This window comes from Glandiceps talaboti, chromosome 9 (assembly GCF_964340395.1).
Source record: "Glandiceps talaboti chromosome 9, keGlaTala1.1, whole genome shotgun sequence".
Lineage (NCBI taxonomy): Eukaryota > Metazoa > Hemichordata > Enteropneusta > Spengelidae > Glandiceps > Glandiceps talaboti.
In genome coordinates, this window is record NC_135557.1 from 10,251,291 (window position 1) to 10,395,469 (window position 144,179).

The 144,179-nt window shown below is 35.7% G+C and overlaps 4 protein-coding genes and 1 long non-coding RNA gene across 7 annotated transcripts in view; 3 read left to right on the forward strand and 2 right to left on the reverse strand.

The window, feature by feature from the left end:
• Positions 1–4,461: 4,461 nt before the first annotated feature.
• Positions 4,462–5,469, reverse strand: LOC144439779 (E3 ubiquitin-protein ligase TRIM33-like). Its single transcript, XM_078129012.1, has one exon. The coding sequence runs from the start codon at positions 5,467–5,469 to the stop codon at positions 4,462–4,464; it is 1,008 nt and encodes a 335-aa protein (XP_077985138.1).
• A 3,381-nt stretch (positions 5,470–8,850) lies between these two features.
• Positions 8,851–10,276, forward strand: LOC144439780 (uncharacterized). The gene is made up of 2 exons (XR_013481148.1): positions 8,851–8,935; positions 10,100–10,276. It is a non-coding gene; the product is annotated as an uncharacterized LOC144439780 (long non-coding RNA).
• A 7,352-nt stretch (positions 10,277–17,628) lies between these two features.
• On the forward strand, positions 17,629–82,803 carry LOC144439781 (neural cell adhesion molecule 1-like). The gene is made up of 14 exons (XM_078129013.1): positions 17,629–17,754; positions 42,358–42,507; positions 47,799–47,939; positions 48,743–48,877; positions 54,750–54,887; positions 70,187–70,339; positions 70,709–70,971; positions 72,356–72,506; positions 73,948–74,135; positions 75,061–75,154; positions 76,607–76,780; positions 77,333–77,461; positions 78,034–78,161; positions 78,602–82,803. Exons 1-14 carry the CDS (start codon positions 17,691–17,693, stop codon positions 78,887–78,889), a joined length of 2,196 nt encoding a protein of 731 aa, XP_077985139.1. The 5' UTR covers positions 17,629–17,690; the 3' UTR covers positions 78,890–82,803.
• Positions 82,804–86,988: 4,185 nt separating this feature from the next.
• LOC144440350 (zinc finger protein 511-like) lies at positions 86,989–99,640 on the reverse strand. The gene is made up of 5 exons (XM_078129711.1): positions 99,270–99,640; positions 91,364–91,565; positions 90,712–90,839; positions 89,859–89,978; positions 86,989–88,561 (listed from the first exon to the last, which is right to left on the reverse strand). Exons 1-5 carry the CDS (start codon positions 99,458–99,460, stop codon positions 88,399–88,401), a joined length of 804 nt encoding a protein of 267 aa, XP_077985837.1. The 5' UTR covers positions 99,461–99,640; the 3' UTR covers positions 86,989–88,398.
• Positions 99,641–119,510: 19,870 nt separating this feature from the next.
• The window catches only part of LOC144439652 (uncharacterized), a 61,360-nt gene continuing 36,691 nt past the window's right edge, over positions 119,511–144,179 (forward strand). For all 3 annotated transcript variants that reach the window (XM_078128892.1, XM_078128893.1, XM_078128894.1), the window contains exons 1-3: positions 119,511–119,640; positions 128,001–128,163; positions 138,161–138,263. In XM_078128892.1, the coding sequence (XP_077985018.1) occupies positions 128,132–128,163; positions 138,161–138,263 (135 nt within the window). In that variant the 5' untranslated portion in view covers positions 119,511–119,640; positions 128,001–128,131. The remainder of the gene's footprint in view (positions 119,641–128,000; positions 128,164–138,160; positions 138,264–144,179) is intronic.

A 144,179-nucleotide genomic window follows, 5' to 3' on the forward strand; every position in this document is an offset into this window, starting at 1 on the left:
CAAAATGGCTAGACTAGATATACATAAACACTTGTAATGTCGCATGTTTCACATTCAATGACTTTTATTTATCTGATTTTTTATCATTTGCCAACAAGAAGCATTACAATTCCATCAACTCGCATGATGCGCCGACGGCACATTTTATGATGTTGCCTTTTGAACGGCGCATTTAGCAACAAAGTAAACATAATTATCTCGAATAAATATACTAGCTTTTAGAATACCCACATTATCAGCAATAAAATTGTAAAGAATTAACGAAATTTCGTGAGTTTCGTGTTGTCGTTTATATGACTTTAGCAAAGAAAACTTGCATGGTTTCCCTTGTTGCGATATCACTTAATACAACAAGCCTATTTAATATTCATTAGAAGAATTTTGTAATGAATCATGGTATTTGAAGTATACAGTTCAGGAAACCAACAAATCAAATATCGCGATGTGTTCGTGATATTATATATGATTGGACAATATTGACGTCGGCAATCAAGGTCGTGACCCCAGCACATGGTTATCAGAGAAAGCCTGCAACTAGATACTTAGCCACGTCCGGTCCAATTTAGAGTATCGCGCCCGAGACAGCCCTGGCCAAAAGTAATAGATGTAAACTTGCATTCACAAGCCAAACATGTGACAATACAAGACCACAACGAAAACTGTGAAACATTTACAGGTCACTCTCATTTTATATATGGACAACAAAATTAGGTCGGTCACAGATCCATTTACATGATGCAATGACTCGGAGCATGCTTCCATATGCTTGGAGCAAATCGAATCAATTAGTGTATTATGGGACCAACAAATATATTGTGCCACTGCATGTCCTGATACGCCTTCTTGAAGTTTCCCATTGGTATTCTAATAGCTAGTATATTTATTTGAGATGAAATATGTTTACTTTGTTGTTAAATGCGCCGTTCAAAAGGCAATGCAAGTACAAATGGGCTAAAATATGCCGCCCTTGGGATGCCGTCAATGCGTCATGACCGTATTGTAATGCTTCTTGTCGGCAAATAATTATAACTCAGATAAATAAAAGTCATTGAATGTGAAACACCCGACATTACAAGTGTTTATGCATATCTAGTCTAGCCGTTTTGATTTATTTTGCCATAATATGGGGAGATCATATTTTAGCATTTATACCCACAGACACTGACAATTAGTCAATTCTTACCTGAATATAACCATAAACGTCATAATCAACATTTCTTACCTGTTATAACCATAAACGTCGATGACATTTCATTGTATTTTATCATAATCAAATTCATATATTATTTAGGAGATCTTTATCGCTGACACTTTGTTTGCATTGCATACACTAACGACGAGTCGTCGATTGAGTAATCCAATTTAGCCTCGTGATACCATCAGTCTACATGATGCATATAATTACATCCGTCTATAACAAAATTTATCAATAATGTAACGGTTTTCTATGATGTCATACCTTGATAGTACTTCCTTAAATGCAGTCGAAGGTTTTAACCAATGCAACTCACTTTTGGGTTGGTTCTTTCGTTACACACTGCCTATCATGAATAGTTCTGACTTGTACTTCCACCTGTGCTTCCACCTGTGCCTTGCACGGCGTTGTTATCCACCCACCTGAAAACACGGACTGACTGAAGTTCTCAGCAACTATGACAACAGTTCAAACATATATGGCTTTGCTGACCTGCAGAAAACTATATGGCAGGCTGGGCGATTGGCAAGTGTTCTCTGCATTCGGCCTGCAATTGTGCAAACTCGGTCTCGTAAATTACAACACTATTTATGCACACTATCCGTCTGGACGTTAAGTTTCAATAAATCGTGTGGTGTCTGTGGTTATGTCACGTAATGCATATCGAACTGCTATAGTTTGGGTCAAATTATTCGGTGTAACCTAGTCTGTCGCATATGGAAAATGTAAGAAGACGTGTACAACTCTGAACGCCATCAACAGGTGATTTACAAATTGTTGGTGAATTGTCTTCTCCACTGTTTCAGATAACGTGGTGTGGCCAAGAATCTATTAAACATTGATAATACCTAATTTGCAAGATGAGTGAAGGGAACGTTTACATGGTCGACAATCCAATAACGTGACTATGACTCTACGCATATAGAGCACACATAATTACGCGCATCTAAACGTCTATTGCGCGGCTGTAGAACACCCAACACATATTCACACAAAAGACTCACTAATCAAATACATGGCTTTACGAAAAGGTAGAAAGATGTAGAAAACTCACTGTTCTTGCTCTAGACGTTTTATGCTATAAAGTACACACTGCTTTTACGCATGGAACTCATCCCTTGAAATGAGAAATACCATGTCCTATCAGTGCTCACCTTTGTGTTTCTTGTACACGTACACGTACATTTGTAAGTGTACAGGTGTACCGTGATGTTACCTTTCTCCTTTTCTTATCGTCTTATAAGGTAACATTTCTCGGCATAAATGAATCAGCCCTGGTCGTGAGGGTCAAAAGTAATTTATATCTACAGAGTGTAATTATCCTTAAGTAAATATATTACTAAATTTTGGTTTAGGTTTACAACCAACACATCGTGTTAGTGGTTTCAAGTGGTTACATAGTTTGGTAGCCATGCTTATGTTTAATGTTGTTTCAGAAGAATGTTCCTGAGGCCATATTAGTCTGTCTAAAAAAAAACTTCTGAAATATTGTTTTTATTTATTACCAATTGTGTGCGCATATCTAAGCGTCATTATGAGCGTCATCAAGATGACACAAAGGTCACTAAACTTTGAACTTGAATGACATCTCCAGACATACGATATTAGTGTCTTGACGCCCATGCTAGCTATTGCAATAAAAGATATTCATTTCTCTAACTGGGTGTTTGGCGACTTGTGTAAAAAGTGTTATGTCTGAGTCCAAGCACAGTAATTACAAATTCGTACAAAGCATATTAAATATATACCTGTCGAGTGCTACCTACTGGGTCGAACACAACAATACATAAAATCCGGGACTTATCGAAAATACGAAATGTTTTAATTATATTTAATCAACCACTATAGTATTACAAATATTAAATTTACGACGACTGTTGAGAGTTTAGGTCGATACATTTACATGTGGTGCAATGCGTCCTTGTGTGTGTAGTCTTGTAGATCTCACCAGCCGTGGCTCTTTGACATGATACATTCCTGTGGCTGATTTGCTGCCAATATAACTTTATCCTTATCATTATGTTTAAACAAATAAATGGTTTAGGAGAAGCTACTCCAGAAAATATGCAACTTAATTACTCGGTCATATCTAGTTTATTGGTTTATATTGTGGGGGTTTTTTGGTGTTGTTGTTTTTTTCAACCGTAAGCTTATAAAAGTTTGATACTTTGCCAATGTCCCAGCTTTATCACCACTAAAGATTGGGGGAGATAAAAACAGATAACCTTCTGCCAAATGTGAAATAGGACCTATCGTAAAGTGTATCAAGTAAAAGATTTAAGTTCCAGTCCTTGGTATAATACACTTGCCACTCGTCAGTCAATGTCTGCTTTTTTAATAGAAACATTAAAAGTTGTTGCAAACAAATCACCTCTCCTCCAATAAGAAAAAATATATAGTACACTTGAAATTGCCTAGGCCTACTTTAATTTCATCAATCATGATCATAAGTGTTTTGGCTTGATAGCTTATGTTGTAATTATTCAATGTTGATCCGCCGACCAGAAATATCACTTATTATTTAAAGTTCCCAAACAATATACTGAAATACAACTTTGACACATTATTTGAGAAAGAATGTACATGTGTTCCAAAGTGAACTCTAACATTGTGCAAATATGAAAACAAATCAACTTTGTGGGTTATGCGTGGGTAAAGAGCTTACAAATTGATTGTCACAGTGGCGTATTTATCAATAAACAGAGTGCACTTCATCTAACTTCATCTAAATCTGGACATTCAAATCAGATGACACTGAAGCTAAATGTGTCCGTTCAATTACACGTCCACACTTGCTTCGACACTAAACTATGAAGTATATACTACTATTTTGGTGCCATATGTCATACGTAAAAACGTACGATTATATAGTTTGACCACTAGGAGCGCTGATGTCTATTCCATATGCGTACGTATAACTCATTTATTGTATTATTTTTTTTAAAAGAAGAAAAAGGTTATCCGGTTTATTTCATTTGAAAAGGTTCCCTCATGGAAATTAACATATATGTATATGTATTAGATGAACAATACATACTCATGTCTGCTAACTCCTATAAGGCAATACAGAATCTCCGCTAAAAGAAAAAAATGTCTTCATCTCTGAGAGATTGATAATAACATCACTGTAAACATTGTGAATATGACAATACCCTCCATTACATGTAAGTACCAGTGTGGCGTACTCAGGGTCTAACAAGTTGACAGTGTAGCAGAAAACTTTGCAAGCATAGACTAATAAGTTACCAAGGTGTTATTTTACCATCCTAATCATAGGTAAGTTGATAGCAGCTTAAAAATGTAAGCTTAATTTGACGGTTCAAATCTTTAAATGCAGACATCACCTGTATCGGTGCTCCATGCATCATACAATTCTGGGTGTACTCTCTCACGGTTTTAATGTCATTCTCGGCTATATCCAATTCTTTGTACTGTGCATTAAGTTCAGTTTTGTGTTCATTGTAAATTTCCTTCATTTCTTTCAGAAGTTTATCCCCAGCCTGCTGTACTTGACAAACGACTTGATTTATATGTTCTCTAAGTTTTTGGCATTCGGCTTTATAGATTGTTTCTAGGGTCTGTAATGTCTCTATTATATTGGCCTGGCTGACTTTTACCTCGTTCTCGGAACCTTTGAAAAAAATTATATACAATTCCAGAGCATACTGGATTTCACTTGCAGCATTCTTGACATATTTGCATTTGTGTTCCGAATGACCAAACACAGCACATTCAGAGCAAACTGCTGACTCACAAGTTTCGCAATACAATTTAACCTTGATACCCGGATGAAGGCTGCAATAAACAGGAGCTTGTACTGACACTGGATCACTGACCTTTAACCTTTCGTAGTCTTCGGGTGATATAATACAATGAAATCGAGTCACCGGTATCTTTGCATGTGCACGTACACAGTTTTCGCAAAGAGCAAGATTGCAATCCGTACAGAACTTAACGACATTACCTGAATTGCAAGCGTCGCATTTCTGAGTTCCTTGTACAGTACTGTCTTTGACCTCCAGTAGACCTTCAAGAAAGGTGTCGTTCTTCATCAGCTCCGATGCATTGTCTCCAGAAATGTCTTGACAACGTCGACAAACAGGGCATTTTATGACCCTGTTGTTACTCTCACTTAGCTTCAACAAACACACTTTGCAAAAAGTATGTAAACACTGCAGAATTTGTGGTTTCTTGTACCGGTCTGTACATATGCCACAGAGCAGAAAACTGTCATGTACACCTACAGTTACTGCTTCTGGATAGTTAGACGCCATTTTATACCACGAGTAGTACTTCTCCTGAACCTTCACGTTAAAAGTTGACGCCAGTCTTCAAGTTCTTGATGTCATATGTTGAGGATAGTATACTTAGCTATAGGTGATAAATACTTTACGAAACTTGTATGTACAAACTCAGACAATATAAATCTTTCATTGGAATGTCTGCTGCGTCGTTCGTCCTGCCTAAGGGCTAAAACTTCGAGACGCATGAGATGTGACCAAATATGTGACACGACGTGAATATATTTTCGCTCCCATAAGATTATAATGTTAATGAACATGGGGTATGAGAACACCTGCGCATCGTAGCATAACTGACGTATCAGCTGCCAAGATAGGACTCGAAAGAATAAGTATTTTGCGTTGATAACAGCTCTATGCTTAACATCATTACATTGACATTTCATGTATTTCCATATCCGGGGATATAAGGCTAAGTAAAAAACAACTCTTTGTTTAAGATCTTTGTTTCTCTTCACTTCTATTAGCATATTGTAGTACATTCAAGTCTGAAAAAATATAATATTGAGGCAATCAATAGTGAAAAGACGTCTTGCTAAACTAGACAGCCTTTCAAAAACAAATTATGACCAGCTGTCATTTGATATGCACTTTGCTTACTGTATAATAGGAAAGATACCAGGTGGACAGAAGATTTACCTGCCACTGCAGTTCATGACCTCTCAATGTCTACACTCACAGCAACTTCAATCAAATGGCTAGTAGCTAATTGAATATTTTTCCATCAATACATACATGACATTTCAGGTTTTGCAATATTTGTTTTCTTTGGAGGGAGATAATTGCAGGGAAATAGATGATTTGGAATATTACTAGTACGACAGGAAGGAAACTACTTGCTGTGCAAGTGGAAGGAAAATATATTCACATAATTTACAGATTTTATGCAAGTGTTATAACCAATATTGTTCATTTTTAGCACCATGTAATTCATACAGTAGATCACAGATATCCCGTTTATTGTTATGCTAATGCATAAATATTAATTAGCTCATGAATATCAATATCGTCCAGTTACAGTTGGGAGGTCAATGGTTAATGACGTCAGAAAATAGGTCGACTTTTGAATTTTACAAATTACTTCGACCCTAAGATAAAATATTCGTCGGTCACATTACTTCCGTGAGAACTTGATGAGGTGTAAAAGAAGTAAATGAAGACAATTATAAGTTAAGTAGACGAACTTGTTATGTAGACTGTACTGTTATAGTCTAAAAGGACTTGGTTTTTCTCTGGAATACGATTTCTAAAAATAAGTGAGTACAGATAGATGAGGCAAATGTATGAAGGTGTACACGGAAATAGAAGGAAGTTATTATTTTACCTTTTTTCAGGCAAACAAATGTTAAGGGATGGAGGGGGGCTTAAACTAGGGTCGGTCAGGATATCGGAAACACAGTTTGTTTATTTGGCCTAATGAAATTAAAACTACCGGATAATATTTTTTTCGTACAGACATCCAACAATATATTCACTGAAAATTGCAGAAAATCCACGATCTAGACACTGTACATATTAATTATAGAACATTTTACTTACATAACAAATGCAGTAATAATTTGAAATCGTGAGTCATTGGGGGCGCTCATTTTGGGTGCGGACGCAAAAATATTTTGATTGGATTTATTGCGCCAGTCTATGTGTTCTGCTCTAAAACACAAATACTTTTACTACAGGTGATTTCACGGTGTACAATAATTTATATTAAGCATATCTAAAAAATGAAGTTTATGTTTTGGGCACATTGAATATTCATGAGTTACCTTGCGTTTTGTTCAATACAAATGAATATGCATTGTTCAACCATTCTATATTTTTGAGGTTAGCCCCCATAAAAAAAAAACATGCGACCGCTAATAAGGGCTGCTTACTTAACAATGGACGGCCAATAATTTTCACTTTCTTTTTCTAGGTAATCGCGCGTGATGTAAGTGATGTAAAATCATCAATCACATGGTTCTGCATGTGACAGACAGACAGGCAAGCAGGCAGGCAGGCAGTCAGTCAGTCAGTCAGTCAGTCAGTCAGTCAGTCAAAACGGTATGCCCGATATTGAAATGGTACATATTACAATTCAATGCAGAGATTAATGACATTCACCAAATACATATACCAGGCGATTTTAATTTCTCAAAGCGTTACATAATTAATGAATATGCCAACATATGGCTTGTTTGCATCACTGCTATTTGTAGAAACTCTCACAAATACAGCCGTGTACCGTCATTTACAACGGTTTTAGCTTTACATGTGAAAACCAAATTAAAAACATTAATTACATAATTTCACTGTGCTGATATTTAACCATTTTTTCAATGTAATTTACAATTTATCCGAAAATTGATGGTTTTGAAATTATATTCAGATCAAGACATGTTCACCTCTATTCTGGTAGTTCCAGTGTTTTCTACATGTGTGTATTTGTCTCTCTGTCTATCAGTTACAGTGACCTGTGTGTGTTGCATGGACAGTTTTATATATGCTGCTAATTTTAATTATACCGAAGAATCAAGCAGCAAATGTAGTAATAATCGAAACGGTAGAAAGTTTTAATGTCTTCGAAATTCGTGATAGGTACACAGACATACATACATACATACATACATACATACACATACATACATACATACATACATACATACATACATACATACATACATACATACATACAGAAAGACGGACGGACGGACGGACGGACGGACGGACGGACGGACGGACGGACAGACAGACAGACAGACAGACAGACAGACAGACAGACAGACAGACAGACAGACAGACAGACAGACAGACAGACAGACAGACAGACAGACAGACAGACAGACAGACAGACAGACAGACAGATATTATATAACCCAGAGGTTAATGACCTACTCAAAGTACCCGCGATTTTTATTTCTCGATTTTTCACATAATGGACGCGGTTTTTTGACACGGTTTCTTTCTACCACTACAATTCTAAATGGTCTTACAAATATAACATTAAGGCACGGTTTTACATTTGTATGTGAAAAAGAGTTTTTATAACATAATTTGCATATTTTCTTTTACGTCTCCTTGAAATTCCAACGTTTTAAATTAAATTTGCATAATTGCAAGAATGTTGATGATATCCAGCCGTTACACAAATAACCTTCAGTGAAATGATAAATTACCCTGTGCGCCAAACAAAAATATTATTAAAATTAATATTTTCATTAATATCACTGTACGGATTATAGTCGACATTTCTTGTCGTCGCCAGCAAATGTTACATTCTAATTCTAAAAGTATAAATTAAGCTTACTGTGCATCAAATCAACATATTTCTATTTTGACGTCTGTGGACGAGCATTCACTAGACAACCCGCAGACTACCTTACCCACCAGAATGAAGATCGCCGTTTTGATAGTTTTTGCCGTTATTGGCATAATCAGTGCTGCTGTGATAACACAAAAAGAGGTAAGTGCCAATATTTGTGTTATAGCTTACAAAAAGTGTGAGTGTGACGTTAAAAAACATCAAAAATCTGTAGCTACTCGGTTTTTTAAAGGTTATAATTAAAATAATGTAAAAGGCTGCTTGTACGAGAATATCGTGAAATAGTCGTGAATCCCGACACATCACATTTTAAAGTACACTTCTTTTGACCGTATATATTTTTATGTATAAGTTTTAACACCAGAGTAGATTTTACATATTCTTGCAATTAACAATCATATTCGTACATTCAACAAGCCTTTAAACCTGTACTAGCTGTAACTGGAATGTATTTTCATTTAAAAAAGTAACCAAAAATGTGTCCAATCACGAACAATTGGCCAATTAATTATCAAAAGACATTGCATATGTTAGTTAGTGGCCGGTGTCTGTAGATGTTGAAGTGACTATGAATTTAAATCTGGAGTGAAAGCTCGATTTTGAATCTGTCGCCATGTCAAACCTTCAATAGTAACTGTAAGTATCATTTGAAAATCAGACAACCTCAATCAAGTCACTAAAATTCGTTAAAAATACAAGTAGTGCATACTAATCACTACGTATCTTATAAATTCATCAGTAGTGCAGCAAGACGTTGAAATCGTGATTGCCGTTGAAAGCACTGAATTTTGGGTACGGACCCCAAAATAATGATTTGATTTATTGCACCATATCATGTATGCAGCTACAAAAAATACGTTCACCCACAGGTGATTCAATACTACATGTATTTAGAGTGTGAGATTATGCGAGTAAGTTGTTTTCTCTGACAAAACACAAAAATGTCCAAGTTGCTGCTCGTCTAACTTTTTAAAGTATATAACCATGCCATTCAGCTTATCTTGTGTCGAGAACGGGTGAACAGTATATAACATAAACAACTTTGGTATTGTGTCTATGATAGCATTCATTTCCTTTCCTATATTATTTCGTGCCGTAAACTTTCAATTTTTATTTTAGAGATCTTTACGATTGAAAAAAAGAAGAGGTCCCAAAATATCCTGGGAATTATATTGTCAAAAAGATATAGATGGATCACTGAATATTGCAATTTTGGTGGCATTGCGCACACACGTCAGGAAGGAGACTCTTTCTGACTATTACAAACAACAACGTATCAATAGCGTTTAATTTTTTCGTTTCTAGAAAAGAGGTGCTAGCTCTGACCTTTGTCAGCAACTATTTGGTGAGGAATATACGTACAAATGTGAAGGCGTATCGATGTGTTTGAAATGCCCAGATATGAATCTGGATGATCCCGCATGTGAAGTCTGTGACGGAACAGCCCAATGTTCTAATGGGGATGACGAAGTCGGATGTTAACGAAATGTCACTGTAAGTGAGATCGCTCCGTTATCGTTATTCCGAGTTTAAGTTAAGAGGAATAAGCCACACCCCCCCCCCCCACACATACACACACACAAATGTGCAAATCATTGGTGTAAATTTGACAGCGCCATACATACGTCAGTCACATTTCTGGACAAACACACGGCCTCTCCGCTATGCTACTTTAACAGCAAATCGTCACAATATAATAGCCATCATGTTATAGCTCAGTTTTAATTGAAGATTGCAATCACACACTTCATCTTCAAATTCATTCTTTAATGTTTTTCATTCTCAATTCTGATTTCTACACAGACAACAAATGACGTTATATGGATGATAAGAAATAGATGACGTCATAGGGACAATAAAAATACTAGTCCACGGTTATTTATAACTCACGTTATAGTAATGTGTGTCAGGTGGTGATTGTAGTGTATCAATAACATCTATTATTAGAATTAAAGGGAATTATGAGAACAATAACAGTTCAGATTGTTGGCTGTTCGTGGTACAGAGAGAGAGAGAGAGAGAGAGAGAGAGAGAGAGAGAGAGAGAGAGAGAGAGAGAGAGAGAGAGAGAGAGAGAGAGAGAGAGAGAGACAGCAGACAGACAGACAGACAGACAGACAGACAGACGGATAGCTATACTTTTGTATTCATGATACCAAAAACCTGCTGGCACATTATATAATTTAATACTTGATTTGGTCGTTATGGCTTCTATAACCCTTACCAGTGTATTCAAACCGTATTGTATCATTGTTGTTATACTGATAAGTCTATTCATCGGATGGATCAAGCTTTCGATGTCATAAGACTGAATATGCGTGTACTAGTAGAGACCGTGCAACTATCTTTCAACGGCAATGAGAAATGATAAAATACACAAACGTATAATACAGATCTAGCCGCTGATGAATCGAATCGGAATTAGGGTCAGTGTTTTTGAAAAGAAAAAGCCCGCAAATTCGAGTAAATCTACAACTCCAAGGACAACACCCTGATACCATAGACAAGTTTCAGTTTTTCTTTGTGCAATGACTGCAGCTCAGTAGGACCATCGTGTTCTGGTTTACTTTTATCCCAATCTGATGTGGTGAAAGCGGCTAAATGCTTTATTTACCGCTATTTCCATCGTTTTGTGTCGTTTGTTTTTGTTCCTTCCCGGCGGCGATCACTCGGAACAAACACACGCGACACAAAACGATGGAAATAGAGGTAAATAAAGCATTTAGCCGCTTTCACCACATCAGATTTTAATCAGATTGCTTTTATCCGTAATCATGTATACGTGTCTTTTTTCTGCTTTCTTCAGTCGTACTTTTCTTTTCTTTTCTTTTTTTTTTTACTTTCGTCCACCCTACTTTCCCTTTTTCTCCTCATAAATAAAACCACGTAGCAGAATGCCAAACTTGCCTCTTGTGTAGCGTCGCTACGGGACACTGGACTGTTGTCGGATTATGAACAGCGCCACCATGCTATATACACAGCGATGGCATATCGGTACCGTGAGACAATGTATGAGATGGTTCGGACGTTCACTGTAGATCTCCACAAACTCGTTAAAAGAAATTTTTAACTGGGGTTTGTATTTAATAAGAGACAAACCAAGTTGTGTAGATGTCGCGCAGTATTCATGCATGAATTCTTAATTTTGAATTCACCCGACATAATATTTGACTATAGATTTATATCACTTAGTATTTCATCTTCCATCTACGCTAAATCTCGTCGAAGCCTACTCAGCAACTGGACGAGGGCGCTACCGCCTAATACATCTACATTCTACGATCTATATAATAGTCAAGTAAAATGTGAGCAATTTATTTTGTTTCAATGGCATCCTTGAATTAATACTGTATTATTGGAAGTTCTATGACGTGATCAGCTTATCTCAGTCCTTTAATGGCCTTGGGAAAAAGCTAAATCGATACGAGTCACTGTTTGAACTTAGTCTTGTGCAACGTTGACAATGTTGGTTTCTAGGTTGTTTTTTTAATTTTTGGTTGAATGTACTTTATTTCCGTTGTCATCTGTGTAACTTTTAACTAAATTGTAACGTCCGATTTTTCGTATTCACGTATATCGCCACATTGCAATGCAAATTAAAATTAAAAGAATTCAAAACTTTCGAAGAGTATTAATAGGTGATATACGGTGATAGGCTTGTCGGCCTCGCCAGGAAAAAAGACCCGGATGTCATTATGAGTTTGAACTAAAAACACGACATTCTTACATTAATTAGTCTAGAGTAGTATTTACGAGATCAATCAAGGTTTTATTTAATTTAGAAAGAAGGAACTTAATGTTCTGATGGACGTTAGTCAGAGATAATTGATCAATAAATTAGGTGATTACGAGACATCATTTGTGACGTTTTACTGTCAATTTACTCTTACATGTTCTTCATTTGTCTCGTAAATACAGGTGTTACTTTAAACTGTAAACTGTACTGCACTAACAACTGGACAGTTTTGTATCAGATGTTTTGTTATTTACAATAACTCACTCGTAATAGTGTATACCGTCAGTATCGCATCACCTGTGTACAAGTATATTTTGTTGTTACTTTGTTCAAGGACCTCATCAAACCCTTTGTCTGTTCAAATCAAAGGAATAATGAAGGGTCACCGCGTACAGTGTATTTTAGACGAGGTCAAACAGTTATCAAAGTCTTACAAATATCTTGGTTTATTCCATGACACAATAAACTCTCATTAATAACACTTCGTACTACAGCTGTCCAAAGGAATAGGCCTTTCCAAAATTTGCCATGGTGGCGCTCTACTCACTTTCCAGTCTGTGTGTACGTAAACATGGTGTAGGTTACTCAGTAACTTACAGAGCACTGCTGCTTTACTCGATGTCTGAACAATACGAACAAAACATCCCTGATTTACACTTCTACAGAATACCAAGGGACAACAGTTACACGACAATGTTGTTTGAACGGTTAATTATGCAAATATTTTGTGCAAGTACCATCATATAGACAGTGATTCTCCACTGTCTGTGGGTACCATTCATGAATTGGCGACTAGCTTACAACTTGTGATCGTACTTGTAACATACCCATTTGTCACGGTAGCACAGCCTGGAGTACTGACTTTGATTATGGCTCAAGTTAGTCACGTGATCAACAGGTGGGTTGTGAGGCATAAAGCATATTTAACCTTGGTTGGAATAATTCCGAAATAATAGCGTACACATCACACTGAAATCGAGCTGTAAGATTTATCAATACATGCGCATTAGACCGAGATATGAATCTTTGGACGATTACTGGACAGTGTTTTGTTGGTACATGACCTTCACCTAAAACCATGGGAGTGTGACATGGCCACGTATTAGTGTTAGAGATGTTGTTGTCCTATGTTAAATATCATACGAATCCTGCTACTACAAATGCAGCAATTTACACGCTATGTTAGTGGTCTATTGTAGGGAAAACGGTAGTATATGTGGCCTGCAGATAAGGAAAACAATATAAGAAATACTACACGTCCCTATGGAAGTGTATATAACCTCCTTCCGTTCATAAACCAAACAAGGTAAGTATCTATTTCGTGCGGCGTTACTCAAAGTTAGCGGTAACTTTGAATAGTGTTCACATCAACCATGACCTGGCCCCAGCCGGTCAGACGAGGGAACTCGGTGACGTCAAGATCATATCCCCGCGAACTTGTTTTACAACCGACTTTTATGGCCTGCGTCCGACCCTAGTCCGACTGACTCATCACGTTTCCAGGAACAAACAAACAAGATACCTGTCGGTGTTTGTTTTAAATATCTAAACAGTTACCTGCCACTTCCCGAAGGAAGTATCCATGGCGAGGAAGGAGGTTGTTCTTTCAGTCAGAAAATTGTTAATTACGGATTAAAAGTCGATCATGTTTCCAAACTTCCGGTTATATATTACTTTCTATTCCAGTCACTCACTGAAACAATGTACGTGTTCGTTTATATTCAACTGACTTATCGCGCGCTGTATTTGACATAGAAGACACAGAAATGACAAATATTCCTTTGAAACCCACACTGTAAACATGCATGTGACATGGGAGGATGATGGGTCTCGTCATGGTTGGAGAAAAACTGACTTGAGCAAATATAAAGAACAAGACAAGTCTGAAATTTCAAAAATGCAATATATAGCGACTGTAATATCAAGTAGTATGTATGTATGTATGTATGTATGTATGTATGTATGTATGTCTCTGTCTGTATATATGTGTGTCTGTATGTCTGTCTGTCTGTCTGTCTGTCTGTCTGTCTGTCTGTCTGTCTGTATGTATGTATGTATGTATGTATGTATGTATGTATGTATGTATGCATGCATGCGTGCGTGCGTGTGTGTGTGCGTGCGTGCGTGTGTGTGTGTTGGTAGGTAGGCAGGTATATTGGTAGGTATGTAGGTAGGTGTGTGTAACATCACAGTTGTTGATGAAATAATAATATTCACAATAATAGGCTATGAAGTATGATTATTTTGTTGAAGTGTCATTAAGTTACTCTGTTCTTGAGTTTTCTGAATTTTCAGAATAACCTTGACCCTGGAATGTATGCCGATATATATGGTTATTGTAGTGACATTGGTATTTGTAGCAGCATCACAAACTGTGAGTACCCGTCATACTCTAATTATACTATGTGTTAGTGTAGAACTCATCATACCATGTTACTGTACAACTGTAAATAAACGTCATGTGATGTGATGTGAGAGTTACATATTCCGTTCTAACGCCATAGTCATTAGTGTCAAAATCACACTGAAATCATTAGAAAATTGATTATTGTGTTTTAACGTATGCATTAAACCGAAATCAAAATAACACAAAATAATCTCAGCAAAAAATATAACACACATATTCATTTGTACAAAATGCTGTCATAGCGACCTACTTTCCTAAAGCACGTAGAGTGCTATTTCTGTATTCTTTTTCAAATTTAATGCAATGTAACATTGTTGTCACCCCTTGGTTTACAGATGTTTTCCCTGGGGGAGGGGTGTACGTATACTGCCGCATATCCCCGTCTGACAATTCGGGAAGTACCCCATCCCCATTCACGGTTTTCATTTATACAACTGATTTGATTTAATTTACATGTAATACCTTTGAACTTGAATGATTGCTATTGTCAAAGATTTCATCAAAAGAATCATGGATGCCGTCTCGTCTTCAAGCCAGGGTCGTCTTCGGACACTACGGAAAACAGACATTTAAAAATGTCCTGCCGTGTCCACTAGGTTGACGGTAGTCTAGTTCCTATACGACGCAATACGGTTACTACGATCATCTCCACTCACTCTGGGACTGCCTGTCAATTTGTGATGATGGCTTACTACTAACAGGCGTCATTTACCCTTCGCTCAAGGGGGTGGTGTAGCACAGATTTCTGAGCTAGAATACCGACTTTCCCTATACGTGAGTGGATACAATCGTAGTATCGTAATGCGTCGTACATGAGCTCGGCTGGTTGACGGATAATTTATGTGATTATTTTCATTTGACAAGACGGTGTTCTTCTACGACCTACTTCTTTTTAATTGATCGGCAGGTGTCTAGTCGCCACGTACTCTATTCATTATTACTGAAAGCAACGTTTGGGAGATACGGGCACTTGAAACTCGAAGGCGATTTCAAAAACCCTCGAGATGCCAAACTATTTTATCACTGCATTCCTCACATCGCCAACGATTACAACAAAATACAGATGTATAAAATATATAGCTCATATAAAGTCTAGACTAAGACAGACTGATATGGTGTCTAACAAAATATTATACAAAGAGCGTGTCTGATTAAAAGAGATATTGATAGACTATAACCGTTGTGTTAACCCAGAAATAGCATGTACTTTCACCAACCCTTCCTAATTTCTGAACGAGCAAAGATCACAACAAAATAAACACCTTTATAAATGCGATTACAAAATCAATGTTGGCATGATCCCGGTTCATAGTCACCCACTGGGTGGATTATTACTACAACAACAAAAATACTCAATTTAGATGACTTGCAAAATATAATCTCTCTGATGTCCAAGGCAAATTTCTTCAGAATCCTTGAATACCATAATGTGTTGAAGAGTACGTCGTGCGTAAAATCATAATTATAGAACTTCCGCTGGGATGATCTCCATGAAGCTGGTAGCTGTTCGTTGTCAAGACCATCTCACCGAAGGTCCTAATCTCTGCTACAACAAATTGGCAAGAATAAAGCTTAGTACAACGCTATTACGGATGGTCCCACAAAAGCGAAGGGGTGTATTATAAAGCTAGCCAGGTATGCAAAGCCAAGCCAGGTGTAATCAAGTTGAACCACCGATGAAAAGGAAGTCCTAAATCTTTGCATCGATGCTTCCATTATAATACTAGCTTAGCTGCTACATTCGTTTACTCAATGTTAGCACCAACACAACAGACATACTTACATTTGTAAATATGATTAACAGTTTTTGCCTAAACCCAAGGTCAGTCAATTTTCAACACCTTTGTTTATTTGAAAATCATGACATTATTGATCATTCCACATTGGCGACGTTAATTTCCCAACATACAATTTTTATTTTGAATGCAAATTGAAATATTTCATATTATGAATAGTCCTGTTATTAAAAATAATATTTCATACCAAATATGTCCCAGTGGTAATAATAAATGAAAGTGGATATTTGTGTTTGACTGCCTCGATATTTTAAAAAACTCATAAAAAAGGGCGACTCGTTTGTCAACAACTTGTCACAGAGCTGTGCCGTGGGTTGATTTGTTTTAGTTTAATATTTCACGGAGTTTATTACCGAATTGTTAAAGTTCAACTAGGAAGACCCCCCATGTCAGTATAAACTTGAACGAACCGTTCGATCAGCACTCGGAGCTCGTTGTCGAGTATTTATAGCGAGCAGAAGTCGTTAATTAAATTTTGGACAACAAATACCTTATTAATTCTCGAAAACGTCACTAAGAACCTATCGTTTCAATTTTATAGGTTTGTGTTATTGTTCGATTAACGCACATTTTAGTTTGGTTTGCCACGGTTTTAAAAAAAATCAACACTGCTATCAGTAACGGCTTTTTTTCTTGACGTGGTTATCGAAGCCGAAAGCTCTGGTATGCATCGTCTGTATGCATTATAATAACATTTCTAGAACTTGACCGTTTATCGGATGTCTATTTTTAGTACATGATGGGCACACCTATGTATGTAGGTGTGTGGGATATTTGTATCTTTGGTGTGGAATGTCTCGGTTATTTGTTTTAAATGATTCTCAAATATGATTCATAAAGAGTACTCAATAAATACCAACCTAGGGGGCTTCGATCACTTAACGTTCTTTGGACCCACAAGCAGTATATGAAAACCGTTGCTCTCTGCTAGGACTTCAATATTCGGACCACCACAATAATGATGTATCTCAAAACGACATTTACCGCGGCACTTTTTCTGCTTACTGCGACCATTATTACAGGTAAGTGTTTCAGCATTTCTTAAGAGGCGATGGTAATATATGTCGAATTCCTAAAATGTGGATAGTCGGACTGAACTTACATGTAACATATAGCGGTCGCTGCATGGCTCTAAAATTGACACACACACGCCTCGCCGCTTATCTACCGATACTCGTCCAACAAACTTCATTCACAAACAGTTTAAGTACATATTTTTAGCGTGCCTCCCAACTCGTCAACTATATCACGGAGAATTTCCATTGAAACATACAAAAGAATTATATTTACATCAAAACTCAGTACCTTTGAATGAAACATGTGGCAGAGTTGAGTGTTCAAGTGTTTTAAAATATATATGTACATACACAGAGGTGGACTAAATTTAATTCGGTGATGACGTCATCCGAAGCATTATGAGTGAGATTGGAGTAATGATAAGAACGAGAAATGGACAAGTTGTCTACTTCTGGTTAAATACTGGTATATTTCATTATGAAGATTGATGTTAAGGCGAAAGCCGTCACGTCCTGTCTGTAGAAGTAAACTTGAGCAGTTGTCAGTTTGTTCCCGTTTGATTTATCGAGACTAAAGAGCGCGAAACTTACTCGCAGCACGCGAGGTAATGTAAAGTTTAACAGGTGCTGAACTGTGGGGTGTTTTTATCCTTGAGTAGCCTGATTTTACGACAATTTTACGTTGGTGCTAACGACCCAAACTTGTACAATGTATATAACGTGGCTTTTTACTTTGTAACAGTTTACATACTCTTGTTGAAAACACTAAAAAGTATGCAAGAAAAGTCGTAAACTTTACGACAGGGGGGTATCAAAGCCCTCGTTAATCGTTTCGACAAATATACCTTTGTTACCTGCTGGTCCGCTTAACAGATACCGTTGCGCCGCTGAGCCACGGAGAAGGGTATACGGTGTAATTTAAAACCGTCCGGGGGAGACTTGTCAGAATACCGGAAGAGACGTGGATTGCGACGAGTCAGTGGTTCGTAACGTCACCGTATAAATGTATAACAAGACAAGCCTTTCAATTTCATACGCAGACGGTCTAATCTTTCAAACTATGTCGATCAGGACAATGGCATTCCACGTCCATCACCACTAGTGATAAATATTAGCGTCAAATATGTGGCATATTTCCTTAAGAAGTTTGTTTTAGTTCTTGTAACGAATTTCATGTGTCTTTTGTTCGATAAACAGTGTATTCACATTTGTAAACATGGAGACTCAATAGCATTTTAATTTACAAATAAGAAATTTGATTTGTATACTTTGATACGTTTGAACTTTAGCATGCTTTAGTGACTCTCTCGGCAGAAATAAGACAGAAAGGAATTTAAAAATTGATCGAGTTTAAGATATGATGCTAAGTTGATCACGTGACAGCTCCTTCAGCTAAAGCGCAGATGTAATATAGCATTTCACTTAAAGTCTGGGTTTACACATAGACATGTTTGGGTGAAAATACACTACTAGTCAGTAAAATGTAAAAAAAATATATATCCTCTAAACTTTGGGACAAACTACCTACGCACACACACACACACACACGCGCGCGCGCGCGCACGTACGTACATGCAAATACATACATACATACACTCACATACATACATACATACATACATACATACATACATACACACACACACATACATACATACATACATACATACATACATACATACATAAATATACACATACACAGACAGACAGACAGACAGACTGATAGACATACATACATACATACATACATACATACATACATACATACATACATACATACATACATACATACATACATACATACATACAGACATGCATACATACATACACACACACACATACACACACACACATACATACATACATACATACATACATACATACATACATACATACATACATACATACATACATACATATGCTCCAAGTCATACTACTCATCACCAAAGCTACTTGACCTTATGTCAAATTTGGATTCCTACCACATGCTCCATGACAGACCACATGCTGCATGACAGACCACAGTCACTGTCTGGAGCCAATCTACAAAACTGAAAAGATGCAACCACTATAAAGTTTAAGTTGTGACTAAAAATCCAGATAAATAGTTGTTCGTTTGACCGAACAAGAACAACTATTTTTGTTAAAATTGAACAGTGACTTTTTGAACTGCTAACTTATGCGATTACATGATAACGAAGTCCATACTTTGAAACGACCCACTCCCTTATCAACATTTACAAGTACCGGTTTGCGTTTGGACGCACAGATTGCATTTTATTTACATATCAAGGTCCCCCCCCCCCCGACTTCCCCAGATACTACTAAAACCAGACAGATGATAAAAATAGAGTCACGACAGACTTAGCTGATATACAGCACATTGTATTGTTGGTTATATAGGCAGTTTTTTTACATGTATGTTTTGCTGTAGGCGTATAAAGCTTGTTTTAATGACATGTCGACGTATTGGTAGCTCAGCCACTTCAATCTGGCTTGAAATTGTCCTTCGCCAGATAATATACGTACTAGCCTAGCCTTAATCCTGGGTTAACACTAGCCAGTATGTCAAGCCATGTCACAGGGAGCACAAGAACTGTGTTACAAAAAAAATAAAAAAGTAAACAAATAAATAAAGTATCCATGAGTAGTTGAAATACACTAACACGTGGATAACTACCCAAACATACACATAATATATATATATATATATATATATATATATATATATATATATATATATATATATATGCATGCATACATACATACATACATACATACATACATACATACATACATACATACATACATACATACATACATACATAGTTATTCAATTAGTTATATTTTATCCACATGCATGCATATTTTGTTCGTTTGTTTGTGTTTTATTTATTTGTTTATTTGATCGTTTGATTGTAACACGGTTTCTTGACTCCCTGTGGTAAGATAGCCAAGTCTCGAGAAGGCCGTAAAATGGTGTGGTCTTGGGCTACTCGTAACTTTAGTAGCTACCACGTCGTAGTTACAAAGTAATGAATTATTCACCGTACGGACTTCCTACATTGGGAACAAATTGCTTGTCATTCTGATCAAATTGAAATAAGTCTATTTATTGCTGGACGTCCACGAATAAATGCTCATTACCAGTACGTATGGCAAAGGAAAAACACTAAGTGTAGATATGAATAATTCATCAGTAGTTTACAGGGCGATAATTTTTATGAAATTTTTTTTAGCTGACCGCAGATTTTGGAAAATTAGATATTTTGGTATTAGACATTTTCCATCAAAATCGTAGACGACAGTTTTACCACAAATTAGCAGACGATAGATACAATTTATTTATATATTTGGCAGATGAAAGACAGGCACGAAATCTGGTGATGATACACATTGAAACTATTTCAGATTTTCACACTAATATACACATATAGGGAATTTTAGCACTTTTTGACGTCATAATTTTCCACTCAGTGGAATGCTTCATCATAAGTTAATGAGAAATAAATTGGTCCTGCAATTTATGTTTACGGCAATCGTGTTTTTGTGTTTCTATTATAAACCAGTCGCAATCTCAGGTGTTTACTGTTTATGAGATACGTCATTAGACTCTGGCATATCGTCTCATTATTGTCATTTTGAGCTAATTTGGGACGTATTCAAGTTGCGAATTCTAGGTATTTACTTCAGTCGGCTATTCTTGGCAGTTCCTCTTACGTCATGGAAGGGTGTCGTCCAATGTTAATTAATTTGACGTCACAGGGTGTCGTTCCAAACTGTACTAAAAGTAATTAACACTGGAATTTGGCATAGAAGTGTCTTTTTTCCCTTTCTGTTGTAACATATAAACGGAACTAGGTTCCTAGGCGACACGGTTCAATGATTTTTATGGGTCTTTTCTCAATTAATATGCATTAATCAACGTAAACCATTATCTGGTCATATTTTATGACATAGCCAGTAGGCAACATGTCCTTATTTGGCTCACAAACATGGCCTAATCCGATAATATTGGTACTGCCTTGTATCACGTCACTTTTCATTGATCAATTAATTTTCAGCGACTACTGACTTCACGAAATCGTGTTTCATGTGTGTTTAGTTAGTATTGCTTCTTCATCCGGAACTACAGAGTACCGCAGTAATTAACTCCTGATGTTGCAGGATTTACGTTGTCGTCAATCTTTCGTCTGCTCTAAGTCTCCCGCCATTTTTTGTAGTCGTTCTATCGTCTGCCGCTGCCATTTTCAGGTACAAAAGTACAAGAGATACACATATTTCCAGTGACGCTTTCGCCCTGTTATTTTTAGATTATAGGTGACACGATTGTTAGTTTGGAATATCAGTTATTTCACGAGAATGACATAATCAAAAAACCCTCGCCACCCACACTATTTCCATGCCCTTTGACCTCGCCTAGCGGCCATGTTGGTAGACCACAATCAGATTAGGCCACAACTTTATTTACATTTCTCATGAGTCGTATTACTGTACTGTGCACGTGTTTGTTCCTGGATAGCAAAGCTCTTCGTCTCATACAAATCCGTGTGTATTCTACGAATTGTTAGCATTATTGTATACAATTGTAACTTCCTTAAAAGTATATATTTTTTGTTTTCACTGCTGGTTACAAATCAGAGGAGGGATTGTGTCTTTGTAAATGTAATGAGTTGTGTCAACATGGAAGTCAATGGCCCATCCAGTCGCAAAGTTGACAAATTAAATGATCGGAGTCCAGAATTAAGGTGTTATTGGATTCTTAGATATGTTTGGTGAATAACCAGTTCATTCTAGCCTAGCTATAGACTGTAGGCTTGGCTGATTTCGGCTGATACCTGTCTCAGATCATAGACGAATCAACTTGGCTAAAGTTGTACCCTGGGAGTTGAAACACTGTTCGATCCAGACTCTGGTAGAAATGCCATCATTCACTGTCAATAATGTTTTGTTGTAGGCTAATACCGATGTAGAACATTCTGGTACCAAACACGTGTACAACACTTAAATCGATCTGTATACATATTTTGTGATGGCTCATCTCTACTTTATTTGTCTATGGGGGGGGTGTAGGGTGTCATTTTCCGTGATTGATGAATCATCACCACTCATTTCCCCATGATCCCTCCACCCCCTTTGAAACAGCATTCCATTGGAATGTTTTATTTGTGAGACCTTTGTGATAAACAGCTACAAAATTTATAGTACAAATCGTAAAAATAAGGTATGCAATGGGTCACTGTACGTCATCATGTGCATATACCAGTATGTCTGGTTATATATTACCTGTGTATTGACATAGTCACGTGATTGATAACACTTCACCTTTTGTATTGACATAGCGACTAATAATAACGCTAGTACACACTTCGTACCTGATGTTGGAATGTCAATGTCCTGTTATAAAAATGTATCATAAGAGAACAATGCTAATGGCATTTTAATGTTACTAATAACACTATATCTTGAGGAAGACTTTGCTGTCGAACAGAACGCACTCAAAATCGACTTGAACCATCAGGCTTGGCTAAGCTTACCCTGCAGGGTTGAGTATGTCAATTCGCTACACTCGTAGTCTAGTTCCTATACTAGAGTATCCGATTTACACCTCCCCTCACAGTATAGTCAAACTGGTTACACTACTAGAACTCCTGAGATGCATCAGATGCAATTTAAAATTCATTCACAGCCACCCACACAGTCATTAACATCATGCCTTTGTTAACTAATTACAAAATTCTAACAGTCCCTTATGAAGTTAGTGTTTTGAGGACAGTTATGTAATGTCCAAATATGGTATATTTGTCAGCTCAGGCCTTACAAACTGTTACGTCACTATAACAGTTTGGAGTTCTATGATTGGATGAACAACTTTTTTGTGACGATTGAGGTGGCTTTGACCAGATGTGGTTTTCTTAGAAACAACGTTGAAATCCAGACTAGTCACTTCGCTACACCCGTGGAGACTTGATTGGCTATCCGGATTGACAATGCTTTTTTGATCAATATACGTAGTCGAACATGCTAGTTAGCCAAGTCACTGGAAATTGAATAGAGAACGAGTGTAGTGGAGTCACACATTCAGCCAGTCAATACAGGCGAGGTCGAGATCAATAGTCAATGCATGATGAAAAAAATAAATTCTTATAGTTTGGGTTGGGGGTCGGGATGGGGTTTGTACCATTTTAATTCACATCCGTTGCCTTACTACAAATATTTCTAAGAAATGTCGCCAAATGAAATGGAAGGATTTTCGCTATAATAGTAAATGCGTGATACTGAAGTATACAATACTACTACATACTGATTTCAAAAGTGATTGTGGTCTCTGAAACAATTATCAATTTTGGTCAATTAAGTTAGCGGGGGGGGGGGTGAAGATAACGTAGCGTAACATCGGAATACGGTCGTCAAGTACTAGAATAGGGGTGAGGGGTGGGGGTGAGGGGTGCGTTTCTGAATTTAATGGACTATAGATCTCACTCCTAAGCCTTTACATGGACACAACGCAATAAGTTGAAAACACGTCAATGTAGGTGTCGTAATAACACAAGTTTCTAGACATCAAAAAAACTCTCCATCGACATCGTCGCAAACCACGGCCTGTTTTACGTGCCGCCCCACTGTGGCGGAAGAAATAACAGCTCTGGTTTGCGAGAATGCTCCATTTATTATAGATCTAGGAATTTGTGTCGATGTTACTTAGCAAAGTTTGCACCTGGGTCCTGATTTTGATTGGTTGTCTTAGCAAAGTTTACACCTGGGTCCTGATTTTCATTGGTTGTCTTATAACAGAATGGTTTGCCATATCTCATCACCTCTTATAGAAATACTGTGTACTAGTATTTCTTTGCGTTTGTCTTTAGAATGTCGATGCGTTCTGTCATAAAAAAAATGTCATTTTAGAGTTGAACAATCTCCTTGGGATGTCATACCACAAACAATCGTGACTCGTCATGTGTTTCAGAATGCAGTAGATTATCATAATTCAATATTGACGTGTATAGCCAATGATATGTGAAAGTGATAGAATAATTTTTATAGGAACACGAAATGCTTGTCATATAGTAAACATTAGGAACAAATGGTAAATACTAGGAATGCGGCTTCAATGTTGTTGTTCCGAGAGTGTAGTAGGAAGAAAGTGATAAGCCTCAGAACAATAGAATCGAAAGCAAAAGCAAAAGACAATACACGTAGGAATAATAGAAGTAGGGGGTTGTATTCTCTACGTCAGATTTTCAATCAGATTGGAATAAACACCGACAAGTAACATCTGTGGAATGAATGACATTGACAATGCACGAGGCAAGTTGAACAAAAATATGCAATATATACTCTGGTCGCTCTACGTACGTCACGACTCGGAGTGACAAAAGGACCCTTGATCCTAGTATTGGCCTTGACAGAACGAAGAAAAATATTGGGGAATAACATAGTCACAACTGTATGTATGTATGTATGTATGTATGTATGTATGTATGTATGTATGTATACTATGTATGTATGTCACATATACAGATCATCCCATCGTAGTCTAGGAATCCGTGTCATACATTCACGACTGCAGACCAATTTTAGTCTAATTCCATCATCGTTCATATATCTTGGAAGATAATTGATGGAAATGGCATTCATTTTAACATGGCTTTGTTTAAGTAGCTCTGTATACCGTGACGATTCCACGATGTGACACGCTTTGATTCACGACTTATACACCGGGGACTCATACAACTTGTTACAAAAACTCAATATATATACCCCGTAATTTATTGTAAATCGCATGGCACGTTACTGAATGCAATCATTTCCAACATCGAAGTCGTTTTAGAGATGAATGTAGATGCGTAGTCACTTGGGGAGTGAAAAAACTCAAAGAATTTGCAATATATATCAAACATAAACTGAAAACGTTCAATCTTAATTATTTAGAAATAGGCTATATTATCAGTTTCCTGTAGAGGTATAATTTCATTATTTTATTACACCCCCCCCCCCACACACACACACACAACATACCTTGTGGTACTAAGTCGGTCAGTCACCTGAAGCTGCCAGTAGGCGAGGGGGGGGGGGGTCAAGGTTCACTATGATAAAGGTAGCAATTATAATTTTACGTCTGTCTCGACGTGGTGATTAGAGATTGTCGAGAAAGCTATATATGTACTTAAAACAAATCATTAAGAAACGAATATTCGATACCAAGATAGTCAAATTGAAAAAAAATGATCATCGAGGCTTGTGAATGCGTCATCCGTTTATAGTCGTGTGGGAGGCACTGATAAGTGGGGGGGGGGGGTATCACGAAGCAATAGTATAATATATATGGGGGCGTTTGACTGTTACATATATACGGGTCTTTGTTAGTCCCCGCGGACGAAGTCCGGAACGGGGACTTATAGATTGGGTTCCGTCTGTCCGTCCGTGCGTCCGTGTGTCCGTCCGTCCGTCCGTCCGCAGCTGTTTCTTGGAGATGCCTGGACCGATTTTTTTCAAACTTGGTACAGGGGCAACATACTATGGCATACATATGCACGTCAATTTGTTTTATGATACGATCCAATATGGCCGCCTAGCAACCATTTTGTTTGCGAATTTTCCCTGTCTAAAGCCATAACTCAGACATGCTTTAACAGATCGCATTCAAAGTTGGTATTGGGACAGTGTTCTACGACATACATGTGCAAATTCATTGTTGTCATGATACGATCCAATATGGCCGCCTAGCAGCCATTTTGTTTGTGAATTTTCATGTCCAAAGCCATAACTCAGACATGCTTGAACAGATCTCATTCAAAGTTGGTATTAGGACAGTGTTCTATGACATGCACGTGCATATCAATTTTCATTGTGATACGATCCAATATGGCTGCCTGGTAGCCATTTTGTTTGTGAATTTTCATGTCCAAAGCCATAACTCAGACATGCTTAAACAGATCTCATTCAAAGTTGGTATTAGGACAGTGTTCTATGACATACATGTGCATATCCATTTTCGTTGTGATACGATCCAATATGGCTGCCTGGCAGCCATTTTGTTTGCGAATTTTCATGTCCAAAGCCATAACTCGGACATGCTTGAACAGATCTCATTTAAAGTTGGTATTAGGACAGTGTTCTATGACATACATGTGCATATCCATTTTCGTCGTGATACGATCCAATGTTTTTGTTTGTGAATTTTCCATGTTCAAAGCCATAACTCAGACTCCATTTTCATCATGATATGATCCCCCATACCCAACCAATCCTTTATTGTTGGAGGCATATTCCATGTCCAACAAGCACACACAACATATCTAAGTCTGTTTGTTTTAGGTTCACAAATGTTGTTGCGTGATGATAATTCCTTAAAACCCAATTATAGCGGGGACTATGTCATTATCAATGACTTGTTTTATGGTGGACTGGGTGGACTATTGTATGCATATTAGTAGTATCTCCATCTTCGAATATAAACGTGTATCAGAAAAAAAATGCCAAATTTGCCTTCACACCGAGTGATCCAGATGCCAAAATCACAATCTAGAACAGTCCTGCTGTTTTTCTATTGATGACAACACTGTCATGTGACATGGGGGTAGACGAGTGTACTCCTACTCACACCCGGGTATTATACCAAACGTGATTCATAGTTCCTACGTGTTGTTTTGTTATCAAAGTTCTCTCTCGGGATTGTTTTCTGCAATCAGGACAATAGGATGATTTTCAAGGAAGGCTGCTCGCTAATTAATTAATTAATTTGATACAAACTGTACATCGCTTCTTTGAGCACATTGCAGGAAACTGTAGGTATAGAAAAAAAAAGCAATTATTGTTATTATTTATACAATATGTCATACTTTATGTTTTGATATATTAATTTAAAGTAGAGAAAATGGAATATTTTTTACTTGTGACATCATGGAATATATACTCGCCGGAGTTATCATGTAAACATCATTATGTCGTAAAAACCACAGGCCCCTTTACGGCAAGAGTAAAACGCGCGCCCGTAATGTAATACCATAGCTTGCGAGAATAGTACAGGTGAATGAAAGCGGTAGTAGATCTAAATTTAAACGTGACATATTACAAGAAAAGAAAACTGCGTGATTTTCGATACAGATATGGCAAAGCGTTTACTCAATATCGTCACTATCTGATCCAACAGGTCGCTGACCTAAATACAAAGTTGAACTGAGACGCCTACACCTGTACTTCTGGAAAGTGTTGAATTATGATTTTGATAAACGTCTGAAGGTGGTGTGATCTGTTTATTAAACTTTAATAGTCGTTACCATTTGCAAGCTTAAAGTGGTTAACTTTTCTCCGTGTAGTCTTGTGACCAAATTCTGTTGTAAACGTACAGTCGAAAGACCTTTGGTCCTAGACTACCTAGCCCAGAGACGTGGCTATCTGACACGAAATTGTTCACAAGAACACCATCGTCGTAAACTAAACCACATACCGCTTTACGGCACCATCCAAAACGTGGTCGACAGAGGTTCATATTTTGTTGCGTCAGCAAAAATACTAGTACATGTATGTGCTCTGGCTTGCAAGAATACAGAACACAGATAACGTTTCTCGCTACTTCAACAGCGATCCCGAAGGGAAAACGCACTAATGATTAAAACCTCCAATCGCTTAACCGTGTCTATCGCTCTCTAGTCTCGATGCCAACATGGATTCTAACTAAACCACTTTGTGAGTGGGTGTGTAAATGGTAACGATACTGTATAGGAACTAGACTATGTGAGTGGGGGTGTAAATGGTAACGATACTGTATAGGAACTAGACTATGTGAGTGGGGGTGTAAATGGTAACGATACTGTATAGGAACTAGACTATGTGAGTGGAGGTGTAAATGGTAACGATACTGTATAGGAACTAGACTATGTGAGTGGGGGTGTAAATGGTAACGATACTGTATAGGAACTAGACTATGTGAGTGGGGGTGTAAATGGTAACGATACTGTATAGGAACTAGACTATGTGAGTTGGGGTGTAAATGGTAACGATACTGTATAGGAACTAGACTATGTGAGTGGAGGTGTAAATGGTAACGATACTGTATAGGAACTAGACTATGTGAGTGGGGGTGTAAATGGTAACGATACTGTATAGGAACTATACTGTGAGTGGGGGTGTAAATGGTAACGATACTGTATAGGAACTAGACTATGTGAGTGGGGGTGTAAATGGTAACGATACTGTATAGGAACTAGACTATGTGAGTGGGGGTGTAAATGGTAACGATACTGTATAGGAACTAGACTATGTGAGTGGGGGTGTAAATGGTAACGATACTGTATAGGAACTAGACTATGTGAGTGGGGGTGTAAATGGTAACGATACTGTATAGGAACTAGAATATATGGCTCTCTCGCTCACAGTTGCAATTGCACACCATAACTTAAACATGCATTTAGTTACAACTAATTCCAAATGTATCAGTCACTTCCATCCACGGGTTAAACACATTGTTCTATACTAACATAAAAAAGAAAATATTTTGACCAAATACAGCACGTATAAGTCGTAATGATTCGAAACGATAAAACCTGCCAAGTTGTGTAAAAACGAGCATTTCTGTAATCAGTAGAGATACTTTAATTCACTGTAAAATGAGGTTTATTATGTCGTAGACACTGGTTTTTCTCGACTGTAATTGAAATAAAGAGCAATTATTTAAATGGTTATCGTGGCATCCTCACTATTCGTCTAGTCTTGGTGTGACATTTACTTCGTTATCAACGCACACACATACAAAAACAAAGTTGACGTCTTCAAGATTTGTATCAGACGATGCATGCGGGACATTACAAATGAACTGTCTTCAATAAAGGCAAGGCAAAATGGGAATGACCAATATGCACAGTAAGATATATAACCAGGAGACTCGGTTTGGTGTTACTGTAACAAAATGCTTCGTTAGTGTACATCAAGAACCACGAGATAGTAACACCATGACAAATCTCTTGGCTAAAAAATATACACATCTAAAGAAGCTATGAATACAACAATAGACAAACGAAAAAGTGTAAGTTGATTTCAGGTCGAAAGTAAGGTTATTGCGTTTTTTTCTCGTTCTGGGTACTGTATAAACTAATCTGGTATTAGTTCCTTTCTAAGAGACTGGTTATAAAAGACAAAATAACAAAACATGCAGTTCACCTTCAAGAACATTTTCTGCCCGCGATAACATTATCTGACATGTCTTCAAGTCTGTATAGCTAACGTATGATTTGAGTAACGAAATTTAGCTAATGCTATGTGATACCTGGCTATATGGATACTCAAGTTGTAAATATAATTCAGGGTTCTAGCTAAGACTTAAATGTTACACATGGAGATTCACACAGTAGGTAGATGAATAGTTCAGTTTATTCAACGAGATAAGGGCCACCGCCCATCATTCTACAAAGGAAAAATGAAGAAGATAATTGAAGAGCACGTGACATTGTAGAAATATTATGATATGAAATATCACGAGATATCCTGTATTATACACTTACTGTCTGGCTAGGAGGGCATTAGTGGATGTCTATTACCCAGAAGGCTGTTATGCATGATATGCAGTAACTATTTCCCTGAGAGCCGAGGGAAATAGTTGCTATATATGAATAACAAAACGCGGGGTAAATATGACGTCCACGAGTGCCAGAATAAAGCCAGGCCGTCAGTATTTCACAACACATCACATTCACAGAGCATATTCTTTCCACATCTAAAGCAAATCCCCGATAGGAGTCTCAGTTTCCATCAATAGTGCCCTAGGGTTATAGAATACTACTAGTGCACCGCTCTATGCAAATTTAGGTCACTGTGGGTCACTAATCCATACCACGGGACACAAGCTACGCCAATCATTGAAGGCTGTATGAAAACGATGTAATAAAACGAGATATCCTATAACATGTTATGACATGTTATATTCCATAATGCAGGGATTACGTAATTTCGAGTAATGTATCAGTTTTGTTCGATTGCATGTCAAATGAAGCTGTGAATATGTCACTTCTGCTTTTACATATGCATTTTTCCTAACTCTCGCGAGACTATGCGTGATTATGACAAGCTTAACACTGAATGAGCAACAATGTTTCAACTCAGCTTTCCTCGGCAGTCGCACACAATATAACATGTAAAGTCATGAAATGACGCCAAAATCCAAAGTTCAGGGAAAATGGCTTTTATTTTATAGCCCACTTTACCCGCCACTGGCATGTTTTCGAGGCTATAAATTCGTTGAAATGGTACACAGATAGATGTTTGAACAAGGGCAAATCTAGTGACATATCTGTGAATCATCTCATCTTAGAATTACTCACAACTAAGTAAGAGTAGAAACACCAGCTTTCTTGAGATACATAACTAGATATCGGTATTTAACAACAACTGAGTGAGAGTGGAGAAGCCATATAACTGTTATCGGAGTTTACTCTGAGCTTGGACATCACTTGATCCGACAAAAGACATTGAGCTTATCGCCATCTACAATCCAACGATATCGATGTTTTTTTAGTGAGATTAAAAAATCAAACCACATAAAACTTTCCAATAATACGATAGATAAAATGTCGGCAACGAACGTAAAAACCAAATTAATGGACGCGATTTATCATTCCCTCCATTAATGCATCGGATTCACGTAGGTTTCATCATTTAAACATTAGTACTACGATAACCACTTCGACTACTCTCGGGTCATCTCTACCATCACACGTTGCCATGGAGACAACATCATCCTTGAACTGAAACGAGGCGTGGAAAGTCTAGAGCTGGGCAGCAGATCTGTGCGCGTACAGGAGTGGTAATTAATCTTTGAGGCCATCTCCAAATAGTTATATGCCTGTAAAAACAGACGTGACACCACGGTATTAGTATATTGTTGATCCATGCCTAGATTACCGAGTGTATTGAGCCATGGAGTTCAGTCAGTGTGGACTTTCGGGTGTTAGGCTGAGGTCACATACACGGTTCCTTTTACAGGTAGTCACCAGGAACAATTGAGTCAGCAACAAAACTCTTTCACTGTATCGAACGTGGTTTTGATGTTGGCTCTCTCGCAGTGTCTTGCCTTCGTTGCATTGTCAGCGTTTTTTGTTCAAATAGCTTTACATGTGAGTTTACGGATATTGGTCAAATACTACCTCACTAGACTAACTTCACATTGTGACTTCCGAAGGCATTTCGTTAGCCCTGCCGTCGTCAGCAACGTTTGGGTTTATTCCCTTATATTTTTGTTTTGTTCAGCCAAGCAAAATACCAGTGACCCGGGGTTTTGCCACTGCGAGTCGAAAGAGGTGTAATGACAAAATATGCGGGTCAGGAGTAGTTTCCGGCTGAAGGAGGAGAAATATTGGAGAATAATATAATCATACCCGACCCCCCCCCCCAAAAAAAAAGCAAAAAAAAAAGCAAAAAGCAAAAAAAAGCAGCAAAATTTAAGAAAAAATGGAGATTTGGGCAGTTTTGACTCATATGTCGAGACCCACAGAATCAATTACGAGGACGCGATTTGTCATGATGTAGAACAACCAGGGTATAAAATCAGTATTTTTTTGCGTGAGGTATAAATCAGTTTATGTCTGTCGTGCTAACTGGCCGGGATCAGAAGGAATACTAAAATGTAGAATAGAGAAAGGTTTAATTGGGTAAGGGATCAATGTAAACGTCGTTTGTGTAATCCTAGGTTACTGAGTGATAAGCATCACCCAGCTATCACTACACCGACACTTTGGTTGAATCTCGTTTTAGTAACCAAGTCTCGCGTACGACGTTGATTAGATCATTATCGATATCTGATGTGATTTTGACGAGAATTGACAAAACGACATGTATAAAGTCACTGTCACAAATTTTAATTCCGATGCAGCTCACCTTTGTGCACCCTATAAATTGTGTAGAATCACTCAGTTAAAGCTATTTAATGAGAACACACATCGCCGTAAAAAACAAGAGTGTATATGTATAGGCACAGGAACGAACCTCAACAGACGTAGCCCAGAGTTAGTATAAATTTTACAAGATGTAGACTTGATGTGTCTATTTATCTCCCTGTCTCTGTTTGTTAGTTAGTTTGTTTGTTTGTTTCGAGGTCAATTGCTTACTGTGTGGCTTTGCTGTACTTTTTTTCACTCTACGTTTAGTAGGTTAACATTTGCGTGAGTGATGACGTCATAGGTCTAAAGATAAATTTTATTTCCGACATTTGCCTGTCATTCTAAGATGTTACATTATAACCATTCTAATGTAATTGAAGACATTTGCATTATATAACACTTAAAGTAACTTATATTATTATTATTATTACTATTGTCATGGAGACATAATAACCTTTATATCAACGTCCCAGCGCACCGCAAAACAACAATAAATGCAACAACACGTACTTCAAGAACATTAACGGTACTTCTGCATATACGTGTATATATATACATGTAAAACAACGTCCGTGATGTCAAGCGGGTGATCTCGCATCAATGAGATGTCATAAAAAATTATTGATCTGTGAAAGGATTGGGTAGTATCTTAGTATAATTATAGCAATGTCTTTTTATAGTCTAGCCTGGAAATAATACTTGTTGGTGGTGACGAATATCACTTCGTCGAAAAAAAATAATAACTGTAGACCACTGTCCTCTTTACGGCAAGGCTACCTCAAACACACCCTCTGTAGTTTTTGTCACCGGATCAGGGGAAAACTGTACACCATGCTAAATGGTCATGGCTGCAAGCAATACTAAGACATCGTTTGCAAAAACAACCCAATAGCATTAAGTCAAACGGCGAGTTGTCATGTGAAACTAAAAAAAAGAGACGAAAAGTATGGATGTTTTAGAAAAGTTTGATAAAAAAACCGGAGTGCGTTTGTTAATTCGACGAGTGATAGTTTTAGCATGGCGTTATAAAGTAATACTATGAGCTCAATGTAATTATATTAGCTCGCAAACAATAATGATACATAAGTGAAATTGAAACTAATCAATAATTTTACAACGCGAATTTAAACACTAAACGATTCACAGCGACACAAGAGTTAGTCAATAACAAACTTACAATGCTAAGAATTGAGATGATGTCAACGGATATCACAATCGAAAGTCACATGTGACGAGGCGTGGTCTCAACACGATCGGTTCTAGATAGGTAGTCTTGGAAGGACAAACACAATTTAAAAACAAAATCCGAATGGTAGTTAAGATCGCTGTTATAGCGTCAGTAGTCTGGAACCAGACTATAACTTCAGTCGTCAGCCCTCGTTCAAGGTACTAAGTAGGGTATATTATAAAATTAAAAAAGGAAAATAATGCCATTGTCGAAAAAAGGTGAACGCGTTATACTTTGGCCGTTTTACGACGATGTAAAAATTGCAGAAAAAAATCAGCTTCAGACAACAGAGTAATCACCACACGAACAGAAACTTGATTTCTGGCCAAAACAAATGTCAAAACTCATTGTTCGGTTGTACAGGTTTAATACTTCTCAGAAGTCGTGGGTGTCAGAGATAGGACTGTCCATGGACAAACGGAGGTCAAAGGTCATTCATATAAGTGTAGTCTCGAGCTCCTTTGGGCTGTGCCCGTCCTATGAGTACCACCAAAAACTTGTTTTCTAGCCAACAGAAATTCCAGACTTCATAGTGACGTGCTACAGGTGTTGGTTTTCCCAACTTTTAAATTATACACAATCAAATGAAAAATATTTGGATAATCGCTTTGAAGAAGCTTAATATTTTATATTTGTGTAGGCATTGACTCACCCATGCTAGTCTTAGATAGAGTTGATTTCAGTTCGTGAACTTTCACAATAGTTGTTTGCAGCCCCATTCAAAGTTTCGACTTTAATGTGTCCTAAGCGTCTTTGTCTAAAATGTTTCCAATTAAATCTGTAACTGCGATTTAGTGACCCATTGACCACGGAATTCCATTCACTCCCTCTGTTTGTAGTTATGTTCTGTCAATTTTAATTGTCCTACGATCCTTTATGTAAAGTCACGAGGCATGTCGGTGGGCGGGTAAACACTTGTAAGCCGTTTGTACGAGACGGTATGTTGTTTGTTTTTGACCTGGCGTACGGTTCATAACGGTCATTAGTTATATCATACCTGTCCACCAACTGACCGTGTCACCCATTGCAAGGCATAGCTGTGTCAACATTGTAGTTCTTCTCATGTTATAGATACAGTCCCTGAAAAAAATAAGCAATCACAGACGTTGCGAATAAAATTTCTTTCACATGGCATGCATGGTGGAGGTTATTAGTCCTGCTTGCAGACGGATTAAGTCGTTTTCTAGATTCTGATATTGTCTGTTTTCTTTCTACAAGCAGGACTTCGCGTATTCCTGTTTGTAGACGGAGTACGGGACTCGATTCTGACAATGGAGAAAGGAGAGGTACATTGTCAAAAATCGAGTTTCGACTCACTCCGTCCAGCTGCAAAGCAGGACTAGATGAGTTGAAGATGAAGGTACTCAGCACAATATACTACTCCTGACTCGACGGTAGTAATATGTACTTGTCACTTTATCGGCATTACTACAATGCAACGTACGGCAGAAATGCTTCTCATAACATCTGTTTTCGTTGATACGAGTAATATGTCTATGGCAAAATGGCAGGATAAACCTCAAAGTGAGCCACTAACACGCATATCAGTTCTACAGCATGTTAAGTCATTGGTAAATATTTGTGTTTGATATACCTAATTTGAATAGGCTTTCCCGTGTTCATTTGTCAATACACATATAATACAAAATGTCTAACACAGTTTCAGAGTTTGATACATATATACACAAGCCACTGAACTAATGACATCCCTCGGTCGGCTCTTTTCAACTATAACAGATCACTCACTGTCAAATGTGAGACTCTTTTCCTATCAACTAGATCATGAAATAATCTACATATATAAGGTGATATTGCTATATTGACCCTTTATGTCACAAGCTATTACCTCACAGGTATACAGATGTACCACCTAACTCAGTCATAATGTGCTAGTACAACGGAAACCCAAGGAATTGGCAAATTAGTGTAACTGCTAGACGTGTGGGCAATTCTGCACATGAAAAGCAACCATAGCATAGTTCATAGTGGACGGCTTGTCCGAAAGATGCGTACTGCCGCAGAGGTACTGTCATCCTTCGGCTTTCATTCGGCAATCTTCGGAGCGCAAATCCGAGGTCTTACTACAAGACTATCAGCTTTAATAGGCAAACTATAGACACAAACTAAAACTACTGTTGTTGTATGGTGTGGTACTAGATTATACAAGTGAGTGATAGCAGTGCCTTGGTTATGTGAATTTAATCACCCAAGAGTCAAGATTGAGGTAACACTGCAGCTGGAGGTCGCGTAAACCTGATCAATGTGGATGTGCCGTTGACTGGAATATGCATCAATGTTTGTGCACATCACGCATGTGCAGCAAACAACCATTAATCTCTAATGTGCGACCCAGGTTTAGCTAGTTTTGTTTACGATAAACAAACAAACAAACAAACAAACAAAAACAACCAACATATCAACACTGACAAACGTGGCACATATATACAGCAGAGATATACTCTTCTGGCTAAGCCTGCGCACCGTAGCCCATGTGGATACGATGTAGTCTCAGAAACACTCGCTAATAGAAACACTACTCTGATGAGAGTGGAATTACATCAATATTCATTGCTAGCTTATATCAACATGTGATAACAATTCTAGATATTTGCTATCTGATTTTGCCTATAGCTTGATTTCCGTGGCAGTACTTCTACATAATCTTAGCTTAGAACCCATGCTTTATCACAGACAGTTTCAATCACGTACATAGCCATCGTAGATTATATCACCGATTCACGATGAGGGCATGTTAAGTCTGAAAACCAACGATCTATGCTTCAATAACTTACTACCTGGTCACAATGTTCTACTAGGCCTATCAAGACTTGCTGTACTGGATGGACGGTGAAGCGAAACTTGGTTTCACTCAGGCGAAACTGTAATTGTTTCTTTTAATAGCTGACTATGGGGCAGGTGAATTGTAAAGAAAATATTAAAACTTAGGGGAATCGGTTTATTGACATTAATATCGTAATCTGCGAGCCGTAATCGGATTCCAGTAATCTAGAGATATTCATTCTCGCAAACCAGAGCTGTTATTTCTTCCGCGACACTGCAAACGGCGCGTTTTGGACGGTGCCGTAAAAGAGGCCGTGGTTTGCGACGATGGAGATATTTTCCTGTTTCCTGAACATATACGGAATATATTTACTTGAAATTTTAAAAACTTGCATGTGACTCGAAACTACTGGATTAATTCTATTATTTTTTGTTTCAACACTTTTGTGTTACTGTATTGGTTTTTGTTTCGGTATAATAGAAAATGAAACAAGTCATCCTTAAAAAAGGTACACTTTTAGTTTTGTGTCATCGCAGGTTCTTTCCTAGTTCAATAGGGTACACGATAACAACTGAGTAGCCCGAAGACATGGCGTTGACTTAATTAATGTTGTCGTTTCAGTGAATTAACAGCGAGAATTAAGTCTGAAATCTTGAGGTTAAATGTTCAAGTCTTTAAATTAAAAATAAACTAAGCAGGACTTTTAGGCCATCGTCATAAAACTACATATACCTCAGACCTCTTTACGGCAACATACAACACACCCAAACACAAAAATATAATGCCAATTTGCTTGCGAAAATGCTTGATGCGGGGAGTTAAATTGACATTTCCGACAGATCGCCATAACTGAAATGTTTTCATATAAAACGATGGATTAAGACGTTCAAATACATATGCTTTACGTCACACAGTACACTTGACACGTGATATTAAAACTTATACGTGACTGAGTACACTACATTTACAAGATGCGATAAGAAAACCATCACCAGTGTCTCTTAAAGTAGGTGGCCTCTTCAAAATAAGTCCTTTCCCTAATTACATTTTCCCATAATATTCCATGAAGAATCAAGATATAAGTGCAAGTCTTGATAACAGCAGCAGCAGCAGCAGCAACAACATAAACAACAACAACAACAACGACGACGACGACGACGACGACGACAACAACAATAACAACAACAACAACAACGACGACGACGACGACAACAACAACAACAACAACCTGAAGTGATGTGAAGCTAAAGTAAAACAAAACGTAATATGTATAGAACATGTATCTTATCTACCTGTCTTGATAAAAATCTTGAAAAAAAGTTTTCGTGTACACGTATTTCCCATAACAAATTAATTATGCAAGAGAGGCAACGAGGAAAGACGATCAACAGTACATTTAAAAGGTTAATCGATCAAGACACTGAAGTGTAAAAAAAATACGAACACTGTTTTAATAATAAGAAGAATACACATTCGAACACCAGTGTTCAAAGAATTACAAGATATTTCAATGTAAGATGTGTGTATCAAATTCTATAAATACTCTGATATAATGTAATGTCACGTGACCACATATCGATATGCATGCATCGAGCAATTTCAAAATTCGATCTATTTAGACTGGAAACTATTACACACTTATACCAAAATGAGAACGTACTTAATTGCAATGTCCGTTATAAGGAGATCTATGAAGAGTCATGTGCCACTTAAGAAATGCCAAGACATATCGGGGATGAGATAATGGTATTAGTTGGAGAATGTAATACGGGGGATGTAGTGATGTATATTGTAATTTGTAATTGTATACGTGGTGATTGATCCTGAATGGTGAGTAACAGTGCAGAAGACTCAAAGCTTACAAGTGAGATAGGAAATGATATAATATAATGTAATATCAAATATTAAAGTAAATTTTAAGACTACATAGTATATTTTTTATATGGTATAACATAATGTAAGTTTAATATAATACAAAATAATATAGTGATAAGATATTGTTATATGCTATAATATAATGTAATATAATATAATATAATGTACTGTAATATGATATGATATAAAATATAGTACCATACTTCAATATAATAATATCATACAATATAATATAATATAATACAATACAATACAACACAACACAATACAATACAATACAACACAACACAATACAATACAATACAATACAATACAATATAATATAATGTAATGTAATTAATATAATATAATATAATATAATATAATGTAATGTAATGTAATTAATATAATATAATACAATATAATATAATATAATATAATATAATATAATATAATATAATATAATATAATATAATATAATATAATATAATATAATATAATATAATATAATATAATATAATGTAATTAATATAATATAATATAATAATATAATACAATATACAATATATATCAAATGTACATTAGAATAGAATGACATGGAATAGCGATACAAGTAATAATCCTTTCGACATAGATAATATTTGTTAGATTGTATAACCTTTACTTTTTCAAGCTCAGTAATGTTAGAATGACCCACAGTTTAAGTATTAGTAACATGTTAAGCTGTAGTACAAATACAATACTATTATTGTAGATAATACATCATAGCTAGATCATAATCACTGAGTTGGAAAAATGACAAATGACATGTCAGTGTCCAGAGTTAGTAGTAGAGTCACACTGTGTGAGTTGTAGGTACACGGTTGCTAGGTGACATAAGTGGGTTAATATGAGATTTGAGATCACTTAGATAAGCTACATTTTTTTTTGCTTTTGAAGTTAGGTATGAGTATGTCATGGTTAGCGTTACACGACGTGTAACATCCGAACAGATGGTTACCCATCTCGCAGTAAGTAATAGGGTAAAGGTCATTGCACCTAACACCTCCGATGACAACGATCATATATTAATAGACATTGGCGTCATTTTGATGACAATGACAGAGACTGAACAATATGATATGCAAATAGTTTTTTTCTCTGAATCATAACTTGTACTTTCGCGCCCTTTGTCATAAGAGCACAGAGCACGTTACTCCCATTCTCGCAAACCAGAGTTATTATTTCTACCACTACATTTCGAAATAAGTTGGAAGCTCGTTAAGAACGTTGCCGTAAAACAGGACATGGTTTGCGACGATGGTTACTCCACAACGAAAAACATGACAGGGAGTGACTGCTGTCGTAAAACGGAGAGTCGTTTACGATTATTCTTTTACAGCTGTTTGCGACATTTCTCGTATTAAAATGAATGGGACGTAATTTTGCTGTTATTCTCCCTCGAGGCTTTACTTCAAGCTGGTTTACTAATGAAAAGCTTTCTGCTTTTAATGAAAGCAGACAGAAACAAGGAGAGATCAAATGCTGTCGACTTAAATTGGATAAAGAGTTCATCGATAGTTCGACGCAGAACTCTTAAGAAGACTTGAGAAGACGATGCAATCTAAACTATATCTCTTCACCCATTCATAACTGTCATGAAATGGCGTCTACCTTACAGATACTGTCAGTGGTTTCACTTTCCTATTCGTCGTACACTTGGTTACATCTTTCGAACGTATACATGTTTTAAAAATAGTGCAAAACATGGGACTATTTTAAGACGACTAATGACGTGTGTACCATCAATTAACGCATGATGTAATGTAGTCATAGTTCATTAAGAGGTAACATTTTAGTTCATAGATACGCACGATGTGTATCTGTACTTTTGTAATTTGCATATCATTGTATTAAGATTAGCATATACACTCTACATATTCCTTCACCTGTGGGACAACCGTCGCTTAGACGCCTTTGAAGTCCACAGTTTTCCTCTTTCATACATGAACCCACATTATTAAAATACCCCAGGGAGACATTCTCACATTATGTTTCCGCTTTCTAAAAATAAGTACACGAGGAGAGAATTCTCTCATTACCGCGAAACACATGTACTGCTGACGAAAAAAAACCCATAATCTCTTGCGCGCTGCGTCTCGGACAGTGCCGTAAAGGGGCTTATAGATCTACGACAATGTCGCAAAGGCGCCCGTTGACAGATGATTTACTTTCTATGTTGATCAACGTTGCTTCCCAACATAAACCACTTCAATTACCCATCGGAATATAATGTTATTTGGTACCATTCACTCATTACTTTTTACGTTGTATTATTGCACATAGTCGATTTTCCATCAATATTACATGATGTAGGAAATTGGTGTTTCCTGTGGGTGACCCCATAAAGGAAGACTCGCCTTCAGTTGCTGAGAGACTGGTTACGTCAAGAAAGTGTTCAGGAAACACTTTACAACTATATCAATTGTATTACCACGGATGATATACGTGGGAACACAAAAATAATATAATTATGAAATATAATGTCCTGGGCTACACACTCATATTAACATTTTGTTGATATCAGTTTGTTTGGTTGCTATAGCAACGGTTCTATCAATCTCATAAACAAGATGATACTAAATTAATGAATGGATATGTAGAAAGAATACACATTAACATAATGGAATACTCAATTGAAAAAACAAGATGAGTAACAATAGTATATAAACAAAACCAGCAATCAAGAACACAGCCACCAGTCACACATCAAAGTAAAAGAAATATATGTACATACATACACACACATGCACGCACGCACGCACGCACGCACAGACAGACAGAGACATACATACATACATACATACATACATACATACACACACACACACACACACACACACATACACATACAAAATCAAAAGAACAATGCTCAATTGGAATTGACCAACAATGTGGGAATACCAAACCCCATTTCGAGTTCTCGTAAAAATCGATCGATCTGTAAAAGGACCTTTATTAATGAAGGATTGATCCCCTAATGTGTCTGCAATCATCCATGCGTACTGCTGTGTTATCTGAGTAAAGAGAGTACATAGTTTTAATGGATACTAAATGGTTGTTAACTTCCACGAATCCTACATTTGGTCAATTTTTTTGGCAGACCATGTTTCAGATGGCACCCTGCCCACATGGCCATGTTGATGTGTAGTAATTGAGTATTGAGCAGTCATAAGTTTATTGAACTAAGGAAAGCCACTATACGACTAAATGACACTAAATTATACCCCTGTGTATATTGGTTAAGTCCAAACCTATCGCTAAATAAGTCCCAAGTGTATTTGATGTCCTGATGTCAAGATGATTGTGGGCAAACAAACTAAATGATGCCCTGGTGGTGAATGCTGACTAAGTCCAAAATTGTAGTTTAATGTCCAGATGTAGTTTAATGTCCAGATGATGAGCAACGAATGGTTGATGTAATTAAGGACTTAAAGTGACAGTGATAGCGCTAGCACACAAGGGATACAGTTAAATATGTCCTTCACTGCATATTATTTAGGTAATAATAACACCAGCCGTGAGATTAGTATTATACTAAATAACATCAATTGACTTGTTAACTAATTAATATATTGACCCTAACCTGGACAGGGAGACCAGCATCGTCATGCATACGTTATATAAACACCCTGTAAAGCTACCACCTTCAGAAAGAAAAAGGAAAGGCGTGGAATTCAATTCAAATAATGTCACTTTCAGGCAATCAGCACTAACTTTCGTGAAATTTGAATAATGCGACTGGTCAATGACCATGCATGTTTCATCCACACCAGGTGTTCTAATTATAACTTAACCAATGACTGACGATAATCTCCGATTTGTTTCATTTTCAGAAGCCGAAGTTGATATTCTTATCATCCCGTCCTACGACCAATACAAAGCAGTTAATGACACACTCAGTTTGAACTGTGAAGTGTTAGATGGACAGAATCCACAATGGATAGCACCAAATGGCAACACCATTTTAGATCTCACACAGCCAGGTAAGCATTACTCCTTAGAGACTTTGATGACCATTTCATGAACAGCTGATATTGATGTCGTGCTAGTTTTCATTTCAGTTGTCTATGGAGGCAGATTTAAGCATCCTTGCATATCAATTAGCTTTATTAGCATATTTCTAACCATAATTTGAGATTGACTTATGGTGGTGGTTGGCTAAGTCCTCTAAGTAGGTTGATTTACGCATACAAATTAGCACTATTTGCATATTTCCGAATTTTGAATTATATGCTTGTGCAGTCACATTTTTTCTCAGTCAACCTAAATCTTATCTTGGGTTATCAAACACTACTGCCTCTACAATAAAGCATCCTCGGTTATGATGTAATTGAAATGTAAACTGTTATTTTGGAGTGACATCTCAGCACTTGTCTAAATATTTTAAAATTGATACATTTCGATTTCATGTACACACAAAACGTTTTGATTGCACTTTAATTAATTATACAGTCATATATATTATGTTTTAAGCATGGCCATGTACTTAGTATCTCTTTAAGCGCCCCCCCCCCCCATTCCCTTGCGCCTCCACCCCCATCCCAGATATTACAATTAATCTTCTTTACTTTCGATAATTAGCGGGTATGGCCTGTGGTATAAAAATACGTGGTTGCTCCGAGTTTTACCATTTGTATATAAGCCAAATTCTTGAATCTTTTCTATATACTCTTAAAAGTCCAATCAAAACGTTTTGCGCGTACATGAATTTGAAATGTATACAGTTAATAGTATTATACCACAGACAAGATTGTCGAGCACTTTTACCAGTTTAACCTAATAAGGAACTTGCAATCCAGACTGAGCATGCTCAGACGCAAAGGACTATGGGATTATCTGTGGTTATCGTAATACCTAATCTGGAGCTACTGATAAAATAAACCTCCCACAATGGTCAGAGTAAATTGATTATTTATGGTTACAAACAATGTAAAAATATTGCAATACTCATTAATTAGTATTTATTATCACACTTCCCATGATGCAACATTCAACATGGCGGGTTTTTGCAAGTTCCCTATTACAGCACAGGTATTGTTTAATTTATATGTAAATGATCTCATCTTTGATGCGGTTGTCATGACATTATTGGTGGTTGTCTGTGATTGTACAAATTGCTAAAACTTTGAATAGAAGAAGTTGAATTACCATGAGACATGATAGGATCTCATGAAGAGATGTCATCAAAAGGAAATAAATAGTCACAAGTTCGTAAAATACACTCGTGTACTAAACTGACATCATGAATTACAAATTTAGTAGCTCTTTTTTTATATCCTTCGCAATATACACAATTATAACTCTCGGGATTCACAAAAATGCTGTCCAACGATAACAGCCGTAAAGTGTTCATGTACTGTATATGTATATCAATCAATACATCTCGGGGTTAAAGGAAGCTCTTGGGTCTTCGTGTATACGTCTAGAAATAACGCACTACATTAAGCGTCTTTCTAACATTTTGAATTTATATGCAGCAACCGTACTTTCACTGCATTATACACACAGAGAACAAATTGTGCCATTTTGTGGTTTGAGTTTTCACTATCCGAGATGATATCTTTGTTACTTTCTCACCAGCTTGGCAATTTCTGTCACAAAGGTAGTATATATAGGAGAGACAAATGGCGCTGCTAAGTGTAGCAGTTACAATTTGTACATCGGTTGCCCGACACCCATTTTCATTGCAGAAGTGTCGTTGACAATTTGCCATCAATATCGCTGTTGACTGATATATCGATGTTAACGTATGGTAATACTGCAATGATGGATAACTGCTACACGGTTCATAGGGGACGCTTTATACGTGATTGGCTTCTGCCACGTGTTCGTGATCGTCACTAGGACAAACGAGTGTATCGCAATGTTCATCTAAATCATAAGCACGACAACCTACACAGATTTGTTCAGTTGAAATAGCATTCCCTGAAGTCTGTTCTTCTTGATTTCCGTGCTCATTTAGTTTACACATTATGTCCAGACGGATGTAAAATGCATGTATTATCTGTACTGGTTTGAGTTTAGGGAATAGTGAATACTAAACCATATTTCAAAATCCATGCTATACGACATGAAAGATTGTTAGCTATACCATAAAGATACTTAAACAGAAACTCCCGAGTACATGTACAGTTAAAGCAACGACTTTAAGACGAGGGTTTACTGTACCTATACATTCCCAGAACAGGAAAACAAATAATACAAACTCTCTAAGTCCTGTTGACATCCTAAAATCGTACAGATAAGGGGTATACGTTACTGACACATTAGTCTGGATGCCAATGTGGTCTCTAACTAAACCACGTCTGGTCAAAGTCCCTCAATCAGCACAAAAAGTTGTTCATCCAATCAGTGAATCCCAACTGTTACAGTGACGTAAACAGTGTATAAGTAGCAAACAGTGTATAAGTAGCGTCCTGAGCTGACAAATATACCATACTTGGACATTACATAACTGCCTCAATAAACACTAACTTTATGAAGGACTATGTTATTGGTTAGAAGTGTGTGATTGATTAACAAAAAGATGCTGCATCTCATGCATCTCGGGACTGCTAGAGTAACGACTTTGACTATACGCGAGTGGAGGTGTAAATCGTACCGATACTGTATAGGAACTAGACTACTGACATATCTACGTGGGATCTTGTTTAAACGTTTGATCCAAACAAGAAGTTAATTATCATGCTATCCTAGCGATTAATTATCATTCTATCCTAGCGATTAGTAATATAATGCTAGCATACAAAGCATTGAAAGGTTTGCATAAATATCATAAGTTTCAATTAAAAATGTTCTATATACACTTATACTGCCTGGCTATGAGGGCACTAGTAGACAGCCAAGTACCACGTGAGCTGTCGCGTAGCAACTATTTCCCTGAGGATGAAAGCCGAGGGAAATAGTGGCTACATAATAGTTACAGGTAATATGATGTCTACTTGTACTAGTACCAGTGCCATCATAGCCAGGCAATGAGTGTTTTATTACACATGAAATTCTCAGGCACACATTCTGTCTATACATGCAATCAAATCCACAATGAGACGTCCGTGCTACGTGAATGTTGCCCTAGGGAAAATAGACAGCAAATAGTGCCCCTATATGCAAATTGAGTGATGGCCAATAGTCCATAACACGTGGTATGATCTTAGCCAATCACTGAAGGATACATATGGACACAATGTCTTATAAACTAGATCATCATTGATTGTGCATATTAAGCAAAGCTAGCTACGTATGAAGATAACGTGAATAAACTGTATGTCCGGTTATATTGAAGAAGAGAGCTATGCACTCTTGACTAAGTACAGGTGTACAGAGTAATTTATGTGGTTAATAGCCCAAGCTTCTAGTTCTTACATGTAGTTGCAATTTATGTACTTTTATTATTGAATGTGTAGATAAATTCATTTGTAAAATGTCCTCACTTCTATACAATGTTTGTTATCGTGTACTTGTATAAGTACAGGTGTAGGTAAATATCCCCTCTTCAATTATGTTGTCATTACTGATACGTGTGGGTTCGTAAAAGACATAAATTCACGTTTTATATTGTCTAAAAAATATCGAACCCCCATGAACTGACCTAAAATATTGGTCTGTGATATCTAGCGTTTTGCTTACACAAAGGTCCCGCTATAATCATAAAATTGAGAGACAGACGTCGTAAATCACTGGTTTAGTTGTTGTTTAAGTGCACTCTACTTGGGCAAACATAGGTGACCTTACAATGGGTTTGAGATTACTGGTAAAATCCATGTGTTCAATTCAATGACTAGAGTGGTTTTACACAAGTACAAGTAGTGATATTAGACTAGGATGATTTCCATTGTCAAATTATTTGGGTCTTTTATAATAACGAATGTGGGCTTTAAGCCATTTGGGGATCAATTGGTGACAGGTATATCATTAAAATAAGTATTGTCAATATTGTGTGTTTGTTCTGTGGAGGTAGTGGTGATTGACAGATATAGGTCAACAGAAAGGAGACAGGGGGGTGGGAGAGAAGGTGGTGTGAGTGTGTGTGTGTGTGTGTGTGTGTGTAAGAGAGAGGGGTGGTAAAGAGCAACAGAGATAGACACGTTTCGAATAAAAATTCTTTTTAAAGGTATTTATAGGCAAGACATATTAGGTAAACACCTGAATATATCACATACATACATACATACATACATACATACATACATACGGACAGACAGACAGACAGACAGACAGACAAAAACGAGAGGGGGGAGTGGGAGATGAGAGAAAAGGGAGGGGGTAAATAAGAGAGGAGAGAGCGGTTACAATAATTTAGGAGTGCATGGACTTATTGGTTTTGTACTTTAGTTAATATAGACTTACGTATAGAAATAGGTTCGTAAACTCTCCCAATGATAGGACACTATTCATGCAAATCAAGGCTAAATTGTAGAAACAGTCACAATGATACCTTCCCTGGAAAAAAACACAAACTACAGACTACATATTACCAATTGCGCGCACACTCTAATCGTTTGATGGAACGACATTATCCATTGATTGGCAAATCCTGTGATTACACATGTTCTTACTGAATTACTAAATGGCCTATATGTACATGCAGGTTTTGAATTGCTCGAGCTAACTTACTAGTACTTCACTGCAGGTTTTCAAGTACCTAAACCTATTGCGTAAATACGTTTTGGATCACCTAGCTTAGTGTGTGTTAGCTCATTTTAACTCAGTTTGGGAGCTATGAATTCAACTCCTTAACTTACTGTGGAATTACGTTTGAAGTCCTCCCTAAATTACTATGTAACTACAAATTAAGAACTGCCTACTTTACTGTATACAAGTGCGTGATGTCGACTCCTTAACTCATTGTACCTGCTTGTTTTAAACTGCCTTGGCTAATTAATTAACAGTATAAATGTATGGCATCATTTACCTCCAGAGGGGGTTACTCCCCTTATTTGAGTATTTGTGTATGTGCCGCCCTTTGGTCTAAAATGGGTTTTTTTTTAGCTGAAGTCTAAAACGGGGTCCACGCTTTGCATTATTTATTATTTGGCTTGGTCTAAAATGTGTTCCAACATCCTTTCCCAAATCATTTACCTAAGTCTACAGACTAGACCGCGACCGGTAGTCGTTCGTTTGACTTTAAAGATCTCTTAACTCCGCTATTAAGACATCTCCAAATTCAAACCAAACGGCTAGTCTCTAGATTACCTGACTGTAACTGCAAGTTCTACCCATATTGCTGTATAAATGCACGATTTTAACTCCCTGTAACTTACTGTGTTGACCACAGGTTTTGATCCTAAGCTGTACGTGCAGAAGATGGGAATCTACGAGGCTACACTATGGTTTGAGAAGATCACTGCAACTCATGGAGGAGTTTACAGATGCGAAGCTGAAGGAGTGTCTGATGACGTGGAAATTACCATAATTCGTAAGTATACGTCATCACTTTCATTTCAGTTGAAGGAAACAACTATACTGTGATTGACAGATGTAAATATATGGATATGATGTCATGATCCATCACCTTAATGTTTGCATTGAGGTGAAAGGTCAAATGTATGCATGCAGCGTGACTTATAACTTTAGAGATAAGCGAAGATATCGTGACTCTGTGTTCATGTTAGAAATACAAACTTTTACAACAGATCATTCTTGTCAGAGTGTCAAAAATATATGTCAGATAAAACAGATATCAGTTATAAACAGATCAGCCGTCTAATGGCCCTTTCCCGAAATGACTGGGGCAGGCTGATATGTGATACAATGTATTTAAGTCTTTTTATTTTGTGATACAATGTATTCAAGTCTTGATTTTGTAATACAATGTATTCAAGTCTTGATTTTGTAATACAATGTATTCAAGTCTTGATTTTGTGATACAATGTATTCAAGTCTTGATTTTGTGATACAATGTATTCAAGTCTTGATTTTGTGACAATCTACTCGTCTCGATTTTGTAATACAATGTACTCAAGTCATGATTTTGTAATACAATGTATTCAAGTCTTGATTTTGTGACACAATGTATTCAAGTCTATTTGACTTTGTGATACAATGTAGTCAAGTCTTCTGATTTGTGGTTTAGCGAATGTCTTTCTCTAAATATCACTACACTTTACCACCGGGCTCAAATAACACCAGCTACATAATTTTCATTTCTCAATAACACTTCAGGTACTTGTATATGGTATAATTATTAGTGAACGTTATTACTGAATTTGTATTTTTCAGAGGATATCAAGTTTGTTAATTCACCAACACCACAACATCTAATCAAGGGTGAAGATGGTTTTATACACTGTGAGGTGACTAGTAATCCACCAGCAACGCTTCACTGGAAGTACAATGGAGATCATTTAGCAGAAGGTAAAACCTGAAACATCCAGGTGTTAGTTCGGTTTATTGATTTTGGCTATTATGAGAGTTATGGGTTACATAGCCCAAATCAATCACAGCCTAGAATCGACGCTAAGCATAATTAGACTAGACTCTATGCTGTCATTGCTTTTGGCTATTATGAGAGTTGTGGGTTACATAGCCCAAATCAATCACAGCCTAGAATCTATGCTAAGCAAAATTAGACTAGATTCTATGCTGTCATTGATGTTGGCTATTTTCAGTGTTGTGGGTTAAATAGCTCAAATCAATGACTACCGAGAATATAAACTTGGCAAGAGTAGACTAGATTCTATGATGTCATTGATGTTGGCTATTTTCAGTGTTGAGGGTTAAATAACTCAAATCAATGACTACCGAGAATATAAACTTGGCAAGAGTAGACTAGATTCTATGCTGTCATTGATGTTGGCTATTTTCAGTTTGCGGGTTAAATAGCTCAAATCAATGACTACCGAGAATATAAACTTGGCAAGAGTAGACTAGATTCTATGCTGTCATTGATGTTGGCTATTTTCAGTTTGCGGGTTAAATAGCTCAAATCATTGACTGCAGAGAATATAAAATTGGCAAGAGTAGACTAGATTCTATGCTGTCATTGATGTTGGCTATTTTCAGTGTTGAGGGTTAAATAGCTCAAATCAATGTCTACCTAGCATATAAACTTTGCAAGTAGAGACTAGCTAGTGACAATTTGTGGTCTAATCAGATTTGTTAAAATAGCCTAGCTGTGGTCTTGAAGGACTACTAATATTCCTGTATTTCAGTTATCCTAACTGTTATTTTGACATTTTGAATACTAACTAGTATTTGCTCATCCTCCAAGTCTACAAATACTCTTTAGATATGGTAGTATTTAAGCCACACCACAAATAACATGCAAAAACTTAACATAAATTCAAATGGCTAGTATCTGTTTCTCCATAAACCTTTCATGGTGACACCTGATGATGGGTTCATCATGTGACCTGATTGCATGATTTAAATATCTTATTATGTATTCAACCAATCAGGTTCTGGGTACGGATACCATTCTAAACTTGTGTATCTAAAAAGTGTTTGTAGACTTGGTGGAGTGAAAATTAATGGAAAATCAGAATGGAAGTTTGGACAGTTGAAATAATGTAGTAGTGTTAGTCCTTCAAGTCTATAGGTAGGCTACAGTTAGGATAGCTGAAATAGTGTAGTAGTGTTAGTCCTTCAAGTCTATGGGTAGGGTAACATTTTAAAAGACTGCAAGCTGATATCAGATACATATTTAGATCACTTTCTTCTCAATTTCAAAACTCTTTCAAGTAATCATCCCTTATTTCTCTTCTTGATTTCAAATGAGAATAAGGTGGTGTTTTCTTGACCACAACAACATCAAAAGTTAAAGACTTTTGTATATATCACAAAATCTGTTCCAGCCTTATTCCTACCCAAATTCTATTCCAAACTCCCTAGCTTTGTGGTACTTTTAAAAGCTCCCTAGCTTTGTTGTACTTTTGACCACGAGAACAAAAACTTATGAAATTGAAATCAATACAAGCTTTATTGTGGTTACCGAAAGTGACTTTCTGAAGGTTAAAATGATAAAACAATTTAAAAGAAAATATGAAACTGTTATAAACTAAGATTAATATCAGCTTAAACATTATTTATTATTATAAATAATAGTGAATCAAATAAGACATTAAACTGCTAAATATAGTTACAAACAAATGACAAATAAGTATTGTTTGTTACACTTTTTACAACTGTTTATGACGAGATAATTGAAAAATAATGTACTGAAAATAAATATGAAACTGTACTGAACAATAGTGAACAGGATTTCCTTTTTAAAAGGAAACACCATTGCAGGATAAATAATGAGCTATAAACAGTCATGAATATTCAGTGTGCATCTAATGAATATTCAGTGTGCATCTAATGAATAATCATGTCTGCCAAGACCCATAATGCAATGGTGTAACACTGAAAAGAACAATAGAAGTGAAAAGGAATTTCAATTTGATGTTTCTCGGCAATACTACGCTAATAGAGCAAAAATTATTTGATGTGAAATCCTGAAATGACTCCCCTGAACCTAAATTTTGTGAAAATACCGTTATTTCCTGGAGTCGTGTTCCCCTGTAAATTAACAATAAATTAAAACTATACAGCAAATAGCAATGAAAGTGAAATGAATACGGATTAATAGCAAAACACTGTTTCTTAATGTACATGTCGCTATATACATAACCCTTTTCCTATAGTGAATACACTTAAATATTCAGCTGTAATGAGATTTGATATAATGTAATTAAAATTTGATATTTAGGTCAGGTATTATTCTCAATTTAATCTTGGTATCATAATAAGATCAAATAGAAACAAATGCAATGCCAAAATATCAAGTTTCATTTTAACTTTAGTTTTACTTAAAATCAATATTGCATTACATGTTTACATGATCACTGCACTATTATATCCGACACATAGCCATTGAAAGAAACATTCAAATCTAAGACTTGCATTCTAGTAAGCCTGAACACATATTTCAACCCCTAGGCGATACGTTCTGAGGCCTATCTTTTAAAGTGGCCATATGGATGAAAATTTGGTATTAAATTTTGGATTTTTATTTGATAAAACAGCTTCACTATGTTTTTCTACTTGAAAAAATAATGTGAAATAACATATACCAAGTCCATGTTCATAACTCAATACATTGCAAAAAGATGCAAAAAGTTTGTTATTGTACGTTCAATAACAAACATTTTACACATTGTTTAATGTTTTGCAGTTTATTGAGTTGCAAACATAGACTTGGTATATTTTATTTCACATTATTTTTTCAAATAGAAAAACATAGTGAAGCTGTTTTATCAAATAAAAATCCAAAATAAATACCAAATTCTCATCCATATGGCCACTTTAAGATGTTAAATTTTGTAGCATGTAATGAGCAGTGTTCACAAAAAATGTTAACACAAATACAGAGTAAAATCCAAACAAACACAAAGGTAATAGTCTAATACAGTCTGTTTGAAGTTACTGTTCACTGGCTCTGTTTGATACAGCGCATGTCATGTTACCGTTCACCAACTCTATTTGATACAACTGAACAGAAACCAATAAGAAACTTCATATTCTACACTAAGATAAGATTGTAATTTCTTGCTGTATTTTGTCTATTATGATATAAACCGTTCAAACATACTGCAACTAGAAGCAGACACACAGGTGCCAATGTTTTGACATCTCCACTTTATGTCTCCATGGTGGCATCTTTAGGTCATTTCATTTAGACAAACTGTCGCAAGAAAGTGCAATAATTTAATCTTGCTATCTGTAAGTGTAGCATGTGCAGTTTCTCATTTGGTTTCTGCCTGGTTGTATCAAACAGAGCCAGTGAATGGAAAATTGAAGCGGACCGTCTCTCACACACAGGCATGAAAAGAAATGTTCAAAACTTAGCACAGTTTATACATGTACTAAAATTATAAACATAACTATCTAGTAAAATGGAAACAAACAGGAAAGTAATAATTGATTCAAACAACAAACTTGTGATGGTCTAGATATCAGATTTTAATCAGATTCAGTTATGACAATACAATAAAAAACTAAATAAAAACTAGTTTTGCTTTATAAATGTTTTCAAGGTGAAAATAAAACAATAGCATAGAAAATAACACTATGAAACTACAATAAAAAGTATAAATTTCCAACAGTGCCCTTGACAAATACCTTTTGAAAGATAGAAAGTGTGAAATTAAATTTAAAAAAATGACTGTGAAACTGCAATAAATGTGTACAAAAGAACGACAATGATAAAATGGTACAAAGAAATGGTGTAAATAGATTTTAAAAAATCCTAAAAATGAAGTTTTGAGTACAATAAAGTGCCCTTGAAACTATTATAAATAAATTAGTACACAAAGTTACTTATTAAAATGGCACAAGCTGAGATAATAAGGTTTTTGTTTACGTGAAAACAGTTTCAACAAAGTAGATTTACTATTCTAGTATAACAATTATGTCGATGTATACCTTCTTTGACATTACAATTTGTGTTCTGACATTCTAATCTTAGAACTGTTCATTGCATAGTAGGGAGTTTCGGTACATTTTGATACGTATATGTCATCGGATCTTTTATAAGTTATATCTTAATACCAGGTTTGAGTTCACTCAGTTGCAGATGATGGTTAAATGTAATTCCATCTGATTCAGTAAATAGATTACTGTGAGTACTTTTGATATGCTGAAAATAAATTACATCCCAAAAATATATACACTCAACTTGTGTCCCATCAAATCAAAGACACACAGTTGAGATAATATACATACATACTTATAAACTTAAAAAAGAAATAAAACAATTTTAAAATGCTGAATACAAGAATATCAAACATGTACTATATTCTAGATATTGGGTCCTCTGAGACAATATATGATAAACACTGTTCTGAATTAAGTCTTATCTCCCTGCTCTCTTTCATGGTGCTATACCATAAAACTCACACCTCCTCTACTTCTTTTTATCACCTGCAAGCTAGACACTCCTCTGTTCCTGTGTAAGTTCACCATTTTCAGTAAACCATCATAACACACACACCACCTAGCATTCTTTCCAACATCTGCAAGCTTGACCATGTACATGTATATGTGTGTGATAACTACTTGTGTAAGTTCACTGTTTTCATAGAACAGTTATAACACACACACACACACACACACACACACAGCAGCTAGAATTCTTTCCATTATCTCCAAGCTAGAACATACATATATGTACATTGTATATGTAATAACCACCTGTGTAACTGTAAGTTCAGTTTTCATAGAACAATTATAACACACACACCTGTTAGAATTATTTCCATCATCTGCAAGCTAGACCATACTAACTATCTGTGTAAGTTCACTGTTTTCATAAAACAATTATAACACCATGTAGAATTGTTAACTTCACCTGTAAGCTAAACTACATTTAGTTGCTCTTCATCTCTTACATGTTAACATTGACACCAGCTAGACTTGTTTACAACAGTTACAAATGTAGTAATTATTAGCTATGTGCATGTAGTAATTATGTATGTAAGTTAATGGTTTCTATGCTGCCACTATACATGTAAATTACAATACACACACCATCTAAGAGTCTATACACCATCAGTAAGCTAGACATGTAGTCGTCTGTACGATACGACATTTGTACCATGATATCAGCTATCGGATATCACACAGTGGTGTAGTCGAAGCCTGATATGGCTGATTCAACACGATGTATCGTACAGTCTAGACATTTACATATACCTGTTTGAATTCACCATGGACACCAGCTGCAAGTTTGTACTTCATATGCATGCTAGAAAGTCAGTTCTTGCAAGCAATATAGCATATACACCAGCTATAATTCTTGTTACCACACTTACAAGCAGGACATTAATACGTACTACCTGCATGTGTAAGTCGAACATTTCATATATGTGACATCAGCTAGCATTGTCAACATCATCTGCATGCTATAGTATGGGTGTAAGTTCAATGTCCGTTTACGTGCAACCATTATGTAAAACGCCATCCATCACCATCTAGAACTCTTGGTATCACCTACAAGCAATACATTATTAGTACCTGTGTAGGTTCCCTATATGTTTTCATGAAACCATGATAAAGCACATGCCAGCTTGACTTCATTTTGTTGTATTGGCTGCATGCTTTGTCACTTGTATACGTCAAATTCACTATATTTATGTATAACCATTGTAGAACACACAGAGACACGCTAGCTATATGTTGACATCACCAACAAGAATAGTACATGTGAAAGTTTTAATTCTGGCATTACTGTTTTCACTTTGTTCAGATAATCATTACGTATTTGAATCAAATGGGTTGAAAATAAACGATGTAACACTGGTTGATGAAGGAATCTATAACTGCCGAGCCCGTGTCAAAGAAACTGGGGCTGTGGAAAGTGTTGACATCCAAGTATTCGTATATGGTAAGTGTTTTCTATGTACTTCACTGTAGAATCCATGACTGGTGGGTTACAGTCCTCAACCATCATTTGTTTGTGACAGTGTATCCAAGGCTTTGCTTTAGGATAAATTATAAGTAAGTCTTTTATGTGATACAGTGTATCCAAGCCTTGCATTCTGTGATACAATGTATAAAAATCTTTCACATGTGAGTGTATCTAAGTCTTTGACTTTGTGATATGAATACAATGTACATGTATTCAAGTCTTTTATTTGATGACTATATCGATCCAAGTCTTTTTTGTGTTAGAATGTACCAAAGTCTCAGATTTCTTGAGTGTATCCAGATCAATATATCCAATACTTTGATTTGTGATACACTGTATCCAAGTCTTTGATTTGTGATACAATGTACCCAAGTCTTTGATTTGTGATACAATTTATTCAAGTCAATGTCAATGTATTCAAGTCTTTGATTTGTTATACAATGTATTTGTCTTTGATACAATGTATTCAAGTCTTTTGAATGTTGTGATAAAAAGTATCCAAGTATTCAAATAGTGTGATATAAAATGTATCTACATATTTTGATTTGTGGTACAATAAAGTATTTGATATATGATTCAATATATCTAAAGGTAAGTACTGTAGATCTGAAAATGTTTGCTAACTTAGGACTTATTTTTGTTTACTTTGCTGGAAACCAGAAATGCAAAAATAAGTAGTGACTAAAATGCCATCTTGTACATGAATACATTTGTACTAGTCTGGTAATTAGTAAAAAATAGTCTTTGAGAACTAGTTGAAGACTGTAAAATCGCAAAATTGTGCTAGTGACGAAAATATACATGTTTACAGTCACAGTATTTGATTTATGATACAATTAAGGGATGTAAAATGGACATTTTCTGCTGATTCAAGAGTCAAGTCTGGTCTTTACACAACTAAAAAGAAGTGTGAGCATAGTTGGGTAACATTAGTCTCGGCGTGCGAGGTCCGAAAGTAGGTTTTAAGTTGGCTTAACTTTTGAGCCTGAATTCATTAATTTTGTCCACCGCTGGTCCTAGTACTGTAGATGACTTAATTGTTGATGACTGCCCATCCATTTACAACCCATAACACCAAAGTAAAGTGTTTTCTGTATGTACCACAATCGTTTATAGCATCCATATCAAGTACAACCCATAACACCAAAGTAAAGTGTTTTCTGTATGTACCACAATCGTTTATAGCATCCATATCAAGTACAACCCATAACACCAAAGTAAAGCGTTTTCTGTATGTACCACAATCGTTTATAGCATCCATATCAAGTACAACCCATAACACCAAAGTAAAGAGTTTTCTGTATGTACCACAATCGTTTATAGCATCCATATCAAGTACAACCCATAACACCAAAGTAAAGCGTTTTCTGTAAGTACCACAATCGTTTATAGTATAATCAAGTGTAAAAGTATACTGTTTTCGTTTGCTAATTGACCACACTAGAAAGGCCACATGCTAGGCTTGTAAATAAACCAATTGAAACAGTATACTTTTACACGTGATATGAATGCTATAAATGAGTTATCACATAAAGAAGGTGTTTTATTTCAGTGTTACTCATTGTATTAAATATCAAGAATTAAAATGGGTTTAAGATGGTTAGCACATTTGACAAATCCAAATCTGAACATGGTCCAAAAACAACACATCAATTTTACGACTTTAAATCAAACCTGGTCCCTATAATGTGAACATACATGTAGTAAATACATCCATGTCTTTGATATGTGATAAAAGTGTATCACAGTCTCTAAGTTTGTAGTTCTGTAAATGCAAGTCTTGTTTATCTTGTAATGTGTCTAATTTGTATGATTGATGAAAGGTTGATAGAACCCACGTCTTTGAAATGGACAGCACAACCTCACTAATTCATCGTCTTAAGTAGATATTGAGTTGAGAAATGACATTAGAAAGCATAGTTGCAAGTTCAATTAGAACAAGTAATTAGTATAATTCTAAATTTGAGGTACGTTATCTAGACGTGGATCTATATAGAGGGCACATAGCAGGTAATCATATGATGTTATCAGTGTCGTTCTAACATTAAACTATGATGTTAACTGTTATAATGGCAAATCTTCTTTCTTAGATGAGATTAATACTAAAAAGACAATTCGTGATCAAGATGAAATACCTCATGCAGTGCTTTATAGCAAATATGTGGGATGCATGCATCAAGCAGTGTTCCCTCTAAGCCAATTTGACGTGCCACTGACGCACACAAGTTCTAGTGACGCACCAAAATGTGGTGCTCCCCTATCTCTTACTATGTGGTGACTTACAAGAAATACCAGTTATTATCATACTGACCCACAACAACAAAATTTCACTATCTTTAGAGGGCACACTGCGTAAAAGATATTTATCACTTGTATGCAGCAATTTTTGCTTAAGAGCTTTTGCATTAGTATATTTGCTTTTATAATTGTACAGTAATAAGTCTTTATAATATCTCTTATCTGTTATCGACGCTTCATAAATTTCATGGATTCATCAAAATAAGGCAGATATGGATTGATTTCATACAGAAGTATATCTACTTTATAATCAGTACAAAAACATTCTTTATATTAAATGCATTCATCAGGTCGGGTGAAACACAGTAACTATTACGATTAACGTAACTTAACTTACGAGTTACGTTTAACCTGTCATGGTTGATAGGCTATGTCAAACTGTCCATTTGCTGGCTTTACCACTTTTGACCTGAACAGGCAAAACCCTATTTATTAGAACCCTTGGTCATAGTGTGTAAGATAAGTCATGTCGTTCTGCCCTCACTGGACCGATGTGTGAGGACGTACCTTGCAGGTTACTTTGTTCATAATCTGTAAGATATGACAACATATGTGCTACGCTATCAGCTACCAGTGCCACTCACATAGGTTTAGAAGTCTGATAGGGCTGAACAACATAACATATCTTACAAAGTCTACCTTGGTTGTGGATGTGATACAAGAAGTAATAATGAACAGTAATTCTTTAAGATAAATTATCCAATATCCAATATCAAAACATTAGATGTGGAATATTTAATACAGAAGTTTTGATTTGCAATAGTAAATATACTCTTATAGCTCGTCAACTTTATCAATATTTCATATATTTTATTTATTAACATTTTGTAGATTTGGATTGATTTCACTTCAGTAGATAAGATAGTCTAATTGATATAATTTTTACAATTAGATAAATCATCCATGCTCAGTTAAGTATTGCAATGACCAAAACAATTAGAGACATTCTATTTACAGCCTCCGTAATTTAAATTAGTCATGTGAAAAAGTTTACTTACAGCCTCACTACCTTGATAATTACTCATGTGAAAATGTTCAATCCCTTTTAAATACTGTTGTATGTCTTAATCAACAATTGTATCCTATCACAAGAAATCATTGCAAAATGATGGAAATGTACAATGAACTACAGATACATCTTGTTGTTCAGCCCTATCAGACTTCATAACCACAATAACTAACAGTGTGGTATGGTGTATCTTACAGACTACAGATATATCTTGTTGTTCAGTCGTGTCAGACGTCATAACCACAATAGCTGACAGTGTGGTATAGTGTATCTTACAGACTACAAATACATGTTGTTGTTCAGTCCTATCAGACTTCATAACCACAATAGCTGACAGTGTGGTATAGTGTATCTTACAAACTACAGATATATCTTGTTGTTCAGTCCTATCAGACTTCATAACCACAATAGCTGACAGTGTGGTATAGTGTATCTTACAGACTACAAATACATGTTGTTGTTCAGTCCTATCAGACTTCATAACCACAATAGCTGACAGTGTGGTATAGTGTATCTTACAGACTAGAGCTGTTTGTACATTGTACACTGGCAATCAAAACAACACAGCATGTACATAATTGTAACACTGGGTTGAGAAGGATGAATTTGTTCACGATATTATATATAGTATTTAAATTTTTGGACTTCACATTACATTACATTGCATTACATCATATTATATTATATTAGATTCCAGTACAGTACATTAAATTTGTCACCCATGCACCTGCACTACTCACACATAGCATTACATGTATAACACTGCACCACACTACACTACATTTTAATATATTACAATATATTGATAACCATTATTAGCCTTACACATTACATCACATCACATCGCATCACATCACATCACATCGCATCACATCACATTGCATGTTACATTACATCACATTACATTATTACATAACATTACATTACATCACATCACATAACATTACATGTTACATTACATCACATCACATCACACTGTTACATAACATTACATTACATCACATTACATCACATCACATTGCATCACATCACCTTACATTATGTTACGTTACATTACATTACAAATGTACATTACTTTACATCACACTGCATTCCATTATATTATGTTACATTACATTATATCTCATAACAGTACATTAAACTATACAAAACCGAAATATGCATTCCGACATAGTTTCGGTAACCTCACTGACACACCAAATTAATACTGCAATGAAATGAATAATAATAAAATATAAATTTATACTTCTCAGTGTGCAACCAATTTCTTTAATCATGGCAAACGTACAAAGTTCAGCGTAGACGTACCCTACTTCCTATTCCAGAGGGCAAAATTAAATTGTAATGAATGGGAACAAATGATATACAAAATGAAATCTAACCCGAGCCATTTATCAATCTACACTTCGCAATTACAGATCTGTCCTCTCTAATTCTGATAAATGTGATTTTCTTAGCAGCAATAGATATTAGTTGTATTCATCAATACATTCCAAATAAAGAAATGAGAAGAATGATTATTTGTGAAAGGTAACCAATTGATTTTTTTTGTGACTTTAACGATAATAGCTTCTGAAAATTACTTCTGATGTCAGGTGTGGTTTAGTGTAGTAATGGAACGGTATTATCACATTAGTGAAACCAATCGTCATCAATTTACCATCAGTCTACCATCTATGTACACATTAGTTAGAAAAGTAGAAACTATCAATTCTGCATTTCATTTATGGTTGTGGTTGTATTACTCATAATGTAGTGAGTAAACAGTCGTAAAAGGTGAAGGTTGATGTGGAAAATTAGGCCAGATCAGGGAAGTTGAACACAGATAAGTGAACAAACAGAAAAGCTCGTAAATCTACCAAAAAAAGGACAGCAATTTTGCTGTAGAAACAATATTAATATCATGTAGAGTTAGAAATGTGTATAATGATCCAAATTATTCAATGGTCTTGTGGAAATTAGGCCAGATCAGGGAAGTTGAACATAGATAAGTGAACAAACAGAAAAGCTCGTAAATCTACCAAAAAAAAGGACAGCAATTTTGCCGTAGAAACAATATTAATATCATGTAGAGTTAGAAATGTGTATAATGATCCAAATTAATCAATGGTCTTGTGGAAATTAGGCCAGATCAGGGAAGTTGCAGATAAGTGAACAAACAGTATAACACTCGTAAATCTACCAAAGAGGGACAGCAATTCTGCTACAGTAACAATATTAATATCATCTAGACTTAGAAATGTATATAATGATCCAAATTGTTGTGGAAATTAGGCCAGATCAGGGAAGTTGAACACAAATAAGTGAACAAACAATAAAGCTTGTAAATCTACCCCAAAAAGGGACAGCAATTTTGCCATAGTAACAATATTAATGTCATATAAACTTAGAAAAGTGTATGCTACACAAAAAATGAATAACAATAATTCTTAGATTGATACATGTAAAGGCACTTTAAAGACCCATGATTCAATCCCAGGTTCTATCACAAGTTTTATCCTATTTAGTGGAGTCATAGATTACATGAAATCATTCTAAATTGTGTTCTGGACAAACCCTTTCTATTCTAGCTTTCTAACTCACTGCATTCCCCACCTAAACCAAACTGCCAAGGGCTTTTAAACAGTTACCATAAAGCACTTTCGTCTGCCAAAAAATTACAGCAAATTCTGTTACATTAAGACTTGATAACTTTATTGCTAGATACAAAAACTTGAAAGTGTATCATTTGTACTTATCTGCATCCCGGAAATTGCTTAATATATACATCAAATATTTGACGCCATTTTTGTACTTAAGTGCAAAAAATTAAATTATCATATTAAAGACCATTATTTTAAAAGGCTCAGGCAATCTTTTACATTTGAAACATTTAATTTAAAATTTGCTAAATTTAGAGTTTACGATGCGATATTCCGTGTGTTGCTGCTGGCTATAGCAAGCCATATAAACCTATAGTAACAATAAAATAAACCAACCAACACTCACACAATAAATAACATTCAAGTAATTTGCTTCTTCTCTTAATGTGATTTCCATCTTGATCACATAAAGTCGATCATCTGAAACGAGAAAATCTGTTCCGGGGTAATATTTTATTATGTCATTCTACTAGGAGGCTTTCTCTTCAGTTGATTGAATCTACAGTGAAATTGTTACTGTTATTGTATGGAAGTGCACATTTTGCTATAGGGAAGTAATTGGGGGAATATAGAATAAAGCTTGCCAACCAGAATTATTTTCTCCATTCGTACATCAATTTTGGTGACCATATTTATGTCTTTTATTTATTTATTTATTTATTTATTTATTTATCTATTTATATGTATTTATTTATTGCACCCCTTTTGTATCAGGGGCTCACTTAAAGCATGTAAAGAGTCTCACTAACAGAAAATTAAAATACATACATTATTAAAAAATTAGAGAAGATATGACTAGTATAATCACATACAGAAACAAACAAACAAAACAAAGGGAGGTAGGAAAAGTGAGAAGAAAAAAATAACATAGCATTTTCCAGTGTTGCAGCCAGCCATTTGAAAGAGTGGGACATCATGTCCCGAGACTTTCATTTTTCTGGGTCATTATAAATCTTTGGGGGACATCATAAAAAAAGGGCCAATGGCGTTGTACACAATGTAGCACAACTGTACAACATTTAAATAAAAAAATATTTACCCATAAAAGTATCCATGCTAGATATTTGCAGTTGCCTATCCAACAATGTTGTTATCTATGCAATATACGCGATCATGTAGCTGTTGTTATAGGTGTGGTCATGTTGCTAAACATATTTGCATACAATTTTAGTGTGGGTCATCTATGACCCGTCACTTCCAAAATTGTGGGTCAGGTCAAAAAAATGTGTGGTAAATGACCAAAAAAAACCCTCTGGCTGCAACACTGATTTTCTACCACTGCTGCGATGTGGCCAATTGGGGTATTATTATTTTTTCATTTATTAGTCCCCAAAGGATACACATAGTGTACATATAATGTTCTTTCATACTATAGTCTCTTTACATCATGAGCAGTGTGTCCTCTAAGTCAATTTGATGTGCCACTGACACACACAATTTCTAGTGACGCACCAAAATTTGGTGTTCCCCTATCTCTTAGTATGTGGTGACTCACAAAAAATCCCAGTTTTTTCTCATTTTGACTCACAACAACAAAATTTGGCTATCATTAGAGAGCACACTGATCATGAGCTATATATCTGCTTTGTTACCTCATAAACCAATTTGTATTGCTAGCAATATTAAACAATGTTGTTTCAAAAATGATATGCTCAAACTGATTGGTTTGAAAAAAAAATGCACTAGAACTGCTTGGTTGCTATCACAATGAGGAGTGATAAGTTTAATATGTGTTACGTTTAATGAATCTCATCCTAACTAACTATATTCAAATGAAGTCAATATGTAAATTTGCCCTGATTGAGATTAGCATAATAGCAACATAATTATTCAAATGAAGTCAATATGTGAATGTGTCTTTATTGATATTAGCATAATAACAACACAATTTACATATAGTGAATATTATGTAAATATTTAGAAACAGGCATGCTGATAACTGCCATTGCCAAATTAATCATTTGCCATTACTAGCATTATGCAAGGGGTTAGTAAGACAGTTAAGCAAAAAGAAATGCCAGATTGCAATGGAAATACGCTAGTACAACCACTACTGCAATGTGGCCTGCTGAATTGACAACATACATAAATTGGGTTTTGTTTTCTACCATAACAAATTAACATTTTGACTGGGTCATATTATATCATTACTATAGAGATGTGGTAATTTTACAAGATGGCAAACATGTTATATCATCACAGCAGTCTCTAGTGATTTTACAATGGCATGTTACATCATCACAGCAGTGGTCTAGTGATTTTGCTTTAATGATATACTACTTACTAATCAGAAAACCTGGATGTAGAACACTAAATCCATATCATAAATATATATGTCACTTTATCCTATTTGAAATTTGTTAATCACAAATGATCCTTATAAAGCTTTTGAGTAATGAATTTGGATGTCAAAGGATAATATCACACTCCTCACTCATCTGACGTATGATTTACATGTACTACATTTGATGGTACAAGTTACGATGTAGTATTACACTAGTAGTTGAGCCTTCAGTTTTCTAAGATACACACCAACTAAAAACTATTGTTGCGACATGTTGATACAACAGTGATAAAGCTATTGCATGGATGTTGGTTTAATTTGTAGTCTCAGTAGGGAGGTGTCTTTGAAAACTAGTTTATTTAGAGTTCCATAAACTTCCAGTACTGTTTTGGGACTCTCAATGTTTACATTTAGCTTTGGTGTTCACAGGTTGGGTAGAACTGCATAACACTGAGGAACTGCTATCACCCACTTGTGTAATCTACCATGTTAAAATCAAGAACAATACATTTTAGTTTGTAACTATCTTAGTAAACTGAAGGTTGAATTACCAGTGTAGTATATTTTATTGGATGTTCCTGGACTTTATTAGTCTTCTGTTACTACTAGTCAGGTGAAAATTCTGGATTCGGTCGGCCATTGTACGAAATATGAAGTACAAGCTGGGGATGGGACTGTGACTATGACTTGAAATTAGTGTTACCATGTCAACAAAAACTGAAACAGAAAGAACTAACAACTATAGGTAATCCTCATTCTATTAGGAGGTATTTGTCTTTACACAATAAACACTAAGTTATACTATAAGTTGTGAAAAACAGGATTAACCCACTCTAGGGAAGGGACTGCACGTGTAGCGTTACACACAATATGTTATTTCATGTCAACAAAAACACCTCACAAGTGACAAGTTGTTAACCCATGGCACTAGAAGGGTTTGTGTTGAGTTGATAAAATATGAGTGACCTAAGGGGCCTTTGTCACTTCAAGTCGTTAGACAAGTAGTGACAACCCTTAGGTTACAAGTATTTTTCTGGCCGAATGAAGAAAACATATTTGAGAATAATATAATTATACCAGCGCCAGTAATATCAGAGAAAAATCAGGAAAAGAAATTGCAATTTTGAACATTTTGACTCAAATTTCAAAAAACAGCAGAACCAGTGTCGTAGCCATACATTGTCATGGCGTACAACAACCAGGGTATATATTCCATATTTTTTGTTCAACTTGGCTTGAGCATGTTGTAAGTTACATTTATGCAATTATACCATTCATTCATTGGATTACTGTGAGATTCTGAGTACTACAGTCAATAGATTCAACATCTAATATATATGTGTACTCTGAAAAACAAAAAACAAACATGAAACTAAGTTGTGACTAAAATGCCTTCTTCTACATGAACACAATGCACCAGTCAGATAATTAGTAAAAATAAGTAGTTACTAAAAAATACCTTTGTGCATGTACATAAACACAATGTACCAGTTTGGTAATTAGTAAAAATAAGTAAGTTACTAACAAATGCCTTCGTGCATGTACATAAACACAATGTACCCGTTTGGTAATTAGTAAAAATAAGTAGTTACTAAAAAATACCTTTGTGCATGTACATAAACACAATGTACCAGTTTGGTAATTAGTAAAAATAAGTAAGTTACTAACAAATGCCTTCGTGCATGTACATAAACATAATGTACCAGTTTGGTAAATAGTAAAAATTAATCTTTAAAAACTAACTGAAGACTGTAAAATCATCAAATTGTCTAGTGGTGAAAATATCAAGGTTTGCAGTATTAATTGACATTTATTAAAGCAGTCATGAAATCAAGTCATTATTGATTGTTGATGTCATCATGTATTAATACAACTTTACAAGGGTGCATCAGGTTCAAGGTAATCTCAGTTAAATAATGAGGTCTCATTACATCTAGTGTTGACCATCAATTTAGTTGTCAAATTATTTTACTTTGAAGACCCAATTCAAATTAGAGTTTACATTTAAGTGTGCAAATACAGATGTGAGGCAGAGTTATAGAAAAGGTTGGCTGAAAGATTTGGTGTACACTGCTATCTATAATCACTAGTTACTGAATGATGTATGTTTGTCTGTCTGTATGTCTCTGTGTATGTGTGTGTGTATGTATGTGTGTGTGTGTGTGTGTAGGTAGGTATGTCTGTCTGTCTGTATGTATGTATGTATATATGTATGTATGTATGTATGTGTGTGTCTCTGTGTGTGTATGTGCAGGTAGGTAGGTATGTATGTGTGTATGTATGTATGTATGTATGTATGTATGTATGTATGTATGTAATGTGTGTATGTACATGTAAGCGTGTATGCATGTACGTACGTATGTATGTATGTATGTATGTATGTATGTATGTATGTATGTACATGTATGCGTGTATGCATGTACATATGTATGTATGTATGTATGTAATGTATGTATGTATGTTAGGCTTGTTGGTTTATGTCTAGCAGTTATTAACTAGTATATAGGTCTGTGTTGGTTGACATTTAAACAAGTGTCTGGAGGTTTTGTTAGTTATATATAAATAAAGAATACACATTATTAAATAAAACTAGACGTTATAATTGACAGCCCACGTACCCCTGTGGTTTGACAGCCCACGTACCCCTGTGGTTTGGTGATTGTTGGTGTTTTAAACAATTAAGTGTCTCATGTATTTGATGGCAAATTCACAGTCTAATCAGGTGCTGAAGGTTTCAACTGTTGATTATAGTGATGCAGTCTAGTATTCACTTTATTTCATCTCTAAATTAAATTTATCTACGTTTGCCTGGAGGTTAGCAATTGTCAGAATTGATTTATACACTGCTGTCATAGTAGTGATGGATTGTGTCTGAATCCCAGCTACAAGGCATTACCTTTCATAAAAAGTCACAGTATTAAAGTCATGACAGTCTGCCAGACTGGCAGCCATGCTTCAGGGTATTTCTTATGTGTAATATATAACCTAGTCCAGTGCTAGCCTACATCGAATCAGAGTCAAAGATGATCCAATACCATGTTAGAATCTAGATTAATATTAAACCATAAAACATGACAGTATGGAATCCATATTGGTAACTACAGGACATTTCATTCCCTATACTGTAGAACAGGACAGTGTGGAATCCATGCTAACTATAGGACATTTCATTTCCTATACTGTAGAACAGGATAGTATGGAATCTATGCTAACTACAGGACGTTTCATTTCATATACTGTAAATCACAGGACAGTACGGAATCTATGCTAACTAGTAAACTACAGGACGTTTCATTTCCTATACTGTAAAATAACAGGCCTATGATGCTATTAGTACATACTATTAGGTATTTCAGTCACCGTATAGAAAAGTTCTATTCACCATTATATCATAGAAACTGCTAAACGAGTCAACATGCTACATCCTAACAACACAACACAACACAACACAACACAACATTAAATTTTTCATCATGAAAGCTTAGGTTGAAAGTTTTAAGTTTAATATTTTCATTTCGTCTGTGTCACCAGAAACACTGCTTTTTATCGTATTTGACTTTAATTATTAAGTGTGAGTCCGTCCGCACTGAACAACATATATACAATGCACTTCACCAATTAAATGACCTGATATTGAAAATAATCAATAAAAGTAGCCCTTTTCAGAAGGTTAATTGTTGCAATACTTTAAAGACATGCACCAATTAATAGATCACAAAGATGGACTCACTCATGTAGAACCACTTCAAGAATAAGGACAGAATGCACGCTATTACAGGAGAAATGGAGATACCTTGGTGTTTCACTTATGACACAGAATGTTTTTGTAGTTACACACAGAGAGAGATTACTTCAAATGCAAAAGAGACAATTACAGAGGTGCTGCACATAGTGGGGATGCAGAAGTATAGACAAGTTAGCATGTTGATTTATCAGTTCGAAAATAATCTAATGAAGCCATTGACATTATCAAGTCCATGTGTAATGTTTTCATAGAAGCCTGTTTTTACTACACTTTGAAAGAATAACAATTATCACTTTTCAATGTGATTAGCTAAAGGATCATACTGATTTGAACTGTCTCTATCTTTCTGTTAAGATCAACTCCAATGAGTGAAACACCAAGGCCACTTCATTTCTCCTGTACTTATAATAGTACAGCATGATAGAGGCCATGTGGCACTGAAGGAATTGAGTGGAGTACAATCACTTCCACATCTATAACTAAAGGCCATTTCCTAGACAGGAAATAAAACCGATAATGGATATTGTACTCTTAGTATTATTTATTCATGACAATACCTTGGATTTGAAAGGCTGTGATTTGATTTCTTTTTTTCGATCTCACTATTTGGTAAAAGAGACCCTAATGCTATTATCGTACCATCTAAAGAGCATTAGCAGTGGTCAATTTTTTCACCATTTCATGAATGGCTTGTCTTATATGATGAATTATTACTCGTGCGGATTGTTGGGTTTTGTACAGCGTGGCCATATGTTCAAGTATTACAACAGTCACGAGTGACTTTCATATTTAGTAATTGGAACGTAAAATTTTCATGAGTTCCCCCCCCCCTTGCATACCTAGCCTGTTTACTGTACTGTTGTGTTAGAGAGAGGGAGGGAGGGAGGGAGGGAGGGAGAGAGAAAGAGAGTCTCAAAGAGAGAGAGAGAGAGAGAGAGAGAGAGAGAGAGAGAGAGAGAGAGAGAGAGAGAGAGAGAGAGAGAGAGAGAGAGAGAGAGATTGCAGAAAACACACATAGCTTCTTGAGAGTCTGCCTGTTTTAGATTAAGATATCAGAGGAGTGCAAAGCACTGCCAGGATTTGTGTTCCAGCAGTCGAACTGTACACATGTAAAGTTTCATTTTATAAGACTTAGTGTATGTATACAGAATAAACACAGAGTTCAAGTATGTCATATTTGATTATTAGAATCCAATATGACTAAATTAAATTAAACCTATTGAAAAAAAATGATATATCTAGGATACACAAAAAATGATAATCAAAATACTTAAGTTAATAAACTGAACCATAATATTAATTGCCAACAGGGTCAAATAAATTATGTTGCTCCCAACTTGTAGTTTTTTTGCTTACAAATACTTCCCTGGTCGAGAAAGGATATAAGAGCAGTGTGTGTTCTCCAAGAATATTTTTATACAAGGGCTTCGAGACCAGTAATTAACACTTTCAGCATTTGTAGCGATTGAGTTAATTAAGACCAGGAAGAGTGAATTATGGATCTGATGACCATTTCTGATACCATTTTGCAGAAAATGAAGTAGTCTGGACTGTGATTCGTTCTATTTGATCATGAGCAAGCCCTCGCATAATTGAGTTATAGTCGAGCCCCTATACAATGGCTTTATGATTTACACCGATTAGGGACCTCGGGGAAATTACAGGAGGACTTGGCACCCTTGATAGCTGAAGAACTCTGATGAGTCAATAAACATGTTAAGCATTCAGTAAGATGTTTTCACACCTTGTTACTTTGCTTAGGAAGAACTTGGAAGCATCAAAACGCTACTTCAATAAGTTCACAGTAATTGTTTTCCTAAAGAACGTTCTACTTTAACAAGAACGCTCAGAGACTAGCCGCCTCCAAAATTTCAAGTTAGAAACCTGGACGGGAGAATCTGGGGTCTGGTGGCTGTTTTGACAGCATTTCAGTAGAAAATGGAGTAATTTGATAGAGGCCGGATTTACCATCTATCAAGAGGGCACCCGATATTACAAGAGGGCTTGGTACGACATGTTACCTTGTTCAACGAACACTGAAGCAGTCAATATGCAAAACAAGTATCAAGTTACATGTCTGCAATTTGACCTTTGACTTTTTAACGAACTCCCTGACATCATGCTGTCTGTCAAAATTCACCAAAAAAAAAGTACTACAGTGTATAATAAATGTGTTTTACAGTCATCAGTTCCATGTATTTAATGATTAAATGCACTCCTAGATGAAATATATAGTCAACTTTGTATGGATTTACATACCTTGTACCACACCTCATTTGATGAAATCTGGTGAGCTTATAGGTAGATTTGACCTGTGTAATGTCTGACAGAAATACAGATTGGTTTTGGTTTCCAACACATCAACCATGTGTTCCATTATTATGTCAAACAAAATCAATCACAAGTTATTTTAGACCTCAAGATTTGTTATGTAGTACATAGTGACTGATGAATTCACTTATAGTTCACATATGTAAATTATCCAATGATGCAATTTATCTAGACTGTAAGATACGTTGTGATGTTTCACCCTCACCAGCCTCCTCTCACCCTCTGGTAGGGGTTGGCCGATGTGTGAGGGCGCCCCGTCATGGTGTACCTTACAGACTACAATTTATCATACGTATCAAAAAATGTTCAGGAAATCCCAACTATGCAATTAACTGTTTTAACAATGTCAGACGATAGTTGTAATGTTATAGAAAGTGTGCACTGACATTAAAATCAGTTTAAAATAGTTTAAGTAAGTTTATTATGCAAGTATTATCACTTGAAATGAGTAAAAATCTTATAAACTCAGCTTGTGCCACCGTAAGTTAGTATAATATGTCATTTGTGAGATGGCATCATGTATGGAATTATTATAAAACCACATGAGACATACAAAAAAGAAAAGAGCAAAGAGAAAAACAAAACAACACACAAACGCCAACATCGTAAAAACCCACAGACTTCTTTACGACGCCGTCTGAAATATACCTGCCATGAGGGTTCTTCATATTTCATTGCTGTAGCAGAAATGTGTGCTCTGTAAGGTACGCCGTGATGGGGCGCCCTCACACATCGGTTAATCCCTACCTACTGTGTGAGAGGAGGCCGGTGAGGGTGAAACGTCACGATGTATCTTACAGTCTACAGAAATGTGTGTTCTGGCTGACAAGAATAACAAACATTGCAGCAAATAAATATGCATACTATGCGTTTATATTATCATACAATTGTTTTTACCTCGAGGATCGTGTGCAGGTCTATCCTATCATGTGGACCGGTACTAAAACCTGTTCTTTCCTATTTCAGAACTTCCTACATTTATACAAGTACCTGAAAATACCAGCAATGTTGAACGCAACTCAGCTCAGTTCCGTTGTGATGCTATCGGTATGCCTGATCCAAATTTAAAATGGAAATTTGGCGGCGAAGAAATTACAGCAAGTGAAAAATACTCAATAAGTAAGTTTACATTCTATCTTTCTGTGATGCTTTATAGAAATGGTGTTAATCTGTTGTTTGAGGGCGCTGTTCACTAAAATGAGATCCATGATCACTGTGGACATTACTTCATTTGGGTATATCTTGTTACAGTTTAGTTTCTGTGGTAAGGATTGTATTTTACCATTGTTTGTTTTAACTGTCTGTTACACATTGTCATTGTGTTTCAGTGCTGCAATAAAACTCTATATTTATAAATTCTGTAATATCTACATAACTTTCTATATTCCTATAGATGTGGATAGTAATACTGTTTGTAACCCAGCTGCAATAAAATTCTATTTTATATAAATGTTGTAACATCTGCATAACTTTATATTTTCCTTATAGCTACAGATAGCACTGTGTTAACCATACTTAATCTGGATAAAGATGACCAAGGAACATACACTTGCCTAGCTGAGAATCCTATCGCTGACATAGAAGCATCAGCTTTCCTATTGGTCCATACTTTTCCTAAAGTTGGCCCATCTCAGAACAAAACTGCGGAAGAAGGCACTGATGTGTTTTTTGGCTGCACAGTTATTGATGGTAGTCCAACACCTGAACTGAAGTGGAAATGGAACAACGAAGAACTTTATTATGGTTCACAGGTAAAAAAGTAACAAAATATTTCAAAACACTGTAGATGAAAAAGTAAATAGTTGAAAGAGTATTAACTTAGAGGTGCACATTGTCAAGTTATTATTCCTCAATATGTTTTTTCTCTCAGTCAAGAAAAATATGAGTGACATAGGGGGTGCATTGTAAGTTAACTATCAGTGACATAAGGGGTGCATTGTAAGTAAACTATGAGTGACATAAGGGGTGCATTGTAAGTAAACTATGAGTGACATAAGGGGTGCATTGTAAGTAAACTATGAGTGACATAAGGGGTGCATTGTAAGTAAACTATCAGTGACATAAGGGGTACATTGTAAGTAAACTATGAGTGACATAAGGGGTGCATTGTAAGTAAACTATGAGTGACATAAGGGGTGCATTGTAAGTAAACTATGAGTGACATAAGGGGTGCATTGTAAGTAAACTATGAGTGACATAAGGGGTGCATTGTAAGTAAACTATGAGTGACATAAGGGGTGCATTGTAAGTAAACTATGAGTGACATAAGGGGTGCATTGTAAGTAAACTATCAGTGACATAAGGGGTGCATTGTAAGTAAACTATCAGTGACATAAGGGGTGCATTGTAAGTAAACTATCAGTGACATAAGGGGTGCATTGTAAGTAAATTATGAGTGACATAAGGGGTGCATTGTAAGTAAACTATGAGTGACATAAGGGGTGCATTGTAAGTAAACTATGAGTGACATAAGGGGTGCATTGTACAAAATGTAAGTAGGCCTATAGAATCTTTATGTCACAAGATTTTTCGCATAACAAAAGTGAGAGGTTATGTAGTGTTTTATAAATGAAGTGTCTGTCTGTCTTTATGTATGTATATATATATATATATATGTATGTATGTACATATGTATGTATGTATGTATGTATGTATGTATGTATGTATGCATGCATGTATGTATGTGCAGATGTGTGTGTGAATGTGAACCACAATAAATATAGTAAGTTGAACATGTTAGTAAGATTTTTGTTGAGCCAGACAAATTATTGTATCAAATCAACTGACTTCCATTGTATTTAAACAAATGTAATTAATCTGCAGTGGTACAGCAACACTAGCAATACCAACTTACCTCAACAACTGATCTGGGGTGTGAACCTGTAGCTATACAAGAGTTCTAGATTTATGACATTTCCTAGAACTCTGAGTCTATAAACTAATTGATTTGACAGTCATCTAATCCATAAATGGAAGTTATTGAAGTTGATTGCATGTTGTTATACTCATTGTTGAAAAAATAATACTGGCAATACCAACTTACCTCAAAAACTGATCTGAGGGCTTCGTCTTGTAAGTGTTCCCCATTTATGATATTGCCTTCTCTAAGCTTGTTGTCTCCTGTTGTTTTAACAGCCATCCAATCCCCGAATGGAGATTGATGAACGAGATGGTGTATTGTTATTATACATTACTGGAGTGACAAGTGATGAGGTTGGTATCTACACTTGTGAGGCAACCAACTATGCTGGCAGAGATTCTAAGGATTACTATCTCAATGTAGAACGTAAGTATTCTAAGACATTTAGAGGAAAAAGTCCAGTCAGACTTATTTCTGTCTTTAGTACCCTTGTATTGATTACTGCTATCAACTTAATGGAAAACTCCAGTCAGACTTATTTCTGTCTCTAGTACTCTTGTATTGATTACTGCTATCAACTTAAAGGAAAACTCCAGTCAGACTTATTTCTACCTTTAGTACACTTGTATTGATTACTGCTATCAACTTAAAGGAAAAGTCCAGTCAGACATATTTCTACTTTTAGTACACTTGTATTCATTACTGCTATCAACTTAAAAGAAAAGTCCAGTCAGACTTATTTCTACCTTTAGTACACTTGTATTGATTACTGATATCAACTTAAAAGAAAAGTCAAGTCAGACTTATTTCTACCTTTAGTACACTTGTATTGATTACTGCTATCAACTTAAAGGAAAAGTCAAGTCAGACTTATTTCTGCCTTTAGTACACTTGTATTGATTACTGCTATCAACTTAAAGGAAAAGTCCAGTCAGACTTATTTCTGTCTTTAGTACACATGTATTGATTACTGCTATCAACTTAAAGGAAAAGTCAAGTCAGACTTATTTCTGCCTTTAGTACACTTGTATTGATTACTGCTATCAATTTAAAGGAAAAAGTCCAGTCAGACTTATTTCTACCTTTAGTAGTGTTTATCATTACTATTAACTTTCATATGATTTGGATGATAAAATAGCACCTCTTTAACTTATTCAACTTTGAAATCTTGTAAAAAAATCCTACTGAACTTGACTATGTGTTCAGCAATTTTGGAGATTTCCTGCAAAGGTTTATAGGAAAACTTCAGGTGATGACATCACTTTAATCTATTGGTCTTGACATTCTTTGGTCAATGAAATAGTATTTTCCTTATTTGCAGATGCACCATACATCTATACCACACTTACTCCATCTACAGTCCGTTCATGGATTCATTACTTACAAATCCTTCCCTTTGCTGTATATTTTATCATCAAATTTTACTTTTTTCCCTATTTCGGATGCACCATACGTTGATACTGCACCGACTCCATCCACAGTCCGCATACATCAATACTTCACTGATCCCATCTACAGTTCATTCATGGATTCGTTCCATTTGTTATATTTCTGAACTAAGTTTACTTTTTACCCAATTTCTGATGCCCCATACGTTGATACTGCACCGACTCCATCCACAGTCCGCATACATCAATACTTCACTGATCCCATCTACAGTTCATTCATGGATTCGTTCCATTTGCTATATTTCTGAACTAAGTTTACTTTTTTACCCAAATTCTGATGCCCCATACGTTGATACTGCACCGACTCCATCCACAGTCCGCATACATCAATACTTCACTGATCCCATCTACAGTTCATTCATGGATTCGTTCCATTTGCTATATTTCTGAACTAAGTTTTACTTTTTTCCCAATTTCAGATGCCCCATACATTGATACCACACTGACCCCATCCACAGTCCGTTCATGGATTGGTAACACAGTAGATCTTCACTGTGTTGTAATTGGTTTTCCACAACCCACTATAGAATGGGAACACTATGGTAAAACTCTGACCAACGCAACATTTAGAGAAATAGGTTTTAATACCTACAGAAGTACAATAACAGTAAGTATACACACTGCATTGTGTCCTTTGATGTCCAAACTAAATTGATACACTACTGACTGCCTAATACTGTATTCCAAGAAATTAGTTTATATACATTCTCTACAGAAGCACAATAGCAGCAAATACACAGACTCGGCATGCCCTGTATTGCCCTAGCTAAATTAATACACCACTGATGTCTAGTAGTAGTACATGTATATATAATATTCGTGTTATCATAAAGACAAAGGATTACACAGTTTCGCCACTAGGGGTGCTATTTAACCTCAGATTTGTGCCAGAATCATTCTGTACCCATAGCATTCCTTGAAAATCACCCTTTCCCAAAGTTACATGGCAAGTTTTGATATGTAAAAACTAAAATTCTTGTTGGCAACACCATAACTAATGCAACAGAATCACAGTAGCAGTAAGTATGTATACTGCAGTGTACAGTGTTTGTTGCCACTGGCACAGGCAATATGCATTGTGATAATTACACCATATTCTAGTTATCATAAAAAACAAAAGATTGTATACTTTGGCCATTGGGGGCGCTATTGACAGCAGATTTTGGTTTGACATGTAGTAGGCCAAAATTACACATCAACAATCAACATTAGCATATAAGAAATCAGTTCCAAACCAAACAAAATGATAGATGTCATGCTGGATATGTTTATTATCACGTTGCAGTTACTAATTTATAATAATATTTAGAATAAATTAATAAAGATTTATAAATATAATGTACCTAATCTCTGCAAATAAAGCTCTACGTGCAGAACTTCATAACTACAAGATAAGACGATATATATATATGGTATGCACATCACTTGACTAAATCTATCTATGTGATATCAATATTCTTTCATTGTGTATAATATTAATACGCACGATTTTTCGTGATCAGTGAAGATTATATTTTCTTTTCTACTGACAGGTCACATCACAGGAAAACAACTTTGGAGATTACATGTGTAAAGGAGAAAACAAAATAGATACTGTAGAATACACTATAATTCTAGAACAAACATGTAAGTAATCCAAATACTTGTTGTGTTTATACCCACGGGTGATTCAATACTGTTCGACAGGGTGTATGACATTACAGCTGAAATGGTGTGCGATTTTTGTTTTCGCTCATGGGATATTACAGCTAAAATGATGTAGGCTTGGGCTTTCACTCATGGAACATTACAGCTGAAATGATGTAGGCTTGGGCTTTCACTCATGGAACATGACAGCTAAAATGATGTAGGCTTGGTGTTGCATTCATGGAACATTACAGCTAGAATGATGTAGGCTTGGTGTTCAAATCATGGGACATTACAGCTGAAATGATGTAGGCTTGGGCTTTCACTCATGGAACATTACAGCTAAAATGATGTGGGCTTGGTGTTTCACTCATGGGACATTACAGCTAAAATGATGTAGGCTTGATGTTTCACTCATGGGACATTACAGCTGAAATGATGTTGGCTTGGTGTTTTCACTCATGGGACATTACAGCTAAAATGATGTAGGCTTAGTGTTTCAATCATGGAACATTACAGCTAAACTGATGTTGGCTTGGTGTTTCACTCATGGGACATTACAGCTAAAATGATGAAGGCCTAGTGTTTCAATCATGGGACATTACAGCTAAAATGATGTAGGCTTAGTGTTTCAATCATGGGACATTACAGCTAAAATGATGTAGGCTTGGTGTTTCACTCATGGGACATTACAGCTAAAATGATGTTGGCTTGGTGTTTTCACTCATGGGACATTACAGCTAAAATGATGTAGGCTTAGTGTTTCAATCATGGAACATTACAGCTAAACTGATGTTGGCTTGGTGTTCACTCATGGGACATTACAGCTAAAATGATGAAGGCCTAGTGTTTCAATCATGGGACATTACAGCTAAAATGATGTAGGCTTAGTGTTTCAATCATGGGACATTACAGCTAAAATGATGTAGGCTTGGTGTTTCACTCATGGGACATTACAGCTAAAATGATGTAGGCTTGGTGTTTCACTCATGGGACATTACAGCTAAAATGATGTAGGTGTTTCACTCATGGGACATTACATTTTTGACAGAGATATATTTCAACTCTAGACTAACAACAGAGACACAATAAACACAGCTGTATCCTTTGCCCAATCACATTGAACACTGATAAGCATTGCTATTCTTTCACAGTGCAGTAGAAACTGGCTTCTAATAAAAACATCACTCGTGGACTTGATGAATTTAACGGCTGCAATTGTTTATTTTCTAACTGATAATCAACATATCAACTTGACTAATTCTACATCCCCCACTGTACACGGCACCTATGTAATTGTTTCTTTTGCATTAGAAGTTGTCTGAGGGGTGTGTATTAAATGTCATGTCCCATGAGTGAAACACCAAGCGAAGCCTACATCATTTTAGCTGTAAGTTGTCTGAGGGTGTGTATTAGAGTTAACCACTCTTTGTTATCCTGTTTCTATTTTAGACGTACCAGAAGCACCATCCAAGATAGATGTCCTATCAACAGGTCCCACCAGTGTTACATTTATAATACACGAACCAGAAAACCATGGCGGATGGCCTATTGAATATTGTAAAGTATTCGTCACAGAAGGTATTGATGGCGCTGGACGAGAACGACAACAGATATTTGAAGGAGGTAAGAGAATGAGCAATATTTAACCTTTTAATTCAAAAGACTCCCTAGGCCAATGACTTTTAATTCAAAAGACTCCCTAGGCCAATGACTTTTCATTCAAAAGACTCCCTAGGCCAATGACTTTTTCCACTACAGAGGAGGACCTTACATACTCTACAATTATCAATTGTAACTTGAAAGGAATAATAAAACATACAACCAATCCTTTTTTCTTTAACCACCCATTACATATATATTGTCAAACAAATATTAATTACCCAGATATGAGGTGAAGATGTGAAAATTGGGCTTATGCAAATGGGTAAACTTGTCTGCATATATGCAGATGTGGCCTGGGGAGGGACTGTCTGCATATACATGTAGACTCTCTCATAGTATTCGGGAGCATCACTATTAGGTGTTTTGTATGTACCAATATCAACCAAATAAATTTACTAGAATATCCTTGTACTGTTGGCCATCATTGACTGCATAGAAGTAACATTCAATGGCTTAGAAGGTCTAGAAAGTGTATACTATGAAATTAACTACACTTTTTTTTCTTGTCTTCAGTTGGAGTAGAAGTAACGTTCAGTGGCTTAGAAGGAGGACTGGAATATACCATGAAAGTACAATGCAGTAATAAAGTGGGTTATAGTGAATTATCAGAACCACCAATATTATTTACAACTAAATCTTACAGTAAGTTTTACACACTTATCCTGTTTACTAAACATTGTATTATATGTTGTAAAAATGTTCCTATAAATACACTATGTAGCTGTTGCCATTTCCTAGATGTATCTGACTGAACACTATCTCATACAACATCATGTGGGTGGCTGGGTGGCTGTGCACGTACTGCTCAGTGGGATTGTTGTCACCTGATTGTACCCTGGGTTTATCAGTAAAATGCATCTCTGTCATTGATAGCAGTTAGTCTTTGTTCTACTTACAATTAAAGAGGTCAACATGTCTTTCTATGGTTTATTATTATAATAAAGAATGGAAATGTTATTTCATATGTGATGAAAATACTGGTATTTCCTGGAGTGGTTTTTCCCCTTCAACTCCTTAGCTTGAATACAGATGTGTATCTATAGTATTACATAGTTGGTGCCCTCTTCTCCCTATGTTCCTGCAGATCTCACCTTTACAACAAGTAAGACATTTGGTTCCTCAATACATTGCAGGTAAACCCCAGTGTTCACCATTCTTGTAGATCTGTCCTTCACAAAAAATACCCTGACATTTTGCCCCTCAATACATTGCAGGTAAACCCCAGTCACCAATGGTAATAAGTCCAGCTAAATCAGACTCACAGAACTCTTATACTTTGGAATGGATGCCTGGAGATGATGGCGGTAAAGAAATCACATCCTATACATTCACCTATGGAGAGGTAAGTCTATATACTAAACAGTGTTTATGAAATACTGTAAACCTAAATATTTTCACCACTGGAAATTTTTTTTTTTGCTGTCTTCAACAAATTCTCAAAAGTTATTTTTTTTACTAATTACAAGATTGGTACACTGTGTCCATGTAGAAGGTGGCATTTTAGTCACTTTATTTTGTATGGCTTTGTTTTCTATGAAATGAGCAAAACTAAGTCTTTAGTGAAAATTACCAGGTTTGTAGTATACATTGAAGTTGAAGTGGATCTTCACACACTTGTAATTGGCTACCTTCCCAATAAATGTCACATGTCATTTGATAGAATTCTATCAGTGCTATAAGTCTTTAAAAACCAGTAAACAAGATCCCACCAGCCACAACTAAATTTTGTTATCAAGATACTAACTAACAGTAACACATTTATTCATATCTTTTATTGCATAGAACACTGTCAGCGACAAAAGCCTTTGGAAACTTATCAACGACATCCCACCAACCACAACTGAATATGAAATCACCAAACTCAAGCCGAACACTGGATATAGAATAGAACTCCGAGCAGTCAACGATGTCGGCACTAGTGACCAAGCCACGATAGATATACTGACAGCTGAAGGCAAGAATTCGGGTGATCCGCAATACGATAACAGAGATGCGGCGTTCATGTCGAAAGCTTGTACCTCACTCATCCTACTGTGTGTTCTCTGCGCTTTCAATATTTTTAGGACATAGTGAACTCAGCTCAGTTTACAACAACAGAGGAGAAAGTACCGGGTCAATATTTTTTGAAAACAAACACATCGTAGTACAAGCCGTAAGAACACACACAGAGAAATTGACACAATAAACTCTTTGACAATCTTTGTCTCGAACAACACATCATGGCACCGGCTGTAACAACACTGAGAAATCAACACAACACATTCTTCGACAATCTCAAACTGAAAAACAATTCGTAGAACCAACCGTAACACAACTACGAAATTGACACAACATATTCTTCAGCGATGTCAAACTGAAAAACACATCATGATACCAACGGTAACAACACTGAGAAATCGACAGAACACATTCTTCAACAACAATCTCAAACCCAAAAACCATATTCTTGTACCAGCTGTAATAACAACACAAGAAAGTAAAACAACACACACTTTGCCTATCTCGTACCGCGAAAAACAAAACGAAAAAAAAAAAAAAAAACTGCCGTGATCTGAAATATCTGTCACTGTCTAATTGACAACATTGTAACAACTTTGTCTGTTTTTGTTAATTCGTGTATAAAGTTTACCTCTGTTTTGAAATGCTCTTTTCCATTTATCCATGGGTCGGTCGGTCCTACAACATCAACCCACAAGGAAGCTGTCTCAATAGAGAACTTGCAATCCAGACTGAGCATGCTCAGACGCAATGGACTATGGGATTATCTGTGGTTATTGTAATACCTAATCTGGAGCAACCGATAAAATAAACCTCCCACAATAGTCAGGGTGACTATGAATTGATCATTTGTGGTTACAAACAATGTAACATTACTGTTTACAATACTATTTGATTAGTATTTATTATCACATTTCCCATAGTGCAACATTCAACATGGCGGGTTTGCAAGTTCCCTATTGCCTCCAATAGTTAGGTTATTTCTCATTGTTGAAATGTCAATTTTATCACGCCTACTTTACTTGTAATAATAGTTATCCCAGATTTACCCTAGTACCGTTTTATCATTCACCATTAGTGTAGTCCCTCAGTTGTATACTATAGTTAAGGTGTGTGCAGTACTAAACCTATAAACTAGATATATATGTATAAGTTCAAATCGTTTGTCAGCCTTCCAAAAGTGGTGTTTTCACTTTATTTTTTGATTAAATATATAATTCTTATTAGCCTGTATAATTCAATCCAAATTGTGTAAAAGTTATGACAATTTTTACTGAAATCAGATTGGAGTTCATTCCACTGAATAGTTACTACACAGATGGCTAAATCCACCAGTTGAATCCACAAATTGCTAAATAAACCAGAGTTTAATCCACAAATTGCTAAATAAACCAGAGTTTAATCCACAACTTGCTAAATAAACCACAGTTTAATCCACAACTTGCTAAATAAACCAGAGCTGAATCCACAAATTGCTAAATAAACCAGAGCTGAATCCACAAATTGCTAAATCCACCAGAGCGGAATCCATCAAACAGTACAATCCACAACTTGCTAAATCCACCCGAGCCGAATCCACAATTTGCTAAATCCATCAAAAAGTTGAATCCACAAATTGCTAAATCAAGCAGAGCTGAATCCATAATTTTTCTAATTCTACCAAAAAGTTGAATCCACAAATTTGCTACATTATAATTCTGTTAGAACAATCAAACCTACAGCAATGAAATACACCCAAATAGTATGATGACTCTGTGTAGCACTAACACAGTGGTACACTACTGAAGTATATAACCAAGTAATAACAAACAATTCATTACACTACATCACAATTTTCATATTTCATTATAACGGTGTATCTTAACAGAGGCTTTTTTTTTAAAGTTTATTTCATTATTGATAGTTAGCTCCAAGATGAAGAACGTAGTGAAGAAAATTAAAAGTGTCATACTCAATTAAGTGTTGCTATAGTTACGTGAAGGTATAGATAGGATACAAAAAAAAGTTATGTATATGTTAAGTATACTATATACATATACTTATTATGTTTTACATAAAGAATTAAGTTTGTTAGAATAGTTTCAAGACCCCCCCCCCCCCCTATCATGTCTGCTCATTTCCATTTTTTGAAGTTAGTCTATTAAGTTTGGAAGAATAGTTTCAAGACTTCCCCATCAATAGTGTCATGTCTGTTTATTTCCATTTTTTTGAAGTTAGTTTTTGATACATGGTTGTCTGTGTATTTCAATGCAACTGCCGCATGTACAATTTTGCTTGACTTAAATGCAAATACATACACATTATAGTATCCTAGTAAGTTAAATAGTACTTTGAGAGGACATCCCAGCAGTAAGTGATAATGTGTCCTAATCAGAATAGCTGTCTTCGATAGCACAAATTGAAAAAAAAATGTTGGAAGAATCGCAACACCTCTCCTCAGGGTATTTCAACGGGTGATGAATATTCATGAGCTAAAAATCTGTCACTTTGCGCTACAAGTATCTATGCAACAGATGTTTATTCGTAGACAGGACACGACTGTTACATATTGTCGTTCAGAGTGTTATTTTACTTTTATTGAGAAATGTGTATGTACTTGTAATGTTTACAATGTTCTGTAATGTTAGCACCAGATTACTACTATTGCAAGACTGAAAAATTTATCGTTGTCGACGCTCATCCACTTCGGACTACGATTACAATACAATTATGTACAATTTTCTACGATCAGACAACCGAAAATAATATTACTTAAAATTCTGCAAATATATATACATACCAAAAGAACAGTAAAATAAGTTGAAAGTGTAATTCACTGGGGTGCCGATATTTGGGTGCGGACCCAAAAATCATTTTTATTGGATTTATTGCACTGTATTATGTTTTTACAACTACACAAATATGTTTACCCACAAGGTGATTCAGTACATCACATGGTGAACAATATCATAAGTAAGGCATTATACCTAACAAAACTGTTTCAAAAATACATGTACGTTCCATTTGCAGATAGCATGTAGCATTAACCATATAAGCTAAATGGTTAAGTACAGGAGGGTGCAACTACAATGAATTTTTTCAGTCTTAGCGATTCCATAATTCTAATTTTGTACCTTTAGTTTTATATTATTGGTGGGTACGTGTGATATTTAAAAAAACTATACAAAAATTATCAAATCTCTGTATGAAAAACAGCGTTTTTTGCTAAGGGCAGTAAGTACAAAACATACCATGATTCCCAAGTTATTGTATTAAAATCCTCTTTCTCCAAATTTGTACTTACTTTTGTACTAAGAAATACACCTTGTGGGGAAAGAGGATTAAGGTTCCAAACAATATTACGATAGCTTCTATGGGTAGGTAACATTGCCACTTTTACCCCATTCCTGCTTTCTGTTACAGGGGTTCCCCAACCTTAGCAAAAACACTGTAAAAAAACACTCAAAGCAAATGATTCAATTGAAATAAACGAAATATTTAGACAGGTGTTTTGCATGATATAACAGGAGAGGATGTAGCCCAATTTCAGTAAATGTTCAGAATAATTTCAAATCGGATAATTACATAGTTTACTTTCGGCGTTAGTTTATGTTTGACTTTATTAGTGTTAAAGTGAAGAAAAGAGAAAAAATGTAGTCAATTCAAAATTGACAATTATAACTATTTTAATGGTGTAATTTGAGTGCAAGTATTTCTCATATATGTAAATGTAAGTGACTGTCAAATGGTATTTTTCTGTCAGGAAATGATTTCATAATTATAATATTAAAGTTTTAGTGGTCGTCCAATATGCATGTCTGGATGATTTTTTGTCTATTTTTCTTGCTGATAAAGACAAATGTGTCGCTTTGCGATCATTATGTAAGCTCTTACCCCTACAAACTTCACACTAATTATAATGATATTTATTCGTCTACATAAATTGGGACCATCATGTTGAATTTAGCCTACCTGTAGACTTGAAGGGCTGACACTACTACACTATTTCAGCTAAAAAAAATCAAACTGTCAGTTAGGATAGTGGCAATTGTGTAGTAGTGTTAGGCCTGCATTTCTACAGGTTGGCTATGTTGAATTTGGCTTTATGGATGACATTAGTTCCCTTTGAGAAAAAGTCTTGTAAATCAATGCATGAAAATTGTTTTATTTGAGCATCCCAAGTAAGTGGCTAGTGCAGTGTAGCATGGGACCCCAAGGCATGCATGTGTGAATCAGACGACTGCCGTCACATTTTGCCTGTTACAATTACTGTTGTGGGACAACCTTGCAAAAAAGCAAGCACTAACAAACAAACAAACAATCTGACAAGTCTTCTATTGGCACAGGCAAAAAGTAGGCACAATTATTATAGTTGTATTAATTATCAAAACTTTATCAGAACTTTGTCTAGCCTAACTGTAGACTTAAAAACTATCACTACACTATTCCACTATCCTTACAGACATTTTGAATTGGAACGGAGCGCAAATTCAAAAATTCAAAATGTTAGTTAGGATAGCAGACTAGTGTATAGTGATAGCCGTTGTCAAGTTTACAGATAGACTAGACTTTGTCAGATGTATGACCAATATATTTAGATCTAATGAATTACAAAAAAAGTTAAAAACTCACAAGCAGTTCAACTTGAAAGCTTTCGATCAAAATACGTAACATCTGTAATTTCTGATCCTACTACCATATTATTAGACTGTAAGATACGTCGTGACGTTTCGCCCTCACCGGCCTCGGGGTTGGCCGATGTTTGAGGGCGCACCGTCACGGCGTACCTTACAGACTACCATATTATCTGTCAGATACGATGGGTCATGTCACCCTATCAGCCAGCACTCATTTAATTGATTTGAGGAGCCTGGAGCATGTCTGATTTGCACAATCACAATTATGGTTTCACGGTTTGATAAATACCAATCATAATCATTATTGCTAATCACAGTAATCATGCCCCGAACCATGATTACAAGATGGCGGACAACGTAATAGTATATAGTATATCATTATGGGGATCATGCTGATGGCAAGTTATAAATGACAGAGAACAGGATGTAAATAAATTATGTGGTCAGATTAGTAATTTGTTATCAGTGTAATCATTTTAACGATGTAACAAAATCATTTAATTTATTGGAAATGTATGAAACTTTTTGAAATGTCTACATGCAAGTAATCATGATTGTGATTGAGTGTTTTGTTTACAACCTCATTTCCAAAGATGACATCAGATTAATCACAATCATGATTGTGCAAATTGAATGCGCCCCTTGTAGGGCTATAAACAACATACTGCCACCTAGAGGTCAGCTGTAACTATAGAACTTGTCTTTCTGACAAGGATTGTTTACCAGGGTGTGAAGGGCAACATCATGCACCACAGGCCTCTTTATGGCACCGTCCACTGTGCAATATTTTACCCACAACTCTCTCTGATTGGTATGCTTGGAAGTTCCTTATTTTATAACTTCTTCAATAACCCATATTTGCCAACATTTTAAGCATAGTAATTACGTTTAATTAATATGTAACAAAAGTACGTTTGGGGAATCAAAAATAAAGTTCTAAATTTTGCATAAAATGTGCTAACAAGTAAATGAAACATGTACTGTAAATAACACACTTTTCAATGTCAAAGTATCAATAACTTGGGTAGACAGTGTGTATGATGTGTTTTAGTATGTAAATTTCTTTTGTCATACCTATTCAAATAAATCTATATCTTTGGCAAAGTCATAACAGGTGCATATATTTTCCTTAGTTTTGTGGAAAATATTTTGCATGTCTTTCAAGAAAATCTGGTGACAAATTTCTAAAATTGCTACTCCTTCTACAATAAATCATTGATACCAAAACCAATGAAAATATATATTCAGAAACTCATCAGTGTCAATTCTACGTTTTGAAAATGGCAAAAATATTCATACAAAATCGTGTACACAGGTGAGATTTGTCTGACTTCAATGAGTTGATGTCCAACAGTACAAATCAGGGAGAGTTGTGGGTAAAATCTTGTACAGTGCCGTCTAAAACGTACCCACCAAGAGGTATCCATATTTCGTTTCAACAGAAATGCATGCTCTGGCTTGCAAGAATGGGTGAAGGGTAGATGTACTTCACTTGTAGTATGTATTTGCTTGTAGTCAAGTCTCTGTATTTCTCAGTAGGCTTTGATGAGATAGTCAGTTATTACCGTGTTTCTTGACTGCCTCTCAAATATTATAACATAATGAAGGATATTGAAAGCCTTACCTGTCTCAAGGAGTACATGACGTTCCTTCACGGGAAGCAACTAACAAAGTACCTCTTATTGTATCAGGGTACAGTTACAGCCATTATATTAGTAAATAAAAGAGTAGAGTTATTCAGTTTAAACTTATTTTATGCACTACCAGTGTCACTTAGTACCACTGAATTGAGTACAAGCACTAGGGAAACGGCATACACTTTCTACAGCCTCGGTAGAGTCACTATTAAGGACTGTTTTGTATGTACCGATATCTACCACATAATTGTACTCGAAATGTCATTGTACAGTGCGCCCTCATTGTTGACTACATACAGCTAATCATTTGTTGACGTATTACTTAGATGCTCTGTGTTTCTATGACAGCCTCGGGGCATAGTTCAAAAGATATTCTAGTACATTATTCAGTAGATATCAGTACAGCCCTTTCTGCTAGCGACATTCCCAGTCTAGAAGAGGCAGGGAAGTTTCCCTTTAATTCATTAGCACTTGCTTCCATGGGTAGTGTTAACAATTCAGTACCAGCTTGGCAAGAAACAGTGCATTCTTTGTTATTCTAATTATATTAGTGCCACCCACTACTAATAACTATACATAAAGTGGAACTGCTTGTGCATTATAAACCTGTTATAAGTCCATTTGTTAAGTGAGGCTGTGCCTATGGTGTTGGAAAATGAAACATTATTTTTCAGTGAATGTTAACTTTTATTGAGTTGTTGTTTCCATGGGAATACATTCTGATTCATTTTACTTGTATTCAGAGTTAATAAAACAGCTTGTGAAAAATCCAATGTACTGATTACGACTTAAGTAAATGAAACATGAGAACTTGATTGTGTCATTTTAATCATACTGACATTTTGAATTGGAAAGGAGTGCAAATTCAAAAATTCAAAATGTCAGTTAGGATAGCAGAAAGGTGTAGTGATAGCCATTCTTAAGTCTACACTCAGGATAGCAGTATAACCGTTCTTAAGTCTACAGGTAGGCTACAGTTAGGATAGCAGTATAGTGTAACTATAGCCATTCTCAAGTCTACATGTAGGCTACAGTTAGGATAGCAGTATAGTGTAACTATAGCCATTCTCAAGTCTACATGTAGGCTACAGTTAGGATAGTGGAATAGTGTAGTGATAGCCGTTCTTAAGTCTACAGGTAGGCTACAGTTAGGATAGCAGTATAGTGTAACGATAGCCATTCTTAAGTCTACAGGTACGCTACAGTCAGGATAGCAGTATAGCCATTCTGAAGTCTACAGGTACGCTACAGTTAGGATAGCAGTATAGCCGTTTTTAAGTCTACAGGTAGGCTACAGTTAGGATAGAGGAATAGCATAGTGATAGCTGTTCTCAAGTCTACAGGTAGGCTACAGTTAGGATAGTGGAATAGCGTAGTGATAGCCGTTCTTAGGTCTACAGGTAGGCTACAGTTAGGATAGTGGAATAGCATAGTGATAGCCATTCGTAAGTCTACAGGTGACTACAGTTATGATAGCTGAATAGTGTAGTGATAGCCATTCCTAAGTCTACAGGTAGGCTACAGTTATGATAGCTGAAAAGTGTAGTGATAGCCATTCTCAAGTCACAAATATTGATTTTTAATTATGTAGAAAATAAATTTTATCAGACGTAAAATTAGTTTTGCAATCTTTATTTTGAAGTTATGTACATTTAGCAAAAAAAATAAATGCCCTCCCTCATCATAGAAAGACAAAATAGTTGCTTTTACAATACGCCATATTACAGTTACTGAATTTCAAGCCATTTCTCAGGTAACCACCACAAGAGGGCGCACCATATTTGGCAAAGTGACGGCCACAAGTTGTGTCATGGCCACTAGGTTGCATAAAGCAGTGAATGAAATGTGTGTGAAAGAATTACGAATGTCCATAACAGAGTATTACAGTAGTAGTTAGGTATGTTTACTGGTAGTCACTAATAAAATAATATTGTGAGAACAACATAGAGAATGCCTGGTAACTTAGTGTCTGCTCTCTTTATGATACAATACTCTACTAATCTGGCCCCCACTTCCTGCCTCCAAATGACTTGTGAACAGCACTCCTAGTGGCCAAACTAAGAAATCTTTTATCTTTCCTATAACCGGAATATGGCGGATTAAAACCAACAGCTTTGCATAATAATGAGTTTAGGCTTTAATAACATCAAAGTCTAAAGGCTGAATAGTCACTCCTAGGACATTACACAGAGTAAAATTCTCTGTACAGTCCTTTACTTACACAGTCAACAGTTCCAATAATCTTAGTTCAAAAGTAATTATGCACATGTCACTGCTTATTGCAGAAGAAAAATGATTGCATTTTGTTTTGATGGTTCTTTGGCTTACAAACCCCCTTCCTAAATTTCAATTTTGCAAGCCCAGTGCCAGCCTGCTATTGAAGACTGGGTGAGCCTGATCATAAATTCAGGCAGGTGTATGTATTAATCCTTCCAGTTGCTAACTAACAGAAAGCGATGCTGGTAGGGTGTTAATACCAGCCCACTGTAAGTGCACTGAGTTAGTCAGATGGTAGCCGAGACAGATGGTAATATCTGAGTTAACCTGGTGCAGACACAACATATGATTAACCGTTTCAGCTGCTAAAGGATGCTGGTAAGGTCTTAATACCAGTCTTATGTTTACTCTGTGCTAGTGTACCATACAATGATATGTAGCCAAGTTTTGTTGTTGTGAGTCAAAATATTAAAAACTGGTATTTCTTGTGAGTCACCACATAGTAAAGAGATAGGGGAATACCAAATTTTGGTGTGTCACTAGAAATTGTGTGCGTCAATAGCACATCAAATTGGCTCAGAGTCAGAGGGCACACTCGCTAGCATGATGTTATAACATTGTGGCATCCATTTTTGCACTGTACTACTAGCATGTAAGAATTATGAGCAACTTTGGTGGATGTTGATTGGTCTTGAGATTGACTGCTACCTTGGATGTCATAACAATGGAGCTATCAACGCAGTACATGAGAATCCTTGCTTGGATTTCAACTCGTTTAATTGAACCTAACTCATATCTTGGTCTGATCACAGATGTCTATGGCCTGATAAAATATTCCTTGGAGTCACTAAAATGCAAACACCCATTTTGCCACTAGAGGGCGCTGTCCACCAGGAAATATATTGCAGCCATGAACGAATAAATTCACGGCGTTCATCTTGATCATTTGAATCTTATCAGTGTAGTAGTTTAAGTTTATACTTCTCGACGATATAACAATATAATTATCATTCATTTAATTAATGTAAATGGAGTCTGACGTCAGTGTCTGTTCTGTGTTGTGTAAAGTTCCAGTGAAACTTACAACTCACAGCCATCATAGACGTCCTGGTCATGTGTCCATTTTGTCTTCCTGTGGAGTTGTCTGTTTACATTCTTTATATTTAGGTCCTTTCTTTTTCTTCTGAGACTGTTTCTGTGAGTGTCCACTATGTTGCCTTGTCCTCTCAAAGCCTCTGGGAACTCCCCTCCCAAAACTGATTGTTTTTGGTACTCTGAAATCAAATACAGAAATAGTGAATGTGGTAAACATTTACCTTAAGTTTAAAACTCATTTGTCAGTCAGTGGCCGAGTGGTTAAACCACTTGTTGCTTACCACTGCAGTTGAGATTCGAGCCCTCGTCTGAGTTTTGATTAAATTTGCCAGGGTGTAAGTAAGAAGAGCGTGATTCAGTTTGACTCTCCATAACAACACAGGTTTTCCTGGGGTATTCTGGTTTCCCAACTCCTGCAGTACCACTGAACCTATAAGGGCCATCCCTCACAGAACTTCTTGGGAGACATACATTTATATGCTTATGAATAACTATTCAGTCTATAATAATAATAATAATAAACTTTATTCGTCCAAATAAATTTGAAAATTTGTTGAGCAGTACCCTAGTGTTGAAGAAGCAGGAGGAAACCAGAGTACCCGAGGAAAACCTGCATTGTTCGGCAGGGTCAAACTGAGCATCACCCTTCTTACATGCAGACCTGGTTAAATTTTAATCAAACCCAGCCAACACCTCGTGGGTTCAAACCCAGACTGCAGGGGTAAGAGGCGTATGAGCTAACCGCTCGGCCACCACCAACCCAATACTTGTCTATTATTAACTAGTTGATTTGGCTACTTTGTGACAATTAAAAGCTTAATTTGTTGACTTGGTGGAGAGTTAACCCTTGCCAAGTTAGTGCAATCTTATCAGTGTATAGCCATACAGACTACACAGGTTGATTGATTGATTGATTTGTTCAACGACTCTTTTATACTTATAGCGCTGTCAGACAACTGTTTTCATCATTCAAATTTCAATCCAAATTCAAACCGAGTTTTTTTTTGTTTTATCCAGAAGTTTGGACTATGAGTATGATATATACAATGTCCACTAGGAGATGCTTTATATACAATACTTGTATCTACAAAATGCGAGGCTCAAAATTAACTTTTCGTAAGTAGTCCCAATTTTTTAGAAAGCAGTAACCCAAGGACTGCAACCAGTAGTTACACATTCCTGAACTGAAAACAGGAATTTCTCTATTGGAAATATGTGTGTGTTATTAAAATACTTTCATGTCTGTAAATCTACCATCCTTTAAATCATCGTACAATCAGTGGTGGCCTGAGTGGGCTACCAGCTGCAAATTATGGTAGCCTCATGACAAGAATTGATAATCTGTGGGATTAATTAATTTCTAGCCCTGGAATGCAATGATCTTTTTGTCTGAATTGTGAAATAGCATGGATGAGAAGGGCCTACAATAGGTTATACTTGAAACAACAAAGTGTTTACCCTGATATTTGTACATACTTGTATATTCTAGTTCCTGGAGTTACTTGGACTGTTTCCATGGTTTCTGTCAAACCATCAATATCTTTACTACTAGCTGTATCCATTGGTTCAACTTCTACCACTGATTTGCTCTGAGCACTGTAAAACACACACAAAAACAATAATCTCATAAGATGATGACATAATTACCATCCCCATGAGTGGATTATCCTTATTTATGGGTCTGTCATGTTTATGTGTACCTCAAAGGATGATTGCATGATGTAACACAAACTCAATAAATAGGGGAGAGGGAGTCAGGTCTGGCATTAATGCAATTGCTGAACTTCATTTTCGCACTTCTAACCAAATTTAGAAAACATTCACACCATCAATGACAGCAGATTTTGTATTTACTACTGAGATGTTGATAAGTTTGATTAAAATTTACTTCTAAATGTGATATACGTATAATGTACTTGCTATGTTTTGAACAACTGCATCTATCCTAGTGATGTCACCGCTACAATTTTCATCATGGTTTACATCATATGTCATATGAACGTGTCAATTTCAAACTCGTGAATGTTTGTTTAGGGGGAGGAGTTTGTGGCAAAGTTTGTTTATTGAGTTTGTGTAACATTGTCTGATTCTCCCTTAGGCATGGGTTCCTTTTTCACCGAAAAAAAAATCCTCAGAAATGAGTACATGTTTGGAAGCTGGGTGCACATCCTGTCTACAATCTATCATAGTAACCCCCCACCCCCACCCCACCAGTGTTACACTTTATCAAATTGTTTCAAATGATAACTTCCACTGTCAAAACTTCATAAATCCCTAATATGTGCAAAGACAACTTCTTCCAATAAATAAAAATAGTAGCCTGACTTACCTTTTCACTTTCCTCAATGGTTTATCAAACCTAAAATTAAGTGGATATTTATGACTTTTGACAAGGTGATTTTTCCTTTGCTTTGCAGTCTTGAATCGTTCTATACAACTCTGTATTAGACAGCGGTACTGAAACAAGATTAGAAAAATGATTCAGCAGGAATACCATCATAATGAGATAACTCATTCCGACTTAGTCCACCTTAGTCAATCCCAGATGTATAATTGGGTACCTGATAGAATAGAGGTTGCAATGTGAATGCTTTAATCCTCTGCACTTATAAAGACTGCAATGGATTGTATGCTCCCCAGGGATTTGAAGAAGTATAAAGGGCCGCTGTGTCACTATAGATCCGTGCCAGGGGTAATAATTGTAAAGCTCTCAAATTGGACGTATCATCACCTCATAGTATCATTTCCTAAGAGCTTTGTTTGTCCCTTGGTATTCTGTCGAAGTGTAAATCAGGGATGTTTTTCATATTGTTCAGACATCGAGGAAAGCAGCAGTGCTCTATGATTAACTGAGTAACCTATACCATGTATACCCCCAAGGTACACACAGACAGGAAGTAGAGCACCACCATGGCAAATATTGGAAAGGCCTATTGCAAAAAAAGATGAAAATAAATAAAAACAAATGAATTATTTCTCACCATGTTTTGTTTCTCTGCCAATATCTGGAACAGTGCATCATGCCACTCTAGTACATGGATGTCAAGTAAATGGTCTGATGGAAAGAATCGTTTACAGTGCATGCAGACATGGCGATGTTTAGAGTTGTAGTGTGACTCGTACGAAGAAATACGAGTGAAGAATTGATGACAACCAGGCTCATGGCATTTAAACTCATTCACACTGATTGGAATGAAAATAAAATACATTAGTCATAATCTGATCGTATTGTCTTTTGAATGCATATGATGGACATGTATGTACATGTATGTATGTATGTATGTATGTATGTATGTATGTATGTATGTACATGTATGTATGTATGTATGTACATGTATGTATGTGTGTGTGTGTGTGTATGCATGTACATGTATGTGTGTGTGTGTGTGTATGTATGTATGTATGTATGTATGTATGTATGTATGTATGTATCATGTATGCATCTATGTATGTATGTATGTATGTATGTATGTATGTATGTATGTATGTATTTATGTGTAATTACGGTATATACAAGAATATTATATCTAGACCATGAAAACATAATAATATCCATGATACCAGTCATTAACACATCCTAACATTCCTTGAGCAACTGACATCGTACTTCAACATAGAACTTGAACTTAAACACTACAGACAATAGATAATTAGACAAATTATCAATTGTCTGTAATACTAGTATTTGAAAAGTTTATTGTGAAAGCTACACTGAAGATTTTGTCCACTATCATATATCATAATTATATATACATGTATGTTTATACTGATATTAAGATAAGATAATACTTTGAGTCTGAAATTTAAATGCCTGCTACACATGTACAAACAGATATATACAAACAAACTGCCTCAAGAAATAATAAACCCAAAACAAACACAATAACATCCATGATAAAATATGCAGTGAAATACACAAAAACAATACATACATGTACATAATACATAAAAATCATCAAAGGTAAAACAAACACAATGACTTCAAATAATGACTTCCATTTGAAGTTAAAATAGAATGTACGGTTTCAATTAAATGTGTCTATTAAAAAGAAAAAAGCAATGTTAAATGACTTGTTTTGTTCGATTAAAATTTCTGTTAAAAAGCTTGGGAAATAAATGAGTTGATATAAGGGTTAGTGCAAGAAGCTGGCAACCTCAGCCAACCACTTCTGTCAATTCGTCTATTATCTATTTCCTGTCTAACAATAGACTACATGTACACTGTTTATGGTCTAAGTGGGTATGTCTCGTCTGTCACTATGCACATAAGTTTGTCTTCAAGTCGCTCCTGGTAGACTGAGTCCATCGACTGCTGATTTCTATTGATAACCACCCCTGCCTTTCTATTCTCACAACAATGTTTACCACGGCTCAATAAATAATGACAAAATATCTGGTTGTACATTAAAAGATCGTAACTTTCATAAAAATAAAATCAATGTGGTGTTGGAACAGTGCAAGACTTCTTCTAAAACACAGGGACAGCTCAACTTTTAACAATTACAATTCAAGGAAATAATATTGGCTAACTGATAAGCATACATGTACATGTACATGTAGTTTGAAGATACAGGGTGAAATAAGGTCTGGACAATCGGATTGATTTTGATAATGTAATACCTGATTGTGTGTGTATACATGTAATCCATAGAAAGGAGCTAACATGCTGTTGTCTGCTTGCACGCTAAATTTATTTTACTAGAATACAAGTCTAAAGGATGCAAGTAACAGTGAGTTGAAAGAGATGAATCAATATTTATGACTACTTAGGCTAGTTATAATCGGTGAAAAGGTGAAATAAAAAAATAAGAGACTGAGAAATGAAGAAAACTATGAAAACCAATATATGACAAATGCATTGACACCTATCAATCATCAATCATCGAAGTTGATCTCAATACTTTGCCTCTCCTGCAAGATTGGTTAGTTGGTTCTCTTATCATCAAACTCATCACACTGAGTTCTCTTATCATCAAACTCATCACACAGAGTTCTCTTATCATCAAACTCATCACACTGAGTTCTCTTATCATCAAACTCATCACACAGTTCTCTTATCATCAAACTCATCACACAGAGTTCTCTTATCATCAAACTCATCACACAGTTCTCTTATCATCAAACTCATCACACACAGTTCTCTTATCATCAAACCCATCACACACAGTTCTCTTATCATCAAACTCATCACACTGAGTTCTCTTATCATCAAACTCATCACACAGAGTTCTCTTATCATCAAACTCATCACACAGTTCTCTTATCATCAAACTCGTCACACACAGTTCTCTTATCATCAAACTCATCACACTGAGTTCTCTTATCATCAAACTCATCACACCAAGTTCTCTTATCATCAAACTCATCACACAGTTCTCTTATCATCAAACTCGTCACACACAGTTCTCTTATCATCAAACTCATCACACCGAGTTCTCTTATCATCAAACTCATCACACTGAGTTCTCTTATCATCAAACTCATCACACACAGTTCTCATATCATCAAACTCATCACACTGAGTTCTCTTACCATCAAACTCATCACAGAGTTCTCTTATCATCAAACTCATCACACTGAGTTCTCTTATCATCAAACTCATCACACTGAGTTCTCTTATCATCAAACTCATCACACTGAGTTCTCTTATCATCAAACTCATCACACCGAGTTCTCTTATCATCAAACTCATCACACACAGTTCTCTTATCATCAAACTCATCACACACAGTTCTCTTATCATCAAACTCATCACACACAGTTCTCTTATCATCAAACTCATCACACTGAGTTCTCTTATCATCAAACTCATCACACCGAGTTCTCTTATCATCAAACTCATCACACACAGTTCTCTTATCATCAAACTCATCACACAGTTCTCTTATCATCAAACTCATCACACTGAGTTCTCTTATCATCAAACTCATCACACCGAGTTCTCTTATCAAACTCATCACACTGAGTTCTCTTATCATCAAACTCATCACACCGAGTTCTCTTATCAAACTCATCACACTGAGTTCTCTTATCATCAAACTCATCACACAGAGTTCTCTTATCATCAAACTCATCACACTGAGTTCTCTTATCATCAAACTCATCACACCGAGTTCTCTTATCATCAAACTCATCACACACAGTTCTCTTATCATCAAACTCATCACACCGAGTTCTCTTATCAAACTCATCACACCAAGTTCTCTTATCATCAAACTCATCACACTGAGTTCTCTTATCATCAAACTCATCACACTGAGTTCTCTTATCATCAAACTCATCACATTGAGTTCTCTTATCATCAAACTCATCACACAGAGTTCTCTTATCATCAAACTCATCACACTGAGTTCTCTTATCATCAAACTCATCACACTGAGTTCTCTTATCATCAAACTCATCACATTGAGTTCTCTTATCATCAAACTCATCACACAGAGTTCTCTTATCATCAAACTCATCACACTGAGTTCTCTTATTATTAAACTCATCACACAGAGTTCTCTTATCATCAAACTCATCACACTGAGTTCTCTTATCATCAAACTCATCACACTGAGTTCTCTTATCATCAAACCCATCACACACAGTTCTCTTATCATCAAACTCATCACACTGAGTTCTCTTACCATCAAACTCATCACATTGAGTTCTCTTATCATCAAACTCATCACACACAGTTCTCTTATCATCAAACTCATCACACTGAGTTCTCTTATCATCAAACTCATCACACTGAGTTCTCTTATCATCAAACTCATCACACTGAGTTCTCTTTTCATCAAACTCATCACACACAGTTCTCTTATCATCAAACTCATCACACTGAGTTCTCTTATCATCAAACTCATCACACTGAGTTCTCTTATCATCAAACTCATCACACTGAGTTCTCTTATCATCAAACTCATCACACTGAGTTCTCTTATCATCAAACTCGTCACACACAGTTCTCTTATCATCAAACTCATCACACTGAGTTCTCTTATCATCAAACTCATCACACCAAGTTCTCTTATCATCAAACTCATCACACAGTTCTCTTATCATCAAACTCGTCACACACAGTTCTCTTATCATCAAACTCATCACACCGAGTTCTCTTATCATCAAACTCATCACACTGAGTTCTCTTATCATCAAACTCATCACACACAGTTCTCATATCATCAAACTCATCACACTGAGTTCTCTTACCATCAAACTCATCACAGAGTTCTCTTATCATCAAACTCATCACACTGAGTTCTCTTATCATCAAACTCATCACACTGAGTTCTCTTATCATCAAACTCATCACACTGAGTTCTCTTATCATCAAACTCATCACACCGAGTTCTCTTATCATCAAACTCATCACACACAGTTCTCTTATCATCAAACTCATCACACACAGTTCTCTTATCATCAAACTCATCACACACAGTTCTCTTATCATCAAACTCATCACACTGAGTTCTCTTATCATCAAACTCATCACACCGAGTTCTCTTATCATCAAACTCATCACACACAGTTCTCTTATCATCAAACTCATCACACAGTTCTCTTATCATCAAACTCATCACACTGAGTTCTCTTATCATCAAACTCATCACACCGAGTTCTCTTATCAAACTCATCACACTGAGTTCTCTTATCATCAAACTCATCACACCGAGTTCTCTTATCAAACTCATCACACTGAGTTCTCTTATCATCAAACTCATCACACAGAGTTCTCTTATCATCAAACTCATCACACTGAGTTCTCTTATCATCAAACTCATCACACCGAGTTCTCTTATCATCAAACTCATCACACACAGTTCTCTTATCATCAAACTCATCACACCGAGTTCTCTTATCAAACTCATCACACCAAGTTCTCTTATCATCAAACTCATCACACTGAGTTCTCTTATCATCAAACTCATCACACTGAGTTCTCTTATCATCAAACTCATCACATTGAGTTCTCTTATCATCAAACTCATCACACAGAGTTCTCTTATCATCAAACTCATCACACTGAGTTCTCTTATCATCAAACTCATCACACTGAGTTCTCTTATCATCAAACTCATCACATTGAGTTCTCTTATCATCAAACTCATCACACAGAGTTCTCTTATCATCAAACTCATCACACTGAGTTCTCTTATTATTAAACTCATCACACAGAGTTCTCTTATCATCAAACTCATCACACTGAGTTCTCTTATCATCAAACTCATCACACTGAGTTCTCTTATCATCAAACCCATCACACACAGTTCTCTTATCATCAAACTCATCACACTGAGTTCTCTTACCATCAAACTCATCACATTGAGTTCTCTTATCATCAAACTCATCACACACAGTTCTCTTATCATCAAACTCATCACACTGAGTTCTCTTATCATCAAACTCATCACACTGAGTTCTCTTATCATCAAACTCATCACACTGAGTTCTCTTTTCATCAAACTCATCACACACAGTTCTCTTATCATCAAACTCATCACACTGAGTTCTCTTATCATCAAACTCATCACACTGAGTTCTCTTATCATCAAACTCATCACACTGAGTTCTCTTATCATCAAACTCATCACACTGAGTTCTCTTATCATCAAACTCATCACACTGAGTTCTCTTATCATCAAACTCATCACACTGAGTTCTCTTATCATCAAACTCATCACACTGAGTTCTCTTATCATCAAACTCATCACACTGAGTTCTCTTATCATCAAACTCATCACACTGAGTTCCCTTATCATCAAACTCATCACACTGAGTTCTCTTATCATCAAACTCGTCACACAGAGTTCTCTTATAATCAAACTCATCACACTGAGTTCTCTTATCATCAAACCCATCACACTGAGTTCTCTTATCATCAAACTCATCACACAGAGTTCTTTTATCATCAAACTCATCACACTGAGTTCCCTTATCATCAAACTCATCACACTGAGTTCTCTTATCATCAAACTCGTCACACAGAGTTCTCTTATAATCAAACTCATCACACTGAGTTCTCTTATCATCAAACCCATCACACTGAGTTCTCTTATCATCAAACTCATCACACAGAGTTCTTTTATCATCAAACTCATCACACTGAGTTCTCTTATAATCAAACTCGTCACACAGAGTTCTCTTATAATCAAACTCATCACACACAGTTCTCTTATCATCAAACTCATCACACACAGTTCTATTATCATCAAACTCATCACACTGAGTTCTCTTATCATCAAACTCATCACACACAGTTCTCTTATCATTAAACTCATCACACTGAGTTCTCTTATCATCAAACTCATCACACAGAGTTCTCTTATCATCAAACTCATCACACTGAGTTCTCTTATCAAACCCATCACACTGAGTTCTCTTATCATCAAACTCATCACACAGAGTTCTCATATCATCAAACTCATCACACTGAGTTCTCATATCATCAAACTCATCACACACAGTTCTCATATCATCAAACTCATCACACACAGTTCTCTTATCATCAAACTCATCACACAGAGTTCTTTTATCATTAAACTCATCACAGAGTTCTCTTATCATCAAACTCATCACACAGGGAGTTCTCATATCATCAAACTCATCACACAGCGTTCTCTTATCATCAAACTCATCAAACACAGTTCTCTTATCATCAAACTCATCACAGTGAGTTCTCTTATCATCAAACTCATCACACAGAGAGTTCTCATATTATCAAACTCATCACAAGAGTTCTCTTATCATCAAACTCATCACACACAGTTCTCTTATCATCAAACTCATCAGAGTTCTCATATCATCAAACTCATCACACACAGTTCTCATGTCATCAAACTCATCACACACAGTTCTCTTATCATCAAACTCATCACACAGAGTTCTCATGTCATCAAACCCATCACACTGAGTTCTCTTATCATCAAACTCATCAGACAGAGTTCTCTGATCATCAAACTCATCACACTGAGTTCTCTTATCATCAAACTTATCACAGAGTTCTCTTATCATCAAACTCATCACACACAGTTCTCTTATCATCAAACTCATCACACACAGTTCTCATGTCATCAAACCCATCACACTGAGTTCTCTTATCATCAAACTCATCACACAGAGTTCTCTTATCATCAAACTCATCACACTGAGTTCTCGTACCATCAAACTCATCACAAAGAGTTCCCTTATTATTAAACTCAAGAAACACAGAATTCTCTTACCAGTCCTTGAAAGACTGCTTGACGTCAGCTGATTGCAAGATGGCGACCAACTAACCTACATGTATCTTACACGAGAGGCAAAGTATTGAGATCAACTTCGATGATATGCTAGCTGTCATTGCATTTGTCATATATATTGGATATTTTTTTTCATTTCTCAGTGTCTTCTTCTTTACTTTGCCATTTTACTGATTATTGACTACATACTTATAACTAGCCTCAGTAGTCATAAATATTGAGTCATCCCTTTCCAAGTCTCTGTTACCTGCATTCTTTAGACTATTTATGAATAAAATAAACTTAGCATGCAAAACAGACAACAGTGCGCTATTAGCTCCTCTCTACACACACTATCTATCAGATATCACATTATCAAAATCATTTTACAACACCAAGTATCAAAGTTTTTAAATTCCATAATCTCCCTTAAAAAATACATCTAAAATAGACAATTGTTTAGTTTTCTTCTTACAATATTTGGCTCAGAGCTTAGACTCTTAGAGACCATGGAAGTATAACGTGGGTTATACTTCCATGTCGAGACTAATAGCACCTGTACTTCACATCTTGACTACATACTTAGAAGTAGTATAATAGAGATATAGAAAGCGGTCCCACAGAAAGGGTGGGGTTTTTGACAAGTCCATTTCTCCATTATCTCTATTAACACTGACCATACCTGTTGAATAAATCATCCTGTTCTTCGAAATCAAGAGAAATTTGTTTGATGAGCAAACAACACGCCAGATTGCCGTCCTCAAAGAAGGGGTCCTCGGGTTCCAACCTCCGTTTGGCATGTTTATAACTCCAGGACAGCACCCGTCTTTTATGAGACTGCATCTGTTCTTCTTTGCCGTCTTGGAAATCCATCTTCTCCAAAATAAAAGATTTAAATTTGCAAATAAAAGTGGTAATTTCTCGACTACCGACCGCTACATCAACTTACATGAATTGTCGAAATTAAGATATAAAAAGAACACATGGCGCTATATTTTCAATATTTCACATAAAACGTTTGTACTGACTGGGTTTTTTCAGTACAGCTTGAGTTGCGGCTGACACAATAAGTTGAAAACCGTGAAAATTCTGAATGGTACGAAGACTGTGGCGACAACACCAGCCATTTTGCTATGAATGGGATTGTGGGTCGATGTCGACACCACTGGCCAATCAGAATGAGGCATTCGTGTAGGTCACTCCAGAAATATGCCAAATTATGACAAGGTCGGTCGACTGCAACGGCAATTTTGATACAAATGTAAAGAATAGTTTCTGCATTAATCGTCTATCTATTCATATATCGGTAAAATAGTTAAATATGGGGGGAAACAGTCAAACAATGCAATGACCCCAAGATCTGTCATGTGAGGTCATCCCTAGGTATTGACCAATGAACGGAGAGATTTCATGTAGGCGCCAAGCTTAAGTTGTTGGCGCTGAATATTTCGCGTACTTTTTGTGTTCGTCGTCGCAGCTGTACAGTCACGGTTGCAGTGCTCTGCAGATTTTCACTTCTTTTCATGGTTTTAGCATAAATTTAGCACTCAAATGGAATCTAACGTTTAAAGCATTAGTAAACCGTTTTTCTACAGCCAAAATTTTACCAAATCTGAGAAGATCTTCAAAAACAATTTCATTTTCTGCCATAATCATGGATCGTCAGGTTCTGGGAGATATCAGTTCTTCGAGATCAACACATGCAGCACCTTCAGCCACAACCGAGAGTAAGTATTACCCTTATTTAATATAAATGCATCAAAATAAGCAGTGAAAACTAATATTTTCTAGAGTTATCACAGTTTATTTTATGCCTATAATAATCCTGACCAAACAAAAAAGATAAATAACCTCCCGGGATCACTTCTGCTGACATTTGCATTGTTACGTCATTTGCAAGTGTGAAGATATAGAAAATTGGTTCATTGTTCTTGTTTCCATACCTTGTCACGTGTGAATACAAATAATTGATTCCTCTTTTGATCAAAAAGACGCTAACATTTAGCTGGGGTAGTAGTTAGCAGTACAGCACACGTACAGTCAATCACTTGAAATTCAGCGCGAACGGCTCGGGTCAGCAGTATGGCTCGTCACATTGGTCTCACTTCAATTCTTGGACAGTCTTCTAGTACTACACCGTGTTATGACCGTAAGTTGTGTTATTCATTACTTATCGACAACTTCAGTAGAAGGCATCATTCAGGTATCCGCGGTGGTTTTCAGTCATTTCCAAGGAAATTGTCCAGCCAGAACATGAACGCGCCAAAAAATGCCATTGAAACACCTTGGAGTATACAATACTGTTACGCCAAGCCTACACTGACGCACTGCATTGTATGGAGGGAAATTTTACCGGCTGTAAATCACACATGTGGTTGGTACACTAATTGACCCAAGTTTGAGTATACCGTGATCATTGTAATGTAATCTGGGTTCTGTATATTGAACTTGGGCAAGTTGGGACAATGGTAGTGAGAACCGATCAACCATATTGCTTCTTTCTGCTATAGTGCTAGTAGTAGTAGCCATCCATACCCCCCCCCCCCCCTGTTTTAATCGTGGAGGTACTATAAGACTAGGCAAGCTTTAATAGTCATATTTTGTCATGCAGGTAGAATGACTCCTACCATTCACAACATCACACTTGCCACTTTGAACCAAAAAAATCCAAAAAACAACATGAAATAGAACCCCTATTTAAAATGTTTATGCATATCTTTTTTTTGTGTGTGTTCGCAGCTGTTGTATTATTTTTTCATCTTTGTTGACTTGTTAGTTTGTTGTACAATAGTAATAGTTTTGTTTTGTTTTTCTTTTGTGTACCGTACAGATACTATAGATATCCCAGACTCCTTCTTGTCACCACCACCTGTAGACCTGTATAATCCACCAGTCCTTGATCTTCATAGTTCACTCCAGGAGTACGGAAATTTGAAGAGAAAGCTGAATTTAGCAGAAGCACAGTTTCAACTCCACCAAAACAACATTGTATCAATAGATTCAGATAATGAAGGTAGCTATAGTCTCTATTTATTATATATTTCTTTAATAATAATAATGTTGGTTTTTATATACCGCTTTCCCACTTTGTGCTGAAAGCGCTTTACAATTATTACCCCTGGCATGGATCTATAGTGGCACAATAGCCCTTTATACTTCTTCAACTTCCTGGGGAGTATACAATCCATTGCAGCCTTTATAAGTTTATAGGATTAAAGCATTCGCATTGCAACCTCTATCCTACCCTGTCCCCAAATATACAGCTGGGTTAACTGAGGCACACTCATGGTTCAAATCTTGCCCAAGGACTTAAGCCATTCAGAAACTAATGACAGCAACGATGAGGCTTGAAACTGCAACCTGCAGATTCCAAGCTGGCAACTCTAACCATTCACCCATCATGACTCCACATACTTCACAGATTGTATTTGAATGCTGAGTCAAGTAATTGATACTGATAGCATCTCTTGTAAAGTACAAATTTAGTAGACAAACCCATCGAATCAACAACAAAAGTCCAATTTATTACATTTACAATTAAAATGTTATATTTTCTTTCAAAATAAGGATAAAAGCTGATGAAATTTTGTGATCTTCAACTTGTTTGCCTCATTGAATTGACGTGCACAGAATTTGTAGTGATGCACCAAAATTGGGGTTCCCTTATCTCTTACCATGGAAGTATAACCCACCATGCTATTACTGTGTGGTGACTCACAAGATATCCCAGTTTTTATCATTTTGACTCACAACAACACAATTTGGCTCTCATAAGAGGGCACACTGCACCAGACATTCCAATACACAGTTTCAATTCTTCAATGGCTACCAACCATACAAGAATTGTCAAAAGTCAGTGTACCGTATTGAGTAGTGTAGTATGATTTCTATTCTAATACGATGAAAGTCGTACTGTAACTTCCAGGAAGTTTGTGACCACACTTAGTCGAAGCTCAGACCACCATTGTTTGGTGTGGTGTGAGGTAGAAGCATGGTAGTAGCCACCATGTGGCATTGAACTTGAGAGAGATATGCTAATTACCATACATGACAACAATACAGTGTAAATTCTTGTTAGTTCATGACTCATTGCTAGTTTGTTTATGTAATCTAAGGTTAAAACATAGACCCTATTTCATGTCTGGTCCATGCTTTAAAAGACTAGAAGCAATTGTATGTAGTAATCAATCCATGGATTGTTTGATGCTAAAAAGAGTTGTTGACACCTCATCTAAATATGTATATACTCACAGACAAGTAAGAAATATTCACATAATTGAAAGTTATTTCCATGACAGTAGAGTAATGTTTACTTCAGACACTATTCAGACAATGGGAGAAGGTCTGTTGATCTTGTTTCTTACTTGGCTGTGATATAGGCAACATTTGTGTTTCGCCATCTTGAACGCCGCACAGGGTTGTGGGATTGCTCTCGCAATGTGCACCGGGAAATTTGAAGACCACCGAGGGGGTGTAATCGGTCGAAAGCCATCTTTACTATGGGCAACACCATACGAATACCGCACATTGATTACCGAATTATTTTGAGTTTCCGTGAGAGTTTGAAGAGATAACCATTCCATAAACTTCTTTTTATCGTTTTTAATGTACCAAGATTTTTTTTTCACCGAACGTCGTCATTTCAAGACATTTTTTTACGATCGGCGATTTGGACGTGTTGTGATCGACTGTGTCAGCGGTAGTACTGTTTACATCATTTTATGACGCGTTTTCGACTTACAATCAGTATTCTGATGTCGTATTGCTCTGTATTTGTACGTGTTTTACAACATGAATGTGCAATGAACTATAGTGAGACACTATTTATACATGTATATATTATATAAATTTATTTTTTTAGTATATTTGACAAGGAAGCCATGCAATGATTGAATTGAATCGGAATTTCTCTCCAGACACGCCACTCATGTTTTCGTGCGTGATCGTTCGCTTCCGTATATTTCGTCAAAATATAGCAGTAAAATGTTGAAATCATGACATACATGTAGACAAAGAAATATTACCGAAATTGTGCTTAATTTACCAGAAGTAATAACGCCGGAACACATGATACGGCGATGCTACAAATAGCGTTTACAGCCGTACTCGTGTTGATTAATTCCTTAGTTGTATGACGACGTACAGTGAAAAAAACTTCTTAGTACATTCAAGACAATGAAATTGAGCTACTGGAGTGGCTGTCGCTTCAAACTTTTACTGAAATTCAAAATAATTCGGTAATCAATGTGCGGTATTCGTATGGTGTTGTCCATAGTAAAGATGGCTTTCGACTGATTACACCCCCTCGGTCGTCTCCAGATTTCCCGGTGCGCATTGCGAGAGCAATCCCACAACCCTGTGCGGCGTTCAAGATGGCGAAACACAAATGTTGCCTATACTGTACTAGAAGAATAACAATTGTATATACATGTCAGGGCTCGAAATTAACAGTAGTCCCATGCCCACTGACTAGCAATTCTGGTCATGGGACTACCATAGTTTGCAGTTGTTAGCCCACTGATTATGAGATGAGAATGGAAGATTTATGGACATGAAAGTATTTTAATACCACACATATTTCCAATAGAGGAAATCTGTTTTCAGTTCAGGAATATGGGACTACAGGTAATAATTGGGTTACCAATTTCTGAAACTGGTAGCCCACTAGGACTACCAAAGAAAAAAGTGAATATCAATAATTTAGATAAGTTAGAAAAAAATAAACCACCCAAGTACACAATCATGTTGTTTCAAGTGTAAGCGATACTTTTAAAATTAGCTAGTCTGACTCTAACTCCCTTCTTCTTCTTTTTCGTAGATGAGAATGTACCAGGATCATTTGAGACACCACCAAAGACACCAAAACAATGTCAAAAGAAAAGCGCAACCAGTATTAGTGTACAAAGTGACAAGATAGATGAAAATATGACACCTAAGGCTCCACCTAAACCAAAGAAACAGAGAGTACAAAGAAAACCAAAATCTGTACCACTATCCACACAATTGGGAGGACTCACAACTAAACAACTGATTGATATGGTCACTCAGTTTGTTGACAAATATCCAGAACAAGAACAGGTATGTGATATAGTTATTCTCTAGAGGGAATAACTGAGAGCGATGAGTTACAGGGGTACAGTTATTTCAAACTCTTGAAGAATATATCAATTCTGAAGTCATTGGAAAAGATGGTATTGGTACTATTCCTAGAGGGGTGAGTTACAGGGGTACACTTACTTCAAACTCTTGAATATATCAATTCTGATGTCTTTGGAAAAGATGGTATTCCTAGATGGGCGAGTTACAGGGGTATACTTACTTCAAACTCTTGAATACTATATCAATTCTGATGTCTTTGGAAAAGATGATATTCCTCGAGGGAATGACTGAGAGGGGATGGGTTACAGGGGTACAGTTATTTCAAATTCTGAGTCTGGAAATTCTGAAGTCTTTAGAACAGCTTATTCCGAGAGGGATAAGTAAAGTTTATCATTATGCATAGGATTGTAATGATGAGTTGTGCAGGGGTCCTGAAATCAGCTATATATGTGAGCTGAACACAGCCATGTCTGACACTTGTCTACATGTGGTAGATGGTGTTTTAGCACATGGTAAGTGTGAGACTGCACTATCTGAACAATCCTACAGGAGATCAGTGGATTTTACACAGCTTGCAGAATTTGTCTTGTGCATGTATCTACCAGAGACCTATGATTACAAAACAGTCCGTTATACTTCCTCCACACTCTGGCAAGTGTACAGTCCATTACAACCTTTGTAAGCGCATAGGATATTACAGCATTCGTTTTGCAATCTCTATCCTACCACTGGTTCCGAGTTATACAGTTGACTGGAGGAGGGGGGGGGGGGGGGGGGGGGGGCACAATAATTATACAAATCTTGCCCACGGAATTTAGCGATTCAGAAAACAAACTGCAACAGTGAGACTACAACCTGCAGATTCATTCAAAGCCAGCCACTCTAACCATTTGATTCTAATTTATTTTAATAACCTACATAAATATTTCATAGCTTGGCATGTCTCTGTATTTACAAAGTTCCAATGTTTTTCTTTGCTGTTTCTAGAAAATCTGTGAATTGATCCCAACACCAGACTTGACAGCAATGGAACAGAGATTAGATTATCTACATCACAATATTTATAAATCCTTCCCCTATACTCGATGGGGATCATCAAGAGATTCGTTCTGTTACAAGAGAGTGAAAACACATCTGGATGCCTTCAAGGTAAGATGGTCATAAACAATTCACTAATATTAGATATTAGGGCAAAAAAAATTAATTCTTTCTGGTCAGGACAGTTTGGCTAAAATAAGTGAGGCACACGCTGACCAGAACCAATTTTCTGAAATTAAGTGATATTTTAGTAAAATTCTGAAGTACTAAGAACCATTCAATTCATGAAATGTGGATAATTCTATCTGAATAGTTCTAAATTTGTGAGAGGTAATTAGTATTAGTAATGAAATAACCCTCAGATAGTACGATGAATGCTTCATTTCTAAATGAAAAATGTTTCATTTTATTGTATATTTACAAAAGATACTTTCAAGCTCACACCAGAATGGACCCCTGACAATCCTACTTGTTCATGTCTAGAGTGTAGCAAAAGAAAAGTGCTATGTTGTTAATTTGATAGAATTTCACATTGAAAATAAAGTGTTAAGTTTGTAGAATTTCATCTGAAAATAAAGTGTTAAGTTTGTAGAATTTCACATTGAAAATAAAGTGTTAATTTTGTAGAATTTCAGATTGAAAATAACATGTTAATTTGATAGAATTTCACATTGAAAATAAAGTATTATTTTTGTAGAATTTCACACTGAAAATAAAGTGTTGTTTATTTTACAGAAAGAATGTATAGAGAAAGGGAAGACACTTATGGACTCAGAATCGTGGGAAGCAGTAATTAATTATGTCCTATTAGCATGGAAGTTTGTGGACAAAATGCCAAAGTAAGTCTGATGTTCTTTGATTTACACTATAGTATTACAAAGTATTCTGTTCTTTATAGAAAGGGTAACATATGCCAGTCCGTCATGTCATTCCTAAGCACCCACTAGAAGTAATGAAAATCATATTCTGAGCACCTTCACATTCATTGGCAGTGTGCCCTCTATTGATACCCAAGTTTTGTTGTTGTGAGCCAAAATGATAAAAACTGAGATTTTTTGTGAGTCACCGCATAGTAAAGAGATAGGGGAACACCAAATTTTGGTGTGTCACTAGAAATTGTGTGCGTCAGTGGTGCATTCAATTGGAATGGCTTAGAGGGCAGACTGTTCATTGGCATTCCAGAGACTTTATTTGTGAAAGAAATGATTGAAATGCAAGGATTTGAAAGTTTGGTTTCTGGATTCTCGTGACAGAGAATCTCATGTGAAGCTTGAATTCAAGTGATACAAAATATTGAAGTCATGTGTTACTTCATTTTGTGCATTCGAACCACAATACTTCGAGTTGAATTATTTTACCTTTTTAAAAGTTTATTGTTAAGCTGAATCCCCAATACTGTGATAACAGGATTTTGACATCAGTTTTCACATATTAATTTTCATATATGTTTCTTTTCCTTCTACAGTTGGGATAACCCAGCACACAATGCACAAAAGAATCAATGCTTCAAGACACTAGCCACACAATGTAAGAAAGCTCTCAAGAAAAGTTGTTTAGAGAAAGAATTGTACCATGACATCAAATCAAGGTAAATCACACACTATAGTGTAACTGATAAGTTTTATTAATAGTGTACTTGAAAGAAATTACTATTTTATTTATGATTCATTGTAACATTTCAATGTCATTATTAATCAAAGATGAAGGGTATTGTAAAACATTTGCATAAAAATTGATATTACCATACCTTTGTGCGATAATTTTCTTTTGAACCCTGGTAATGGTGGGGGGGGGGGGGGGGGGGATTCCTACTCGTAAAAGTTGTTCAGTCTTTCATACTGTCATACTCTGATTGTGAACTGGAACCGGGTATTATGATGGGGAGGGGTGTCTTGCAAAACTTGTTTAAACATTCATATACTTGTATCAAAGTTTTGATAGGTAACCGTGGTAACAGGGAGGTGGGGTTATTTGTAAAAGTTGGATAGATTTCCATAGTCTTGTTACCATCATTCATTTTGAAACCCAGGTTGAATCTGTACCATACCAACTTTTTTGTCCCTGACATTTATAACACAGCATTCAATATTTATATAATTTAGAGAAGAATGAATCAAGAATTTGACATTTTATTGAATTTACAGACTAGAAAATGAGTATAGATCATATGATTATGAATTAAATAAATCATAGAATGATTTTAAAAATTTACAAGTTAACATGTAGAAATATCGTACAATTAAATATTAAAACACTTCTTTGACTGCAATAAAAACAACTTCAGTGTAAGCAGTTTCCTGATCTTATTTTTCTCTTTGTTTTATCTTCCAGACTTGAAGTCGCTGAAGAAGCAGACAGTGTCATGCAATCCTGTGTTGAAGAAGTTAATACAATTCTCAAAAAACTATCGTGAGAAGCATAGTATCTAATAAGCACTGTACTGCAGTTATTGGGGAAAAAATGATTGTACACTTTTACCTTACCTGTTCAAAATGAGGTACTGTTTAGACAGAACCCAGAATATTGCCCTTTCCCAATATTTTAAGCAAAATTTAATGACATTCTCCAAGTCTTTTCCAAAAGCACTGTTTCTTTGTATTTTGACTGCAATTTTTAAGGGAATCAGAAAATTTATTTTGTTTACACTGCCATGTGATTATCATCCATGATGACAACTTTTAACCTACATTTTGTATTTCCCTGATGAGATAGAAAATAGAATTAATGAATTGTCTACAAATATAGGGTAACTGAAATTAATATACTGTTATATATTGGGCAAACTATAGTCCGTATATATGGTACGCCATAATATGACGCCCTCACACATCGGTCAACCTCTCACATCTGACGGAGCAGATCGGGGAGCATACATGTATTTTACAGTCAAGACAAATCATAAGATTATATGATTTATACCACAGATTTGGACTCTCTGCTTGAAGAATAAAAACATTAAGAATAAGGAGAAATTGTAGAAAAACCTTGAGATAAAAAATCCAGTCCTGAATCAGAATCGAGTATGATTTCACACCAGTTACATTTTTTTCTATTTCTTGGACAAATTTACATAAAGAAACATCATTTTTAAAGGCCCAGAATTCAGTCCTGGGTTCCCCCAAGTTCTTATCAGTGGATTTAGTCATTACATATATATATATATATATGTTGAGGGTAGAAGAAAATCAAGTTGGGTTTTTCGTCTCTACAAGCCTGTTTCGTGAGTAAATCACTCGTTAGGAGATGTTGATGTACATATATATATATATATATATGTTGAGGGTAGAAGAAAATCAAGTCGGGTTTTTCGTCTCTACAAGCCTGTTTCGTGAGTAAATCACTCGTCAGGAGATGTTGATTTACTCACGAAACAGGCTTGTAGAGACGAAAAACCCGACTTGATTTTCTTCTACCCTCAACATATACTCCGCTCTGCGTGCAGACGTATCGAGCACTGTACTACGGACAAATCTTACCACTGACTTCCTATATATATATATATATATATATATATATATATATATATATATATATATATATATATATATATATATATATATATATATATATATATATATATATATATATATATATATATATATATATATATATATATATATATATATATATATGGTCATTCTTGTGTTCTTCTGTAGCTTACAGAGATGATTTTTCTAGACTTTAACAGGCTGTTGTATCAAGAGACTTTTACACACACTCTTATGTATGTACTTGAGAGTACTTGCACCTTTGCACGCGACTGTTAGACTGAAAACATTATTGCATACGGTTTACCTGTATGCAAATTATATGTAAATAGGAGAAATGCTGGACTATGTCAGGGACAATAGTACCATGATTTTTCTCAGTGTATTTTGATTCATTTTATTTTTATCTCAAATTATCCTAAAATATAACAAATGTCGCGTTTACTTTTACTTAATCTTGCTCTAAAGCAGTACTACTATAATAGGGCATAGACAGAATTTTAACTGTCGAGTGTCTACCCCTATTTTACAAATAGGATCTTCCATTGTGAGTTGTCCAATTACTGATTACTATTTAAAGTCTCATAAACATAATTATTACTGTTTATGTTAATTAGTATTGTTGACTTTATGTCATTATCTTAAAATTCTTATTCCTAAAGTACTTATGAATGCTTTGAAAAGTGTTATTTTTCACACAATATTTAGAGAATTTTTTCAAATTTTTCCGGCATATTTTGCTGAAATATTTCAGCTTCTGAGCATAAATAAGTTCAGAGGAACAGAAGTTCACGGTATTTGAATAAAATGTAACTATACAGACTAATTTTGTGCTGTAAATAAAAAAAATTCAAGTTTTGTAAAATAGTGCTAACTTTCCAGCAAAAAAGTTTTTAAATAAAAAATGTGTATTATAAATATTCAGCTTTATTTTTATTTTGTGTTGGAAACTGATTCTCTTTTATTAACCTTAGGCATAAAAAAAAAAATTGTGTGGTTCCGATTACATTCAATTTTAGAATAGTTCACCTGGGTTGGTAGATTTTTTATTTTATTTTATTATATTGTTTTTCATGTGCGAGTGTCTAGTTCAGGTTTTCCATTGTTTTCGAAATGATCTCTGTTGTTTATTTCTTCCTATTAGATGTACAGCCATTACAGATTGGAAGAATACTTTTATATTGTATTTTTAAGTTGATGTAGGTTTCGGCATTCACTATTTCTTGTGAGACCACAAATTGACAATTTTTGCGATTTTATTATTTTTCTTGAATACGTAAGACAAAGTTTTAGGGCGGTATGAAAAACTCGGCAGGGTCAGGTAACCGGAACCAAACATTTTTTTATTTAGCCTTAGCACAACTCAACAATTCAGAAGTGATCTAGGTGTACTGAAATGTGTGTGTGTGTGTTTGTGTGTGTATATTGACAACTCCAATGCCCAAAATCCATTTCCTGGTACTTACATTATTGCTATGTTAACAGTGTAGTTATGCAGATTACATGGGATCACTTTATTTGGTGAGGAGGTTTTCTGTATGTTTATTTCAATTTCATTAACGACAGCCTCTTTTACGGCACCGTCCAAGACTCACTGCACTCACCGCCCATATATATCGTTACTTCACCAGAAATAAATATGTGTTCTGGCTTGCAAGAATGGTTTACTATGAATCAACTAGCATTTCATGCCTAAATTTCAATCATAAACCAAACTGAACCTTTTGAAAGGCCAAGGTTTCAATCCCTGGTTCAAAATCCACAGAACTATGTAAACAGCAACCACCGTCTGGGTCTCCTCCATGGAATAAAGTAAACTCTCCATTGATTGTTCGGAGGATCAGTACACAGCTTTCTCACAGATAAAGGTTGCTTTCCACTGTGATGTCATCGGACTGTCATTCCATTTCAGAGATGGTTTATTCAATGTTCTGATCGCCAATTCGACAGACGTATAGACATCACCATTGTTTGGCTCCCCTTCATCCCATTGAGCAAATTCTTGTGTTAGTTCTGTTCCATCAACCCAAGTGTAACCTTCCCAAACCTTAAGACAAGATAAGACAAGACAAAGCAAGACAACACAAGAAAATAATGTTAAGTATCTAAGAGTGTCTTCAGTAATTAGAAGAGTGGGGCTTTGGGAAACCAAGCATAGTCTTTTGCAAAAAAATGTAACCGTCCCCTCATTACATTTTTTAAGTGACCTTACTTTCCTCTCTCTAAAATATGATAACCCCCACCACCACCACCACACCCAACTCCATTGAAATCTCTCAAAACAATTTGGTTATCATGAATTTTAAGGCCTTTGTTCTTTTCCACTATTACCACCACCGCAGTGAATTTGTATGACGGCACTGCTTTAATTCAATCCAATGTTTGGACCTTATTGGCACAGCAGAAGGTCATCACTCCCAAAGACTAAATTAAATAGATGCATTACTGACATCCTTTCCCCACTTAGTGAAGATGACTTAGATGTGTTGTAGCTAAATTCACCACTAGAGGGCGACCCTAAGAGAAAGCTTTCTTTCGTGCTTCCTACTCGCTAGACAACACTTCGGCTTGCCTTCTAGTTGTGAACTTAGCAACAGTGCCAACTCCCGTGACTTGCCCTGTGCAGACTTTTATCGGCTCCGTGTTTTCCTTCCAGGAAATAGACATTTTCATAAAATGTGGGTTCTGTAAAGTCATTTTATGATTTTACATCACCAGCAATTATTTGCGACTTCAAAGAAACACCAATTTGATTTTGTGCTATTGTAGGGTATCTTTGATATGGGTACATAATGGAAGTGGGTAGAAATTATAAACTCCTGTTGCACAACGAATATTCATGGTTCTTGCATGTTTATTCCCTCTTTTGTGAATATTCATGACTACTGCGTGCTTACACATTCTCTTATGAATATTCATGACTCCTGAGCGTTTATTCCCTCTCTTATGAATATCCATGACTCCCCTCATGCTTATTGCATCAATTATGAATATTCATGACTCCTGCATACTTACTCCCTCATCATGCCATGAATATTCATCTCTCGAAATCCATAGTTATGTAAATGCCTTCATTTTCAGGAGTAGCCATATTAGTTGAGGAGTGAGCATTTATTTTGGATTTACAAAACAATTTCCATCATCGCTTCCTACTTGAAAAAAATCACTTATAAAAAAATACACGATGCCATTGTTTGTAACTCAATGCATTGCAAAAGCATAATAAATGTGTAAAAACAGTTTTTATTGTACATGCAATAACAAAACTTTTTACACATGTTTTAGATTTTTGCAATGCATTGAGTTACAAATACAGACTTAGTTAATGTTGTTTCACATCGATTTTTTTTCAGGTAGGAAGCCATGATGAGGCCTAAAAAATAATTGTTTAGCTTCGGTTACCCGACACCACCTAGTTTTTCATTGCCAACCCTATACCTTTTTTGCGTGTTCGATAAAAAAAATAATAAAATCGCAACAATTGTGAAGTTTCACGAGAAATAGAAGATGCGGAAACTGACGTCAACTTAAAAAAAAACAATAATACATCTGATACGAAGAAATATATAACACAAGACCACGTGGAATATAATAAAAACATGAACCATACATTAATAAATATATATTAAAATAAATTAAACATTCTACCTATCTATTCTAAAATTGAGCGTAAAAAAATACATACATACATACATACATACATACATACATACATACATACATACATACATACATACTTACATACATACATGCATACATGCATACATGCATACATACATACATACATACATACATACATACATACATACATACATACACACCTGGTGAGTAAGACCAATGTGAAAATTACATTGCCAAAGTGGATCACATCGGCTTAGATCAAGTGTCTGCCTTATATGACGAGTCAGAAAGTCGTTCAGTTCGTGATTGTCATCCTTGACAAGGTCACTATCCATACTTTGACAGTAACTACGTGCAGTATGCCAAGTCATCAGAGTTTCCATTTCAAAATAGTAGCAGAATGATTTAAATCCAATCCACCCAGCTTCACACTCTTCCTCTGGTGATAAAAAAAAAACATTTAAAAAAAAAACATTTACGTACATCGTTCTCTAGATAAATATGTTTAAATGTTATAATGAATTGCTCTACAGTGCCCCATCATTTGCCACTACCACACAGAAGTTTCTATTGTCAAACTCACCGACATCATCATCAGTAAAATAGCAGTAATTGCGGCACAGGACATCAAAACCTTAACTTGCACCGAAAATGAAGATATTCATATGCAAGTGAAATAATCGCCACCAGTGTCTGATATTGTTGACAAGACCACATGCGATTTCATACTATATTTTATTGGGATCGCCTGGCGATAATATCACTTTAAATGTTTTAATTCTAAGTTCTTTAAAATAACTACATACATACATACATACATACATACATACATACATACATACGTACATGCGTACATGCGTACATGCGTGCATGCGTGCATACATACATACATACATACATACATACATACATACATACATACATACATACATACATGCATACATGCATACATACATACATACATGCATACATGCATACATACATACATACATACATACATACATACATACATACATACATAGACTGTCAACAGTCGTAGATGAAGTCAAGTCGACGACGCGTCGGATTATATTTGTGTTGGAATCCTCAGTGGTAGCGCGCGCGTTTTGTGTGTATATCACAGAGAATGTGTATTGTACATGATGATTATTTATCGCATGTCATATGTTATATGCATGCACACAATTAGCATTTAAATAAAAAAATATTTCAGAAGGTTTTATTTAGGAGTGCATAATCCGCGTCTAAGGCAAAAAAAATATTTTCTGGTCAGCACGCTCATCACTTAAATACCCCCCCCCCCCCCCCCCGCCTCGGTCTCTTTTTTTCGTGTTTGTCCAGCCCATACAGTCTGCAGATCTGTGGTGAAACACAAAAATCATCCACCTTACTTCAGTGAAGACAACTGCAGAGCTAATCATCAACAAACGAAAAGCTAATACAATTTTAGAACTGTTCTGACCAGAAACGAATTTTTTGGCCTAAATACAGACTACTACATGTATCACCTATTAACAAACTTCGACAAAAATGGATAGTCGACTTTCAAATCCCGAAGTCGTTGACAAACAAACAAACAAACAAACAAACAAACAAACAAACAAACAACAACAGCAACAACAACAACAACAAAAGTTAAACAAATGAAAAGCTAATCCCATAAAATCCGTTTAATAATTTACCGAATTGTTTTCAATTAGTACGATTTGTTGTTTTTTTGAAATTGAAAAAAAATCTAAATAATTGATAAATGAGCCAGATGGCAAGCGATGTTGTATGTATTGAAGATAATATTTATATTCCTCGAAATAATGATATGTGTATCGCTTGAAGTATCAGATGATCCGACAAAAAAAATAGCCTGAACAATTGAAATATTGTAGTGTTTATAACGACAGTTTTACCGACAAATCTTGAATATAGCAAACGATGTAATAATATCAAAATTGTTCAAAATTATTTTTAAAACATACTCTTCATGTGCCATGTGTAAATCGACCCTGCTTTGAACAAAATTGGATGCAAGGAATGTTTTGTAGTGACACACACCTAGTTTATAAGATTTTCGCTTCAACGTGAAAATATTGGTTATCTATATTTTAGTTTAAATGTTAATTTCTATGGTTTTTTGACTTAATTACTATTAGATTAGTGTTCAGGAAATCTTTGAACTGCTGATTGCATTCTAGGGAGTTTCTGTATACTTTTAACATATCATATTATATAGTAAATCACGTTTATTAGTACTAGTTATATATATATATATATATATATATATATATATATATATATATATATATATATATATAAAGGTGCATGCTGTGTAAATCGTATATAAGGTGCATGCTGTGTTAAGTCCTTTATTTGTGACGTCATAGCACCACTGTTGTATATTGATGATAAATTGAATTCATTGAACTTAACTCCCACCTTTCTTATTGGTAGTCTCGGTAAAATATGCTGACGTCACAACGTTGTTGACCGAATCAAATAGTTGAACTGATGAAGCAGGTGTAGTTTTAGATGTAGTTTTAGTGTGAGAAGGGCCTACTCTCTCTGATAACAAAGTACTTGGTGATGACCAAATGTTAGACTTGTTCTCTCGAGTTGATTGAGTCAGTGCCATGACGACGGTACTCGGTATTTTTCTGCTATCTGTACTTTTAATTAGACCTATAACAACAAGAAAAATGAATATGCTGTTAGACACACGAACATGCATGATGGCAGTTACATTTGCCATCTGGCAGACTCGTTCTCTTTGTGTGTGTATTTGGGTGCGGGGGGGGGGGTGTTGTTTGTGCATTCCTCATTTTTCGTATATGTATTTTTCTTATTTTTTTTGATATTTTGATATTGTTATGAATCACAAGAATTAGCAATAGTGTGATAATGTTCGCCAGAACACTAAAATTAATAACATATATAAAATTACAGATACAAATGAAAACAGGATTATCTCAACACAACTCAACTCAACTGAAATATGGTTTCCGTCTGTCTGACTATTTTCGTCTTGTTAACAGCTAGAGCCTCATCAGATCAGAATGAAACTTGATATTATATATCAAGTTATTCACAACATTAGTTTTCCTTTGTATTGATTACTGTTGTTCTCTCATTTTACAGGTCTAACAACATTTTTTACTGCTGAGCAACACAGCACGATTGTTGATGTGGTGAAATTTCAAAATCTGAATGAGTGTAAACAAAACCCTCGCTTCAACCACAACCCTGCTGTAATAAAAAAAGTAATAAAAGTGCTCTTGTCTAGCGAGTAAATCAACAAAACAATATCGTCGTAAAACATCGTCGTAAAACAACTATAGCTCCTTTACGGCAACGCTAAACATACATACACGTCATGTACATGTGCTATTATTTTTTCTTTGGGTCGACTCAAAATTTGTACTTTAGCTTGTGAGAATGCTTGACAAACGATCGGCGTCGATCAACAAATGTTTATGTTATAATTATTTTCAATTTTCTGGCGACCACTCCGTGTTTTTAGCTGTATATACATATTTAATAAGATAAAAATTATACGAACGTTCTCTAAGAGAGTCTCTATGTGTTTATCGTATATGTTTAAAGTGGCCATATGGATGCAAGAATTGGGTATTTATTTTGGATTTTTAATTTAGAAAATAATAATTATTTGATCATGGCGTTCTACTTGAAAAATCAATGTCAAACAACATAATGCCAAGTCCTGGTTTAAATTTGTAACTCACAACTAAAATTGTAAAAAAAAAAAAAAAAAAGAAGAAGAAGAAGATAAATGTACATGTAAAATGTTTGTTATGGTACATACAATAACAAACATTTATTCTTTTACACATTTTTAGCTATTTGCAATGCTTTGAGTTACATACATAAACTGGCGTCTGTGTTGTTTCGCATTGATTTTCAAGTAGGACGCCATGATGAAATTGTTTTATTATTAAAAATCCAAAATAAATACTTATTCCCCATCCATATGGTGATATAATTATAATTATTCGATTAATTAATTAAATGAAACAATGATCGATGAGCAATTGTACTTACACAACAGTTTACAAAGAAACAGTGATTTGTTCTTACACAAGTCACCTGACATGTCATATTTTTTATCATATATTTATCTGCTCTTAATTTGTTCATAACTATAGCATATATGGGGCTTATGGTATTCGGCAAAGCTAAAAAAATACTGACTGTGTTATATGAACCTATCCACGTCTAGATCTATATCTACCTCGTATAGCCATTCCATTTCTCTTATAATTAATTAGTCACCATCTAAACACCCTGTGATATGTTATATACGCTAACTACTAGTGAACCAGACTTACCTTCTTTGCGGGAAACCGCTAGATACGCACTAAGAAGTACCATCAAAACCCCCAATATCACTAATAGTTCTAATATCACCTTCAACCAGTCTTTCACAGCCATTTTATGTATATTTCTGCGAGAGAATTAATTAATTGGTTGATTCTCGAATGCCGAATGTTTGTGGTGATCTATGAGCCACACCTTGTTTGTACCTGAATGTACACAGTAGCTTATAGGAAAGAGTAAACATATGGTATGCTTAGCGTTCTGCTGACGGTTCTTTAGCTGACTACGTACTTATGCTGCACTAACTCCTGGTGACATCGAGAATACCCCTCCAACAAATTTGGTCTAAACTTGATTTTTTTTGTACAGATTTAAGTAACATGATTTATTTTCTATAAGTTTATTAAAGGGTGACATATACGTCCATTGGGCTGGGAGGTTATCTATTCATTTTTTCCAGAGATTGTACGTGTACGTAATAATTTATGATTAACTCATGTCACTACTTATTATTTTTAAAAAATGCACATGTTCTCAATAACTAACTTATGTTCACTCACTCACTCACTCACTCACTCACTCACTCACTCACTCACTCACTCACTCACTCACTCACTCACTCACTCACTCACTCACTCACTCACCCACCCACCCACCCACCCACCCACCCACCCACCCACCCACCCACCCACCATCTTTTTTTAAATATGTAATTTGCTAAACGAAGATAAAAAGAGCAGATTTTCAAAATAGAACGTTGGTGGCGTCATTCCGATATTGGTAACTACATCGCAGATGTAATGTTGCTCTGACTCCAGTATAATTAATTACTTAGGCACGGACCTATAGAAGCACAAAAACTTTTACTATTTCCTCAACTCCTCCAGGAACATATAACCCATTGTTGAATCGGTGTGCCAAATGATAAACCCTACTCAACTCATTATAACAACCCCTATCTTAGCCCCCTCACCCCCCCAAAAAAGTGTGTTTCCGATTATGCAAAAATCTAAAAATAAAATGGTAACAATTTATTTCAATTTCCGTGTACATGAGCTTCATGCCTTTGCGTCATCTGCAGTCACTTTAATAAAATCGTATTCCAGAGAGAAACCAGGTCTTTATAGACTGTAACAGTACAGTCTGCATAACATGGTCGTTTTTTAAAACTTATAATTGTCTTCATTGACTTCTTTTACATCTCATCAAACTGTCACGGAAGTATTGTGACCGACAAGTATTTTATCTTGGGGTTGAACTAATTTAAAAAAAATAATAATTTAAAAGCAAATAAAATTCCAACCTACCTACCCTATTTTCTGAAGTCAATATCGGAAGCAAACATTTTTATCTTATTTCACTATATATACGAAAAGTCAAATTTACCCACCTTTACCCAACCTTTACCCTACCTGTGACCCACCTAACAACCATCTCTGTCCAGGGGTAGTACGAGACGCAATACCACTTTTCACTGTCTACAACCCCCAGGTGAGAGATGACCGTGGGTATAGTATGTCAAAGGTGGAACTGTGTCTCATACTCACCACATTTACACACCCCTACCCAAAATTTACCCTCGTGGAAAGACATGGTCAAATGTGAATTTCGTATAGTGAAATTTGTTCTTACGGTACCCGGATCTCAATTCCATATGTGACTTTGGTATATTTGTGCACAGGCCCTATATCGTGCCCGGCGGTGGAACTGTGACTCATGCATGCATGGTTCTAATCTCTACTGAGATTATTGGTCATTCAGAAACTAATAATATGAACTGCGAGACTATAACCGGAAAATGATTATTTGTACTAGCGTTTACACAAGTCAGACGAAACGAAACAAGCTCAAAAACTGAAAGAAAAAAACCCCAACAACAACCACATCAAATCTAAGCTCGTGTACATAATACCTCGTCAATGATTTGCGGGTAGGTGATGCAATATATATATGGAATGATTGAACATACAGTTTCAAGTCTAATTTTGCAGTAGGTTTCACTCAGTACAAACTAACAAAAAAAAGCAAAAAAAAAAAGATAATGATATTTGTACTCAGTTAACAATAGGTACATTACTATTGTTAACTCATTTAAATCTCGTCACATAAATGGAGTTATCTTTAAAGGAGCAATTGCTTTTTACTGATTTTTTTGGTTTTAAGCGAGAAAGCAAAACTTTTTTGGTGAAATACATATTTACTTCCAAACAACGTTGGTGACTCATGTACAAGTACAAGAATAGGGGCACCGGAAAATTTCAAGGATACCCATTTGTCGCCCAATCAACGCTCCCCTTATGTTTGCATTTTGGGTCACTGGTCACGTGATCTGTCTGGCACAACAATGCTCAAAATGGCGTCCGGGATTTACATGTTCTTCGTTCGTTAGTATATTCCACTTGTTTTTCTTCGTTTGAATATTTCTTCGTAGCCTCCTTTTTTACCATTTGTCGAGTGGACTGTACAGTTTATCATTAGTCGGTAAGTAAAACCGTTTTCTTTTTTACTTTGTGTGGGAAATAACTTCTGCAAAAACGACCCGCCGCTCTGTCAATGTCAACGAAAACCCTGAAATCTAATCCGCGTCCGTTAAAAAAAAAGACGGCGTTTGTTGTTATCTGTGCGATTTCTTTGTACTGAGTTGTTATCAGGTTAGGGAAAATCGCACAGTTGTACAGTGCAACAGGAGGACTAGTTGAATTTATCAATTCCCCTCGAGTAGAGAAAGGGAAAATTGCAAAGTTATGTGTACGCTGTTGACGAAAGTGTAGAGCGGAAATGACAGTTATGAATTTGGCTGACTTTCTTCGCTACACTAGGGAAGTACGGTTGTATGTAATTGTATTGTACTAGACCATTCGACGAAAATATTGAGGAAGGGCAGTTTTAGCCAACGTTCAGAGTTTGCGTTCAACTATATGAATAATAAATAGTGTGTAACGGTACAGACAGATACATGTATAAAATAGAAAGTTTTAGAAACGTTCTCTCCAGATGTTACTTGAGTCAGAAAATCCCATCATATTTCCGGTACGGTTCAGGCATCATGTTATATGATGTCGCGCTGCCTAGTCTGTTACGAGTATTACAGACATAACTCAAAATCATATTTAAGCCCCTCCCACTCAGTATCACGCTATCAAGCCCCTAAAAGTGAAATTACGTGTGTTAAATATAGATTCGCAGTAAGTAATTTGTAAAAAAATATCTTAGATGTTTCGGAGATGTGTAAAACTGACGAGGTAGTCGAAATGACTCAAGCATGGTTTCACGCCCTATTTAATGTGATTACTTCATAATAACCCCTTCCTCTTCAGTGTACAAATCAAATTATGATTTCCTATTCAAACACATTGGAATCCAGAAATCATTTCCACAATTCAATTTTAATACACTGATATACATAACTATATAGTAAATAGGTGAGTGTCGATATGCATCATAATTTATAGTTTTCATGCTGAATCATACAATTTTTGATATAACACAAATTAAATAAATGACAATTTTTTTTTGTATGATGTCTGCGATGTTGAAATTTTTTTAAATTGGTGGTAAATTACAAAACTGATTATCATGTGTAGCAACTCATGTTCAAGTTGAAATCATTACATGTATGTAACTAAATATAGTTTTTACATGACATTGTATCATTTTGCATTAACAGTCAGATAGCCAATAACTTATTGACATTATGCATACAAATTTGTTTTCAAATTTAGTTTTGATTAATTTGTGCAATGATTAATTTATTTCCTAGCTGAACTCGACTAACATTATATTTACCGATATATCAATATTGACTGTCGTTGTCAATCGATATCTTTCAAGGAAAAGAATTACATGTGTTCTCTCTAGATTTTTTTTGGGGGGTCACAAGAGTATTCAGTGGATAGGTATTACAAACTTAAATTGTTCTGTAGCTAAAGGTAGTCTATCGCTGTCACTTTCACCAAGACATGGATTTAGTACTAGGTGTACTGATACTATTTTGCATAAATAAAGGCCCATGATTCAATCCCGGGTTCTCACATTAGTGCTGCATATCTAATAAGTGGAGTAATGATTAGTGTTTTAAAAAAATACTTTTATTAATATCCTCTGTGATTTGTATACCTTGGATGTGAATTCATACACAAGTTCTCTTTTTCCACTTTTGATTGAGAAACAGACATGTATTGAACAAAAAACTTCTCCTTCAGTGTCTAACTACAACTTACAGAATAATCCTAATTTACTGGAGATGTTGGGTAAACAGACATGTGAAAAGGTTAGCTTCAATATATGTAAATTCAGGTGTGAAAGTACTTATCAGTTATGTTCATCTAACCATAGTCAGTAGACTACTGTCTATGATCTAACTGTTCACCTTCTGTGATGATGTCATTGTATTAATATTTACTAACTTGTATGAATTTTTACCTAATAAATTCAAATCCAAATAGCAGAGTTATATTTGAAAGGGTTATTCGGAAGAAAAGAAATAATCCTTTGTATTCCTTAAGGTGTCACTGATAAGATAACACTGTAAAACAAGAACCTGGGATTGAAACCTTGGCCTTTAATTGAGGGTTTTTCATTTTAACTGTTGATCAATCAATCAATCAATCAAAAGAATTTGTATAGCCCCCGAAAGTCAATACGACATAATGTTCTGTGGCACTGAACAGGAACTAGAGGTCATTCAGGAATTAAAGAGTGCTTTGAACTCTTTGCTACATACAGGGACAGCACTGACAAGCGTTTTTAGCTTTGTTTGATAACCAGTATTATTGCTGATATTTCCCCATTTGTCAGATCTACTTCCAGTGATCAGAGATAAAAATAAAGTAACATGTATATATGATATGTGTAGGTCAGTTAAACAGGAAATGATGAGGATATATAGATATGACTCGTATATCATAACACATGAAGACACTTAAGTTACTTAAGTTACAACATGTGAATATTACTGGTGACAAATTTCTCTACTCACAGAGTCAAACGAATTTCTTGTATGCAAATCTCAAATTCCTGTGTCCTAGATATTTTGTTGTGGCATAATTTTTTAGTGTGCTTGTATGGTTGTAGGTCCAGTTCAATTTTGGTGTGACAAGCAATTGTTTGGCAGAGTGTATAAAAAGGGTGGTCCAGAACCATAAAAATGACTACATGTATGTGTTTGTTAAGGCTCCACTGATAGATAACATAATGTGAGTACTTGGGATTGGAATCCCTGGCCTTTAATTAAGAAAAGTACCATTCAGAGATACGTACATCAGTATTTTCCTGAGAAGTCACTGTGACTTACATATTAACTTTTTCCCATATTTGGTAATGAAATGTTTTAAGCTATCAGTGATTTGATGGATGACTTAGTCAAGCTGGTCACAGTGAAGCCGTAATCCTTTTTTTTTCTGCATGGCAACCTACTGTATCAATGTTGTAAGAATGAATACTGACCGGCAGAGATACATGCTAGTATTTCCCTGGAGAGTCACATACGTAATCTTTCTCCATATTTGGTAATAAAATGTTTTAATCTATCAGTGATTTGAGGGCTCACAATAACTGACTTTGTCAATCTGGTCACAGTGAAGCCTTAATCCTATTATCTGTATGTCAGGCTACCATTGTTGTAAGAATTTAATATAGACAATCTGACTATCTCTTCGCATAGGGAAACATACTAGTATTTTCCCATGAATTTACTTGCATAATCATTCTCCATAAATGTTTTCACTTATCAGTGGTTATGGGGATGATAAAAACTGTGTGATCACAGTGAAGCCCTAAATCCTTTTCTCTACATGACAACCTCGCATTGACTATCTCCTCTCATAGTAAAAACATATTAGTACTTCCATGGAAATTCACTTGCATGATCATTCTCCATAAAGCACTTATCAGTGATTTTTAGGATCAAAAAAACAGTCTGATCACAGGGAACCCGTAATCTTGTATCTCCGTGACAACGTCCCATTATTATTACAGACAGTCTGACTATTTCTCGTATTGCCTTCTAAATTGATATGAATTATTACTGTCGTTTATTTGATGAAGTTGTGTAGACTCATTAATTAAGTTATGTCATACATATATGCCTAGACTATCAATTATTTTTCACTCACAGTTGTTATTTCTACATATATAATGGTCAAATTTATTTGAGATATCAGAAAGCTGTTTAAACTCAAGTTTATGCACTGTGTCACAGTATGTGAGTGGTAGGGGTAGGGGTGGGGCACTGTTTGCTGCATATTTCATTTTCGTCATCCTGCAAAATGGATGAGAAAATCCAGTATTTGAACATTATAACCTGACAGTTTTGACATCATTAAAATATAGATATAGTATTAAATATTCATAAATAATACAAACTATAAATCATCGCAGTCTGTCCAGTAACTGATAGCTCATTCTACAAATGTATGGATGTGAAATACAGGAAGAACTGCTCTTATAGGTGATGGACCCATCAAATTTGATGGTTGTTAGATTGTCTATATTTATTTTGTATTTTGACCCTTCCAATGTTTTAATTCATTTCACTACATATTATATATATTATGTTCATTTATTAGTTTATGTTTGATACTAAACAGGATTCATTTTCACTATATTAAAATAAAACAGAAAATTTATTTTAATTGCTGTGACGGAAATGTCTAAGAAATTTGACACGTGATAGAAGAATTGTGATGCATAGGAAAGGTTGATGCACTTTGTTTCCAAGTAATGGTGCAATCATAGTTTAAGAATAAATTATGTGAAGCTACTATGACAGGGTCCCATGATGTGCAAGTATAAGTGGACGTGTGACATACTTGCACGAGTGCTTGCATTTCTATGCTACGCTCGTGAAAGTGCAGGCACGAATGCAAATACTCCCTGAGTACCCAAACTAGAACTCATGTAGAATAGGGGTTTTGTTATATTACATTAGCATTACCTATCAATGGAGTTAGGATTGTTCTTGGTCTTTAAATGCACTGGGGGATTCACTCCTAGGCTCTCACATGTAATTATGAGACAATTCTTTTCCCTACCCAAATTTAAATACAGTGTATCAATTCAAACTTTGATGACATGTTTTCATCAAAGACTGATAAGGTAACACTCTATGAGAACCTGGGATTGAAACCCTGGCCTTTAACTGATAAGATAACACTAATGTGAGAACCTGGGACTGAAACCCTGGCCTTTAAATGTAGAGTACTGTAACCTTGGAGATAAAGGATGCTGTGAGAATGTTTAAAGTGTCAATCTTTTTATCTTACACTATAGATATTGTTTACAAAGTCAACAAATGCAAATCACTGTTTGTTTCCGATACATCTAAATCTGTGGAGGACAAATACTTTGAACAAATAAATGTCCTTAAATTGTTGATGTTGTCATTAATTTGGCAAACATGAATGTTGACAATAGGTTTATTATTGTACCTACATACATGTCAATGTCTCTGCTATACAGGGAAGACATGCTGTACTCTGTGTGTGTCTGTGTGTAATAATGGTGTCATTGACTTGTCATTTGGGTTGTTTGACAAAAGGCCAGACTGGTTCCTCAGTGTATAATTCATACTTGTACGTAGTGTACATCTTGTACTTGCCTGGGACCTTTGTGCCCAATTGTAAGGTACAGCCCCTATGTTATGTAGAGAATCATTGTTCATGTATTTGTAAGAATCAATAGGACAGTAAGATCTACATGAAAATACTTTGAGTTTCGAACAGTAAATTGGAACCAAATGTAATGTTTTTTTGACCTATTTACTGGGACCTTGATCATGTAACGAGTATTGCATGATTAAGGTTCGTAGTAGACTGATCAAAACATTGCATTTGTTTCCACTATACAATTCCAAAGTTAAAACCCACGGCTTACAGTGTGTTGTAATAATTAATCTGTATGATACTTCGATATGTCTTTTTTGGATAATGGTTGCCAGGACTTGAATTTAACGTGTATTGTAGTAGTTAGATTTTAATAGCCATGTGATTCAATCAGCTACACTTTTCTATAATTTCTAGTAGGCTATTATGAATAGACTGCCATCTTACGAATTTGATGTCAACTAATCAGTGTTGTTGTTACATATGGTAAGCAGGTAAAATCTATCCGAGTTCCCCAGTCATTTTACTGGGGGTTCCCCACCAAAATTTATGAACAGCATAGTTTAAAAAAAAGGACAACTGATAAACTCAGCTCATGTCGTTTTGATTGTTGCTGTACAGTATATGTTGTGTTTGGCACTAAACATGTCAATATTCTGGCCGACACCATAGTTCGTTCCATTGTGCTTTGTAGAAAATATTCAAAACATGTACTTGTCCTATTATAAGCTTTACCCCCTGTGTCACAGTTGAACTCTAGACTATCACGATGACCAAATCTCATTTTACATGTAGGAGTTTTTGTCAGTGTCGATAACGTCTGAAATGTGTGAAGCATATACATGTAGTTTAAGGAAAACTAAAGTACATGTACACGATTTGTTAGGTAGAAAATGAAATTTTCTGGGAATGGGTTGAAATTGAAGGATATATAGTATTAGCTGTTTTTATCTGATAGTGATTATTACTAATCTTAGGTGTTGGGGGGAAAAAAGATTAACTGATTTATAAGAGAAAATCAAATCTAACCTAAAAAATGGTGAAACATTTTAAAATGATGAAAAGTTTTAAAATGATGAAGTCTTGAAGTACAGAAAATGTACCTTGTAATTGTGAAATTATATTTACTCGCTGCTCCCAGGAAAACTACAAGTACTTAAATACGTCATCAAGAATTGCTGAAGAAAAAGTGAATAACTGATTTATAAGATAAGAGGAAAGCATAAAAATTGTGAAAAGTTTGAAAATGGAAATACACACGTACATTGTGAAGTGGACTTGTGGTCAATAGGTGCTGCCAAGTAAAACTAATCATGATACTTCAAGAATTGCTGAAAAAATAGTTGGTAAAAAGTTTTTTTTAAATGTATAAAATAGATTGGTCGTTTCCACTAGCCACCTTTGGTTTTATCACTGTCGCCATTGTACTGGGTGAAATAATAGAAAAGTGATACTGCCAGGGTGGGTCCATACTTTGACTATGGCTTACATGTACTACACACGTATTCTCTGAGATGAATGCAGTAATTGTTCCAGCCTGGTAATGTATGTGTCACTTACCTCAAACACAGAGTTCAATAACTGTGTTACTTAAGTTGTACATGTACCAGTTGTTGGTGATAAAGTTTGAGAAATGCCGAGCAGATTTCATGTTGATGAACTGTTTAGAATACAAAAATATGTACTGTCCTATGCAGTGTGCCCTCTAATAGTTAATTTTTTTTGTTGTGAGTCAAAATGAGAAAAACTGGCATTTCTTGTGAGTCACCACATAGTTAAGAGATAGAGGAACACCAAATTTTGGTGTGTCACTAGAAATTGTGTGTGTCAGTGGCATGTCAAATTGGCTTTTAAAGGGCACTCTGGTCCTACATGTATGTACAACATATGTGATTATATATCTGTAGCATTGACAGACGAGTCTGAGATGACTTCTTCAAATAAATTTACAATAAAAACAATGCCACAATATTGCAAGAAGTAGTGTGGGAATGCTGGCCACAGAGATTTGAAAAGTTAGACCTTACATTGAAATGTCCATATCTTGTTACATACTCTGTGTTTTTGCTAAGGCCGGGTAACCCCCAGTAACAGAAATGGGGATATGGTAAAAATTGGCATAGTTTCCAATATAATTTTTGGTAGGGAACCCTGATAAAATTACAAGGGAACTGAAGTACAATGTAGATTTTACCCGCTTACCACCCTTAACAAAAACACTAGTACATACTTTTGGGTGTACCTAAGTAAAATATGTATGGAAGTTCAGATAGATTTTACTTTCTATATTAACCTCAATTTTTGAATCCATACAATTTGACTTGTGGTGAAGTATTGTCTTGTCCAACTTTTCTATTACAACTGTCTTTCTGAGCCAGATTTAATCCTAATCTAAGTCAGGCCTTTCTAAATCTTGACATTTATGAAGTTAGTGAATTTATTATATTGCAGTATGATGGTGTGTGAAATACCACAAGTTTTGAAACGTTTATGTACAGAACACTTCCGTGTATAAATAAAGAATTGCTAACTGCCATAAATCATGCAAACTACCCGCATTGTACCCACAGTGTACTTTGTTTGTGTTATATATGTTGTAAACTAGGACTTTTTGTTAATAGGCAGTTAAAGTTGTTTTACTGATGTACAAATGTATTAACACCCCTGTAACACTTTACACTATACAGAGAAGGTAATTAGGTCAAATTTACAGCATTTCTAAATAGAAAGTCACAAACAAAAATCACAACCCGGAAAAAGAATAAAAATTTTGAGTGTCGTAAAAATGAACCACTAAAATGCAGAACTTGGGAAAATATTCAAAGTTTACAGTTTATCTATTTTCTAAAAGCGCCTTTTCTATTTATTAATATTCAAAAGCGCTGTACATAAAATAGATTTAAAAGCATAGTAAAACAATATATAATAAAGGTAAAAACAATAAATTGTTTACAATAGTTACAGAAAAGGCTAAAATGACTACTTAGTAAAAGACACGTGGTAATACATCAATACAGTTTATAATATTGTTTTAAACAGATGTGTTTTAAGTTCACCTTTAAAATTCAAATAAAAAAAAAAGGAGATATGAAATTCTGTTTCTGATGATTCAATCCTGTAATCAAATATTTTATGTAAAATGTGATTCATCACAAAATATAGAAATCTAATCTTTTATGCCAAATCTTCAATACTTTTCACAAAAATGTTAATTTGTAATATTTGTTTGTTTGTTTACAGGTTTCATCTGTACATCTATATTGTATTCTGTGTACATCATCATCTGTGGTATGTCTATACAGAGACAGGGACCTGGTCTATGGAATTACTATGCATAGTACAATGTCGGTTAGTGTCTTTATGTGACCAGGATGGCTAATGCTAACCCAGAAGTCATTCTAAGGTGAGAGATCATGTTAACTTTTTATGATATAAGTCATTTCTACATTATACAACCAGTCATTCTTCCTTCCTTCCTTCCTTCCTGGAAGCAATGTGTTCAGTACATTCTACCCACAAAGCCACCAATGTTGTAGATCAAGTTCACTGTCAGCAACCAAAGCAACTTGTTTTTTGCTAAGGAGGTTAAATTTTGTCTGAATTTCCCAGTCATTTTACCAGGGTTCTCTCTCTACCTCCAGGGTGGGAAGTACTGGTAGGTAAAATGTACCCAAGTTCCCTAGTCATTTTACCAGGGTTTCCTACCAGTGTTTTTGTTAAGGGTGGTAAGTAGGTAAAATCTACCCTGACTTCCCCAAATATTTTACCGACAATTCCCTACCAGTGTTTTTTTGTAAAATTTTTTGTAATATTTATCAGAGTTCCCCCAGAGGTAATTTACCAGCAGTTATTACTGGTGTTTTTGTTAAGGGTAGTAAGTAGGTAAAATTTACCTGTCAGTGAATTCCCCTAGAGCTAATGTACCAGCAGTTACCTACCAGTGTTTTTGTTAAGGGTAGTAAGTAGGTAAAATTTACCTTAGTTCCCCTAGAGGTACAACAAATGTAATGTACCAGCAGTTACCTACCAGTGTTTTTGTTAATGGTAGTAAGTAGGTAAAATTTACCTGAATTTCAAACATAATTTATTGGGCCTCCTACCAATGGTTTACTTATCTAGTTTGACCAGATTTCTCCTTTCTGATACCAAGGTTCCCAAACCTTAACAAAAACATGGCCAGGACCTGATAAAACATGCAAGTTGTGGTGTTTACCATTTCCCCCACAGACTTAAAACAGAATCAATGGCCCCCAGTAATCCCATACAATATTCTCTTCCATATACTTACTGTACTTGAATACATCCTAATTACACAGTCATGGTTTCAATACATACTAATTAAGTTATGCTAATGCTGTAAAACAACAGAGCTTAAATTGTAGTAATTAATGCTTTTCAGGAAATAACCTTTCACCACACATGGTCATAAAAATATATCAGAGATATGAACTGGTTGATGTTGTGAAAACAGCAGTGGCCTGACAGCAGTGTAAATGCAAACATCAGGCTAAAATGCCAGTGAACAAGGCAATTGTATGGGCTAATGCTCCGTGTTAGGGGTCTCAGTTGGATTTGAACTAATTCTGTGTTCCTGAAAGGGGACTGTTGTGTAATTGTATATCTAATGCACTGTCCAGTATAACATGGCTTAGCATGTAGAGATCTTTAATGAAGGCTAAAATTACCATGTAGTCAAAATAAGGTGATGCAAGTGTATCTAGGCCAAGCGTATGTAAAGAAATCTCATAACCTGAAATAGAAATTTTACTGCCAAGGCATGAAAACAGCTTGAGAAGTTGCCTAGGAAGTTGTCAGTAATTATTGGCATTTGTAGGTGATAAATAGTCCAATCCAGGTGAATTTTTGTAAATGCCTGCATTCAGCATGTGACATTTTAAATTTACTGGCATTTGAAAGGTGAAAATTCAACTTTAGCTGCATTTGACAGACAAATTTAGAAGCCCACTTGCACATTGACTATTTTCATGATAATGACGATTCTAAAATGTATTTGCATGAATAATGAACATTGTTATTCATCAACATTTTTTTGATGAATATTTATTTTAAAAAAAATAGACAATGAGTGTCGATAAGAATTCAAGTTTGATATCTATAGTTTTACTTTGCTCTAAAATTTTAAAGCTTAGGAGTATTTTGCTCACAAAATTAAAAAACTCAGGTGCAAATTGACCTTTGCTCAAAGAGTTAACTTCCTAGGTTCCAAATTGTATAAATCTGGCTGATAATCATAAACACAGGTAAAGATGCCGAAAAAAAGGGAAGTGATGTGTTTTATTTTATTCAAATTATTGCATGTTTTGGGCAACAAGAAAATAAATAACGATAGAAAAATTCTATTGTAAAATGGGTATGCTATGATTGGATGTGATATTTTATGCATTGCAGACTGTAATTTTACAGAAAACGATCAAATTAGGTGTTTAGTGAAATATTTTCCTGGAAGACATAATTTGATGATTTTCCATGAAATAGATCTACAAATGTACTTACTCTATTTCATAATACCAGATGGCTGCAGACGTGGCAGCCCTCAAGGGACAACACATCCGTGTTATGATGTACTGTCAGTAATACAAATATGGGTTGTAATTCTATTCCTTATGGGTCACACAAATGTAATCGTGTGGAATACATATAGCTTCTGGTGTTCCCTGAATAACGCAACTTGGATATCTATCATTTTTCCTACCCCAATTTCTACATCCCTGCCCCAAAATAAAAGTCAAGTGATAAAAATATGAGTTGTTTTTCATTCCCTAGGGGTTACACAAATGTGAACATGCTGGATACATAGCTGGTTTTCCTTGTATAAAGCAGTGGATACCAATTACTAGTAGTTTTCCTGACCCCATCTCCTCCGTCTGTGCCGCCCAATAAAAAGTGTCAGCAGTCCAAATGGGGGTTGTAACTTGTAACCCTAATATTGGATATAGCCTGCCGGATACAGTACTCCTGTTTTCCCGGAATAAGATAAAAGATACTGAGTACTTTTCCTCCTCAAAGCCGCCTCCATCCATGCCTCCCAATCCCAAATAAGGAAAACAGGATTGAAATACAAGAATGAATTGTTCATGGGCTCCGAGTTCATACTAAAGTATTGACAATTTATTTTACTCGGTGCACAGAGTCAAAAAAAGAAATATTTTGACTGAGTCTGAGTAGAAATATCATTACAATATACTTGAAATAATCTTCAAACTCTAGAGGCCATTCAATGTCCATCATGTCCTTCACAGAAAAATAAATGATCAAGTCATGAAAAAATGTATTGATTATTGTTAGCCTCCCCCCCCCCCCAAAAAAAAAAAAAAGAGAGAAAAAAAGAGAGATAATTGTTTCTGGTCAGCACGCACATCACGTTAATACAAAATGTACCCCTGCATCAATTTTTTTGTGTGTGTTTGTACAGCCCGTGCAATCTGCAGATCTGAAGGGAAACACAAAAATAACCCTTCCTACTTCAGTGAAGACAACTGCAGAGCCAATCATGAACAAGTAAATGACATCTGCCTAACATACAGACTTGCTCTAAAGTACTAAATAAAAAGAACAGTAACTGTCATTAATAGTAGACTGAGTGACAGGTTTGTTGAGAATTAAAAAAAAAAATCGTGTCATTGCACTATTTTAGACAAACTATCCTGATGAGAAACAATTTTTTTTTTGCATATAAAGCTAAGAAAGCTTAGTCAGGGAACCCACTATTCTACAAAGACCTTGGGAGAACCCTGGTATTGATGTGAGGTCTAAATGTTCAAAACGTTTGCCTTCAGGATGGGATACTCCAAGTGGGCTTCAACAAAGCAACTTACTGTAGTGGCAGCTGGTCTTTTAAGGTCTACAACATTTGTCCTTCTTTGTACACTGAACATGATCACCCTGAATAAGGTAATAGGGACAAAAACTGTGTAAATACTGAGCAACAAAAGGTGTTTTATAAATATTGTTTTTGTATATGATAGTCAGGGCTTGAAATTAACTTTTTTCCATTTGGTAGTAGTCCCCAGTCTGCCAATTTCAGAAAGTGGTAGCCAAAGGATGGAACTCCATTTCTTCATGTTGTTTAACAGAGTACACATTGATGAACATTTTTAGTTAGACTATACATGTACACTTGTGTTACCGTCTCTCTGTGCTATGGGTGTAACCATGTTTGTAACATGTCAAGCAATGAAGAATGTATGTTTGACGTGCAGTGTTGATGAAGAGCACTGGATGTGTTGTCCTTGTAGTTGTAGAGATTAGTAACGACAGGTATGTTGACACCTCACAAACTGACCCTCAGTGTCAATATAATTTGTGTGAATCTACAGATGTCAAGGTGTTTGTCTAGGTGTTTGTCTAGGTGTGTGTCAAGGTAGTATGTTGCTCCCCATTTTCCCTGCAGCTGCATTTACCTAGCCGAAGGACAGTTTTGACTTCTCATCCAAGGGTCAAATAGTTTGAAGTCTGGGTGTTGATAGTGTATGGTTTCTTGAAGCTGCCACCTCAGAGAGTTCTTCTCCAAGAAATTCATTGTAAACTATCTTAAAATTGTTGAGTAGCCACATCTACATGTATTCACTACTATAATATAAAGTTGCTGTTATTAAAACTTCAATTTCTTTAAAATATCATTTATATAGATAACTGCATTTGATTGAGAAGACGTACAATCCATGTAGCATATCATTGGACATCGCAATTTGTTCTTTCTCATCCACTATGCCTGTCTCTCTGTGTCTCTCTCAGTTTGTGTCATCTGCAGTGTCCCATCTGCTTGTCATTTCACTGTGAAGAACACACACACTCTCTCTCTCTCTCTCTCTCTCTCTCTCTCTCTCTCTCTCTCTCTCTCTCTCTCTCTCTCTCTCTCTCTCTCTCTCTCATTAGCTGGACATGATGTGTTCATCACATGACAATTTCATCTAATGTACAAATATATCTAAACCACATACCTATCAAATAATAGACATTGATTGTACAAGAGAACACTGTCTCCACACAGGTAGCCATCAAATGACTCAGCTAATGAGATTTATGAGAAAGGAGTCCCAAACATCATTGTACATATGCAGACCACAATGATAGTAACCACTACACTCTCACACCCACTCAGACCAATCCTAGCAGAATAACAAAAAACATTTAAAACAGAAGACTTTTGTACATAACTCAGGATGTGGGGTCTTTTTTAAAGAGACATTGCCAAAGACGTTAGTCAACAAGAAAGTAATGTTGTGCAATAGATTTTAGCAATCATCATAATTTGACCTCAGATTGACCTTTATGACACATACATGTAGGTATGATAAACCTGGACAATTGATGCATTCTTGGTCCTGTTTCTGTGAGTAGATTTCGACTGTCATCTCTTCACATTCATACATACACTTGTACGTCTGTGGTGTAATGTTGAGGAATTTGATTGGGAGATCTCCCATTGTAATACTTCATGATGGTGTCTACATTTAAAAAAAAAGAAGAAGTTTTTAACCCCTGTGGCACTGAGGCAGTTATATAGTAGTAAATGGGTAATATTTTCAAAAAATTGTTGAACATTGATGGACTGTCGTTTCAGAAGTACATGTTTACATGGCAACAGTTTCAAATAAAAATGCTAAACAATCAGTAATGCATTGTGTTTATTACATCACTATTACTTGGATCCATAATGTACCTGTCTCTAGAGATGTATTCATAAATACCTTTTGTACATACAAATATAAATTTATCACACATTTTCAAGTTTGGAAAATAAATGTAGTTTTGATAACGTGTAATCAAAAGGGGGTGTAAATTTTAAATTGTAAATCTTATCTTTTGTGAATACTTTTCATATGACATCATTTGTTGAGATTTGATATGAATGTTAAACAATAGCATGACTAGTACATTGTATAGAATCTATTTATGGTATTTATAAATAAAACAAGGAAGGGGGAAATCAATAACAAAATAAAACAAGGAAATAAAGATAACACAATTCTGTGAATTACAAAAAGATGTATTTGTGGACCAGTGTGGCAGTGTAACCTTGAAAATGAAATTTAATAATAGAATGAAAAATCCCAGCACTTCTCATCAATCTAATTAAATTCTGATGTGGGGAGAATGGATCCACTTCTTTATTTGCCTCTCTTTCATTTCATTTATTGTCATTTATTTTCAATTTTGTTGTTTTGGAAAGCAGCGAATCGAAAGAAGCGACAATAGATGAATGAAACAGGTAAATAAAGAATTTGATCAATATTCACCACAATCAGATTTTAATCTGATTGTGCACTTAACTGTACCTACACTAAGACTACAGTGTTGTTTGTAGAGACAGGCAGATTTCATTATTAATAATCTGTAGTATTATTATAAATACAATATTTTTTATGGATCTAAATGACAGTAGACTAGATATCCTTGTGTTAGTATTACACACCATTTGTACACACATGTACATGTACATGTACTGGGGAAAAACCAAATATTGGAGCTTTGTAAGAAATTATTGCTAATGTACAGTAATAATTACAGTAATCTTTTTTATTTATACTGGATAGTTCTTTACATACATGTATATAAACACTTATCTCCCAAGAAGTCCAGTGAGGGCCATCCCTCATGGGTTCAGTGCAGGAGGAAACCGGAGTACCCCGGGAAAACTTGCTTTGTTTGGTAGAGTCAAACTGAATGACGTACACTCTTCTTACTTACAGTGTGGTAAATTTAATCAAACCCTGAATGGGGTTCGAACCCAGACTGCAGTGGTAAGAGGCAAGTAGTTTAACCACTCGGCCACCGACAACCCAACAGTGTGTCTGATATTGTCACCAGTAGCCTGTTGGTGAAGTTAAAAAGTACACTAATGTATACTAATTAACTTGTAGTTGTACATTTGCCGTTAATTCACAGGTTATTGTTAGTTTTCTTGAGAAATGTGATGAAAACATAACAAAAGTTGCCTGCATTGCTATATAATGACAGTCAAGCATAAAAGTTTATTTTAATTCTTTAGAGAAATTGAGGGTAAATATGACATCTGTTGACTTTTGTGATAATGGGATTCATACTCAAGTTGTATATCTGCCATCCAATCAGTGGAAGCGTTACAAGGGCTTCCAAAGTTCTGACTCAACTGATAATTGCTGTCATTAAGTCCTTCAGTTGTGTGTGTACATGTGAAGCAGGAACTAGAAATTTAACTTTCAAAAAAAGATGTCAACAGTAGAGTATACTTTCATTCCGTGTCAAAAGTCATACATTCATGTATCTAAATCCATGTCAAAGGTCACCAAATGAATTCCAGTCTAGAACTGGTCTAGACCAGATCACAGTCTTGAATTGACATAGTCAACAGACATCCCAGTGAGTCTGAGTAATAAACTAATATCAGTTTGAATATCGTTTTCATAGCTATTGAAACTCCTTCGTCACTCTAGACTTGTCAAAACTTAACGATTTCTTTCAGCCGATGTACATGTCAAGTCAGAAAATACTACTACATCATACTTGTTTTGTGTAAAAAAAAATGTACAAGTAGGGATAGCTGCTTGTAAGGTTACCATGGTAACGGGATGACTCATCTCCGCTAATTGAGCCGCAGTGAAAGTGTGAGTCAGGCAGTGTCAGGATCAGCTGTCAGTCAGTATGTTGTTTATGAAAATAGTGTGACTTACTCACCGTGGGTCAGTGATCGCAGTCAACACAATGGGTGAATGAATGTTACAAAAGATAAAAGGACTTGTTGTAAAAGTGGATGGAAACTCAAGACGCCAGCACTAGTAGTACATGAACTTTGTGTCACTCCTAGGGCACACGTTATTCTTGTCCAAGTGTTGGTTCCATGCTACAATCCAAGGTGCTGTTTGCTTCCCGCAAAGCAAGGATTTGAAAACTTTGAAGTATTGGATTGAAACTTTATAATTGACAGGGAGACAATGTAGGTAACATTAACTGATGGAAGTGATCGAGAAACCAAACTGTGCGTCATCCTAGCATATATTATATATATGAATGTTATATTTATAATCAGCGATTGGATTCCGTGTTAAATACTGTTCACTTCTTAACTACATGTACCTGTACATATATATGTAGGGTCAGACAGAACCAAACTTTTGAATTGAGGCATTCTGTGATTAAGATTGCTATGTGCCTAAGTTAACATTACAGCAGACTGCCAGTACAACGTAATTCAGAACTCAAATTGTGTTTCATTCTGGGACACATTCGGTAATTTGCTGTTAGACTTCACTTCTCAGCAAAGTTTTGACAAATTTGAAGTACCAGATTGGAATGTTCTGTTGGCAAAGATGCAATTGATTTGTGTCTAAGTTTGCATGATAACAGATTACCAGTGCAAGTGATCCAGAACTCACATTTTTGGGACACATTCAGTAATTTGATTCTGTGTTAAGACTTTAGTTCTCAGTAAGGTTTGGATGAATTTGATGAAGTATCAGATTGGGACATTCTGTTGGCAGAGAGATCTGTTCAAAAGTTAACAGCAGTGCAAGTTATCTAGAACCCTATTACGTTTCTTTCTCCGATATATATCCAGTGTTTGGTTTTCACGCTAAACTGTTCACTTCTTAGCAAAGACTGGAAAGATATTGAAATACAAAAGTGCGAGTTTAGACAGCAACAGGATTAAAAAAAATGGGATTTGCTGGTGGTACTGATGTGTGTACAACTTCACAGCCATGCCAGTAATCTAGCCGGAACCTGAAGCATGTTTGTGTACGGACACAGCATTCTCATTTAGTAATTCCATCATGCCAGACACTACATGCATTCTGGTCTAAGCAGCTCAGGTATCAGAGATTAGAAGTTAGAACTATTGGAACACAGTCTCTAGGAAGAGATACAATTGATTAATTCTGTATGACGTTACATATGTCAGTCGTGCAAGGTATATACAGGTAATGAAACTACTGAACTGTGATTTGATATGTGAAAATTGACGTTTCTGCCAACATAGACTTAAATATCTCTGGAATAACACCAATTGACTGCCAAGGAAGTTGATGAGTCCAGCAATTTCGGAGACAGTTGACTTTCGATGAAAGTGAATAACTGGAACGAGTAAGCTGTATTGACTGAATGATAGTTATCAAGAACTATAGAGTTCAGTGAACCCAGTCTTGGTATACATACAACTCGTAGAAAGCCAGGAAGCTGTCAATGCCAGTCTGTGTGTCAACCCTTGCATGCTGTACTTATTAGGAAAGACATGATGGGGTGTATTGTGGTAGTCTGAAGCGTGTACAGTGTTGAGCTCTGTGAATGGTTGACATTTCACTGTAAACTGGATATTGGATATGGCTGAAGTACTACACCACAGTGACCTGTAGAGTACGTGATTGTACAGTGTACACAACTGAGATTGGAACTTGGAGAAGTCTGGACAATATATACAATGTACATGGTACATGCAATATTGTATTATTGGCAATAGTAACCACAGTGACTTGTAGAATACAGTTTACTGAGATTAAAACTTGAAGAAGTCTGCATGATATATATGGTGTACATTATATCATTGGCAATTGTTGACCACAGAGACCTGTAGGTTACAGTGCCAATGACAATTTACATACACTTAAAATTTCAGTTACATAGAAATTAATCTACGTGTATGTGTTTAATCTGGAATACAACACCACAGTGACCTGTAGTAGTACGCTACCACTCTGTGTCATTTTTATAAAACCCAATCGTTGTTCTCCTTCAAGTTCAAGTTCAAATAAGTACAATTATATGCATCACAGGATAACCAGAACACTGTGACTTCACAGCTTGTATGTCTACTCCAGTGAAAAGCTTAAAACAGTCACATAATATAAACTCCCTGTACGATACTTCATTACACATTAGCAGGATACATCACATGTAGCTGTGGATTTCTCTTGTTATGTATGAATCTGTTGATCCCATGAACTGATACATGACAAATACATCTGCTATGTTCTCTCTGATATTGAAACGGTGGGTAAAATAATTTACCATGTGTTTATTTTTCTATTAGAATGCCATTTGGGTGTAATTGTTAACCTTATAAGTTATAAAATATGTGGTACATGTATATATTAATAGAAGTTACCTTGTAAATTTTGTAGTCAACATGTAGATATACAAAATGTACCTTATTTTTGGGACCGGTACATTTCACACCTGGTAACCATGGAGGTTTATTTCAACTGTGATTTCCTTGTCACCACCTCACCTACATATCGTAACCATAACAAATTGGTAATGTTTGTTAGTATGTACCCTGAACTCCTGCTCGTTTTGAGTCCTAATGGTCTTTGCTCCTTCTTTACATTCTTGTGTTCTCTTTATTGTACATTTGTACAATGTATTATTTTGGACATCGATTGACATGTTGATTTTCGTTTCAACAGGGGTAAAAGAATGCAAAAGGGCTGTGAAGCTGTGGAAAATGAGAGTAAGGGGCGGACGAACACAATCCGAGTTGAGGCCGGTAATAGTATGTTTTACACCAAGGTAAACACACCCCTTACGTCAGTAGTATGTGGGTATGGTATAACGGTTTCTACTATGGCCTGGCTATCTGGATGTGTCTGTTCATTTTCATTAATCTCATCTGTAATGGTTTTACAACTGACAACAGCTTTACTACCCAGCTATTATTATCTTTTCTATTTTCATAACTGGCGACAGCTTTTAAGGACATCAAATATAAAAAAAATAATGTGATAACGCAACCTACGACAACCTAATCAATGATATGCATGCATGTACAATGTACATGTACAGGCAACCTTGCAATTGCTTCAGATAGGAACACTTTGGATAAAGTTACAGGCAATTTTGCCATTGTTTCAGATAGGAACAATTTGGATAAAGTTACAGACAATTTTGCCATTGTTGCAGATAGGAACAATTTGGATAAAGTTACAGACAATATTGCCATTGTTTCAGATAGGAACAGTTTGGATAAAGTTACAGGGCAGGTGTTTGCCCTTGTTTCAGAATGAGACAGAATGTAAGTGAAAAGTTACCCTTGTTTTTGGTAGGAATATATAGAATACTTCCTGGCTAAGTGAAGCTCAGTTATATTGCCTTCAAGATTTGTATTATCATCTAAAGTGCAATTCTGTAAGATGTCTTCCTCAATTTTGGCAATCTAACCAAATGAAAATCCAACTTACAAAACTTAAACATTCAGAATGTAAAAAAATATTTCAGTTCCAATATGCGTGTTTGCATTTGCGGATTGGAGTGGTATCCATCCTGCCCATGTCAGCAGATTACTGTGCCATCTGATACCCAAGTACAAATACGCATATTGGGACTACAATATATGAAATTATGCTAACTTACTTTCTTCAATAGTAATAGTATGATGAAAGCTCGTCTGTGCAAAAGTTCAGTCTAAGTTAATGGACTGAACTTCGTATTGCACCGATATTTACAATTAGCTCACAAGCCATGGTGGATACCTGGAGAAAGCTTTGGTGAGCTAATTGTAAATTTTGGTGCAATACAAAGTTAAATCCATTAACTAAGTTTAGTTCAAATTTAGTAATTGTCGCAAGTGCTTGAGTTTTGGTTTGAAAAATTGACACAGCATGGAATTCTCTAGCCATACTTACAACCAATATTATGGTAGACAAGTGGGAACTATTAGTTAATCAACTTTCATAAGTTGGGGTTCAAGTCCTCAGATTCTAAAGAAAATTAAAAAGGGTCGTGTGTATTAACATTGTCCTGATTGACCATAGGATTGTAAAGCTGTTTTTGGTTGTAAAATCTGATTTTTTTTACTAATTTCTTACCAAACATTAATGATTCATTCTGCTTCCATTACCTTGCAGTCATTTTCCTTTTACAGATCATTTTAAACCATTCCATATCCATGCTTTCAGATAACCCCTTTCCTGGCAGTATTCCTGGCAATTTTCCAGTACTTCTTATTTCATCAACTTTTGACATTTTTGTTTCCTTGTAGTGATTCCAGCCTTTCATTAATAACATGCTTCCATCTATAAACATAACAGCAATATATGCCACCACTCCAAGAAATACAGACTTTTTTTGGAAACGTTGGGTTCTGGAAAGACATTCCATGACTTTCGATTGATGTATTATGCATTGTTGCCAAAAAAAACAAAGTCATAACTTGTTGCTACATTAATTCGCTGTTCTGTGTTGTTTTTTTCCATGGACACGTAATGTCACATGGGAGTCAGTAGACATGCATATAGCAGAACAACATGCTTACATGCCTCAAAGGAGTGCACCACTTCAGGAAATGAAGGCATTTTCATAAAGTATGGGTTCTCAAGTGTCATGATTTTAAATCACCTTCAGTTACTTGTGACTTCCGAAAAACATGTTGACCTTGTGCATTTATACTTAGTCTAGCATATCTTTGCTGCAGACCATTGCATGATGGAAGTCAACAGAAATAAATTTCATGCACAATGAATATTCATGAGAGATGTGTTACACAAGGGAATAAGCACTCAGGAGTCATGAATATTCATTGGCCAACCATGAATATATTATTTCTGCTGACTCCCATGATGCAATGGCCCACAGCAAAGATACCTTATAAAAGCATAAGATCAACATGATATTTCTCTGAAATTGCAAGTAATTTTAAGTGATGTAAACTCATAAAATGTCTCTCCAGAACCCATAGTTACTGTTTATGAAAATATCTATTATTTCCTGGTGTTGCGTTCCACTTTAATATTATTTTCAAACAGAACCCAAAGGTTATGGAAATGCCTTTATTTCTTGGAGTGGAGTTGCAGTTTAATACACATGTGGCATATTGCTTTATTCTTTAGGTTCACAGAAACACTACTCAAGACCATAATGATGTATAAATGTGTATGAATGTCATTTCTTTCAATTCATATAACTCATGATGCATAATTGTAACTCACATAACATAATACAATGTAATCCATCACACACTGACAGGCAGTTGTAATTGGTTACTTAGTTCAGTTTACTACAAATGCAGCATTCAGTTTGAATGTAAATGACTTGAGGATGCATGCAATAACATCATCATATTTATACGTATGCTCCAATATCACTGTTGTTGGTAAAAATGGAATTCTGTAGGAGAGAAATCCATTTGACTGTAAGGTGGAGATGATCATATCGTGTATAGGATACAGACAAGGAGTGGACCCACTCCAGGGTCTGTGGTTTTTCCATCACTTTGAGGGACAGAAAATCGTGAATGGGATAAAAAATGAAGACATGTACTGTATACTACCAGGAAAGTTTACCAAATAGGAAATATTGCATGGTAGTAAACTATTTCAATTGTATACTGGTAGTGTAACACTAACACTGAACAGTCAGGGTACATACATATACATATATAGAAAGAATATTATCATCACAAGTTCTATTGTGTGTATAAGGTGATGACCCCATGACCTCTACTGACCCCTGATCCCAACACACAGTGTAGCCTTGTGTTGGTATGTTTACATGTAATGTATTGAGTTGAGTAGACACAGTCAGAGTGTACACAGCATTGGTATTCTACAAAATGTACTCAGTTTGATAAATATCCCTTAGCCTGTCTCAATACATATAATGTCCAATGAGTGAAACAACAAACCGACATCATTTTAGTTATAACTGAAATGATGTGGGTTATACAGTAAACATATCCCCCAGTCTCAGCGACTGAAATTGTAGATTATTTAATGTTATTCCCCAATGATTTTGTTGGCTCAGCCAAGGAAAATAAGAGTGACCCAAAAGGACCTTGTAGCGTAAAATCTTTCATGGAATAGTCCAAGAATTAACTGACATGGAAATTAACAGGCCACAACATAAACACGACATAATTTATGTAAGAAATTGATACCAGCAAACTGTTTTGTATATCAGTCTGAGGTCTATATGAAACGTATGTAGACCGGATATATACATGTGTCTGTAATATTGCAAAGATAGGGTAATATGACCTGTGGTCCCTCCCTGCTGATTAGACATGTAACTTATGCAGGCCCTCAGATTCATCTATGTTATATACACTGTGTATATTATATAGGTTTGTTGTCAAATATTTTGACAGACTGTCACTCACACGTTAAAACAAATAAGATTGTTTTCTAAATAAAAGTCTGTGGTATGTCTTTAAGATATGGATTCAGTGGTAGTGAAATTATACATACATTGTATCACTAACTTTGCACATAACTGTGTACAGACTGAGTTATCATAATGAGTTATTACTTAAACTTGAAATTGTTGCCAAAGTAATGACTTGGTAGACTTATTTTCGCTTTCGTTGGAAAATGAAAACGTGAAAATAAGTAGTAACTAAAATGCCTTCTACATAAACAGAATGTTCCAGTCTGGTAGTGGTAATTAGTAAAAATTAGTGTTTGAGAATTACATTGCAGTTGAGATGATAAAATCGCAAAATTTTCTAGTGGTAAAAATATATTAGGTTTGCCTTACAACATGCTGTGGAAAATATAGTATAGCTAATAGATGCACACAATGTAACAATATCACAACACACTTTATTTAGGTACAGTAGAGGTTTCTTCTGATTTACACGTATCACAAAAGGAAAAGCGAGGGGAAGTTTATCATCTACATTGACCAGATTCGAAAATTATTTAATATAAAATGATTAAATCGCATGACTGGGAAGTTGGTGATAATTATGGACTTGACCTACTGAAGCAGTTCAGCAAAATCAGATGCCAAACATCTTTGTGGCGTTACATATCCAGCGACATATAAGACAGTCTGAATAATTATATCTTTGAAAGTAAAGCAAGATTTGCATTGTACTATTGAGAGTTAGCCTGAAGGCCAGACCCTGTGTTGACCTATTAATGGAGTTGTGAATGGAAGAATTGTTGAAATACCAGGTAAAAATACACACACATACACACAGACTGTCTAGATTGTTGCAGCGTCAGAACCTGGCCATTGGTACAGGAATATGTGTGTGTGTGTATTGTATGTGTCATGCACATTGGAATGCAAGTAATACCATCTAACAATATTGGAAATACATGGTATCCTTGCCAAAAGGAACTCTTCAAACTGAACTATGGTTGAAGGATGAACTCTCCAGTACTAATCACATTTAGAGTTTGCTGTAATTTGTAAAGAAAATGATCCTGTCCATGTATTTGTTTATTTTAAAGTTTTCTGTTAGGTTAGGTTTGAAAAAAGGGAAATATCGCATATTTATAATTTAGGCAAAGACCAGACCAGACCAGACCTCTGGGGCCTTTGTGTGTATACAATGTAGGTATGTTTATAGTAATTTAGGCCAGACCAGAGCTTTGGATCTCTGTGGTATATGTATCACATGTAGGTATGATTTTAGACCAGACCAAACCTATGGGTTTCTCTGGTATATATATCATATGTAGAACTGTTTTTAGAAATGTAGTCCAGACCAGGCCTGTGGGTTTCTGTGGGATACATACCACAGAAACATAACGTTAGAAATCTAGGCCAAACTAGACTTATACAGTCCTACATACAAATTGCCAGGTTCTGATGCTGCAATAATCTAGAGAGTCTGTGTGTGTATTTTTACATGGTATTTCAACAATTCATGTATATTTACCACGTGTACAATTACATATATGTACATGTATGCTTGAACTGGCAGTAACTTTTATTATCAAAACTTGAACAACTTGAAATGGTTGAACATAGGAAATAAGTAATTACCACTCATTAATGAAAGCGTTGACTCCATTGAGTAATAATTCATATGAATTATTAACTTATATATAAATTAAATCTTTGCAGTTCAATTTTGATATAACACAGCCAACAATTTATAACGTAGAGTAACGTCTTTAACTCTATACCTTCCAATCAAAAAGCTTTGTCAAATAAATTTCTCTTCTGAAAAAATAGAATTCCTATCTATGAGTATGGGGTTAAATAAGACACTGACACACTTAAGATTTTAGTTAATTTCGATGTCTCGTCAATTTGTTTTGTTTTTGGCAATACTTGAGAATAATAACCACTTCAGTACTGATTTTTTAAAACTTTCTTTAAAATAGATTATTTGCAGTGACTTGAAAAAATAAACAGAAGAATTTGACAAATTAGTAATGAATTAATTTGATATTGGAATTCAAAACATAGAACATACCATTCTGTAATTCTATCCCTTTGCACATACATCATGTACAGTCATTGGTGATATAGATATGTATTTCCTAATTTAACAAGTATCATAGGTATTTAGGGCAAATTCTACAATTGCTGGTGATGAGAAGAGGGATATAAATTATAAGTTATTCTAACAGTCTTTACTGTGACCTCTCTAAATATAAAGATCAGAGGCCCATATCTCCTAGTTCCTGTATTAATGGGACACAAACTTGAGTTTATATGTTTTTCGGGGTGTAATTTTTTCTGCCTATTCTG

Bases quoted from the DNA above. Each gene is read 5' to 3' on its own strand.
- LOC144439781 (XM_078129013.1), top strand. From the start codon at position 17,691: ATGATGTATCTCAAAACGACATTTACCGCGGCACTTTTTCTGCTTACT. The intron at 42,508-47,798 runs GTAAGCATTACT...TGTTGACCACAG, and splicing joins TTTAGATCTCACACAGCCAG to GTTTTGATCCTAAGCTGTAC. The intron at 70,972-72,355 runs GTAAAAAAGTAA...TTGTTTTAACAG, and splicing joins AACTTTATTATGGTTCACAG to CCATCCAATCCCCGAATGGA.
- LOC144439779 (XM_078129012.1), bottom strand. From the start codon at position 5,469: ATGGCGTCTAACTATCCAGAAGCAGTAACTGTAGGTGTACATGACAGT.
- LOC144440350 (XM_078129711.1), bottom strand. From the start codon at position 99,460: ATGGATTTCCAAGACGGCAAAGAAGAACAGATGCAGTCTCATAAAAGA. The intron at 90,840-91,363 runs GTGAGAAATAAT...ATCTTGTTTCAG, and splicing joins TGGCAGAGAAACAAAACATG to TACCGCTGTCTAATACAGAG. The intron at 89,979-90,711 runs GTAAGTCAGGCT...TGTGTTTTACAG, and splicing joins CCATTGAGGAAAGTGAAAAG to TGCTCAGAGCAAATCAGTGG.